Genomic DNA, 140,678 nt, shown 5'->3' on the forward strand with positions numbered 1-140,678 from the left:
TCACACGTACATTACTAAATATTTGAAGCTGGTCCAAACTAATTCTACCTCGTAATCTTTAAATAATACAAGTAGCATGGTACATTAGCAGTAAACTGACAAACTTAGTGATGAGAACTTGTTAAATATAAAATTTTAAGAAGTTATCGTTTAAAAGATTAGAAGTTCGAATCTTCACGACAAAATATTATTGAATTAAGAAAAGTTAGAGAGGTAAGGAGGACTTAAAGCTCTTACCTAAACCTCAACAATAAAATACATAAACTTAATTAGTTACTACAAATATTTTCGATTTTAGTTTATTTTGGTTCTTATACTTTTGAAAGTAATCATTCTGGTCAATCATTTTAATTTTTGTCCCATTTCTTTCGAGTTTCAATAATGATTTTAGCAAGAGATCACTTCACCCACTAAACTTTTTTTGAAATAAACAATAAATTTGTATTAAAGGGTTTTCATGGTGTATAATATTTGTGTTAAAATTTTACGATTATAAACCAAAATTGGTCACTTTTTAAAAGCACATGGATCAAAATAGTATTCAAACTTGAAAGGGTTAATATATTAATTCTACAAATTGTGATCTGAGTTAATGTTCAACAAAAAATTTGGTACCTCTCTAATTAAAATTCAATGATGATTAAAGCATTAAAAAAAGGGGAGATTAAAGCATTAATAACTTTTTATTCGGATCGAAATATTTTGGTAAAGAAAAAAAAACGTCTAAAGATGTTGATTTGATGCTATTTAAAATTGCAACCATAAATTTCATGGTTGAATATTTTAATTTTCTATTTTTGTTCATAATGTATTGTTCCATAAAAAGGAACTGACTTCAACCATAAATTTCAGACAAATTTGAAGTGAAAAAAAAAAAGACAGTGAACCATGATTTTCCTTTCCAAATTTCAAGATTAAAATATTATGTTCAAATATTTATATATCAAGAAACAGAATTTGTGAACCGATGAATTTTCCTTTAATAAATGATTTCTTTTATTTGATGATTGAAGAAGATCATAAATAATTTTAACAGAAGTAACGTCGATAGCTTTTAAAATTGAAATGTTTCTTTCTATCTCGTTTATAATGTAACTATTATTTTTTATATATAATAGAGAAACGTACGAGTTAACTTCTAAAAAAGACATTCTATATAAAAAATATTATCAAGCACTTTTTCAAATTCATAATATTTTAGGAGATTTAATTAATTCAATTGAAACTTTTAAAACAATAAGGATCAAATTAACCAAACACTAACTACATTGACTAATATAATGAGTGAGAATTTTTAATTAAAAATAATTTGCATAGATCACCTTATCCAATTAAAAGTAGTAGGTACTTGATAGTAAGGTATGAGATGGAACCTTGAAACCAAGATTGGCACTACGAGTCTAGGCCCATAGACCAATAGACCAGCGAGTTGAAACTCGATTAAATGATTCTAGTATAAAGGTACAAGATGAGACCTAGAAGCTTGGAATATAACTTTGTAGATATTCTAGGATGCGTTTGGTTGATGATATGAAAATAAAAGATTCAATGAAAATAGAGTTGTTTTCAGTATTTTCAGACATGTGTTTGGTAGTAGATATGAAAATTGAACCAATGTATTATATAACGGGGTTTAAATCTCATTTTAGTCCTTGTAATTTTAGCTTTGTTTCACTTTGATTCTTGTACTTTGGAAACATATATTTTTATCCTAGAACTTTGAAAAACTGTATATTTTAGTCATGTTGTTAATAAGTTAATGAATTAATGACATGGCTACCAACATGGCTTTATATAGTGCAAGTAGGTTGTCAAAAAAGCGATCACGTGTCCAGTTCAGTAAAAGTAGATATGGGTCGAATTTTACTCGACCCTCCTCTTATTATTCCAATCCAAAGCTGCTTCTACCTAACCCAATACACCCAACCTACTTATTTGATAACCTACTTACAATATGTAAAGCTACGTCAATAGCCACATCATCAATATGTAAGTTCTTTAAAAAAAACGGTAGAAAATAAAATAGACACATTTTTCAAATATCAGGAATCAAAATAAATATTTTGAAAGTACAAGAACTACAACTACTATCATAGCCGAGCGATTAAGAAATCTACTCCTACCTTTACGTTAAAAGTTCAAATCCCAACCCTCACATGTGTTTCATTTGTTAAAACACAGGAGACTAAAACGAGATTTAAACCAAAAATATCAATTAATTATCCCTCATCCCAACCTTAGTTACCTTTCCATCAACGGCTGGCAATTAAACTCCAATATTATAATTTAATTTATAATAATAAGTAATATATTTTATTTTATTTCTTCACCCAACTTTTTCTGGCACCTACCACTTTCTTCTTCTCCCTCTGTACCCTTATCTCTCTCTCTCTCTCTTCGCCTCTGTAATTCTCTCATGGCCACTGTTCTCCGGACTCCATTTTTTCAGGCGACTCCTCCTGCGAGTGTATCCGCCGTATCCTCCTCCAAATCCAGCCTAAAGCCATCGTCCCTATCCTTTAGAACCTCGCACACTACCATTTATTGCATCAATAGTTCCTCCATGCTTTCTCGCCCTCGTTCTCTCCGGTTCCCGAAGTTCGCGCGTTTTGCTTCTTCTGGTGAAACGGAAGTTAGCGAAATCGAAGAAGAAGTTCGTGAATCTGAGGCTGAGGTACTCTCCGTCTCAATTTTTCCTTTTTTGTGGCGTATTGCTCTGTTTGTGTAGCTGTTTCTTTCTCGAACTAATGTGGTTTGACTCTTTAGTTGGGTAGGTTAGGTAGTGTTGTAGGAGAGGTTGTGTTGTTTATGGTGCTTGGATGGATTCGAAGATGAATACTGTTTATCAATTGGGGAGAATTTGCTTCTGGGTTTGCTGTTAGGAAACAGCTTTGTAGGAGGGAATACGGAATTCTACTGAATTGTCTGTCTAGTAAGACATTCAAAGACCGGATATTTTAGAGAACTTTAGACCCGTCTCACCTTGAAATTATCCACATAATATTTCAAATTTTGTGTTAGCTAAAAAATCGAGAGTATGGAAGCAGTTTTGGGCCCATTATTTGAGTTTTGTTTAACCATTCTTTGCTGCTTTAGTTTTCCACTTTACTTGTCACTTGTTTTGGTTCGTATTGACAGCTTTACTGCATTGCTCTTAGTAAGTTTATTCGAACAAATACCATGTCTCCTCAAAATCTAAAACTCAATAAGTCCTGATTCCTCTATATCCACGCAGCTTTGTGGATAAGGTGATAATATAACATTTGAATTGTACATAGTTAATTCAAGACTAGAATTTAGGTGTGTTGAAATGAAACATAGTTAATAAACTACGGTCTCATGGACCTAACAGCCTAGATTATTAATTAGAATTTGTTTTTGCTAATTGGAAGATGTGGATATTGGGGAGGCTGAGAAAGTGTAATGACTTCTGACTGTGAAAAGTAGATTCACACGGCTTTGGTTTAGATTGTTTTAGTTGAGTTTTTACATAAATTGTGACCTTGAACTTTCTTGTTGCTCATTGATTTATGTAACAGGACTCTTCTGTTAGTTATTCTGGTGTGGAAGATGCTGCAAGTGATAATGACATAAGTGACGATGCAGAAGTTGATACAGAGGATTTGCCTCAATCAGTCATCATATCAGCACTTGAATCCTACAAACAAGCTTTAGCTGATAACAACGGAGCTCAAATAGTAGAAATAGAATCTTTTCTGAAATCAATTGAAGATGAAAAACTTGCAGTTGAAAGGAAATTGCAATCCTTAACTGAAGAACTTACAATAGAGAAGGATCGAATTTTGAGGATCAGTGCCGACTTTGACAATTTTCGGAAGAGAACAGAGAGGGAACGTCTTTCACTGGTAAAAAATGCTCAAGGAGAAGTAGTAGAGACTTTATTGGGTGTCCTGGATAATTTTGAGAGAGCTAGGGCACAGATCAAGGTGGAGACAGAGGGAGAAGAGAAGATCAATCAGAGTTATCAGAGCATCTATAAGCAGTTCACTGAGATTTTGGCCTCATTGGGTGTTGTCCCTGTTGAGACTGTTGGGAAGCCTTTTGACCCACTGGTGAGCTCTTTCTTCTTGTCAACTTGTTAAATTTGCAAAATCTCATGGGCCTTTTTCCCCCCTTTTTCATCAAAGTTACGTCCCTATTGATAATAATAAGTCGGTAGAGCAGATCAGTGAACTTGGCACACACATTCATGTGAACCTTTTGCCTATCTTGGTTGGAAAATGATCATCCTTTTTTCGACACTTTTGATATAGGTAAGATCTTAAAGCTTGATAATCAATGAGCCATTAGATTGTTCTGGTTATTAAAATATCTGAAAATGATGGGATATATCCATCAACTTGATGCGTAAACTTGTGGTATATATTTTATACAATTTATTGCAATGAGAGACTGGATATCAGTCTCCAGAACCTAGCGGAACTGTAGAACCTTCCCTTGCAAACCATTATCATTACTTGATGAACTTCTCCTCTAGTCTGATCTGAATCTCAAAATGGAATATGGTTTAAAGCAACCCCCTTGAGGATTCATGTGTTTTTGTAGAGATTTTGACCATAGGAAATTAAGAATTGTGATCTTTTACAATTGTGAAGACCGCATCATTTTCCAGCTTCCCTCCCTTGTGTTATTCTTATTCATTTATAACATATTAACAATGAGACTGCAGATCAAATATTCCTTGATAATGTTTTTTGCATGAGATATGTGCTGTAAATTATTATGTAAATTTGGAAATCCCTGGGTCCATCCATAAGAAGTGATGCATCTTATAATGGGTTATTTTCTATGGAAAAGGATCAAAGAAGAGAAAGTTACTTTGGAAGTGTGCTATCTTGGCTCCGTTATCGGTTTTATGGTTGGAGCTCAATAAAAGAATTATTGAAGATAAATTTGAAGATCTAGACCAGGTTCAGAGTGAATTTGATAGTATATTGTTGGAGCAAAAAGGTATAAGACTTTGCTAGTTCTACAACTCAGGCCATTTTGTTCAACAGCTGCTATTATTTCTTGGAAATTTAGTATTTCAAGGAGGCCTTTGTCCTCTTGAAATATTGTAACTTATTCAAATTGTTACCATCAATGACAAGGCTATTATTTATGTCTGATATTTGTGACTAATCTATGATTTCTGTCTGATATGATATACATTCTAAACTAGCATGACTTGATCAAACATGGAATTAATCAGGGATCTGCTGTTTAATCTCTCTTTTTAGGGACCAAGTTTGGTAAGTTGAAAATTTCTTTAATCAATTTCTTCCTACAGCTTCATGAAGCAATTATGAGGGAGGACTCCACAGAGTTCGAGGAAGGTATCATACTCGACGAATTCCGTAAAGGATTTCTGCTCGGTGAAAGACTCTTGCGGCCATCAATGGTGAAAGTCTCGGCTGGTCCTGGGCCTGAAAAGTCCGATGAAGTAGCACCTACAGAAGAACAAGATTCAAGTGAAAAGTCTGAGGGCTCCGAGTCGGAGTCTTCTTAAAACTCAGAATCCTCTCGAAAACAATCCAATTTTGAACATAGTTTGAATCTTCTTGGTGCCTAATTTATTGTTGCTCTTGGCGATCAGGCTTTTGCAGGCAGAGAATTTTGATATTTGTTTTGAGGGAATAGCTTTTCGACTCTGGAAAATTGTTGTTTCTGGGAAGATAATTTTAGTGGAATGTTGTATTTGATTTTAAACATTGATTCTCTTTCTAAAACTTTGTTGCTATAACATGTAAAAGAGAATTTACCCAAGTCTATTGCTAAGCATGTAGGATTTGGTTGAATGTGCCTGAATTTGAGGTCAAAAATCAAAATGGGTATGGAAAGTTTCCTTTGTCGGACTAAGTTTATTTGAAAACACTCTTTGTTGCTTTTTTTCCCCTGACAATAGCATAGATGAGATCGAACCATCAATTTTTGGAATATTAAAACATCACTCTCACTCATTCTTATAGCTTTTGTTTTTCCGTTCTTCTTTTTTGTTTGTTTGAGTTCCAAGATGGTAGAGATGAAATCGAACCATCAATTTTTTGGATAGTATGGATTCTAACGATTGCAGAGATCGAACCACTAACTTTTGAGATAGTAAAAGATGTTTTGTTCACTCATCTATATTTGAATTGACTCACTCATTCATATTTGTATTCTTATTTATGTTTTGCCAAATAATGGAAGATTATATTTTTCAATTTTGTGAAACCGACATTAAGAATTATTTAAAAGGAGGCTGTAAGGCATATTTTTTTTCTCAGTTTGCCATGTTCATTGATTTCATATATTTATTGTTTATTTTTCTACTTTTCCTGGGGTCTCACAACTTGAATACCATTCGCATGGACAAGGTACCATATCTAATCGCCTGTAAACTACAATGGAAAGTGTAATGAGCAAATTTTTTTTTCTTTTCATTTTGATATTTCAATTGTAAGAACTTTTTTAAAGGAAGACAAAATTTAAAGATATTACTCATGACCCTATAATTACTATCCCTTCAATTTTTCATTTAACATTTTCACTTTTTCGTTAAAAAGGAACTTCTTTTTAGTAAAACAAATATAGAAGGCAGATGTTTTAATCACTCACTGAGCTCAGAGAAAGAAACTTCGATTTTCCTTTTCTCGTATTCTAAATTCTATTTTTCAGAGAAGACAGTAAAGTTACACCCTATATTGATAGGAGAAAGAGTGAGAGAGGCAGTCAGTTATAGCTTAATAGCTTCTTTCCATTAAAGATACAAAGCTTAGAGACTTGGTACCACATAAGAAATTCATTACAATTTTACTCTATTTTCATGCCTTTGGTGTGATCTTTCCCCTTTTCTTTTTGAATTTTGTGACAATATAACTGTTAAAAAAAGAGAAAATAGAAACATACAAATTGGAGGATGAAGAAGACAGATAGGCAGAAGAACTATAGCTGATAGAAGTTAACAATGGGAGAATAAGAAGAAGAAGAAGATTATCTTCTTAAGAGGTTGTATGCTGGCAGTTCTCTCACACTGGAGACATCTTCAATTGCAAGCTCACGTTCTAACTGACTTCTGGTAGACTTCAAAACATCCTGAAAAAATGAAACAAAAGCCACAGAAGTTAACGTAAAGCCGATCGAGAAGAGGATTCTTCGTTTCAAGTGACTTTCATGGACTCGAATGGCAAGACATTTGTAGGAATACATTACATTGAAATCCATATAGGAGGCGTGCTTGGCGAGCCATTGGGCATCCATCAACCAAAAGGCTATGCAGAATAGGTTATCGAACGCCATCTCATCATCGTCTAGAAATTCTAAGAAACGGATCCCTGCCAATGAACTTGGCTTCCCTGCAACAAAATGATGGAGCCCGATATTGAGATTGGTAATAAGAGAATAAGACTAAATTATATTGCAATATCGAAGAAAAATAAACTGGTTATAGTCAATCATTCGATTTAGCTATCTCTCCCATAATACTAATCCTAAAATTTTGCTTACCCTAAACTCCCAACTTTCTTTATTTTGTAACTGTCAACACTAAACATGACCAACTTCTCAAGTATTTACAAAGCACTCCACTACTAATAGTCCCACTTACAACTATGCCACTACTAATAGTCCTAATAAAATAATATTTAGGTGTTTACCGAAAGTAGCCACCATTAAATTTGAGAAAATAAACCTTTTTTTCCTTTTTTTTTTAAGTTTGAAGATACCTACCTACCAATAAGCACCTAAATATTATTCGTCCACGTAACACAAAAATATAACTTCAATGGTTTTTCAAGGCTCTGGCTCTCTCCATCTCCCTCTCCCTCTCCATCTCCCTCTCTCTCTCTCAAGGATTCACTCACCCTCATGGGAACTCTCTCAGGAGCATGGGAAGACAGATCTTCTAATATTCGAACAGCATCAACATAATGGCTAACAAAAATGGAGAAAATATTCACTTTTAATTGGTGACATGAAATCTTCGTCTTTTTCCCCCTTTCTCTATCCCTATCCCGTGGTGATTTAAAAATGTACGATAATTTGAAGTCCTTCAAGTTTGCATATAAATTCAATTATTCTCATCGTCTTACCTGATTGGAGATCTAACATTTGCACCAACATAAATGAAATGTTGATACCAGCAACCGCAAATGGATATTCCCACTCAGCTCTCTTACCATCTTTTTTATACAACAATCTATGGAATGACTCCTGTAAAGAAACCCAACCGACCATTTACAAGTATTAATCACAGAAAATATATTATCAATCTAGCTAGAAGGAAAAAGAAAATATCACTTGGTAAATCGATTGACACCATCTATAATATTCAGCTGGTCTTGAGGAATATTATAAAGTGAATTTTTAACTATTCATAACCCCAAAGCTTGGAGTGAGTGACTACAAAAAAAAAAAAAATAATGCTTCTCCCGTATGGTGCTTATTTTTTATTTTTTATTTTTTTTGAAATCCGTGTGTCCGGGCCAGCTTGCGCGCACCTCGACTAATCACGGGTCAACAGCCTGACCCTACTACATTTTGATTGACAAGGTAACTCGTAGGATATTAAATCCTAGGTAGGTGGCCACCATGGTTTGAACTCATTCCAAGTCCTTTACTATTTACAAAGGCCCTCATTGACCACTTGAGTCATCTCATGATGGTTGTATGGTGCTTATAACCAACAGTGATGAAGTAATTTGATTCCACGATTCATGAAGTGACCGTCTTATTTATAATTGTGTGGTTAGGGCTGTACTCTTGGCTTTCTTTGGAGGGAAAGGAATAGTAGGATTCTTAGAGGGTTCTTTCTGTATTGGTGTACAGTACACTACTTCTAGCGCTTGGGGGCAGGTGATCTCCACCCTCGGTCCTTAGGCTATTGCTTTCCTTTGTGTGTTTTCTTCACTACATAGTCTTTGATCCAGAAAAAAAAAAAAAAAGAGAAGAAGTGACCGCCTTAAGGGGCACCTGTCTGTATATTAGATTGATTATTTGGGAAGCGGCAATTTATTAAGGAAGTGATGAGTCAAGCATGAACATAAACGGGAAGATAGAGCTTCAAACAAGAATGATAAAAAAATCATCATATGATGCTTCTAAAAATAGAAGAGAAAAAAAAAACATAGGAAAAGAAAACAAACCGGATATGTTTGGGCAAAGAAGATAAGGTTTTCCAATGAAACAAATCCGCCACCTCTACAAGCATATAGTAGAATACTAAATATTAGTATAACCGAGATTAAACAAATGAAGACATATCTCTTAGAAAATGAAAGATTGTACTCACCTAAAATCTGTTGAAGGATCTGTACCCTGCCAACCCATCTCCTTCCAGAGCTCAGACTTAAGAGGTGGAAGCTCCCTGTCTGGATAAGCCAACTTCCATAACTTTTTAAGAGCGTCCTACAATATGCACGGATTAACTTTTATTTTTCCATTTATAAAAATGTAGTATAACAAAATTCCTGCTACCGTAATATAGTTTCTTTTAATCATCATTTGAATTGTATAGAAAACTGAAAGTAGAAGGAGCTTTTTTATACAAACCAAGGAGATGCCTACACAAGTCAATCAGCCTAACAACCAAATGAAGAACTAAGGGTATGTTACGAAGTGCCTTTTTAAGTCTTCAACTAAGGCAAAGATATTTTTAAGTTGTTAAAAGCACTCCCTACCGCAAATACTTATTTATGGCTACAACTTTGAAGGAGATTCCAAATAGAAGTATTTTTCAAAGAAGCTCGATAGGTGCTTTACACATGTTCTCTTACTACACATTCTCTCACTAACCTCTCTCTCTCTGTTTTTGGATAAGAGACTAACTTCTCTCTGTAGCCTTTTGTACTTTCTCGGATTGTTTGGCTTTCTATAATGGAAAATACTTGACTCCTCAACAATGTGGAGGAACTTTGTCCTCCTCACTATTAAATGTTTGACGACTAAGGGAGAGAAATACAAAAATAGAGAATTTTTAAAAATAATAATGAGTTGTCAAATATTTAATCATGAGAAGGACAAGGTTCCTCCTCAAATGAAGAGCCAAGTATTTCCCCTCTATAATTACTTTCAATTATTTTAAAAGTATCTATACCTATCAATCTTGAAGTAAACATATTGACTCTTACCAGTAATATCCCCCCCTTCTTTTCCTTAACATGGACATAATATGATAAAATTTCTCTGTGACATCAATCAATCACAATTGGATCCATGATCAGACATATATGATATCTGTACATGTGACTACACTTACTCCCGATAACATACTTTTACTGTTTACAACGCACCTTTCTTTCCCTACCTCTCATGAACTCCCAGGCTATTTCTCTGTGGGAATTTTTCCTTCTTGTATTACAAGAAGCGGACCAGTGGCTTATCGGTCTCATGACTAACATAAGTAATATATGATATTGGAACAATATTTCCTTTTTAGGATAAGTGCATAAGTTCAACCAGGCAGATAAGACTAACTTAGACATTACCGCACAGAAAGTTTTGGTGAGTATGTAGAAACAAACATACAAGCACAGACAAGAACTTGATATAAACAAGACATAAAAAAGATGAACAGACATGAAAGTTGAATTTCATGAGAGTCATTGCTACCGTAAACTTGTATAAATCAACGAACCATAAAAAGGGGAAATATTTCAACTAGAATTCAACCAAGTACAACGAAGAATTCACTTTGTTATAAAGTCGGAGATGACTTCCATAGCTATGGTGGAAGAAATACTTAAATTTCAAGGCATTAAAAGAGAACAAAGGTAAAAACATATACAACATAAACCATGGAATTTGAAATCATAGAGGTGTTAAAGGACTTACTTGGTGCTCAACACGAGAACCATCAAAGGGAACTTCCAGCCTTTGCTTTAAACTCTTGAGTCTTTCTTCCTATGAAACAGAGGGAGAGATTTTTAAAATTTAATAACAGATGTCTTTATCTTTCAAAAGATAGCAATATAGAAAACCATGTGTGTAAATCCAAACCAATAAACTTGACAAACTGATGCAACCCATGTAAGTGAGTTGGTTCAATTGGTTTTATATTAAAGTTGGTTGGAAGTTGGTTTTCAGTCTTTTTGATTGGGAGCTTGAAAACTGGATAAATCTTATCCAAGTTATCGATGTGGTGCGATTGGGTGAGGGGGAGGATCGGGTTTTATGGTCTCCTGGAAAAAATGGTCAGTTCTCTACTCGCTCGGCCCGTTTGAAGCTGTTGGATCGTAGCCCTTCTTTGAGATCACCCCTCATCTCGGCAATATGGAACTTTAAGGTCCCAAAAAAGATCAAAGTCTTCCTTTGGTCTCATGCTCATAGAAGCCTTAATACTCATGAGAATTTACAGAAAAAGTGCAAGAATTGGGTGTTATCCCCTTCGGTCTGCTCCTCTTGCTTGAATCACAGTGAGAATATAGATCACATTTTTCTGCATTGTTCTTTTGCGAAAAAGAACTGGTGTCTCCTTTTAAATACCTTTGAAATTTCTATTTGCTTCCCAAAAATGATAGATGATTGGATGGTTGAAGTGCTTCACGGGTGGACTCTTCCTAAGAAGGCTAAGTTTATTTGGAAGTGTGCTTCAAAGGGCTCTCCTATGGAGTCTATGGCTGGAAAGGAATTCTTGCATGTTTGAAGATAAGTCGACTACTTTTGGTTTTTTTTGTAGGAATGTACAGCACACGACCTCTCGGTGGTGCATCAATTATAGCAAATTCTTTTGTAACTACAACCTTTCCATGTTTATGCACAATTGGAAAGCGGTTGTTTAGTTTGTTTGGGAGAGGCTACCCCAGCCTCTAGTTTGTTCTTTCTTTTTTGATTAATACAAAGATGTTTCTTATCTAAAAAAAAAAAAAAGTTGGTTTTCAGAATTAAAGAATTAAACTTTGCCAATAGAAATATCCAATCTGCAGAGTCTCACAATTTAACAGTAATAACTTCATTCTTATTAATAGAAAACAGTAAATTAAAACATATATATATATATATTAAAAATCTTGGTAATTGTGGTATTGGGGCCCCACAGGCCACACCTACAAATTCATGAGACTTGTATGTCCCAATGCCACTTCCATAAGGCATCAAGGTTTTCTCTTTTCAAGCTTCTTGGTCCCAAATGGTGAGGGTCACAATTCATTTTGGAAATTGATTTATAAGACCTATTTGTAAAGGGGAACTAATGCTGATGTAATTAACCACTTTCGAAGTAGTTAGGTTAGTTTTCAGTAGTTTGTTTAGTTGTTAGTTTCGTTAGTAGTTAACAGCCTTTGGGTTTATTTAAAAGTCTGTTCACTTGCTGTTAGTTGTAAAACAGCTTTCTGCTACTGCCGTTAGTTGTTAACAACCTTGCTGCTGTTAGTTTAAACACTATAAATAGGGGCTGTAATCTCTTTTCAAGGATGATGAATGATAATTAAAAACTTTTCTCTTTGAGTCTTCATCAAATGCATTTATTATTCTTGATTAACAGATTAACAGGATGTAAGAGCAAAAAAAATATAGCCATTTTGTTAAACTACGATCAGATCTACGCTAAGGAACTTTAAAAAAAAATTTACATTGATTTAAATTGCAATGAAAATTCAGGAGAATAAGACATCAGAACTTCATTTACCTGTAAAAGACTAAGAGGTGGAGCCACCCTATGGCTTTGTCCATTGTATGTGGTCAAAGAAAATGGCAAAAGTCGACCAAAAAGTGCTCCAGAACCAAAGACAATGTTTGCTACAAAAATGAAGACAGTATCGGTATCAGTAGTTATCAACATGCTCTACCGTATATCTTCAAAAGCCCACAAGAAACAGATAAGATATCTTCCTCACCACAATTATTTCTCCATGAATTCAACAAATTGATACATGATAAATAAACTAAGTTTCGCATAAATTATGCAATATCAATGCTACAGCAACCTGAGTTTCATATATACCAGGGCTAAAAAGTGAAGGAACGTTGACAAATGTAGTCAATGGAAGGTTCAATTAAGACAAATCGATAGCTAAAAATGGTTGATTGAGCTCCTTAATACACTAACCAGCATTTCCTAGAATTATAATATTGTGCTACTCCTTTCGAAGTTTATTTCTCCAAAAATTTGCTCACAGCCCCCATTTGGTAATTGTCTCTGTTGTTTACCAAGAGAATATAGCTTAAGTCCTACAACTTGCATCTCTAATTGGTGATAGCTAGCTTGAGATTTAACAGGATAGTTGACTCCAAATACTTCTTCGAGAAGACTTCATACCCTTTTGCAAAAAAGGATTTTTTTTTAATAATTATTATTGTATGAAACCAGATGCTTCTGGCACCTTCTCCAAACTGAGATTCCAAAAGGATAGAGATTGAAAAACGTATAGGTGGCTTATTTCAAAGAGTTGTTATCCACTCATTGAACTAAATCGACAGCCTCCAAAAGGATTAATTTGAGAAACAAATAGTATTTTGTGGAATCTCATGTCCTGGTGTACCTTAAAACATGTTCTCCATTTGTACCGTCCAAGCATTTTCCAGAATTAAGAGAACAGTTTTTTTCAAAGCTTTCTAACAGTGATACCTCCATAAATAAAACAGACAATAAGCTCACAGCCCACTCAAGACAGTAACGTAAAACATAGCATTGCCTACTGAAGGAATAAAGCTAAAATACAAAAAAAAAAAAAAACAGTATCTTATTCTAGTAGTTACTAGAACTAAAAGAAATATCTACTAACAAATAAAGAACGACGCTAAGTACTACAACCACAATGATAACATTGAATCTGGCATATTTAAAATTATATATGTTACTTGAACTCCAGAAGCACAGTAACAAGTAACAAATACCACAAATATTTAAATGGAGAGCAAGGCGAGTACTTTAGAAGGTCTCCAGATGGTATTTTCTGACCATATAATATATCAGTTATCACCATATGGTGTTTTTCCAAGTTCAGAATAGAATAATAACGACAAACTTTTTATCTGTGAAAAAAATTAGCATCATGAATAAATAAAGAATTAAATAAACAGGAGGATTTTTTAGATTGTTTGAAAATAAATGCAACCAGGGAAGGCGCCCAGCCACCCTTTTCAAATTACTACAGCAGATAAAAAAACTTCTCTTCCTCCAATTCAATTAAAATTTATTGAATGTAATCAACAGGAAAATATCATTCCCTTTATTGATTAAGGCTTCAGCCAAACTATCATATCCCATGAATCCAGACTATAGACCAGTATCCATTCTAAGAATATAACTGTACCTATCCACTGAGCCCATTGTGCAATCAACTGAGAGAACAGAAGCGTCCAGTGTAGCTGTTGCTTCTTCCGCTCATCGTCCCAAATCTCTTCAAGTGTGCGTGCCTTTTATAAAAAAAACACAAACAAATGAATCAATTGCCAAAGACTACCAAGGGAAACAAAATACAGAAAAAGAATTCTCAAACAACAGCACCCAGGATCCTTTGATAAAGCAGTGAAGAAGGATAATTCCAAAGGGGAAAAAGAGTAAAGAGGCGAAAAAAGGAATTAATCACCAACCTCCAAGCTTCTATCATTATATTCATGGCTTCCTAGCAGAGGCTCGCTTAAACCTTCGAAGCCAGAAGCATCATATTTTTCATTCCTTTTCCCATCAACATCTCCATGATGGAGCCTCCTCCTCAAAGTTCTTGAAGTCATTAAATAGCTTCTAATATCACCCTGCTGCATATCAATCAAAAATATCTTCAGTGCCTCCACAAACATTAAACCAAACAAATAAACCCTCATAATCAAGCACGAGGTAGCATTTTAAGTCAAGTACACGAAGAACAAATTTCGTCACTAAAACATAAAAATTCATTCACAATTGAATAGAACAGCAATACAAAGTAAAAAGGCTGCTCAACAACATCTTCACCGACCCAATGTTGAAACAATGTCCAATGCTATACTTGTAATCTTACGGCGCCTTCCCTGGTTGCATTTATATATATATATATTTAATTTATCTTCTGATTCCCAGCTAAACAGAGAAAATTCGCCCAAAAATCTAAAGTGGGAACACAGAATTTGAGGAGTTACGAATTGGGTATGAAAAACAAAGAAGCATTACCTGAAAATTTCGATTGAACGGGTAAACCAACCAATCAATCAACCAGAAATACCCCAAACAAGCATAAAATCGAATAATTCTTGAAGAAATCTTGAGAAACTGCACCTATTTATTCCAAATTCCGTTGCTTAACATCGAAGTCGAAGTGAATTGAATTTGAATTAAATAAACTGGAAGTATAATCGCATCCGGCTCCGCTTGAACGTGTCCTCGAAGGAAACTGCTCGAAATTTTCTTTATTATTAATTTGATCTTTTAACTTTTTTGTTTTTTTGTTTTTTTGTTTTTTGTTTTTCCCTTCCTAATAGGAGGATACGTTGACTTTTATCATATCGGAATTTTTGAATTATAGCCTTTTTAAGTATCAAATTTTGAAATCTGTTTTTTTTAGTTTTTAGATATTTTTTCTTTTCGAAAAGTAACGTTTGATGAAGCAGAATTTACATGAAAACCCTTGTATGTATTTTAATTGAAGTAACGATTAGTCTATTGGATTTTATTATATAACAATTTAGACTATATAATTTAAAATTTGTAATGATTTAGTCCTATCGTAAAATTTTTGGTAAGTTTATATATATATATATATGTCGACGAGGGATCAAATGTATTTAATTATCAATACTAAATCATGATAAAAATCGAAATTTAGTTTTGATAATGTTTTTTACAGTAGGGATTAAATTGTTACATGCTATATCTTAAAGATTAAATTATTACCAATTTGAAAGTACAAAAGCTCGTTACAAACAAAAGTTTAGGAATAATCGTTATTCAGTGAAAGTATAAGAACCAATGTATTTTTAATCTAATTTTTATAATTGGTGGAAAATATTTATAAAATTGTTTCAAATATTTGCAGTTATATATTATAACATAAAAAATTTCAGCCCTAAATTTGGTTAAGTGTTGTAATCCCCCTAAACATGATAAAATGTTCGAAGACCTTTACATTACAAACAAAGTGAAGGTGGAAAGTAGTCTTTCGTAAGTAGGAGCATAGCGCTTTGCAAGTGAAGGTGCAGGATGTGCTTCTTCCCTTTATAGCGGCTTCTGTCATTTTCACTACTTTTCTTTGATCCACCTTCCCGGGTGGGGAAGAGAACGAAAATAGGCCGTGTATGGTGGTCATGGTAGGTTCAAGTCGAAACTCCAGTAGGTAGTAGCCATTCCCTTCTCAGGGAACCGTACGTGAGACTTCCATATCATACGGCTCCGTCTTGAGCTTTTATCGTCGGCCCTTGTCATTAGATCGGAATGAAATTATGCTATTTGTACTTCTTTTCACCGGGAATGGAGAGTTGAAAAAGTATTGAAATTTGAGTCTAATTCATGCACTAATCAACTTAATTGGGTTCAAAACTTGATTTACATCAAATTTGTGGGGATTTATTTATTTTTTTACTCTTTAAAAAAGTGGTTGAATTAGGGGAAGAGAATAAGAGGGTGAAAATTGCAACACTTATCAAAATTTAGGTTCTAAGATAAAATTTACAACTTTCCAAATTTAGACTTAAAAATTGATTTTTTTTTCCTATTATATTATTATTCTATTAATTTTTAATTTAAATTGTCCCTAGTATGGTTTGAATATGGTTCATATAATCTGATTTTGAATTTTGTCATTTTTTTAGTACATTTGAATTTTGTCATTTGAAATGTTTTTTAGTACATTATTTCGTTTCCTGTTTATCTAAAGAAATCGTGAAATATTTTTTCATTTTTGAATTTAAAAAATATATTGTATTATTAACATATATATATATATATATATATATATATATAATTTAGTGTAGGGTTTTAGTAAAATATTAATTTGTAAAGATCCTATTCTTGTTTTCAAAATTTTGATTTGATTTTATTTCCTTTAAAAGAAAATCTCACAATCCTCTTTGGTTTAAACATGGTTCATATAATTTGATTCATTCCTTTATTTTAAATTGTTTCCTTCCTGCTAATCTAAAGAAATCATAAAAAGAAATATATATTTTTTATTTATTAATATATTTATTTGGTATAGTTTACGGTTTTAGTAAAATAGAGTTTATCATTTTTTCAACATTTTGATTTTATTTTCTTTCCATAAAATATCCCAATTCACCACTTTTTGCGCCTGCTTTTGTCATTTTTCTATTGATTTTTTATTGGGCAGCTGAAGATATAATATAGTAATTATTCTGTAAAGTGGGATATTTTTGTAAATATCTCTAATTTGTTTGGCAAAACTTAGAAATTTTAAAAGAGAATAATTGAAAGTTGAGAGAGCATAGTGTTTGGAAATGGATTCTTTTTAGTACGACAGGATTGAAGTTGCCAATTATCGCTCTGATTTTTTTATTTAATTATGATTTTAATCATTTTTATATATACTACAAAAGTTACTATGCATCATCATGATTTGTAAGTATTGAAAAACAAAGTTATATATATTGTAATATTTATTATTTGATCTAGTTGGTTTGCCATCTTAGAAGTTCAAACTCGAGACGAAACTGAAATTAAATTCAAACTATAAGACGAATCAAATTAAAATTTTTGAAACTATAGGATATAAATTGATAATTTTGAAACCATAGGAATCTAATTTATTCAAATTATAAGAACCATATTTATAATGTAACCAAAACAACAGTTAATCAAGAACTTATAAATATCAAGGATTTAACGTACCTATTGGAAAAAATGGCGTCTTGTGTTCTTCTTAGTGTCATATCTCAAACAAGATTTCAAATATCAATGACAGTGAAAATGTCTCAATTTTATAAAAATGTTGATGTCAGCGCGATGGATATTTCTAAAATATCATTAAAAATATACAAATTATTCAAATTAACAAATAATAATTTCGCCCTTTTAGATAAGTTAAAAAGATTACAAATATTAATATTATGTCTACGTTGGTGATATTTTTATTGATATATTTTTTTATTTATTTGTCAATTTTTGCGATACCATGAAAATGTCGATGCACCTTCTGATTCCAAATATTGGTTGTTCCCTGCCAAAATAACAACCATTGATGTCAGCGCGATGGATATTTCTAAAATATCATTAAAAATATACGAATTTTGCGATACCATGGTTGTTCCCTACATGAACGAATTTACATACTTAGTCAAATACTGGACAGGAAGACTCCTAAACAGGATGAGGTCTCTCTAATCGAGTCATATATACGTTCGACATGTTGAACGGTCCAAGACTTGTGCTCTTGTAGTTAGCATATCTTAACCAGGTTGACCTTGACCTACTTTGTTGCCCAAACAATGTCTATTAAGTCTCTAAACTTTAAAATGTCTAATACATTCCTAAATTTTCAATTTGGTTTTCTAATAGATTCATAAATTTTACTAGCTATCGAATAGGTCATAGATTTATTAAACACAAATTTAGAATTTAAATACTTATTAGATTAGACACAAACATAAAAGTTTAAATACTAAACTTGTAATTTAACCATCAGAAGAAGCATTTTAAGTCAAATATGATAAGTTAAGTGCTATAACAAAAATTTTGATCCCTATTAAATAAATAATTGATTGAAAACTAATAAGACGAGTTTTAAAATATATATTTTCTCTTTTTTAATTGTAAAGTTGAGAGATTAAAACGAGAACATAACTATCTAGGTATTTATTTATGTGCAAAACATAGTTTAGTGGTAATTGACATATATCTTCAGAGGATGTGAGTTCGTTCGCTTAACAAGATATGTAAATTTCGAGGACGAAATTTCTTTTTAGGTGGGGTATTTGTAACAACCGAAAAAAATATATAAATATATATATATATATATACATATATATATTTAAATTATTATTTTTTAGTTGTTTTCTTTTAGTTTTTCAAAATAAATCTTTTTGTTTTAGAAATTATTTTTAAAAGATAATTTGTTCTTAGAATTTAAAAAAAATAAAAAGAAAGAGTTTTATTAAATCTTTATCTTTTTATTATCCTTTTTAAATAAGGATTCATTCCGACGAGACAACGAATCAACATTTTCAATATCACAAATAAAATTAATAAAATATTAACAATACCAACAAAATATCACAAATATAAACATAATATTAATATTAATAAATTTTAACTGAAATACTTATTTCTCATGATTCTTTCATCTTTAAAATTTATCTGTAAATATCTAAACTTTACTATTTGGGCTTGGATTTTGAAAAATGTGATTGAAAAATAATACTACCATAGGTAAAAAAGGCTGTTCAATCCAAAAATCCTTATTATTTCCATCAATATTTTCATAAAACTAAGACTTCAACATTTTTATCGACGTCGAGATTTAAAACCTTTATCCATACTCACGATACCATAGATTATATATGGATAATTACATGGAAACTCGGGGAATTTGAAGAACATCAAATTCAAATAGGATCCAGGAAAACAAAAGCAATAGTATCAATTCATCAAATAATACAACAAAACTTTTACATACAGATCAAACCAAAAAAAAGAAAAAAAAAACCTCCTTTTCTCCCTCAAACTTCCAACTCTTAAGGGGGGATGGGGATCCTGGAAACTTGCACAATTACAAGAAATCAAGCCACAACTCATTTTTTCTTTTCAAAAGATTGCACAGTAAAAAAAAAGAATCAGGCAATCAAACTGAAAAACCCAACCAAACATGAAAGAAAAAAAAAAATCTTGAAATGAAGAGGAAGACCCCAAAAGAAAAATTCCACATGATTCTTCTCCTTTTACCTCTTAGAATTATCATCTTAATCAGAATCACTTGATTCTGATTTTCCAGATTTTTCCTTCTTATCTTTGGTTTTGGAAGGAGAAGCAGAAACAGTTGGATCTACAGATTTTTCATCAATTGCATCTGCTGGTTTATCGGTATTGGTCATGTTTGAGGAGGCAATCTCAGTGTTTGAATCCATTCCAGCTGGTTCTACTCCCTCTGATGGATCATTTGATGCAGAACTTGTTGGAAGCTCACCTAAGTTTTTCTCTGAGGCTTGCATCAAAGCAACATGAATATCTCCCAGAGATCTTGCCTCAACGACTTCCAAATCCGAACTTGTTTCGGGTTTGGCTTCTTCCTTAACTTGGTTTTCAAATGCACTGGGAACAATGACGTCCTCTACGTCTACTCCTTCATGGAGTTGCCGAAAAGCCAAGTTGATATCATCAAGTGATCTTGCTTCAAGAATTGGTATATCTGATTTAATTTCTGTGGGGTTGGAACTAGAACCTGATTCACCTATGTTATTCTCTGATGAGACTTGCATCAAAGCAACACGAATATCTCCCAGAGATCTTGCTTCAACGACTTCCAAATCCGAACTTCTCTCGGGTTTGGCTTCTTCCTTGACTTGTTTTTCAACCTCACTGGGAAGGATGACATCCTCCACGTCTACTCCTTCGTGGAGTTGCCGAAAAGCCAAGTTGATATCATCAAGTGATCTCGCTTCAAGCATTGGTATATCTGATTTAGTTCCTGTGGGGTTGGAACTAGAATCTGATCCACCTTTGTTATTCACCGAGACTTGCATCAAAGCAACATGAATATCTCCCAAAGATCTTGCTTCGACGACTTCCAAATCTGAACTTGTTTCGGGTTTGGCTTCTTCCTTAACTTGGCTTGCGACCACACTGGGAAGAATGACGTCCTCCACGTCTACACCTTCATGGAGTTGCCTAAAAGCCAAGTTGATATCATCGATTGATCTTGCTTCAAGAATTGGCAGATCTGATTTAGTTTCGGTCGGATTGGAAGTAGAACCTAATTCAGATCTCTCTGCTTGAGCTTCCTCTAACGTTACCTTTTTTTCAAGGACTGGTTCCCCAACATCTTTGACACTGAAATCACCAACTTCGTCCAATTCTGATAATAATCCTTCATCAATGTGTGCTATTTCATCTACCTCTTCCGTAATCATCCTTTCCGAAAAACGAGATCCATATGATTCAGCCAGATAGTCCAAATGCTTTGAGACCTCCTCTCGATCGTTAAACGCATCACCAATGTTATCTTTTGGATCTCTTCTAACCATAGGTGTTCTGAAGTCATGATCTGATGTAGATGAGGAAGAATCAGAATCGACAGAGGATAGAAGAACTGTTGAACTGTCTTGATGAACTTTAGGCGCTATATTCTCAGGAGTCACTTCAGCAGCAGAATCTGTCGATAAAATACTTGGTTCCTGCAAAATATCAGCATGATATTGTCATTCTTGATTACAATCTTCTCTCATAAATCCTCAAGCAATTCATTAAATAGGGAAAGTTGCAGTGGTATGTTCCATCTCATAAACCAGACCATATGGATAGGATCAGCAAAATGTAAAAACTATTCATTGAGTTGTAACCAACATCTAATCCATGATGGACGTAACATTATGATTGATGGGTAACTCAATGGATTGAATATTTTCAAGATCATTGACGTAATAGCAAGAAGAGAACCATTAACTCAAAGAAATATGCAGAAGACTACTAATGTTGCCAGCGGTTACCTCAGCATCGTCATGACTACTAAGAATATGTTCAACCATCGGCTTGTCCAACCAGGACTGGTCTAATTCAGTTATAGACGAAATAACCTCGGGAGTTGCATTAGGAGCACTAGAACCTGAAGAAGAAATTTTAGTATCCACATCATGCAAGGCTTCACTCTCTGCTTGTGATTTAATACTTGAGGGCTGAACAGAATCTTGTTCAGACCTAACAACTTCTTTCTCATTCACTGAGCGCTCCTCCACTTGCTCAAATTCAGAAGGAAATGTTGAACTTGAAGAAATCAATACAACTTGCTCTTCCACCACTGGAGGGTTCTTTTGTTCCCGTGATTCAGGAATAGTTGCATTGGTAGTAGCCAAATGCTCATGAGAAGTAGTCACAGAATGTATCGTTCCAACCGTGTCGTGAAGCTCCTGAGCAGGGATTTCTAAACCACGACTCGATATAGAAGTATTAATTACTTCCTCAACAGAACTGCTGTCAGATGAACCTGATCTATGGAGTTTGGATTCTTCAAGTTCAGAATTTTCTTCATTATTTATATTTAATGTTCCATGCATCTCCACATGTTTCACATCTGAAGGTAACCCAATATCTGCTGAAACATGGTTTATCACTGAAGACAGTTGGTCCTCTGGTTCAGTGAAAGTCAGACTCCGAGACGAGATCCGGTCACTTGAAGGTGAAGAACCTAGATTCTCATCTTCAGTTTTGTGAATTCCATCAACAACATACCCCTCGTGACTTGTCGGGTGATCTTTATCTTCCTTACGATCATCTACAATTCCTTTCTCTATAGATGCAATATCCGAGAAGGATGGACCAGAATCAATTGAAACATGCTCAACTATAAGTTCGGGGGCCACAGACAAGTTTTGAGCATCAAAATTAGTGTCATGTTTGGGGGACTCGACCTTCGTAACCTCATGCTTAATAACTTCTGAAACTTCTCTCGACTCAAGTTCATTTCTATCAACTACATATAACTCTGAGGAGGCATCATCTTTGAAACTCGAAGTGACGTCCTGGCCAATTTCGGAATGTACCTCAGATTCCTTACCTGAAAAGGGAATAATTGAGTCAGCTGAAAGGGGAGAGTGCAATTTGTTTATTTCTGCATACACATTAGAAGAACTAGGTGAAAAAGAGAACTTGCCTTCGGCTGAAGGGCTTGAGTCATAAACAGGCTCCTTATGTTGGTTGTCGTCCAACACTTCACTGGTAATCTTGAAGTCTGCGTCTGCTTCAAGGGCAGCCAACATTGATATGCCAGCACCCATGCCGGATTCCACTATACGCGGACTACTTGGCTTCACCTCATCTGTTTTGACCTCAAATGGTGTTTCATTCACTTCTGATAATGAAGACAAACTGGAACTACTGCTGAAATCTGTTTCAACTACTACACTTTTGGGGTGAATTTCAGCAGCATTAAGCTCTACTGGGGCTTCTGCAGCTCCAATTTCAGATGAGCCAGATTGGATTTCAAAGTGACTTTCCGTGGATCCCAAAGTTATCTCAATCACCTCATGATGCACATCTCTAGTTTCTTGTACGTAATCTTCAGAGCCTACATCCTCCCATGACCCATTTCCATGCTCGATACTGCTGGCCGTGTGGTCAAGGTAGGAAACTGCTGTTGTTTCCAGAAAAGATTCTGATTCATCAGGTTTCTTCTCATCCTGATCTGCAATGGAACTCATTGATTCAGTATCAGAAACAGAACTCAGTTTTGATTCACTGACTTCACTAAATTGCGTATCTAATGGAGAGTAGCTTGTTCCTTCTGAAGCTATCTTTTCTGGCATGAAATATGGTCTCCATCTAATATTCTGCTGCTCTTCCTTGGGAACTGCAAAGCTTGAGGGGCCCACGCTAAAACTTTCATGTCTTCGGAAGAATAGATCTTTCTGCTGAAGTGGCAAAAATTCTTGTTCAAAATCGTCACTCTTAAGGTCTGGTTTCTCTTCATTTGGGTCATATGGGAGATCGAATGGATTTCGTCTTGGCAACAAAATGGATGGAGCAGACCCAGGAATTGGCGGTAATCCCATATTATTATATGAATCATAAGGGAGGTCGAATGGGTTACGTCTGGATGTAGAAATGGGCGGTACGTTAGCTGGGAGATCGAAACCATCCAAGTCTATCAAATTCTTCCCTGCCAACATTCTCATGTTGTTCCTTGCTCTTCTCCTTGCAATGAGATTCTCCAAGCGCTGATTCCTTTCAAGCTCTAAACTTCCCAAATCCATGAGATTCTTTTGATCATCCTCAGTCCACTTGATTGCAGATTTACTCTCATCCTCTTTCTCTTCCTGCATCCCCTCATCATCCTCGTCATCATCCTCATCATCATTCTCGACAGCGCCACATTCTTCTCCCTGGTTTTCAGCATCATCATCCGACATCACACATTCAACATCACTTTTATGAGACTGTTCTGAAGAAGCATCTGATCCCTCATTTGACCTATTTACAGGTAGTGGAGTTTCCGAGTCCAAGAGTGGGTGCAACTCATCCAGGAGCGGAATGATGTCAGCCATTGAGGCATCAGGTGAGGAACTTTCTGCTCGATCAGACTCAGAACCAGAAGAATCATAATCATGTTCATCATTATCATTATCATCTGGAGCTAAATTTAGATGATGATCTCCTTTATGGACAGGTTCTATTGGGATGTTACGATCTTCTACTTCGAGAATCTCATTTCGCATGCTTTGGGCCGCCAAAAGCTGGTTCTCAACAGCATTTTCACGATCAGTTGCCACACTTTTAACATCCAAATCCCTTTCATAAATTTCTCCCTTCTCTTCCAACTCTGAACTATGAAGTAATTCCCTATCTGCCACTTTCTCAACTTTGCCCTTCTCATCAAACTCCTCAACTCCTCCCCCCTTCTCAAACGTAATTTCACGATCGCGCTCGTGGATCAACGGAACAAAGTCAACAAAACCACCGTGTTCATCAAGCTTGCTTGTTTTCTTGTCTTCTTCAGAACCTGTTTCGACATAAGAATCCCCAACTTTATTTCCTTCAAATTTCTCTACAGTAAAACTATCATCCTCCTTAGCAACAACAGTAGCATTGTCCAAAATCCCAGATCTCAAAGAAGCTACATCCTGCGAAACCTTCTCCTCCACCTCGATTTCAGGTATATTAGGCTGCCCGAAACTCAGAAGCGTTCCAAGAAGAACAGCCGTGCAAATCAAAACAGGGGACGCAGACACCAGAAGGGAAAACAAAAAAGGACATGATCTATACAGAAGAATCAAGAAACACAGCAGGCCAAACAGAAATGGGTAATTACGAACTGATCGGTAGCAAGTTCTGACAGACACGACTACAATTTTCCTAACACGAAAAGCCATTTCCACAGCCAATCCCATATCTCTCCCCGTTCTCGCACGCTCCTATCCCAATCAGTTATATCTGGCAGATTGGGCGAAAGGCACAAGAACAACACAAGGTCAAAAAATAACCCACTCCAAAAGCAGAAAGAAAACAAACAAAACGAACCCCAATTCCGCAATCAAACGAAAATTAAGATCAAACCCAATACCTGAAACGAGGAATCGAAGAGAGAAAACGAAATTGATCGCTGCCAGACCGGATTTTGGGATGGGGAATTCGAAATTAAGGCAAAAACAAAAAAAGATAGATAGAGAGGAAAAAAGAAGAAGGGCTTGTGAATTCTGGGTTGTGCTATGCTATGGCGATGGCCCCTCGGCTTTTTGCCGCTTCTTCTTTTGATGGGAATTGTCAGCAACGCCAACTCCTCTTTCAGATTAGAGAAACAGAGACAGAAATGATATTATTTGTATATTTGCTACTTTCTTTTCTTCTATTTGTTATATATTTATTATATGGCCCCAAAGGGAATCAAAGGATCAAAACCCCAACTTTTTTTTTTGTTTTGTTTTTACTTTAGACATTTTAAATTAAAATATAAATTTGATTCCCAAAGTTTACATGGGTAAAGTTTAAAAAGTTGTATTTTAACTCGTTTCAAAAAATGTTAGTGGAGATCGGACCTCCTACCTTTGAAAAAATAATAGGTGTCTTATTTAATGAACTAGACTCGAATTGGATCTCAAATTTATAGATCTGAATAGTAAACTTGTTCGAGTAGTTCAATTACTTGTAATCTCTTATCAATGATAAGTTTGGAATCTTACTCATTTCTTTTATTGAATTTTAATAAAAACTAGATAAAAATATTATTTTGGTTTTATAATAATTAACATTCATTTGGGTGCCTGTACTCTTAAAGTGATCAATTTGGTCTCTTCGTTTTATTTTTATCTAATTTTTTCAATCACAGTTTCAACTCAAACAATATGCTCAACATATTTATTGAAATATAGGTTTGTAACCATAACTTTATATTAAAGGTTTCCGGTATTTATAGAATTTGTGTTTAAATTTTGTAAATAAATATCAAAACGGTCACTTTTTTAAAAGTAGAGGCACCAAAATAAACGTTTTGAAAGTACAACTACTAAATTGAACTAAAGTTGAAAATATAGGAATGAGAAAAAACATTTAAAAGTAGAAGAATCAAAATGTTCGGTACGAGTACCAAAATAGTATTTTAACCTATAGCCTCGGTTTTTCTTTCATATGCCTACGAAAATTAGATAATTTAATGACAGTAATCAGCAGTAATTTGTTTTTTCTTTTTTCATTCCTAACCCAAATTTTAATGAGTATGACTAAATTCAAAACTTCAAATATATTAAGGACAAAATTAAAAACAACGGTAACATTAAGACCAAAACAATATTTAATATTATTATTTTTTTGGACCAATATTTAATATTATTTTATACATATAACTCTTTTAGTAACTAAAATTTACATGTAAGGTAAACATGCAAAAGGTAAAAAGAATCCATTTTTTCTCCAATTTCTCAATTTCTAGCATCATCTACAAACTTCATTTAGATTAAATATTTCATTGGAAGATTTCTGGACAAATGTCACTTAGGTGTCACATACGTCTTTCGTCTCCTATCTCTAAATTACCTACACACAGAAATCTAACAGTAATGTAGTGTGCTCTACGAAATACACTCCAATACTTAAGTTTTGAAATTAAGGTGTGGGAGCAAACGGGTATGGAGCAAGTAGAGTAAGGAAATAGTAATCTCAATATGAGAGTCTGCTCGAGAATGTGTGTTGAATCTTTACAAGTTGTGTAGGAAAATGCAGTTTACCTTCATTAGGGTTTTCTCAGCTGAGGGAGGTTGGGAGAGTGTGAAGTAGACACAGAAAGTGGAATATCGCGCTAGGAGGTCGTGGGATCACGACATTCTACTTCCCTCTATGCATGTCGAAGGGGGTGCACGACGACGTCCTAAGTGAGGTTCGAGTACAGGGTATCTACATCCTGATCGTTGGTGTTTCTGGTACGAGTTGTCCAGGTGCTGCTCTTGGGATTTGACCCAATGTGTTCAGCCATCACCGAATTCTCGTTGACCCAATTCACATGATTTAATTGGAGTTCCAACGCATGTCGCTATAGATTTATCTAATCATATAAATATAATATAAAAAAAGATATTTATATTTTTTAAATTCTCAAATAGGTTTATACGAGTCCATTCACAAAAATTTTGAGATAAAAAAAAAGAGAGACTATGGACAAAATTGAGATATATAACGACAAGAATTGAATAGTTTCTAATATATATATATATATATATATATATAAAGAGGATATTGGCCATTACTTGTTCACCTACAATAAAATAATATGAAAACTTATTAGTTAGAGAGAGACGATTTTATTAAAAGACAATTTCTAGTGTGTTATTATGAAATTGTTTTTAAAAGAATTTATTATTGGAGTAAAAAAGTTTAAAAAATGTAGTATTGATTGGAACAAATGAATTGACTTGGAAATGCACGTGGAATGGGATTAATTTCGAATTCTTGCTTAGAAGAATAAAAAATATTATAATTAAAATTAAAATTAGTTATTATTATTTAAAATGTATTTGGGAATGTTGGGGTTATCATTGCTTCCTCAAGGAGAGTGCCACACAAACATTATATTATTCTACTTCCTTGCTTTCCGGGATGTAAAATTTCTTTGGATATTTATTAAGTTTTAAATACTATTTTTCCACTTTAGTTTCGATTTTAGTTCATTTTTATCTAATTCGTGTATTTTTTTTAGTTTCTATAATTTCAAAATGTCTATTTTGATTCTTATTAATGTCAATTTATGGACACGTCCCACTTAAGTGTTACGTGAGTACCACAAACGCCTTCATTTCCGAACTCTCGGTTACCTACACACAAATCTAGTATTGGTATGGTATTCTACCGAATAATGCACCTGATGCTTAAGTTAGAATTCAAGTTAAGAATAAACGGGTATGGAACAAGTATAATAGAAAGACGGTAATTTCTAGAACGAGAGTCTACTTGAATGTGTGTGTCAAATCCTCACCAGGAGTTGTGTAGGGAAAAACGATTTACCTTGATTAAGGTTGTATATGGAGAGAGAGTCGATCCAGTAGAGTAGGATGGACGGCCTATCGGAGGTGTAGAGACCCCTCATGATATTTCGTGTCCTTTTCCTATCATTGAAGAGTGGTGTGACAGTATCTAGGGTATGCTTTTGGCACTTTGTCAGACGCATGTTGGATGAGTTTGTTGGTACCTACAATCGCATTTGGGGCATTTGTATGGCGTGCTCGTCGTCCCTTTCCGGCACGCTTGACACCCTTCTTTCGATGCACTCAGAGTTGTCCTTGTGCGCTTTGGTTACTCACTTTGCGGGTGGGTAACTCCACATAGCGCCTCGTGGCTTCCCCTCAACAATTCCTGTACTTTTAAAAAATTGATTATTTTGGTAACATTTATTTCCATTTTTATCCCATTTATTTCTATCATAATTTTAGTTGGACACTTCACTCACAAAATTTCTTAAATATAGTCATAAATTTGTATTTAAGAGTTCTTAATAGGTATAAAATTTGTGTCAACATTTTACAAATAAGGATTAAATTAGTCAATTTTAAAAGTACATGAACCAAAATGGACATTTTGAAAATTAGACCCAACCGAACAACATTAAAAAAAATATAGAGACAAATATAGTATTTAAACCTAGAAATTATATATTCAGTCCCATAACTTTCACACGTATATTTAATTTCTAAATTTTAAAATGTTTTTTTTAAGTACAATAAATATGGGATGTGGATATTTAAATCTTCGACTTAAAAGAAGGAGTAAATATCTTTACCACTGAGCTATGCTCATGTCAATAAAAATAAATAAGCTTATACCTCTAAACTTTGAATTATAATTTATGTAGACTTTAACCATTAATTAAATGATGACATAGCATACTTATTCGATAAATATGGTCTAATTCTATACGTTTTGATAGATAAATGGTAGAACCAAAATAAAGTTGCACAATTTAGGCAAGAGATCTAATACAATCCATGTCATGTCAAATTAGTTAAATTTTGTCATTTCAAAATTGTTTCCTTAGCTTCAAAACTTTTCAACAACCCCGACCAACTTTGAATTTTAATTCAATATAATCTTTATCGTTAAAAACTATTAACTAAACGACGCTTCGACAAATATTTATAAGAAGTTTCTCAAGTTTTTTCATCCATGCAATTCAAACTTAAAGATGGTATAAATATTTGTATTTCTTAGCTCCCACTCTAAGTTTCCCTATTTAATAAATAATTTTGTTTTCAACTTTTTTTTAAAAATTAAGTTTATAAATACTACTCCATAGATTCCATGAATGTGTTTCTTTTACCTTTTATTAAATATTTTCAAAATCTAAAGTAAATTTCAAATTTTTTTAAAAAATATTTAAATTTAAATTTTCTTTTTTAAACTTGACTTAAAATTCAAGTACTGTCTAACAAAAGTAAAAATTACACCAAATTAAATTATCATAAATTTATCTCAAAAGAAAACAAACTCCAAATCTGAAAAAAGAAAAAAAAAAGGTGTGATTAGGAGGATATATGAATATCCAAATAAATAAATTTATGATACAAAAAAATAAAAAATAAAAAACAGGGTCAAAAAGAGGGGTTGGCCGAAAGATGAGTGGACGGTGGGGGGAAGACGTGAGCACCAACATCGCTGTCTTAAAGGATTCTTCTTAGTCGCTTTCCATTTTCCAGTATTTTTCAGCCAACCAAAATTAAGCTGTCCAATAACAATTAGGATCCATTAGTACGTATCTTTATACTGACCATCACCATAATTTTAAATATTCATCGACGCGTTGACATTTCTATTGGCATATCAATATTTTCATAGATTCGACAACGATATGAGGGGATAAATCGACGTTTCTAACATTGAAAAATATCACCAAAATGTCACTAATATATACATAATATTAATATTAATTATTTTTAACTAATTTAGAAATAGAAAAATGTTTATTTTATTAATTTAAAATTTTTTTACGATTATTTTAATTTTTCTAACTTTTACAGAAATATCTATCGACTCGACATTTCCATTAACATCGATATTTAAAACCTTGACCACCATTAAAATTTTTAACGTTTTTATTTCTTTTTTGTTTTCTGAGTAACACAAAACATATTTCTGTTTTTTTTTTTCTTTTTCAATTTAGAAAAGGAGAAATAAACCATTAACAATTACGAAATTTTAGGGGCAGGGATTCTCCGGGACGGGTTCCCCCGTTATAAGTATATTTTTTTAATTAACTTTTGTTATTATTAATATAAAAAGGGAACAAAAAGTGGTTAAATGAGGTATTAGCTTGAGTTTTTTTTTAATTAAAAAGTATTTATAAAATTAATATATTTAATATTATTATATAAAAAAATAATAAAAAATTAAACGGGACGGGGCGATGTTACAATCCTAACACTTGTCCAAAATCTCATTCTAATTCCTTTTATCTCCCTCAGTTTCTTACTCAAAGAATAAAGGAAGATGATACCAACACACTCTTTTTAAGTTTCCATTCTGCTTACTTCTCTTTCACACCTGTTCTGTTGGGCTCTTCGAATGCTTTCCAATAATATTTTTTAGCATATAGTATGTATATTTTTAAAATGTCACAACTTTTCACTTTTTTAAATATATCATAAAAAACAACCTCGTAAATTTGTCCTTTCTCGGGGTTTTATGTTACATTTGAGTTTAAGTTTAATTTGAACTATACTATCTTAAAAAAAAATAATTAAAAAAAATCTACATTTGAAAATACTTGTGTAAATACCTCTAAGTTCAATCTTTTACAATTCATTATTCTTACACAACCTAAATATATGCCCCCACAAACTTGAAAAGGTACTCAATTCTAAGCTACACAAAAGCCAAAACATCTCTTCAGCGAAACAAATAATAAAAGTTAGAGAAATTTAAGCAACCAACAAAAGAAATTTGTACTAAAATTATTGCCATGAATTCTCTCCTGTACTTTGCAAAGTTTCTAACTAAGTATCCAAACTTTCACTTTTGTGTCTTCTGATTGGTCTCCACCGTTAACTTCATTGGTTTAATATTTATACCACCAAGTCTAATCTTGCACGAAATCGACTCACCATGTAATATTTAAATCATACGCAATGTAGGATGTAAGTGTTAAAGCCACAAAATTACCTTATCAACATCAATCTATTAGACATAAAATTGAAAGTTCAAAGTGGTTCAAAATTTTTCTGAAGTACGCAAACTTTTTTTTAGTATAAATATGGGGACGAGAGATTGAAACTCCATCCTCTAGAGAAAGAACACGATGTCTTAATCTGCTGACCTATACTTTGGCACACCAATCTTTAAAATCCTCTTGAAAAAAAAGACAATAAAGAAAGATACTGTGATTTTGAGAGCTGAAAAGAATGTGTATAAACTTCAAAGCTTATTCCAATTTGGTATTTATATCATAAATGTTCTGTTACATATATCAAATTTGAAATACAGTACAAAAATTTTAACTCAAAAAGAATATTCATGAAACTCTGGAGAAGAGAAAAAAAAGACAAGAAAGAACAAGAACAGTTGATAAACAACAAAAGGAAACAAAACTAGACGAGGAAAAGAAAGAACTGACCACTGATTTTATTGTTATAGGTTGAGGTGCAGTCAGGCATATTGCAGCTGAAACTGATTCAATTTTCTTATTGTTTGTCGTCTGGAGTCTTCAAATTTGAAGGTATTTCGTCGTCGCTATGTTCATGATCAGAAGCCTCATCGGAATCAGCGTCGGAGGCCGCCGAGTCCGGCAGCTGTGATGTGGATAAAATAGTTCGATAGATGGGAGAAGAGCATCCAGTGTCAATAAAATGAGTCATTTTCTTGTCATCTTCCATCATTCTCTTTGCATAATCTTCATAGTTGAACCCAATTGGGCTTTTCCCGCCAAATGAAGTTTCCAACTTTTCTTCGTCAAAGTTCTCTTCCATTATCTTCTGGCTCTCTGGGTTGTTGGAGTACACAAACTTCACTTTCTTGTATGTCTTCGACTCCAGGAATGGTCTAACCATCTGAAATTTGCAACATTAAAATGGAACATAGTTTGAGTTTGATTTCAATTTAATTCTTTTAAGAGTTTCGTTGTTATCCATGTGATTTGGTTTGATTAAACCTCTCGAGATGTCTATATTGTTACAAGATGTTAACAATTTTCTTACCTAATATGTTTCTTTAGACATGGTAGAGAGAAGTGATGAGCTAATATTCAGTATAAACATGGGTAGGTCACATTGACTAATTGGATTAGAGTTTGACTAAGTAAAAAATAGATGAAATAATCATACAATTTTCAGGTAAAGAGGCAATGAGAGTCCTCTTGTGTGAAAAAAAGGAATAAAACTTAGGTGATGATGAGTAAATAGGTATCTTTTACGGCCATTAAAAAATTGACAACTAAGAGAGATGAATACATATACGAAAACAGGTAATAAAATAAATAGTTGTCAATTTTTTAATGGTTACTCACCAGTAAGCACCTCATTCTTATTAAAAAAATGAATGAATCTTACTCCACATCATAAAAATTTTTGACCTACGAAATTCACTAATTTTTTCTCTACCACATCCAAATAAAACATACCATACAAGAAAATTGTTAACATCTAGCGAGTCAGCGACAATGTATATGTTTGAAAATTCTAATCAAATAATAGAGAGAAGTTTCAAAACTATAAAAAGAAACACTAAAATCAGATCATCAAACTATATATATAGCAAAACAAATGAAAGTACGAAGCTTAGAAAATTGTAATTCAAACTGTAGAAGGATGAGATGAGATGCAACTTAAACACCATAAACGGGGCGATTGGAAGAATATATATATATAGAGGATCAAACGGATACAAGTGCATCTCAATAGGGGAAACCAAAATTTTCTGGTGAAAGTGAAAATATATGGAAAGCAATAAATATGTAAGACAACAATTTAACAAAATATGGAAGTGATATGATAACTTACCACCCAAAAGGACTCGAACACCTTTGGTGGGTTGTAGAGAATGGCAAGGCCCAACCTTTCAGGATAATGATTTTGCAGGACGTAAGCTGTTTCTCGAGTAGTCTTCACGGACAGACTAGATGTGTTCCACCCATGAAAATCAATAAGCCATACCATGTATCCGTCGTTTGAATTAGAACTCAAGATCGCATTCTCCATACTGTAAACCAAATATCTGATCTGTCCAATTGTTGAATCTGTATTCTGACGTTATTATAAGAAAATTTTATTTTACTTTAGCCAAGAGTAGTTATGTAAGAAAAAAACCTATCAGCAGACAAAGAGTTCTTACTTCTACTATTTTAAATTACAATTTTGGTCTCTAAACTTACTGACCTCTAAATTTAATATTGTGTCAACTAGTATTAGGTCATATACTTGTAAAAATTTCCAATTTTGTATCTAGATAATCTTGTCATTAACTTTGTTAGTTTAACGTTTATACGATACACAAACTGTGTTATTCAAGAATTATATGATGGGTAAGCAAGTTGAGGCATTTGGATGGGGTTAACACCAAACCACCAAAATTAACCACATGAATCTATTAGACATGATAATTTAGGTACTAAATAAACAACTCTAAAAGTTTGGGGACTTGTTACAAACTTCAAACTCCAGGAACAACCAATCTTATAATTTAACTTTAAAATATTAATTAGATTCTGTCATGTATTAAATATAATATAAACTTTTCTCAAAAAAAAATTATATATATATATATAGATATAATATATAAACATTAGTTGTGTTCGTCATGCAATTGAAATACCTGATTACTTGGTGTCATTACAAGAACAGTCCTTCCTTGTTTGTCAGTGTAATTTGCTTTATATATTTTTCCCGTCTTGGCTTCATCGGCAATATCTTCCTTAAAGCATGAAGAAGACATGGTTTAGTCAATAACGCATGTAATATAATCCAGTGCCAAGATCAATATGGCCATTTCAAGCAAGCAATTACGCCTGGAGAGAATAAAAAACATTGGGCCTACCATATAAAGTAAAATTTATTACTACAACTCCACCTTCTTAAAAGTTGTTGTAGAGAAGAGTTTGTTCTTACAGAGGGGAAGGGAAGAAATATAGATAATCTACTTGTATAACTAAAATAATTTTGGACAATTAAAGTTTCCCCTTCTACTTCTACATACAGGTTAAGAAAGACGGAGGCCAAGAATTGTGACGGCCCTCTTCTTCTGGTGCAGATTTATTATTATTATACAATCTCTCGTAGCCTTCAATCAACAAGTTGTATTCTCAATAGAATGAGAATGCTTAAAGTAGAATCAAGATCACACTAAAGCAAAGAAAAGGATATCCGAAGAAAAGTTTGAAAACATTGAAATGCAGTGAAAATGGTTATTTCTTTTTTGGTCTCATCTCCTGCTGGTTTGTACTATAGTTGTTTGTTGTACTTGTTTCTCTTTAATTTTAGGAGGATGCGATATTCTCATTATCATTTTTTGCAACGGTTTACTTTATTGTTATGATTAAAAATGTTTTCTCCTTTAAAAGCTATTATCGATGCTTGTTAGCATACCCCATTGCAGAAACTAACTGATTCTTTCTTCCCCCTCAGTTCAGTGAATTAGCTTTCCATTTTCCACAGAGAATAAAATTGTACCAATCAAATGGTAAAATTGTATAAATCCATACCCAACTTATCTTCTCTGGCTTGTATTCTAGCCTCCATTTCAAAGTTTCCTTCAACATTTTAGATGCCTTCTTTGTATTCCAGTTTCTTGCTTTAAGGTACCTCAGAATCGATGGATTCGAGCACAAGACAGGAAGCTTATCAGCAATTGGGCCCATTAGCTTTTTGACTTCATCTATCTGAAAAGGAGAATACATTTAATTAAACCCCAGGAATTATTATCTGAAAACTAAACATCCCATGTGACAATTTTCTGTTGCAATAACTTTTAGGCTCATGGGAACATCAGACTCTGTACCAAATTGGAAATAAGAGATGATCCAACTTTCTTTGTTCTGTTAAAATATTTTAACAAATTAAACTTGCAACCAAGCTATATAACTTATAATAACAACAAACCTCACCTTGGCCTGCTGTTCTTCAGGGGACAAAACCTTCTCGGTCGCGTTACCTCTCGGCTTCCTAAAGGACATCTTGAAGGTTGAACAGAAATAATCACTTTAGTAGATACAGACAAACGGTTTGGAAAAAAGTAGCAGGTTCGATGTTCTCCAGATGATCTTGAGCAAGAAATGATAATGGTTAGATGCTCCACCCTATGGTCTGAGAACTTTTAGACGCTCCGACTAAAAGAGGCTCATGATCATACATGATTCACCTTCAAGAGAAATGGACTAGCTCAATCAAATCAATGGATTAGGTATTAGTTATTCAGTTCGTAGTTTAACTGTTTTAGCCATCTAATTAGCTTACCTTCTCTGTACAATTCCTACATATGGGCAACAATGTTCAATTTCATATGAGATGCAGAATATTTCACAACTATTTATAGTTGTCACGCAACAAAACAGATAAGAACTACAACCAAATATATATATCAGTACCATTGCAATTCAATCTTCATAATTCAAATCATATAAAAAGGAAAAAATAAGAAGAAGAGCATAAGCTTTCAATGCCAAGAGAGAATAACACATTTCCACCCAACTCTCGTAGCTTTGTAAATTCCACACGTTCTCAGGAATCAAAAACAGAGTGAAAAACAGAGAGATCACAACGACATGCAAACGCTCGATTCAGATTATACAAATTAAACCCAGAACAAAGAGACAATGATGAAGAGAAAAACTTGTGCACAAAAAAATAACAATCGGAAAACAAGCAATGCATACCTCGCGTTTCCAATCGAGTGGAAACCATCCTGCTCCGATCGACCGCGAAGAAAACCAAATCAAAGGATGGAATGGAGCTCCAAGTCCAGCAAAAAAGCGAAATGCGAACAGCTAACGTAGCGAGGAAGGCGAGAAATTCAAGGATTGATCGCCATTTCTCTCGAGCTTGATCGGAGAAAATGTTAGTTATTTGAGAGAGAGAGATGGAAAAATTGGCGCCCTGCAAAATGGGAAAAAAGTTGAGCAGTATTGGGATTTAGTGCTATTTGTATGGATTTTTTTTTTTCAAAACTGATGTATATTGTATAGAAAATGGAAAGTATACTTTCTCTCGCTTTTTAGCCCATTTGGTAATATTTTTATTTTTTTTTCTAAAAATAGAATTACACGGTCGAATACAGAATAATAAAATAAAATTTTTTATTTATATTGGAATAAATTAGAAATGTTAACAAAAACAAAAAATGTAAAATAATTTTGCTTACGTGTTCTTTTTCAAAAAAAAAAATAAAAATTGAAAACTAAAAAAATAGTTTTCAAATTTTTGTTTTTGTTTTTAAAATTTTGCTTTAAAAAAACAAATATAATTTACAAAAACTACAAATGAAAGGGTTATACATATTATTAGGGAAATATTCCATTCAAACAGAAAGTTAGATTTTTTTGGAGTATCAACGGAAAATTCTAGTAATATTTCGATACTTTTTTTAATTAGCATTCTATTAAGCACAAAATTGAAAATTTATGAACTCGAAATTTAAAAATTCAAGGACTAAAATTTTAGTTTAACGTTTTATTATTATTATTATTTTAATGAAAACAACTTATCGAACCAAAACGACTTGATCGATCAATTTCATTGGTTTTTTTTTTCTTTTCTTTTTGGACTTGTAACATTATGTATTGATTCAGATTATGGAAGAATGCCTTAAGTTAATTGGACTTTACCAGTTAATTGAAATATTACTAATTGAACTTATAAAATGACTGAAAAATGCATCCTCATCGCAACATAGTTAGTGTTTCTTAATTGAGTAAAAACGAGACTTTCATAAGTTTAATAGATCTTTCTACTATACTAACTATTACGATCAACCTTAACCTTATGAATAGTAATAAGTGGTTTATCCACTTGAGCTGCTTATACACTATTTAAATAGAACTCTATTTTTCTAAGATGACGAGAATGACACAAATAATCAATGAAAATGGGAAGAGATGGAGGAAGAAAATTTGTAATAGAAAATGATAAAATTTAAACCAAACCAAAGAACAAATAATTTTTTTTTTAATGAAGATGTTATTTTAAATGGAATTTCATTGATATTTAAACTCCATAACGTTTTTATTTATTAAAAGATTCCATTAAATTTTTTTTTTACAAAAGATTATATTCAAATAAGAGGTGAGAATATGAATCTAGACACTAGTCAGTAGAGGCATCTTAACTGCATAGAAATATAATTACATTAAAATAGAATATGAATCTTAAATTCTTGTTAATAAATATAATTAAAGAAATATTATGATTTTATAAACTGTTGATTCAAAATATTATTTATCTAATAAACTCTTAAAAATAAGCGAAATTAATTTATATAATAAACATAATATCTACTTTAAATGGATTTAAAAATAATTACAATCTCTTTTTAAATTGTCCCTCCACATCGAAGTGAGCATAGCTAGCTCAGCAGTAATTGACATCTTTCTCCAACTTTGAGGTTGTGATTTCGAATCCCTACGTCCACGCACTAAAAAAAAATAAAAAAATTGTCCCTCCAAATTTTCTTTTTCTTTTTTACTTTTAATTTTTTTTTTTTTTTTTTTTGCATAAAATTGAATCTTAAACTGTTTAAAGAGAATCACAATTTATAAAATAAATGTTACCTATGAATTCCGTTTTAAGTTAATTCAATTTTTTTTTTTTACTTTCTGACAATTTCTTTTCCAAAAATTAATGGTTTGAAGCCTTGAAAAGAACTAGTTTTCATAAGACATTTAACATCAAACTACTTCAACATATAAAAATAGAAGAAGCCAACAGACTGATAGACATGATGATATATCTCTTACGCTGGTTCACCTCGCACTCGCACGTAAAGAAACATCTTCAAGCCTCACTTTATATGCTATTATATTGCTAAAGCTTTATGCAAAACTCGATTACCATCACGCTTGATGGACGAGTAATTTATAGGAGCGCCTGCCACAAAACTATCCATTCTCACAACAAAGTTCAAGCTTAAGATTCCCTTGCATCCTTTTCTTACAAGAAATGAATGCATCGGAGGGAGGGTCGAATTCAACACACAAATAGAAAGACCTCAAGAAACTTAAGTCAGACAAATTTACAACTCAAACAATGAGATTAGATTTAAAACATCACTTAATCCAATTTAACTAACGAGCGTCTCTCTCAATGTACACTCGTTATTATTCAAACAGGACTTCGTTACGAAAAATAAAAGAAGTTATGAATGTAGGACGCGAGATGATGCTTGTTCTAACTTTCTTTCAAAAGGAAAATTTTATGGGATGACAGAGACTAGAGAGTATTTATGATGAACTAAAATGGGAAATAATAGACTAAATAAAAATTTTGAAAAAGAAAAATGGGATTGAATTCAACCAGTGCTACCAGACAGATCACCAGAAATAGCACTTCCATAGGAAGCAGAACCTGTTTGGGAAGAAGTAGCTCCTCGAGCTTTCTGAATTTGACGTATTCTGAAGAAATCCCTAGGCAATGGCTGACTTTGGACTGTTGTACTTTCATCATCATCTTGTCCTATCAACCAATCAACAAACATCCCGTCGAGTTATGATTTTGTCGACAAGAAAAAATAATTATGTAAAGATAATTGTGATTCTTTGCAGTCCTTATCATCAACCGTTAACTAAATGATGACGTGACATATCCTGGAGATCTAAAAAGGAGTGAAAAGTTAAACAAAAGTATGGTGACACGATCTACAAACAGTTGGACTTGATACATTACTTCAAATAGATGAGTGTTATATACCAATCAATTTTTTTTCCAACTGGTTACACTTTCTGCCACGCTCATACAAATCAGTCAATATTAATTCAATAATCATGTCATGTCATATTTTAAAGTTAAGGATGTAAGTGAAACTTTCTGGGTTTTCTGAGTTTAAAGTTGAAGGACTAAATTTCTAATTTAATTTCAAATATGTGAGCGTGAAAGCTGGAATCCAAGGGGCATGTTGCTGATGCATGAAATTAGACATGAACCAATGGAAGGCACAATAAATAGAGAGAATAGAGGAAAAACATACTGTCGTAATCTTTTCTCTTCCCTGATTGTCTATCTCTGGTATGCTTTAGAGAGGAATTTGAAAATGCGTGAGACTTGCTTGAACCAGAAAGGTCACTAGTGGTAGTGGTAGCAACAGGACCAGCCGAAACTTGTGCTGGTGTTGCCCCTGATTTGATGGATGGAATTGTAGGTATGTCACTCTCGAGACAAACCGATAGTACAACATCGACGTCTGGGGTCGGACCTGAAAATTTCATAAGAAGGAAACCAACCTCCCATTAACCACCATGTGTAATGAAAAGAATGAAGAGAACAACAAAGCATGGAAGTATGAGAGAAATTGTACAAAAGGAATAATTTCTATTCACTAAAATGAGAACTGTTTACATATATTTATTGAAAAATAAATAACCGACGTTAATCCACTAATTAACCACTGCCCTTCAAATTCTCTCTAACTAACATCACTAACTAAGCCTACGAGCTCTCCCCAACTTACACCCACTCCACTACATAATTAACTACTACCTATGAAATTAACCACCAACATAACTCCTAACAGAGTGAACTCTTGCTCGAATTTAATATTTACAATCAGATGACAGTAACAACAAAGGAAATCAAATAATCTTGAAACATATAATTGCCTTCAATATAAGACATAAAAAAGGTTACCATCAACAGCGGGTAAGTTTGCAAGAAATGCTATTAATGCAGCTGGTGTTGCTTTTAATATTTCGTCAAATACATTAGTTGGTCCTCCACTCACAACAGAAACAGAATTTGGCAAGGTGGTTGGATTAGCAGGAAGTCCAGCAGCTGTTGCAGTTGGAAGAATTCCAGTCACCACCAAATGAAAAGCAAGTTCAGTAATATCAAATAAAATAATCAATTGGTATATAAAAAGTCTGGACACAAAATTATCTATTTTGTAGCAGGATAGTCATTCATAAAAATTTTCATTTTTTCTTGTAAGTCTGCCCCAGTATTTCAGTGAATATTATTCCACCACATATCTAATATGTTTAATCAACCAACATTTTCTTTAGTCCAACTTCAAAAAGTTCCTCCGTCTTACAAAGTCAAACCTCTGGTCAGGCATACGACTAAGTGAATTTTACTAATTTTATCCAATGGTATCACCAAACTAAATAATACCTGAATCTGACTAGTGACTTCTATTCGCCACACTGCCAAGTATTTAATTTTGGCCATCTTCACTCATCTTTCTCATTTTTCCTCGTAAGGAAAAATAATCCATTCTTACAAAACTATGAATGAGCAGGGAACCAGTATTCCAAGCTCATGGCACAAAGTATTAAAAGAAACCGTAAAAAAGAGATGTCTAATAGAAATCATTAGGGAGGATAAAATGACTAGATGATATTTAAATTTGATTTCTGAGATTTGAAAGTTCGACTTATTTATTGCAATACAAAATATTTAGATACAATGTAATATTTATAAAAATAAAATGATTGATAAGAAAATTAATAAATCATCAGACTCTGAAAATATGATACACCAATAAGACTGTCGTATAGGATAGATTACATAAGAACATGATATGATCCAAATTGCTTAACTTGCAGGATAAAATTCTGGAGTTTCGTAAGTACCTAATTTTTGGCTTGGGTCATAAATCACCATCTGAGAGGTGTCTGGATATACGACCTTTGTAGATGGAATTGAATGGAGACCTGCAGAACCAGTATCTGAGCCAAATAGGAGAGAGCTTACCCAGCAGAAACAGATATGACCAAAATGTTTTAACAAGACAAGAACAATAGAATTACCTAAAAAACCAGGTCCACTAGGCAGAACAGATTTTTCTGAGTTCTTATTTATGTTCTTAGCGAGCCACTGAAATAGTGGAAGTAGCAACAGTCATATAAAAACCCTTACAAGTAACAAATTAAAGATTCAACATGCACTGCCCCTTATTTCAAGTTCAAATAAAAATGTACTTACAAAATACACAACAGAAGATGGAACAAAAATGGCCAAAGGCATCTATAACAAATCGTGTACAAACTCCAAAGATTAAAATTAAGATTACCTCTTGTCTGGACAAATTATCCAGATCACTAGATGAGCATGGCCAGAGATCCATAAAACTATACCGGGATACAACATCTTGTAATGTACCTTCCAATGTTGATGCTCCATCATCACCCATTTGAGAAAGAGCCTCCTTTCTTCTTTTTTCAACCTAAACAAGGCTACAAACAATGAAAAGGTGGAGGAGAACATTGTGCATTGTCCATCTGGGACTGATGATGAAATAAATAAACAAATTTCCTCTTACAAAGTCTGGTGCTGACTAAAATTGATCACAAATGAAATTCAAAATACAGTTCACCTTCAGAGGTTGTAAATGCTTAAATCATTGTTGCCATTGCCCTTAAAAGAAATACTTTCCTCAAGACATCAATACTTAAAATGTTAGTGCCTGTTCTTTGTTTTCTTTTCAAGTAAACCCTATGGAAAGTTATATTCTCTTTGAAAATAATTTCTAAACAGAGATGCATATTTTGTCATGTAATCCAAGTGCCAGTTTCACTTGTAAATCTTTCTTTCCAATTCTATACAACGACTGTTTAGATATGAGATTCAATTCTTGTAATACAAGATGATGAAAAGGATCCCCTCTAAAATGTAGGCTTCTGTTCGAATTTTAGCAATGAATAGGTTAAATTCGTGATAGGCTGCAAAGGAGAAAGATGTTTAATCCTTGTTCCCCTTCTTGGTGTGTTCTAATTACTGCAATAGGTGGTACAAGTCGTGGGAAGAGGTGTGGGAGGTTCTTAGATTTAATACCTCTTCATGGGCTTCAATTACTAAACTATTTTGTAATTATCAATTAGGTTTTATTATTATTTTGGATTGGAGTCCGTTTGTCAGTTCGGACTCTTTTGATTGGCTGGTTTTTGTACGCTCTTGTAGTTTCTTTCATTAACATGAAAGCATGGCTTCTCATCAAAAATTACTATGGTAGGTTGTTTATAGAGAAGAAAGTTCTTTTATTCCCCTTCTTGTGGTAGGGATAAGGATAACTAATCAATGAATTATTTGTTCCCTCATTTCTCTGAATGGAACTAAAGAAAAGGAAAGAAAAAATAAAAAGGGTCATCAAGAGGCGAGGGAGAGGCTTACCCCCTTTTGTAGAGTGGGTTCACATACCCACCCTTCAAAAGGGGATCTTAAAATCCTTCATGAGAGAGTTCTCGCCCTTCTGACAGGAGCCAGAAGTCTTTTCATACAATAAATTACTTAAATGTTTACACAGAGGAGAGAAGATGGCAAGGAACTGAAACATGATATTCCATTAAAAAATAGAGCCGAATATCAACATATGAAGTATGAACCAACTAATTGAAAACCATGGGATGTGTAGGGCTTGAATTTCCAACTTGCAAATGACCTTAAGTTCAAGGGATGTTTTTTCTATGCAGCCAAATAAAAAACAATGCATGTGGTTACATTGACTTGTATAATTGGACGGATTCAAGAATAAGCTCACTGTGAAGGAATGAACTAGTAAAAAGAATTAGTACCTTCAGCATGCTAGCAAGGTCTCCATAAGTTTGCTCAAAATGGGTGAACTGTTTCCAAACCTGTAGACGAGGACGTCCAGAACAACTTAAAAACCAAACCCCCAAAAGGAAAGGCAATTAATGATGCAAATCCATTACGAATATTAAACATGAAATAATTAACAAAAATACTGTATAAGAGAGAAAAAGGAATGTCATAATTCGTATGAAATTTTCAAATTCACCCATGAAATAGCAACGCAAAAAGGAGACTAGAAATTGAAAATAATTACAAACATTTGAGGTCTTTCCAAAGGAGAGTGTGTTTTTGGGACTAACCACTATCAAGGTGCATGAACCAGCGATATAAAATTAAGACTAGAAAAACAACTTAAGGCATGTTGGTGTGTATAGCATCGTATACGAACTCTAAGTATTTTCAGTGGTATTCAAATCCACAAGTCCAGTTAAGGCAGGTTAATGTGTATATGCAAAGTTAGGACTCTGCATCAGATATAAATTCTTCCGCTTTCCAGTGGTATTCAAGTCAACAAGTCCAGCAACAGTAACAGACTGCAAGTGTCGATGAAGCAACTTAAATCCAACCCTACGTCACACACATACATATCATGATATCAAAACATATAGAATAGAACCAATTGGGAATTCTAAACCAAAGTTGATATGCACCACACAATTTGATGCAGAACGACATGTCAAAAGGTTAATGAACCATTATGTGTTTGGCCAACGAAACAGGGAGGTTAAGTAAAGAAAAATAAAATTTTATGAAGTAATAAAAAAATCATTAACGTGTTTTCTTATTCAAATGAATCAGTATCTCACTGGAAGAGAAACAAGGAAACTTAAATCCATCGTTGTTCATATAAAATTACTATACAGAACGGAAGGACAAGCACTATGCACTTTGTCAAGGGTAAAAGATCGTTCTTTAGTGCTGTGGAAACTAGCAAGCTATCAGAAGTAGAAGTAAATTAATAAAATAGAATTTCAGCTACCTCAGTTGATTCCTCTAGCGGCAACGTGCTTAAAGCACGCTCAAATAAAGCCCGAATGTTTCTGTCATCATTCAAGCGAGCAAGGAAATCTGCATATCTGTAAAATTACACATAATATAAGTTGGCTTTATTTTTTTTCATAAGACATAAAATAGTTATGTCCTTGAACAGGCTACAGGGCCAAAAAACTCTTCTGTCAAGCCGCAAACAAGATAAAGAGGATATTACAAAAATTCTGGTTCTTGGAAGCCGGTGGAGAGCCACCAAGTTAAGCTCTCCCACAGCATCAATATCTCTCCTATTCTTTCTTTCTTCCCTTTTTCTTTTAAAGCGCAAGGCTTAAGCAAAAAAAAAATGAGGGTATATCTTATAGGCATGCGATAGAAAAATATAAACAAAATTTTATATATGAAAAATATAATATTGTGAATTAAGAAAAAATTATGACATCAGAGCTGCGTAAGAGATTGTTTAGAGCTTTTCTAAAAGATTTTTTGGAGATATGAGGGGTTTTCAAGGATATCTCTTAATTTATTTATTCAAAAAATAATGAAATGGTGAGGCGCCCTCCTGAAATTTTTTTGGAGCACGCTTTTTAGAGCGCCGACTATCATATCAAAGATATCCTACTTCTAAGCTTCCAAAATACTAAAAGAATCAAACAGATAACATACCACCAAAGAGTGACCTTAGCTTAATTGAAGGGGTAAAGGGTGGTCTAAAAAATGTACTGGAACTCTCAAGAGTTACACATAGATAGCAGTTAACTGATTGAAATTCTATATACACAGTGTATGGACGTAGTGACAGTCCACAGTTTCTTTTTTCTTTTTTTCTTTTTTTTTTAAATCAGAAATGGGAAAACTCACTCAAGAATGTATGTGGGCTCATTCATAAACCGCTTCATTCCATCTTCAAAAACATTGTGTGCCATCTGCAGCATCATTTAAGATGAGTAACGAAGATGACTAGGGTTTTTCTTTATTAGCCAAATACACCACGTCTTTAATTGATCATGGTTATAGGAGGAGCAAGATAATTTGATTTATCCAAAGCATGGACGAGCAGAGCATTAAGAGCATATAATCCATATTGACCTCACATGAAAATAGAAGCAACTACATTGTTTTAATCATCAATGGCAAGGTTAAAGGTGTAAGAAGACCATTCAGTTCCTTTTCTTAAGGATAAAGAGCACATAAGTGATCAGATCTAGAATTGCATTGCCAAAGTGGAAAGAGAGAGACCTTGGGATCCTTGTCAAGACAAAAGGCCATCATGGCATAAGCAACATAAACATGATACGTGCAATTTGGGGATTTGCGAGCATCCAAGAAGTGTTTGCGAGCAGCCTCAACTCCTTCGTTTCTCCTAAGAAAACGGATAAACTGCATCACAAACCACCATCGTTACATCCTTCCCAAAGAATTTTCTATAGCAAGGCAGACACAATGCATATTTTGTATAGCAAAACCATACAACCAAAGATTTCTAGGAGATGAAATTGAAATAAATCAATTTCTTTCCCCTTTTTGCTAGTGACAAGACATCAGGACCTTTTTAGAATCCTCATTTAATCATAAAGTTACCCCACCCCAGCCAAAAATTGACACATTATATTACCAGTATATTTGCTAATTTTGAGAGAATAAGACTATTGTGCTATATTCAAATATGTGCAACTAGGTATACTTATATAGAAGAAAGACGTATAACAAAATAGGGAAAAAATAAAGAGAATATTGACCAAATATTAACAACTAATAATTATACATAAGTATTCATAAATATTAGGAATTCCAACCATCTTCATACAAACTATCTAAGCTGAAACTCTTTCCCTCAGAACCCAAAAAATTCACCATCCAGATAGCTTTAGACTTCCATAGACCATGAAAACAGGATATTCAATATGATTTCCCAAATAACCATGGATCTAAATCCTTATAACCTTTTAATAGTTTCTGATCAATTGTGAGCCAACTATTTTTTCAGAGACAAGCATGTATGTGGAATAAATAACGTAAGCTAAAATGTCAAACTCACTTGAATATGTGCCAGGGCAGTCGCATTAATACCATCACTCAAAAGGCTTTCATATATCTTCTTTGCAGACTACAATAAGGAATTAGAGTCAAATGAATGGGCAACCCAAATATACATTACTGTTCAGGGAAATCAAGATTTCATGCCTGAAGTGTTCCGCGAGATTCCTCTAGCTCTGCGTAAGCATATTTTAGCATATCTGAGTCTGCATATAGAAATAAGAGAAAAGGTGATTAGATGAGGAAAAAAGAAGACACTGAAACTAGGTGTATAAATTACAAGAACCAAAATGTTTGTGCTACTTGAGACAAATCTGTTAAGCAAATATTATGTGTGCCTCAAGTGTTGATTAGTTGAGTCACTGTAGATGTAGAGAAGAAGACAAGAAGGCTAGAAACTAAAATACATGCTTGAAAAGAATTATCGTGATATAAGTGAGAACCAAGTCGTTTACTAAATAATAAACAAGATACCATTGAAGAAAGATATCTACAGAAAAGAAAAGGTACTAAATTACCAGGGAGAGCATTCAAAGCTCGCTGAAATACTTTAATTGCAGCTTCTATTGATCCATTATTTGCATGCCACGTAGCATAATCGTACCATACATCAGGATAATGATACAGGTACATAAGACACTAAAAATATCCAAGTAGAATGAAGAAACCACTCGTTAAAACCTTATCAGAAAATGGTTGTCAAGATTAATACATTTCTAAAGAGTACAACTAACATCGAACAAAAAGCAGCTTATGCAAGAAGCAAATAAAGTGCTTATCCTAACTAGGTTTGATCGTTGTGTTTCCTTTTTTCTCTTTTTTTCTCTTTTTTTGTTTGACATCAGATATTTCCAAAAACCTCTAACTAAGACTTGCTCAACTAACCTATCCCTCCCTCTCTCATTGACAGTGCTCATACCAGTCCTCCTTAGTTAACTATTGATCTTGTCAATCTTCCAAATCTGATTGATATTAGTCATGAAGCAGAAATTAATTTTAAGAGGATAAAATGGATACATACTGAAGTTATTGATCATTTAACTTCAACAAACAAGAAATATGCTATGGCTTGGAAGCTAAGAAAGCATGGCAGACTTAAATAATTCACTGAAGAAGTAGCCATGGCCCACGATACATTTATGACAATATATTTTTTTGCCAATACACATAATTAACACAAGCATATGGTGATAGGACCTTGTCGTATTCGTTACAAAAGTTGGACCCATGCTTATGTCATCGAACTATCCTCAGGTCTCCACATTTTCAATGTGTTCGACATATCAAATCTGGCTGACTAACCTCCCAATGAATAGTAGTAGTAACATCAGCTTGAGGTTCAATTTATTTTTCGGGAAGCGGATGTTGATGAAGCCATTTAATGTACTTAAATACAGTAACTTAAAGAGACGTGTTATTAAGCATAAAAACGTGGTAGCTATTACAAATAGCATGGCCCCTTTTATATGGGTTATCCTGCTAATTTACATGTACAGAATTACCCTCAAGTTAACCATAGGAAAAGGTAACTCTTAAACTACTAAGTCTGATAAATCTTTTGATACAACTACACAACGGTAATTGTAGAAAAGATTGTAAGAGTTATATAGGAATATATTCTACATCCGTAAACAAACAAAGATTCACTGATATTGAAATATATTCAACCTTCTCTTAACCTAATCTAATCCAACCCACCCCATCCTCAAATCATGTTACTAAAAAGTAAACTCCACTTAAGGTTGACACAAGTCTCACTGCTTCAGTTTGCTGCTACATGAGGATGATAATGTATAAATTATAAATCATCAATAAACGAGTGTCCTTAATAACCCATAAAAGACACGCAACCCCCCTGTGCATATTAATAATTTTAAATCTACCTGCTCATATGTGAATATAATCCGTTTGTTGGATGATGCGCTGTCTATCCTCTGGGGATTTCCTCTGAAATTAGATCACATAAAATTAAAATTAGTTTAAAGACCAGAATATAATTTCAATGCAAATGATAAACAACAATAACAGAAGATTCATTTTACACACAAAAATGATAATTTGTCTATTCAAGTTAATATTTACAGCCAAAAGTACGAGAAGGCGCTCAAATGCGGGTATCATCAGACAGGAATAAATAAATAAATAAATAATAAAACAAAAAAAAACTAGAAGTCAACGAGTTCGGGTAGATGATGCTGTAGTTAAAATGCTAATGCAAAACAAAAGGCCTTCTTCCTTCTTCTTGTCTGGACTCCAGTTTCATTGTAACATGAGATAACACAATAGTAAAGGAGATACCAAACGTCAACTATGTTCTGTATATGTCAAGAGATACCCAAAAGTTTATTATTCCATAGTAACAAATGTGGAAACATATTTAATAATCAATTTTCCAGGAGGACCATCAAGGCAATCAATCATCATCAAAAACGTTAAAAACATAAACTAGGAGAATGAGAATATAGGATGCATGTCTCAAACGACACAAATAATCGAGTGACACCAATCATTTTCAGTCCAGACCAAAGAAACAAACACCTAAGGCAGAAATTCTTACTTCTCGAACGCTATTAGCCTCTTCCATGACATCCATTGCAGCTCTTCCTGTGAGATCAAAATTTAAATACCTGGAGAACTTCAGTGCTCATGTGTTGGACGCTTCGATATAGCCTTACCAGAGTATATCACATATTTGCAAAGATGAAAGCAAAGCAGTGCATTTAACATGAAATCACCCAGCCAATGATCACAATCGACAAAATGAATCTACCACACATTTGTAATTCCCTGGAGGGGCATATCTAAGATCTAACAATCAAACATGATAGGTTCCATTCATTTAGCTTGTAAAAAATTCAATGTAAAAGAAGGGCGAACATAAGGAGATTCCAAAACAAATGAAAATATGCAGAGATCTAGAAAAGGCTTCATTCAATTACTCTTTGAAAGCATAATTAGAAAATAAGATTTTAAGCAAAAATAATAATGACAATAACTGAGATCGATTGGTGTGAATACATAAACTTAATATCCACATCAACTTTGACCTTAGTTCTTAATTTACCAAAAAACACAATTGACAACATGTAGAAAATATAATATCCAATGTAAACAACCATTTGGTGAGAATCTCATGACACTCAATTTCACACTATTGTATAATAACAAGATAAAAAGAGCAAGAGACGGGAAAACCCCCAAAAACAAAGAAGACATAGTTGCAGCTTCCTTTAACATGCAATCACGTGTACCAGTCACATGCTTGAACAACAGAAACATATGGCCACCAATCATATATCATAAGAAGGAAAAGTAATTGCCTTTGGAGAGCCAGTTGGTGGTACAGCAAGTATGTTACAATCAATCTCATCAACATACTTCTTCCTCTCCCTATAGACAGCCCGAGCACTGTTAAATTTTGGTTGATATTCAGATATTAGTCCCTTCGCCTGCTCCAGAAAATAACGTCAATTGCGTTTACTGTGGAAAGAAAATTTATGTATACACACACAGCACACAAAATATAGGTAGTTTTTCATTCATCTGGAACATAAGACCATAAATCTAACATATAAATGCACTTGCAGCTAAGATCAACAGAAAAAATCATGATTGAGACAAAAGATGAAGGTGACTTGCCAGTTGACGGCTGACAGAATTCTCAAAATTTTCATAATCCCTCCACAGTTGCTCAATGTGATGGGTAGGAGTAATAATAGCTTTCTGGTAGACCTTCCTCACTGCAGTCATACGTTGCGACTCCTCCTGTGAGCTTAGAGCCTATACAATCACACAAACTGGACAGAAATTATCTATAATATTAACAAACCACCAAACTCATTATTAAAAGTTGATAAGAAATGTATGATATAAAAGCTCTACAAACCGGCAGTGACTTTAAAAAGGCAATGTATTCCATCCATACAGGGCCAGATGCTATGTCAACACCTAGTAGCATATGCAATAGTTACCATTAGATACTCTGAGTAATCACTAATCACTAATCAATGTCCTAATGTAAGCAGCATGATCGCACCTATTGTTGACTTGACACCGTCATTCTATTAGATAAATATCAATGAAGCCTAAGACAAATCTAAAAGCATAAATGTGAAACAAAGAGCTGAAAAAATAAAGTAAAAGTTTTGGAAAGAAAAAACTCTTATAGAAGATCACCAAGATAGCTGAGCATAAAATCAAAAGCTTTTCTAGTTTCCTCCTGGCCTTCCATCCCTTTCCTTTCATTGACCTTCTTGATGAATCGGATGTAGCAACGCCTAGATAACAAAAGTAAGAAGCAGAAGCAAATTCTTCCATTTAGCTACCTGAAAGGAAGCTGAGAGAGTCAAAAGGTCTTCTCATTAAAAAGGTCATGCATCGTCTTTTTCCTTGTTCTTTATTTTCTCCTTTTAGCATCTTGTCTTTTTTCCTTGTTTTTTTCCTTTTTTTTTTTGTTTTTCTTTTCGCTCCTTTGGGAGTTTGTATCTCTAAACTTGTTTGATTACTTTCATTCATCAATGAAAATTTTGTGTCTCGTTTTTTTTTATATCCGTGAGTGTCCGGCGCATTCGTGTCTTTTTAAAAAAATAAAATAAAAAGGCCATGCAGAAAAGAGCACCAAAGATTAACTCAATAAAAAATGATAATAATCTGAATCATGCATATGTACTTTTTTTACTGGTTCAATACTTGGAACAAAACAGGCAACTTAAACCCACTGTTATAAACAATTAAAGAAATCAGCATAGTTACTTCTGATATGTAACTATATAACATGTCATCCAAAATCAATATTTTTTAATTAACTAAAAAGCATATATGCCAATATATTAACCATTAATCAGACCCACTACCCGGGACAATTAGTTCCTCCAAATAAAAAATGACACAACCAGTTCCAACTAGGCCTTTAAGTTGATCTTAAGTTATAATTTATAGGACTTATATTCATGTTTTTCTGTGTTTTGAAGGTTTTCTTTCAACACTGAGGTGTAATTTTTCATTCCATCAATGAAAAATTATGTTTCTTTAAAAAGAAATAAAGAAGAAGGATAAGAATAAATACAGCTGGAGATGACAAATCATCCCAAACAAAGCCACTAGATTACACAAAGAAATTAATATATATATATATAAAGAGGAGAGAGGGGACTTCCAATTGGCATTAATCAAAAAAGGGTCATAGTTACATGAGTTTTTGGAGAAAAGCTCCATAAGGGAACTTTAAATTCGATCATCTCCCAAATCTCCTCACTTCTAGATTTCTACTGACAAAGTTTATGGTTATTTCCCATCCACACTTCTCATATTGTAGCTTTAACAGCATAATCCCACAAAACCATGAGCTTGAAGAGATGACCACAAGAGAGGTCGTCAATACACTGCTGGATGTATTTTGGGAAGCACCAACATAAGCTAACTGAAGCAGAGTTCCAAAGGATTGGAGAGACCCTGCCAGTGGTGGAAACTTCCAAGCTTCTTCTACACATGATAAGATAGCTAGGAGATAGGAGATGCTAATCCTTCCCATTTTTTATGATCCAAATACAAATTTTGATTCACTTACAATCGCCTTGCATCATGATGAAAAGATTAGTATTGAGAAAGGTGTCTCTATTAGTTAGAAACCAGAAGAGATTGCAAGACTGGGCTTTGGAATTGTCCAAAACTCACTCCATTCTGTCAAGTCACTGGTCGGGCTTATAATTTTATAATAACCATCTCAAGATTTTGATTTGCTAAACATGGTAATCAATTTAGACAACAATGCACCATCCTCCATACCATAGGAACATGAGATTCATCAGCTAATAAGTAATAACTAATAGGTGAAACAAGGATTATACCAAAGAGGAATGTGAAGACAGTTCAATAAACACCGGCTAAATATCTGTTTTGTAGCATCGTCATTATTTATAACCATGTGTGCCTCCACGTATTGCTTCCAATATTTAGCCTGAAGAAATTGTTAGTAAATATATATAATCAAAAAATATATAAAGCTACATTCAACTAAAAAGAAAAAACTACTTTTCCATGTGTGTGAGTGAGACAAGTAGATGAGTAACTAACAGATTAGGTGATCAAGTAGGAAAACTTCTACTCATAGCCATATGCGAAGAACATGAACCACGATATTGGAAGATATATACATCCTCAATAACAGGAAAATCATGAAATTTTCATTAATATGACAAAATACTCACCTCTCCAGTTCAAGGTTAAAGTAGACAGGCAATGTAACAGTAAAATCAACAGTGTTCCATGATTCTATCCACATCCTAAAGTCTTGAAGGATTTTTAGCAACTACAACCTCTTTGAAGGACAACATACTAAACAATTTCTATTTGCGAGGAAACATTATCTGTCGTCTATCATCCTATGGTGAGAGTGGCTAGGCTGGAGAAGAGTAATTAGTTGGTGTATTTCCTTCCTGCTACATGGCATTCTTTGTCTATGTCCTCAAATTATTTCCCTTTCCAAAATCAAGCAGTTGCAAATCTTTATTATAATGGATCTTATTTTGCACTCAGAGGAAGAGGATATCCAACCTTGCCCCACAGCGTTGTGTACACCTTCCTGGGTTTCTAAACTAATTGTTCTGATAGAAGCAACATTAATCATTTGGTATTGTTCTAAGTTACATTTAATGACATTAAAATTGATTAAATGTAACATCTAAACTCTCAATACTTAGTTTCCTTACATTTTCAAAGGAACAAAATGTCGAAAGAATTATCATCTTATGGTAAAAATAAAAGAGGTTGATGTAATTACTAACCCATTAGTTTTATTAGTTATTAGTTAAAGGCTGAAGTTAGTTGGTTAGCTGTTTTTAGTTAGTTGGTTGGCTGTTATTAGTTAGTTCTTGTTAAATGTCTTTAGCCCTCTTCTATAAAAGGGGCTGCTGTCTTCATTTGTTAGTAATTTTTTCAATCAATAAAATTCTCTCTCATTTGGTTTACACCAAATTGGTATCAGAGCATCCCGATTTTCTGGGTTGTATGGCGGAAAAGAAGTCGATCAACATTGGTGACTCTTCTCTCGTCAAAAAAGAACTGGAGCAAGCCTCCATTCTCTCGCCACGATCATCAACCGCACGCTTGCTGTCGGTTGAAGGAAAGGTGAAAACCATCCAGCAGGATGTCGGCGAGATTAAACAAATTTTGGAGATCATCCATGACAAGCTCGAAGCAATGAGAGTACAGCAAGCTACGGTTAGAACTCCTCAAAATTCTGCAAGATTGGATCAAGAAATGTGGATGGAGGATCAAAGGACTAATTACCTGCCGGAGAGGTACTATACACCAAGAAGAGTCCAAGAAGTCAATCGGAGACCAAGAAACCTCTAAGAACAGCACCTTGTGCAGCCTAGAAGGTATCAAGATTATGTTCTTGAACCAAGAATGCTCCAAGAATCGAGAGCTGTCCGGCAAGACTTCAACCAAAATCTTGGAGTTTGTACGCCAAGAAGGTACCAAGAAGGTTCAAGCAACAATGTTGGAGTTTGTACAAATTTTAACAAATTAGTTTCATACAAGACCGAGGTATTTTGCCACCAAACTCCAAACAACAGCCATGAAATTTTTCTTTCTTCTTTTCCAAAACTCCCAACTGGACAAAAAAACCCAAGTGATACCTTAACCAAGATGGAAAGATTTCGCCACCAAAAGAGTGGAGACACTTCAAATGATTTCATAAGACCAACAAAAATTTCAGAGGATGCAAGAGGTAACTCAATTTTGCCTCAAGTTGATGCCTTCAATGTTGATTTCAAAAATTCTGGAATCCAAAACTCTTCTCAGATTGAGGCAATTGAACAAGAGGATGAGTTTTTTCTTAAGTTTGAAAATTATTTCGAGGAGGAAGATGAGGTTGATAAAGAATTGATAGGAAGATATGATGATTCTACTTTTTCTTTGGCTACATTGTTCTTTGAAGTTGAAATGCAAGAAGTTAACCGGCACAATTCCTTAATTTCTCAAAAAGGCTTACAAATTGAACAAGAAAATGAGAAGGAGAAAGATGAGGAACAAACTACAAAGTTTTTCCACCATGATAGACCTCAAGAAAGCAAAAACAATGGGTTCTGGGTTCAAGATTCTGATTTTTCCAGCAAAGAAGAAGAATTTTGCTGTGGATTTGTAGATTATTTCGATGATAGTGAAGATGATTCTCATAGGAGTGCAAAGATTGAAGGAGATGAAAGAAGCTTGAAGCAAGAATATACCACAAAGTCTTTCCTTCACAGAAGACTTCAAAAATGTAGACATGAGAAGGTGTATTTTTGTTTGGATGAGTTAAAAAGGGCATTTTCAATTGGAGTATTTTTGAACCACAAGAAAAGGCAAAATTCCATTTTAAAGATTGTTCACAACCTTCTAACTCCACTGCATTTAAACTCGAGGACGAGTTTTCTTTTAAGAGGGAAGGAAACTGATGTAATTACTAACCCATTAGTTTTATTAGTTATTAGTTAAAGGCTGAAGTTAGTTGGTTAGCTGTTTTTAGTTAGTTGGTTGGCTGTTATTAGTTAGTTCTTGTTAAATGTCTTTAGCCCTCTTCTATAAAAGGGGTTGCTGTCTTCATTTGTTAGTAGTTTTTTCGATCAATAAAATTCTCTCTCATTTGGTTTACACCAGAGGTGCTAACCAGCATTGGCTAAGCACGTGAAGTAGTTATTCTATTTCTGCTCACAAGCCCGATAATAGGCAAGGTTCAAATTTCAAAATGCAGCTATTCTAAGCGAAGTAGATTTATAAAAATGTTGAAATACATAAAGAAACTCACAGCAGTGGGATACACCGTCAGCAGTTGCTCATATAATGGTGTCGCCTCCAATATTGGCAAGCGCTAACAGCAAATAATTGGATTCAGTGTTAAATCAAAGAGGAAACTCAAATTTAAACCTGATTGAATGGGAAGTAGATGAGATGCAATGTGAAATCTAGTAATAATATCACACCTGAGCGTCATTAGCAACTTTTTCGGCCACTTCAACATTGTACTTCAAATTATCCAAAAGTTTATTACTGGCTGATTTATCCTGAACATGGAAGTTACATGAATAAATAGGTTGAACACACAATATGCCACACTGAGAGACAAAAGGAAGAGGAAATCCTTGTCCTTCTTCCTTTAAGAAAAAATTACTGAAGGCATCGATCCAACAACCAATCATTAGTTAACCATGAGTATTGGATGTAGTGGTACTGGATCTTAATCTAAGTGGTCATGGATTTTAGCACCACCAATTAAGAACAGTTTATTAAGAAAGAAAAACATTACGTTGATATAGTTCAGAGAAGTACAAAAGATGGGAAATTAGGAAAATATATCCCAAGGTAAAACTACCCCAATTGGCATTAATTATAAAGAGAATTAGAGAGGGAAGACCAAATTAAACTTAGCCGAATCAAAGGAACTCTAGGCCTTAATCATATTTTCTCAAAAGCGAAATGACTGTACCCCTGTAAAATGAATCATTTTCTAATGTAGTTGGGTTTTGCTCTAAGACTACTCTTAGTTTACCTTGAGACTCTTGATTCATGAAATTTTGTTGTCCAATCATGAAAAATTAGGACTCTATACAATAAATATTAGACCAAGTTTACAACTACAATTCAATTGTATTAATACTAAGCAGAATGAATTTGTGAGACCCACGATCATAAATATGTATGTTAGGCGGGGTAGAAATGGGAATTCCCCCACTCGTGATTAGTTGTAGGTATTGTTAGTAGGGGGGTTTATACTCTGGAACCTTGTGTATGACAGGGTAGGCTTTGTTTTGTGTATGACAGGCGAACTTGGGAGAAAATACTTCTCTCGGTGGAGGGGGATTTCATTTTGCGTTTGTACTCTGTATAGGCTACTCTTTGCTATTCAATATCAATCTCATAAGGGTGATACCTTACAGAATTACAACAAACTTATTACTAGGATGAACCTTCTTAGTCTACAATGGTCACAAAATCTCAACCGTCCTGTTCTCTCCCACCAACAATCAGAATCTCACTACCTCCTAGCTCTACTCACATAATCTCAACTTCCTTTCTATACTCACGCATACATTACTTCCATGTGTTAAAGTGCCAAGTTACCTTTGTCCACCTAACTAACCATTCAATCATCACCCAAACGCCCTTTCTTTCTTCTGACATACTGGGGGCTTATCACGAGTTCTCTCTTGGTTCAGCGTTGGACCCTGTGAGGTTAATTTGTATCAGCATCATGTCTTCAACTAAATTACTACAAAGTTTCCTGCTCCTTGTTATCTACACCAAAAGTCTTCTCATTCACCACCTTGTTACAGTCCCCTACACACCAAACACCTTCACTGGTATAGGCTTTTTACTTGACCCTAAAAATCATATTACTCTACAAAGACATGAGAAACTGTAGCCCCTCTCCCTTGTCGGTTTTAAGGGGATTGAGATAATATGAAATAGAGGTACACAGTGGGGAACTCCACCTATGGCTGGCTGGAACTATTGACCCATCTTCCCATTCAAACAACTATTTTACTCCCTTACAGCATGTTGTCATCCTTTCAATCCTTTAGTTTCTGAACATTCTATTCACAAAAAAAATCTCACAATATAGTGAAACGTTTTCTGGGATGAGGTGGGGTATGGGGGGTGATGAATCATACATACCTTCGATTCAGTTCCATCCGATGCCATAATGAAGAGGATGCAAGAAAGTAGAGTTGTGACGGTCTAAGTTATATTGGTCTGCTTAGCTGAACAAGAAGAGCAAAAATAAGTAGCAATCCAATAAGCTAAAACAACAAAACCCATTCTGAAATTAACTCTTTTTTCTCTCCCTAATTGATGAATACTCTAACATGGCTTCCTTTTAGCAATATTATCAGCTCTCTAGAGGTAACAGAGTATTCTAACCACACTAATCACTTCCAACTGCCAAAATTCGAGCTGCACATAGCATTTAATTCCAGTCGAAACCAAACCCAACCCGAACAACAGCAATTCAACTCGCGATAAATTTCAATTCATTCAGCTAATTGAACACAGCACAAGAACTATATGCGTACGTATAAATCCGCAGAAATTAAAATAGTAATGCTGAATTAGCCTCCAAAGCTTGCAAAATACGTAGCAAACCTGGGAGCTGGAGCGAAAACAGGTTTAGTCCACCGTGAAGAGAGTAAGAAAACATGGAGGGAAGCGAAATCCCCAATAATGGGAAGAAGGGTATGATTTCGGCCGCCAATTTGAATTTTATTATAGATTATGATCGAATTAATCTCAACAAAAATAGAGAATAGAAGGAAAAAGATTATTGAGTTTGCGGTTTCTTTAGGTTCAGTGAAATGAGGAGTTACGCTCAAACTCCGGTACACCACATAAAAAAAAAAACATTAAAAAAAATATGATAAAATATATATTTGGTCCTGAAGTTTTAAGACTTCGTTTTTTTTTCCCCAAAACTTAAAAAACAGATAATTATATTTAGTTTCAATTCGAAATTGAGTTAAATTGTCTCTTATCTGTTAGTTAACCTAACGCTCGACCTATATTAACTGTGACATTATCATTCCATTAACTCAACTAATGATCAATTCAACTTAGGAACTAATTGAAAACAAACTCAAATATTAAAGATCAATTAGAAATCATACCCAAACATCAGGATCAATTAAAAACTAAAGAGACAATACCTTGGATGATCTGTTTTAGAAATTTATTTTCACAAATGGTTTAAAGTTTTCCAAGTTTTCCAATTTTCACACTTTTAGATTTCTGGATTTATGAATTTTTATTAATGCCGATTTTACCCTTATTTGTGGCATTTATATTTATTATGGTTAGTTTTTTTATTTAAATGTAAAAGATTTAAATTCATAATTTGATTTTTTAAATCTTTAATTATTGTAGGGTCAACTCATTTATTTCATAATCTCTTAATTTAGTCATTGATATATATACTAAAATGTTAACATATATTATTCTAATTTTTTTTATTTAATTTTAAGGGATTATGGAAAGAATCAATTCAAATAATAATATGGTGTGTATGTCAAGCAAGTCAGTTATAAATTATATACTTCTATATCTCAATAGACGATACAAACGTATATTTATATATCAAGTTATTGAATTCTTATAACTGAATCAGAATCGTCTACCAACTTGGTACTTATTCGTAGTTATAAACTATATCCGATTATAAATAATAAGTGTTGATTTCATGATAAAGAGTCGATCAACTGAAATCAATCTCACATAAATTTATGAACTATAAACTATATCTCTTTTTTTCTTGATCTGTTTTTTCACGTCTCTTTTTTTCTTTTTCTTTTTTTTTTTTTTGCAATAGTAGGCTAAACATGACTATATAATATATACTTTATATGGATACATATACTATTAAATTATATAATATATTTCAATTTATAGTATGATCAATATATTATAGGCGTCCACCCCCTGCATTTTCAACTACCGCGACGATCTCCCCTTCATCAAGCAACAGATGGTGGTGTACTAGCAGACCATGAACCCACCTCCAAATATCGTTGTCAGTCGTAGCGTGTGCGTATGTTCGAGTTGTCGGTGTTCCTAGAGTTGTGCCTGCAAGACGTTCTTGAGCTTCTACCGTGGGATCGCCGCCACTGTGAGCTTCTGTTGTGGGGTTGCTGCCGCTTGAGTGCTTCTACCAAACTTATTGAATTGTTAAATCTAGGCATGATTTTAGGGATTTGTATCAAAACCGTTCAATCTTTAGTTTCTTTTTTTCTATTTTTTTGACTTTGTGTTTATATTTTTATTAATTCTATATTGTAGAGGAGAAATTTGTAATTTTATAATGAGTTCCATCTATAAATAGCTAATCTTTAAACAATTGTGTAAATTCTTAATAGTTGAGTCATTTTTGTAATTTGAAACTTAAAATAGACTAGTTATGTACTTATCTCAAAACTAAATTGAAATTTCAAGTACCAAAAATGTTACTTTTGAACTTTAGGGGCAGTTTGTGTTTTTGTGAATGTAGATGTCCGGCATGTATAGAAGTCTGAAATTTCAAATGTCTGGAATTATAGAGGTTCGTTTTGCATGATTTATTCATGGGAATGTTCTAAATTTATATAAGGTTCCAAAAAAGTCCTTACAAATATTTAACATAATTTATACATTAATCTAATATAATTTATATTTATATAATAGATTTTTTTAATTAATTTAATATTTTAGGTTTTTTATATTAATTGGGTTATGTATTAATTTTTGTATGCTATATTAATATAAGAATTTTTTTAAAGTAATTAATATTGAATATAATTTTCATTTTCAACTTTAATATTTTTTAAAAAATACAATTATATCATTAATGTTATATCTAGTGAAATTAATTTATTATAATATTTTAATAGAAATAATATCAAAAATAAGCTGATCGTTAAAAAAATTTTGTTTTCAAATTATGTACTTAAGATAACAAATATTATTCATAATAAGTCATTCTGAATATTAAAAGTAAATGTAGATATTATATAATTTAATTGAAGTTTATTTTATATGTACGTGCAATACATAAATACACTTAATTGTTTATTAGTTAATAATCCATTAAATTATTTACATTATAAATTACAAATAAAATTAAAGAAATTTGATAAAAGAAAATATATGAAAAAATAACGAAGGGGCAAAAATGACATGGGAATCATGTAAATCCATGTTTCAAAATGGCATCCACATCGACTTGGATGCCTTCTGTATCCCGATATATGAGGTATCTTACATTACCACAAAACAAACGTACTAATCCAGGTATCTGTCTCACAGTAATCTTAGATTTCCATGAAACAAACGGTCCCTAAGTACCAAGTAGAAACTAAATTTAAATCTTTGGGCTAAAAGTGTTAATTTTTTAAATTTTGGGACTAAATAGAAACAAATCCAAACCTTAAAACACAAAAAATGTATTTTGCCCATAAAAAAATAGTCAATTTGGGATAGTAATACATTTTTTAGATGAATAAATTTGCAAATTTGCAAAGGGTTTCCTCTCTATTTGTAAAATTTATACTGATACTTATTATCAAAAAATTTAATACAAATTTATTATTGTATTTTATAAGAAATTGGACAAGTAAAGTGTCATACTAAAATTATGATATAGTAATGAAAAATGGGAATGAAATTGATGAAATGGTAGAAGATAAATGAAATTATACCTTTTTAGAGGAGTGCAAGTTCGAGGCGTGTCTCGCCAATTAATTTCACTCCGTAAACATCATTTAAGGGAATGAGAATTTTGATTGTCATTTCCTTGAAATAAATGAGATATAAAGTCAAAAGTATTGTAACTAAAATAATATTTAAATCTAAATATTAAATATGACGTCTATTTAATCATGTAATTAAAATAAATTATTTGAAAGTATAAAAAGATGTAAGATTAGTTTTTTTCCTATTAGAGCGACTTTGACGTAACAAGCTCTAACTAGATGTTAGTTGATTTGGTATGACGTCCATTTGATGGAAATACAAGTACATAACTGGCATATTACGAGACATTTTATATAGATCATTAGGTTAGAAATTTGAATCCTACCTATTGTTTCAATTGTTGCATTAAAAAAGAAGAAGAAGAAGAAACAATAATCATATTTCAAGACGATTATTATAAATTTCCAAAAGGTGATATGATAAATATTTAGTTCAAAAAGGCTGCATTGAGGACCCTTTGTAATATGCCAAGTGCTTGAAGAAGTAACATTTCAAGTAGCTCGACATGAGTAAATTTAAGATATCTAATTCTTCTCGTGATATCATATTCAACAAACATAGACTATATAGATCAAATGTACTACACTGTTTTGCCGATCGAATATTGCCAACGAACAATTTTACTAGTCAAGTAACATTCAACTTTGTGCCAACCACGGCAGTAATATATGCAATCTTTATCTGGAATGATTATGCGAAATCTTTATCTGGAATGATTATGCGTAAAGCATCTACAAGGATAAACTTCCTATCCACTTCTTTTTTAGATTAGGTATGACTTCCACTATTCTTCAAATGACGAACAAATATGTATACATTCGTTATTATAAAATAAGACCAATTCTCATCTATTGCTCGATCATGTCATATAGATCTGCGTCGAACATCCAATTGCTTCTATTTAAATTATCCAGAGGATGCCTTACTGTCTATGTATTAAAATATGTAAATAAAACAACAAAATGCAGACAACAATTCCAAAATTTTCCTACAATCTATATCCATACATTCACACAAAAGCAGCAAGGAGATGAGAAAAAGATAGAATATATAGATATACATTTCATACAGTTCTCCAGTTCTCTTTGTATGGTCAAGTGAGTCTCAACTTCACTTACATGTGGAATGTTAACCCCACAGGAAGAAGACTTGGAAAAACACAATCTGGTGGTGGGAAATGAATTCTAATGCAAGCACTTTTAAGCATCTTCATGTGTTTTGGCTTTATTAATTGACTCCATGGCTTCTTCAAACGATTTCTGAGAGGAAAACCAGTCATAATCTTAAGTATAATCAAAGGCGGAGGGGACGCCCCCCGTAATCCAAAAAGTATATATAAAATACATAAGATTTCGTAGTTTTCTCCGATCTCTAACCATTTCAAAATTGAAAAATTACAAATATAACAAGTGAGCAGGTAAAATTCTGCCCAAAATTGTTAAGAGTAGATTGCAATAGTCATTCCATGGGTTGTAAAATCTATACATCATACACTTTCTGTCTTGAATATAAATTTGGACGTGTATATGGTCTGAAAATCTACAGACCACATATTATGTTAAATTTCACCGTTATTTCTAATGGAATGGACATATATCACTTACTTCAGATGTGCTAGATAGAAGGAAAAAAGTTTAGATGCCTAAATCCTGTTATGGTCTATGAAATTTGATGCTCATTCTATTTTAATCTATTAAACTCCAAATATTTTGTTCCTAGTCCATGAACTTTCCATTAAAATCATTTTCTAACCATTTAGGGTGTGTTTGGGAGTGATTTTGGCATGTGGCATGACCAAAATCACTTCCATTTTCATTGATCATGTTTCGCAAATAAAAAAATTGATTTTAAGAAAGTTTAAAATCACTTTAAATTGATTTTTAAGGTATCACTTAGATGATGATTTTGGAAAATCAATTATACCTAAATCTCTTTTATCAAAATCACCGACTCTACAAACACAACCTTAGTAGTACTAGTAGGTTAGGAGATGTTGAATTTTAAATAGATCATTCTTATCGAGTGATTAATGAAACATCAACGATTTGGACTAAAATATAACATTTCACAATTGACCAAACCGAAATAAGTATGAAAGTAAACTGTTCACAAAATACAGGTAAGATTTGCAAAAGCTTGAAAAATACAAGGATGTTTTTCCGTTATTAATAATGTGTTTTGCTAGGGACTAATAGGGTGAGAGGGAGGAGGATAAGAGAACAAATAGTTACATACCCCAGAATTGTGCATCTTCCACAAGGCCTCCCCACTCGTGTCAATCGCAAACATGCCACCAACTAAAGCACTGCACAAAAATGCAACAATGACAACTATTTGCGGTCAAAGAGCCTGTGCTCTGCAAACACAGACCTTGTAAAAACTGATTGAGAATTATGGAAGTGGAAACAGGCTAAAAATATACTCGAACTCGTAGATTATTCTCAATTTCACCTAGAATATCCAAGTCAAACAACAAAATACATGTCAACAACTCTATTATGAAATGATCATCAACAGCTAAACAGAAACTATAAGCTAAAAAAATAGAACAGTCAATTCTTGGGCCAATAGCCAGGTATGCTTAGCACCAATAATATTTGGCCATGGATCCATAATAGACTAAAATTTTGGTTTCCTTGATTTATTTTGTTTACTTTTCAGTCCCTTTTCTCTCAAGTTAGCAGTAAACCTTTTTCCATTCCCAAGTTTCTACTGGAGCAACTTTCAGATTCAAACGGCAGTAAGAACTGCTATGGTCAACCTTATCTCGGACCAGGAACAACAAACCCGTTCCCATAAATGAAATCTTCGTGGAAATCAAGGGCCTAGCCAAGAATATTCACATCTTGTCAAGGTCTAGCTAAGACACCAACTATTTAGGTGTCGGTTTGGTATCTTTTTTTTTTAGGAAACAAGTATTTCATTAATTGATAAAATATTACAAAAAGAAGGGTTCACCCAAGAGCCCAAAAATGGAGTTACAAAAAAGGTAATTCCTAGTTAAACTATAATGAGAAGGGTTGCTTGCATTTACACCAATGAAGAGCCATAATGGAATTCACAAAGGAGCTTAAAGGATCTTTAGAACCATTTAAGGCACAATCGTTCCTCTCTAACCAAATCTTCCAAAAGAATGCTCCGACTATGACTATGTCCATCCATAAGGTTTGCTTTGCTTTTTCCTCTTTAAAGGGGTGCCCTATGAGGATGTAGAATATAAAAGCTTTTGAATGTAGCGGATAACAACAGGGTCCGAGGATTGATGTGTATTCGAATCATAGGGGCTAGTAGACATAGGCACTGGAAAGGCTGTGTGCCAATTGAAACTCTTGCAAAATTCCAGAAACTTTGGGCATAGGGGCAGAGAACAAAAATATGGGATTGGAATTTGGGATTCATTGTTCAACCGGCAAATTTGGTACCAACTTCGTGAGAGAGTTAATAGCTCCACGAGATACTTCCCATAAGAAAAACTTTATCTTCCATGAGCAGCAGCCTTGCCATATGGAGAGTTTGGTATGATTTTGGAACAGTAGAAAGTGCTTTTAGCCCATTAAAAGCACTTTCAAAATTTTCATAACATTTGGCTATATGGTTATATAGTCAAGTGTGATTCTAAAAGCAGTCGATTGGTGTTTCTCCCAAAAATCACTCTTAGTGATGTTCATGCTCACCGTACCCGAAGGATACAAAAACATCTGAAGGAGAATTCTGACCGCAAACGAATATGACTTTGAGGATACGAAAAAATCATTTAACAGGATTGAACATGAGTTGCAGCACGTATTGGGTTTTGTAGTGCAACTTTTCACTTACATCACAGCAGCATCATCGAGCAAATACATGCTAAATCATAATGCAGAAAACTAACAAACACTGTAACTTATGTGGAGAATCAGGAAACAAATTTTGGGGTGAAGACCGTGAAGATGGAGGAGCACAATGAAAGAACACAGAATCTGGGTCAATACAATCTTAAATTGAAAATGAGTTTAGATATGGGAAGCGGAAGCTTTTGTCCTGAGAGAGAGTTGATGTTGTTAACCATGAAGTTGGAACGAAGAAGCACTTTACTACCAAAATTCAAAGCATAAATTGTATTGGTAAAGTATAAATACCCGGCAAAAGCAAAATTGAGAAGAAAAGCCCGCGTGGTGAGAAATCGTAGAAGCATATGAACATTCGTAACAAATCCTTCAACATTGGAACCAGAGCGAGAGGCAAATCCCGAAGAAGAAGCATATCGAGGTCCACTCGCATTAGCATAAGAATTATACGACGACGAGTAATAATGATGATTAACAGAAGGACCAGAGGCGCAACGAGAGCGAATATTGTAATCAGCCCGCTTACAATCATCGCCGAGGATTTCATATGCTTCCGAAACTTGCTTGAACCTCAAAGTAGCAGAGTCCCTGATGGCCTTGGGCGATTGGGAATGCTTATCAGGGTGAAATTCCTTCGCCAGCTTCCTGAATGCCTCCTTGATTTCTTCCTTCGTGGCGCGTCTGTTCAAGCCCAGCACCTTGTAGTGATCGCGAGCATCCATGGCGGATGGGTCTCTCCGATCAATTGCAGCGGCGGCGGGAGATGAAACCTTCGAGAAATGGAGTAGACGACGACGGCGGCGGCGATCGCTTCTTCACGAGAGCCTGGAATCGAGGGGCTTCCATGGAATTCGAATCGGAGCTCCAGCTTCTGGAAGAAATTCGGGTTCGCGGCGGAAAAGGAGACCCGGAGGATCTCGGACCTCGTGGCACCGCCATGGCCACTTCTCTTGCCTTTCTTCCAAGTAATTCAAGAATGAAGCGTATTGGGCCGCGCGTTGATTTTTCGGCCCATTAAGCCCATTTCTCTCGAGTCCCGGCCAATGGAAGATCCAAAACTCTTAATCACCTTGTAAATATAGTATAATTTACGTAAAAATGTTACGGAAATACAACCAAAAAAACATTTTTATAGATACCATTGATCTGGTAACTCTCACGTTTCTTATTCTCATTTCTCAAACGTTCTCAATATGTCATTTTCACAATTATGTAGACATTTTAGAACATAATTTTGGAAACAATAAAATCAATTTTTTTATTTGTGTTTCTAGTTTTTTTTTTAAATATAAATAAAATAATTATAATAAATATTAGATAAATAAATATGGGATGCACAAAATTTTATTATTTAATTTTAAAATATTAGATTTCAGGTAAGATTTTTTGTTAATTTAAAATTTTAGAGAACGATAAACGAGAAATGACTACCATTTTCTTTTTCAATAAAAGAAAAAAGATAATTATCCAACACTGTTTTATTTATATTTATTAAAAAAATAATAAACGAAAAACGATGATATTTCTAAATAGAGTGAAAGAAATTTGACATTTAAGAATTCAAACTTAGCAACTAGTGGCTTTAATGGATCACGAAAAAATTGGTAAAGCTTATGCTCTATGTAAGTCTTTCTCACCAAAGAAGGTACAATCTTATTGGTATGAACAATATTATTAATTCTTTTAAGTACTTTTTATAGGAAAGGTAATATTGCAGTGTCAGATTATTCATGTACCCCTTACTTGAGTGTCACATATATTAAATAGTTTATATGCTATTTTTCTTAATGTGAATATAGCTTGAACTTCTATGTGGTGTCGGCTATTAGCTGCCTCATTCCCTGATCAAATGTAAGCGGCAATCCTTAAACTTCTCCTATTTTCCACAAATTTTGAAGCTCGTCGATTAGAGTTTAAATCTCCACCTTTATATTCTATATTTGTTAAAAGATAAAATAATAATAATAATAAATAAAGAGAAAAATTAATAAAAGGTAAAAATTTTATTTTGGTCGATGCGTACTTTAGTTTTTGTTCATTCTTTTTAGTACAATAAATGTATTTTTAATCTAATTTTTTATCTCAATTTCAATACGATACTATACTCAATTAATTTTTTAAAATCTATTCGTGGCTCTATATTAAAGGTTTTCGTTACACATGTAGAGTTTGTGTAAAAAATTTACAAATAAATATCAAAATTGTCACTTTTTAAAACGAACTAAAATGAAAGAAAACCGAAAATTCAAAAAAAAAAAAAAAAAAAAAAAAAAACTCAGCCACTCGACGACAAACAGAGAGAAAGTGAGAGAGAGGGGAAAAAGGTACACATAGGCAGAGGAATAGCACGTGCAATGAGTAAAATATTAAAAATAATAATAATAAAGAAGCACGTGCGAGGGGCAGAGTGACACGTGGCGCATTGATTGTAAGGAAGGAGATTAGGTCTCAACGTTCACTTCGTGAGGGCGCTGACTCGAAGCAACAGTGCAACGTTCAATTTGGCAGATAACTTAAACATCCTATCCAACCACTTGCCTTTATTATACCAAATTATTAAAAAAAAAAAAAAAGTGACTTTTCAGTTCATCAATTGTCTTTTTCACTCTCACTCTCTCTAACTTCTAATTTTATTCAATTTTGTAATGGGAATTAGAATGGTAAAAAATAAAAAATAATAAAATATTATTTTTTATCATTGTACTTCCTGGTTTATCTTTGTATTTTTAATTTTAATTTTTTATCATTTTAATCAAGACCATTTTGGTCCATTCATTTATTTGAATTATAATTTTAACATGACATTTCATTTGTTTAATTTCTTGAATCGTAGCCATAAATTTGTGTTCAGGAATTTTCATTATGTAGAAGTTTTTGTGTTAAAATAGGGACAAAGTTGACCACTTTTTAGAAGAACAGTGACTAAAATGAATAAAAGATGAAAATATAAAAATCAAAATGAACTAAAGTTAAAAGTAAGACACGAATAGAATTTAAAAGAAAAAAAAAGTGGGTTCGATATTTATACACGATCTAATTCTAACTTCAGACCTTCAATTTGTGATGGGAAAGAGAATAATACACTCTAATCTTGATTTGGTGATGATCTTCTCTTCATTTGCTCCTTGGAATGATGAAGCTCAATTTAGGATCAATTTACCTAATTCGAGGATTTGATCGAAGGGGCAATGAGAAAATAATCCACTCTCTGAAGGAGTTAGAGAGGAAAGTATGGAGCTTTGCTCTCCTGTAAATATTTTCAACTGCGTTTCAAAAAAAATACTCTAAATTTTGATTTGGTAATAAAATTAATAACTTACTGAAATTGTAATAGAAGAATAACACTTAAAATCAAGCTGCATAAAAAGAATGTGAGCGAACTTACCAAATTTCAGAAGTAAAATATACACCATACTCAAAATATCAACACTAAATTTATAATTCAATTTAAATATAATTTGCCAGCCATGTTATTTTTTATTTGGTTTTGTATTTTAATGTTAAAAAAAAAGAAGAGAAATCTGACAAAATCTTCATGTTGTCCGAATAAAACAACAGGGTAAATAAATTAAAAAATTGAGAAAATAAGATTCCCTTTTGGAGTGTTTAATCTGTAATAGTGTATGATTCTGTCTGCAGAATTTTTTTTTTTTTTATACTTTTAACTGACTTTTTATTTATTTATTTTTATTTAAACATTAAATTTAGAGAGACAACAAAAAAGTCAGTGATATTGAGACGTTGGACCAATAAAAAAATTTTAATTAATAATCAACCTCCTGAATTTACTTAATTCGATGTCACTTTTCTTCTCCGAAAAAAAAATCATGTCAGTTCTAGGTGGGATTCGAAAGATATGTTGCTGCTAAAGCTATTATATTAATTATTCAGATTAATTACATAAAAACACTGGCCGATTTACCTATCTTTCGCTTACTACCATTCAAAATTTAATAAATAAGAGAGATGATTTTGAAAAGCATAAATTTATCTATTTTTTAAAATATTAAAAAGCATCAAAATTTTTAATAATTGTTCTGAATGACGAATAAACCATCACTCAATAAAAAAAAAATTTAAGTTTTTGAGTCGGTAAATTTAATTCATATATTGGATATCTAATAATGGCAGATACGAATATGAATGCTGAACAATAATCATGTGCTTAAGTACTATTTGTTCTTATGTATTTAAAGAAATTTTTTCCTTATTTATAGGACTCAATTTGAGATGAAATAGAAAATAAGGATTCCAATAAATATTCTTACAAAGTTTAACTAACAAAATACTCAAAGTCCTATTAAAAAAATTGTCCTATTAAAAAAATGTTCCAACCCAAATAATTTTGAACCTAACCATGAAATCAAGCAAATGAAAAACACACAAACTTAACAATAAAACTTCGAAATCTAACTAGTTTATTTAATAATTATTTTTAGTTCAATCAATATATAAGAGTGGAAATTATTTCACAATATCAAATAATTATTTTTAGTTCAAACAATATATAGGAGTGGAGATTATTTCCACTGTTGATATTATGGTAGAGAATATATAATTAATTAAATTATGTTTAAGTTGATAATTGTACCACTTGTTTACGTTTAATTTAAATAAAAAAATTAAAATTAAAATTAACTCACACACCAAAATCATCGGTAAGAATTAATTAAAAATTTCAAACTATTTTTTTTATTATTCTTCTGGAGTGGTAGTGCGCCTCTTTATCTACTTTTATTTCATTTTCCATTTTTCTTAATATTTTTAATTTGGTATTCATATTTTAGAAGCTTCTAATTAAGCTTATTTTCAAATTTTCAATCCGTTTTTTATGGTTTGGTCAAAACCGACCATCTTTATTGATTCATTAATATGTGCCGCAATTTCAATTTAACAGACAATGTGAGTTTTAAAACTACTTTAACTCTATGAAAACTATTTTAGACTATGTTATTAATTTATTTTCTAATTATTATACCTAATGTAATGTTATTATTATTTCCCTTTCACTCTCGACAGGATTCAAAGTGAACTAATTATTTCTTAGTTTTAAATTTATTTATTTTTAAGGAAAAAAATCAAAATAGCTACTTAAATATAATATTATAACTTAAAATTTTTAATTTTAGAATAAATTCTTATTTGTTAAAATTTGAAAAAATCATTAGAATATAGCTCGAGACAATATAGTAAAAAAAATCAGCAAATAAATTCCGCCTACGCAACTCCAAATTTAATAAATCTCCTCTTCTAACACAATTTCAAAACTTTAGGCTAACTTTACTAAATTATATTAAAAAAAAAAAAAATCTGGACTAAATTGAAATTAAATTATACAATAAGGGACTCAGTTGTTAATTCAACAATTTTTTTTTACCACGAAGTAAGAGATTAAAACGCGATTTTTTACTGTGATCACAAATGCGTTAGTCTAGTGAGTAATCGCACAATGAGCGTGGAAAAATCGTACATCTGTCTTATAACGACTCATTGCGGGCTCCACAATCTTCATGACTTCCACGTGGCAACTCGTCTTACGTGGCACTGCTGACGTGTTTCCTGGCGCCTCTCCACTTTTCCCATTCTTTTAAAAACCCACGAGAGGGCTCCTTCCCGTTTCATTTTCCATTTCCAAAGCCACTGAACAAAGACGAAAACGAGTGAGAAAAAAAGGAAAAAAATCTCTTCAAAAATCTATTTCTCTCTAGATTTCTTTCTCTGTTCTTGAATCGAAAGTTTCAGATCCGTTCGAGGAGGAAAAAATGGCGGAGAATTGCGGTCGAAAGCTCTTCGTCGAGGTCTGCAACGCCAAGAATTTGATGCCGAAAGACGGCCAAGGTACGGCCAGCGCTTACGCGATCGTCGATTTCGACGGCCAGAGGCGGCGGACGAAGACGAAATTCAGAGATCTGAATCCTCAGTGGGACGAGAAGCACGAGTTTCTCGTCCACGACACGGAGGCCATGGTAGCGGAGATCTTGGAGGTCAATTTGTACAACGACAAGAAGGCGGGGAAGAGAAGCACGTTTCTCGGTAAGGTTAAGGTCGCCGGAAGCAATTTTGCGAAATCTGGATCTGAATCGCTTGTTTACTATCCTTTAGAGAAACGGAGTGTGTTCTCTCAGATCAAAGGAGAGTTAGGGCTCAAGATTTATTATGTTGATGAAGATCCGCCTGCTGCCGCCCCTGAGTCCGAGCAGAAGCCGGAGGCTGCTCCAGCAGCCGAGGAGAAGCCGCCAGAGAATCAGGAGGCGCAGGAGCCGGAAGTCAAGAAGGAGGAGGAGAAGAAAGAAGAAGAAAAGCCAAAGGAAGATGCAAAAGCAGAGGAAAAATCCAATGAGAATCCGCCGGATACTCCAAAACCAGAGGAAACCACTGCGATTGAACAAGAGAAACCTGTAGAAGTTGAGAATCCGCCGATTGCACATTCCAAAAAGCCGAAGCAGATGCAGAAGGAGAAATCGGAAACGGAGAAAAGATCCTCCGATCTCGAGCTTCGTTCTCTGTCGAACGATCGAAGCCGCAGCGCGTACGATCTTGTCGATCGAATGCCGTTCCTCTACGTACGCGTCGTTAAGGCGAAACGCGAAACATCCGACGGCGGATCTTCCATTTACGCAAAGCTCGTGATCGGAACTCACAGCATCAAAACGAAGAGCCAGAGCGAGAAAGATTGGGATCAGGTATTCGCATTCGACAAGGAAGGTTTGAACTCCACTTCTCTAGAAGTTTCCGTTTGGGCGGAGGAGAAGAAAGAGAACGAAGATCAGAAGACGGAGAACTGTCTAGGAACGGTGTCGTTTGATTTGCAGGAGGTTCCGAAAAGAGTACCGCCGGACAGTCCTCTGGCTCCGCAGTGGTACTCTCTGGAATCCGAGAAGTGGCCGGGAAATGACGTCATGCTCTCCGTTTGGCTCGGAACTCAGGCCGACGAGGCCTTTCAAGAAGCCTGGCAGTCGGACTCCGGCGGGTTGGTGCCGGAGACGAGAGCGAAAGTCTACCTCTCTCCGAAGCTGTGGTATTTGAGGCTAACGGTCATCCAAACCCAGGATTTGCAGTTTGCTTCGGTGTCCGAACCTAAGGCTAGGAACCTCGAACTTTACGTCAAGGGGCAGCTTGGGCCACAAGTTTTCAAGACTGGGAGGACTTCCGTCGGCTCGGTTTCGTCCGGCTCGGCTAACCCAACATGGAATGAGGATTTGGTTTTTGTTGCCGCGGAGCCGTTTGAACCGTATTTGGTGGTGACTGTAGAGGACGTGACTAACGGACAAGCCGTGGGCCATGCGAAGATCCACATGGCAAGCATTGAGAAGAGAACCGACGATCGGACGGACATGAAGTCCCGATGGTTCAATCTGGTCGGCGATGAAAACCGCTCGTACACAGGCAGGATCCACCTTCGAATCTGCCTGGAAGGAGGATATCACGTGCTGGACGAGGCAGCGCACGTGACCAGCGACGTTCGAGCCGCCGCGAAACAGCTTGCGAAACCGCCAATCGGTCTCCTCGAAGTCGGAATCCGCGGCGCCACGAATCTCCTCCCGGTGAAAACCAAGGACGGCACACGTGGCACCATCGACGCCTACGTGGTCGCCAAATACGGCCAGAAGTGGGTCCGCACCCGGACGATTCTGGACCGTTTCAATCCGCGCTGGAACGAGCAGTACACGTGGGACGTCTACGACCCATGTACTGTCCTCACCATCGGCGTCTTCGACAACGGGAGATACAACCGCGAAAACGACGCAGGAAAACCGCCCGGCAAAGACCTGCGGGTCGGAAAGGTCCGGATCCGACTCTCGACTCTGGACGCGAATCAGGTGTATTCATCCTCATACTCCCTTACGGTGCTGCTCCCCACCGGCGCCAGGAAAATGGGAGACATCGAGATCGCCGTCCGATTTTCCTGCTCCTCGTGGCTGAGCTTGATCCATTCGTATTCAACTCCGATGCTCCCCAGAATGCACTACGTCCGCCCATTGGGCCCGGCCCAACAAGACATCTTACGTCACACGGCGATGAGAATCGTCACCGCCCGGCTCGCCCGGTCCGAACCGGCGATGGGTCAGGAAGTGGTTCAGTTTATGCTCGACTCTGACACCCACGTGTGGAGCATGCGGAGGAGTAAGGCCAATTGGTTCCGCGTCGTCGGTTGTCTCTCACGCGCCGTCGCTCTAGCGTGTTGGTTCGACGGAATCCGCACGTGGGCCCACCCTCCGACCACCGTCCTCGTCCACGTGCTCCTCGCCGCCGTCGTGTTATGCCCCCACCTTATTCTCCCCACTGTTTTCATGTACGTGTTCCTGATTCTTGCCCTCAGATTCCGGTACCGGCACCGGAACCCCCACAACATGGACCCCAGATTGTCCTACGTGGACTTCGTGAGCAGCGATGAGCTGGACGAAGAGTTCGATGGATTCCCCACCGCACGATCCGACGACCAGATTCGGATCAGATACGACCGGCTGCGGGCCCTGGCGGGTAGGGCCCAGGTGCTGCTGGGTGACGTGGCGGCCCAAGGGGAGCGTTTGGAGGCGCTGTTTAATTGGAGGGATCCGAGAGCCACCGGAATATTTGTCCTGTTCTGCTTGGCGGCGTCGCTTGTGTTCTACGCGCTGCCGTTCAAGGCCTTTTTGTTGGGATTCGGAGTTTATTACCTCCGCCACCCGCGGTTCCGCGACGACATGCCGTCGGTTCCCGCCAACTTTTTCCGGCGCCTGCCGTCGCTCTCCGATCAAATGATCTGAAGTTTCTTCCGCCGTGCCCGCCACAGCGAGGGTTAACATTTAACCCTTATTTTTCAGGTTTATTATGATTAATTATGTACTGGTTATTGTTTTATTAATTTAGTTACATATTAATTTTATTCAATTTTTTGGGGGGTTTTAATGGGTTCTGGAATTAATTTGAATAAAGTTTTGGGGGTGGAAAGTGGAACATTGGTTGAAAGCATCTATGGAAAGCACCAGCAGAGCTCATAAATGAGGGGCCGACTACACATAGTGACCGTTGGGTGAAGTAGAAAAGTTCCATTTTCTAACAAAATTTATAAGTTGATTTTTCAAAATATTATATAAATATTGATACGACTAGAATAAGCTTTTTTTTTCTTCTTCGATAAATTACGACCAGAAGAACTTAGTTTTAAATAATATTTTTTTAGTTAACTTTCCACTGTTTGACCAATTATATATGCATTAATGAGTTAAACTAGGTTCGAATGGTCAATTAATAACATGCACTATATATAGAAGTTGGTGTGGATTTTATTCATAGTACTAAAGAATAAATAAATCTATTTGCATTGCAATTTATGGAAATACCTAACTGAAAGAAGCCTATTGAGCAAAGTCTTCAACCTCCTAGACCCCTGCCCAGGCTTCAAAACACCATAGTTCTCACCTCCGAAACCCGAGCAAGCCCCGTTTCCCGAGCACCACCCGCCGTAGGCGAACCTGCCATGGCGCCTCTTGAGGATGTCGCGGTCGATCCTGTCCAAGACCCTGTCATTCTCCTTGAACTTTCGGGCAAAGGGGCGGTTGCTGGCGAGCATTTTCTTGTAGTTCCCGAGGCCGAGATAGCGGGGGTGCTGCTTGGGAGGGGTGTCCCAAGTGATGTAGTGAAGATCATGGTTGACTGTGGTGTTTCTGTAGGCATCAGAGTTGCAGATTAGGGTTTGGAAGTATCCCTCTGGAGAAGAAACAAAGTTGGTGTAGTAGAGGAGGAGAGTTCTTGGGAGATTGTCCCACCCCACTATGCAGTACTCAGCAAAAGATCTTGAAAGTATTGTCCAAGCTGAACCTGCCCCAACACAAGAACCTAAATGGTCAGTTATAAAGATTGAACTTTTTTTTATATAATTGAGAATAAGGGAGCTTTGCTCCCCATGCCTAGGGACACCCACGCCCGGACCCAAGAGACACCAAAATATTTGGTATTAAGTTTAACGACAGATTCGAACTTAATACCTCTAAACCAATATGACTAAAGGACCCAAAATCTTTGCCAATCAGACTGTCCCTTGGATGCGATTAGCTAGAAAGTTAAAAAGCTAAGAAAGAATTATCGATTAGAGTGTAATTAGCAGCTTCCTAAGTGATTTTAGACAAAGCTCACAAGGTTTAGTAATAAATGAAAAAATATATTTTAAAAAATGGATGGCTAGGAAATCTATTTTTAGAAAAATTGCGTGAGAGATGACTATCTAAAAACTGAAAAACCGACTTTAAAGTGATTAACATTCTTGTAGTTCCGATGGAGGTTACTAAAAACTATGTCAAACTCATCACTGGTTTATGAATTTGATACTATTTTATTTTAATCCCTTAACTCTCGAATATTCTAGTTTTATCCCAAGTATCAAATATTCTATTTTAGTCTTTAAATTTGACCAAAAAAATCAATAATTAATTTTTAAAAAGTTAAATATATTCTAAAAAAAACTGACACGTGTCCGTCTAGAGATAGCTTCAAACATTTGTACAGACACTTGGACATCAAAATAACTTAATAAAAAGGAAATTTCACTCTAGCATAAATTTAATATGTATTTAAAATAAAAATGTCACAACTTTCCGATTCTATCTTAATATATTTTATATTACATTTGAGTTTCACTTTGTTTGAACTATGCTTTTTTTTACTTTTATAAAATTTTAAACTTTCTACTATTTTCGAAAATACATATTTATTTTATTCTTTTACATTATCAGGATTTGGAGTTGCTTGGAAAATTAGTTTTTTCTTTCTTTCATATTTGTGAAGGAAAAAAGAAAACAGTTCAAGCATGAGCATCCAAAAATTTATTATTTATTTATTTTAATTATAAACCCAGCAGTTGGAGAATTTATGAAGGTTGTGGTGTGAAGTTTGAACCATATTAAAAAATAAAATAAAATAAAAGAGAAATGGGAAACAAAATGTTGGTAGGTAAGATTCATGGAAGGCCTAAACTCTAATTGATGTTCCCCTTTAACTACACCATCTCTAATTAATAAATGATCCTATGGTCACATTGGAAAATGACATTACATTTAACTAAAAAAAAGTTAAATTTGTTATTTTATTGCCAAGTTCTTTTTTTTTTTTTAAGATATCATTGAGTATTTGGGCCAATTTGCACGCATCTTGACTAATCTCTAGATACAATCACCTGACCCTATTATATTTCGTACGATGTTATATCTTAGATAGGTAGTGACCACTGTGATTTGAACTCATTCCTACTACGTTTAGCAATTTTTGACTCCACGATTTTGTAGTTGGGCTAAGTTTAGATATTTTGAGGGTCAGATTCGAGTATTTTTTAGGTTGATTGGCTGAATTTTGTGTAATTTATTTGTCCATCTCAGAGTACTTTTCTAATTTAATTTTGAGAATATATCAATTCCAAGTTTAAATTTAAAATTGGCTCGCTAAACTAAAGAGTAAAAATAACCCCCCCCCCCCCCCCCAACCTTCCTCGTTCTTGAATTTCTAGCACGGATTGTTCTAGAGGTGAAAAGTAACAAGCTCAATTTAGATGGTTCGAGATCGTAAGTTACTTAGTTGAGGTCTCGGGATCATGGACTCAAATGTTTCCCGATCAGAGGATTATTCCATATATAAATTGACTAAAATAAGCCTTTTTTCTTATATATACATACATGTGTTTGAGCTAACTTATGTGCATCTCAGAGTTAACAATATATAACTTCTTCAACAAACTTTTCAAGTCTAAAGTTACTATCAAGATAATTAGGTACTATGGTCAATGAATTGCCATGTGTTTAAGCAATCCCTTGAAAGTTCAGTTCAAATTTCAAAACCCATTAAAAAATTAACAAATAAAAAAAAACTCAGAAAAGTCCAAAACAAACAGTATCTAGTCCCTAGGAAAATTAATAGTTTAATTAGCTCACATGCCACCTGTCCTCAACTAATAATATCATAATCCTAATTTAATTCCAATTAAGATCCTGCAGAAGCCTCACATGCTTATATCTAAAAGAATTAAATATATATATATATCGGTTCGAGAAAAGATAAAAATTATTTAATACAAATTTGGTGAGTGAAGTGTATAGCTAAACTTTTGATTAAAAAATGAGATAAAAATGAAAATAGATCGACCAAAATGATCACGTTTAAAAATTATAAACTAAAACGAACCTTTCAAACAATACAAGAATCAAAATGAATCAAACTTGAAAGTATAGAAACCAGTTTCTAGTTTTTCGTTTCCAATATTATTAAGAAATCCAAGTATTTGACAACTATTTATGTTTATTATTTATTTTTTTTATAAACATTCTCAAAATTGCCTAAAAAATTTTAAAACAACAAAAATCAAAATCAGTTTCTTGTTTCTGTTCCTGTTCTCGATTTGTTTAAAAATATAAATACAAATATTAGTTTACCATTTTTGAATCTATAGATGTTGGGATGATCGTGAAAGCCTATTTTTCTTTGATAGAAATATGAAATCCTAAGCTATAAACATGAAACGTTATCGAACGGGATTTAGAAAGGATTTGAATGGTTACTGACCTGTGTAGAGCTTGAATGCAGTTGGAAGAGTCCTTTGTTTGATAACCCACCAAATATCTGACTTGTTCATGCTGTAAAGGCCTGGATCTATTATTATAGGCTTCCCTCTCTTATTCCTAAAAACAACATTTTTCAACCTCTTAAAATCACATATTTCATATATAAATTTTAGCTTAAATCCTCATTATAGAAATCATCCTATAGTTTTACAAGTTTTAAATTAAATTTCATCTTTATTGGTATTAGATAAGTTTTATTTCGAAGAAATTTCTAACATGTCGTGATACCATAAATTTGTCTTAAACAATTCTGTTAAGCCTAACTTCACTCTCAATCGCAAACAATGAATGACACCATACTATCCCATTATTGGAAAGTTTTTCTAATTTTCTCAATGACATATTTTCATTAGATGGTGTAGAGAGATAATGAAGTTAAAAAAAAAAATTGTTAGCAGACATTTAAAATATTTAACTAAATCATACGAACTAAATTGAAATTCCCAGAGATTAAAAAAAAATCCAAATATAAAATAATAACTTAACATATATATTTTAACAATTAATCTTTTAACTCAGTGAATCTAACATTTTTAATTTTTTAACTAAGGAAATAGATCGATAAAATTAAAAATTTAGAGACTTATTTTTTAAATTTAACTCAAACAAGAGAAGAAAGAACTGAGCGATGGGAAAAAAGAAGAGCAGTCTTACAGCTTCCAACCCAAACGACTGGTGTGTTGAATGAAATTGAGATCTCTTGGCAACTCAGAAAATGCATGAATCAGATCTGAGAAGAAATCACACAAAAAATTCTTCAAACCCGAAGGAACCAATTTCCAAATCAAAAGCTCAGAAATCTCTAAACACAAATCATTGCTTAATTTTTCACTCACCATACCATCTTGAGTAAGCAGGGGATAATCAGAGGCGCTCAAATTGATGAACCAATCCCATTTGCAGGTCCTCAAGAGGATGGCCATGGCGTGGAGAGTGGTCGCCAGCATGGTGGGCCCTCTGTAGGTCACCAAGCTCGGTTTTCCGACCATCCAGACGTTCCCGACGCGGCGGAAGACCGGATTCCGAGCGACGAAATCGGCGATTTCGTGGCGGTCGACGTCGGAGGCGGCCTGGTCGAGGTGGATGAGGTAGTGGTTTGCGGGATGGTAGATCGCCGGGAGGAGGCGCTTGAGGCGGGCGGCGTCGCCGTCGGAGGCGGAGATGAGATAGGCGAAGGCGACGGCGTAGGATCGATTGGATTCGGGGAAGTAGAGGGATCTGACGGCGGCGATCGGTTTGGTTAATTTTGTTTGGATGAAGAGAAAGGAGAGGAGAGTGGAGGTTAGAAGGAAGGAGATGGTGAGGAGTTTGAGACTCATTATTTTCCCGAGAAAATGGAGTGGGAAAATTTTGGAGCTAGAGACAAGAAGAAGAAGAGTTCATTAATGGTGGAAATTGAAATGGGGGATTCCTTGCTTTGAAGGGAAGGGGAAACCTAATGTTTCTCTCTCTAGGTCTCTTTCTCTCTCTTGCTGCCATTGTTGGTGGTGGGAGTGCTTTTTTAGTTATGGTATTGTGGAAGCTTTTCCTTTTTTTTTTTTTGGTTCCCTTTTTGCCCTTTATCCATGGAACAATCTTAGAATTTGTTGTCTTTTGGTGCTATTTTGGTAATTTAACATTCTCTACAACCAAACTAAATTACAAATGTAGTCCTTCTATGTTTTTTTTACAACAATATCACGGTGGGATAGGGACTCGAACTCACGATATCTAGATTGGATATATATGCTTTAGCGAAAAAAGTAGAGCTGTGAAATTGGTAGGGTGAGGTATTGGAGGAGGTGTTCAATGAATTGAGAGAAAGACGAAATAAAAGAGTGCCGAAATTCAATTTGCGTCTTATCGTAGATCGGTCATCAGTTCAAGCTAGAATTCCATCTTTGTTTGGTTTCTAATACTTATTTGAGTTCTTTTGTTCAAATTAATATCTATATCAGACTCCCATTTTCAATTGTACTGTCCTTTTCAATCCGTTGTTCTTCTGTTCAATCAAATATTCCAGTCGAGCTGATTTGGTTGGTACATCACTCGGCATATTGCTTGCAATATCAATTAAGTTCTCGTATTCATTCACTTTGTTTTTGTTGAACTATATTCAGATTGGCATTTTTTCATATTTTTTATAGGTAGATCAGTCGGGCATGTGTTTGCTAGTCGAGTTGTGTAGATAGATACTAAACTTTGATAATGGTGTAAATATAGTTTATTTTATCTGATTTATGTATGGTTAATGTCATTAGTTAAATAATGGCATGACGTGTTCATTAAACAAATAATGACTTATTTGGGACCATGTGAAAGGGAATAAACAAAAGCAAACAAATATTGTATGACTTTGAACACTTTATATTTTCAAAACATTCATTTTGGTTGGTGTAATTTTAGAAAGAGGTCGTTTTGGTTTTTAGTTGTAAAAAATTTTATACACATAGTTATAATTTTATGGCTACGTTTCGATAAATTCAAATAAATTTTGTGAGTGTTGGGTCGTAACAAAATTGTTATCATACAACTAAATGAGGTAAAAACAAAAATAGAGATATCAAAATGGTTATTTTTTAAACGTATCTGAACTCAGACGAATATTTTGAGAGTATATAGACTAAAATAATAAAAATTAAAAATACAATAATTAAAATAGATATTTCAAGAATCAAAATGGTATTTAAACTTTGAATTTATATTTTGAGAATTGGTATTAAATATATTGTAATAAATTGCAAAAAACGCAGCCTTTTTTTTCCTATTTGTGGTTATATGAAAGAAAGGAATTTAATTCAACAACGAGAATCCCACGTGCTTTTTAATTTCTGTCGGTGATCTATAATGGGCTCCCTTTGTGCTTCCAATTGTGGCCCAACAATTCCAATATCTAAATGGGCTTGAATTTTCCATCAATCCAATCCGATAAATTATTGGAGGAGGCTTCTATATTCATGAAAAATAAATTTACAACTACACTTCAAATTTGTAGGAGACGGTCATTAAGGTAAACATGTTTTGAATTTGAATCCAACGGTCGTCGGAGGACAACTATATTAAATCAATTTTCCATCTATTGATTGAGGTGCTTTATTACGAAAATCTACCATGACTCACGTCCGTTTATTCCGCAAGGTGTTGTTTACCACATCATGCTAACTTAGTCAAGATTTATCTATTGGGCACTTTGTGTTTGCATTTTGTTAATAGTGTTAATGATAGAGATTAAATAAAAGCAAAATCTAAGATTTTAGGGTATAAATGTTTCTTTTTTAAGTTTGAAGACTAAAATATACATCGTGCTGGCCAACATGAACTTAGCTCAGTAATTGACACATGTCTCTAATCAAGAGGTCATGAGTTGTCTCATTGAATGCCTACGAATAATAGATGTCTGAAAATAATGTTGTCGAGATTATATTAATAACTATTCAAAATTAACTCGAGATATTAATATAAACTATCTTGTTCTAACTAGTTAATCGTTTTATATCAAAGTAACTCAGATGTATATAGCAAAAGAAAATGTAGTTTTAACTCTATTGAATTGGTATAATAATAAAAAAAAAGGAGAAAAAGAAAAATATAAATGGGGATGAATGTGATAGGGATTTGATAAATCTACGAAAATAAAAGGGTAAAGAATATGCAATTGTAAATAAGAAAAAATGCATAACACTCTTGATTTTACAAAGATAAGTTTTAGTTAATTTCCATTTAATCCTTATCGAGATGAACATATAATGAAGTTATAAATAAGTTACCAAATACAGATTTAACTTACTCATACCCATTCTCACCCGACAAACAAATGTTCTCTAAGATGATTTCTTTTTTCATTTTCCATTAAATAAAATATGTCGGTTCGGTTTTCGCTTTGTCATTGGTGACTTTACATCCCTACCCTACTTTTGGCCCTTTGGGAAGAAGGTCTACCACTTGATAAAGAAGTAAAATTTGAACCTTTTTCAACTTTAGAATGTATGAAACGCTCACGGCAACAACGCCAACTTGGCTGCCACGTGGCACTTGTGTATTTGGCTGTCCTACTTTCTCCCTCACCGTTCCCTAATCTTATCAATTAAGATGCCCCAAATAAAAAAATAAATAAAATAAAAAGGTGTTGACATTCAACTTCAAAGTTTGGAAACCAATCATTCACAAACATTAAAAACGAAAAAAAAAACTGTTTTTATATTAAAAAATTAAATCTTAGACTACAAATTTAATCCTCATAGTTTGTTACGAGGATTTCAATTGAGTCCTCATGATTTTTAAGTTTTAATTTGTACCGAACTTCGTTTCAATTTACAAATATAATTTTAGAAGCTTTAATTTAATTTCCATAGTTTAATTTATGAAGTTTATTCAAACCATATGGGTCTTACCGAAACTTTTAAAATTATATTGACCAAATTGAAACGAAACCCAAACCGCGACGACTAAAATAGTAATTTAACCAAAACTAAGGGCAAACCTGTAAATGACTTCCTTAAAGTTTGTAAACTTTTGCTCCGTTGGGAAACAATGCATCTCATATCATATAGTTAAAAAGTGGATTTCATTTTAGAAAGTAAGAAATAAATAATTGAAAAGAAAAAAAGTAACAGTTAACTTGTGCAACTTTGGATCCAATAATGAAGAAAAAGATACAGATAACAGAAAGCAGCGTCGCTTTTTGTGAAGAGAGGTGGATCACAAGGATAATACCTGACCCTTTGCTCCACGTCATCCTTCCCTTGAACCGCCACGTCATCGTGCCACATCATCACAACAGAAACCTACACCCACCTTGACCAAAACTATTATATATATATAGCTTGTTGATACTATATATGATTAGTCTAAGCAGACTTGAAAGTCCTCTGCATTTTTTTGATAGGTGTGGAAAATCCAGAGCATTTAATGTTGTTGATTCTTGAGGGCCAAGAATTTCCAAGAAGGTTTACTTGCTCCACAACCAATCCAAAGCACTTCTGAAGAAAGCAACTGCCGCCAACTGCTGCTGTTGATGAATTAGGAACTGCTTTTTCTCCTGGCAAGAATGGAAACAAGAACACCATCAGTTTTACAGAATCCCCACCAAGTTCAAGAAAGAAGAGTTCCATCTTCAACGCCCACCAAGGTCTCCTTTTTCTCTCTCTAAAAAGCACTTCCATTTTCATATTCATGTCAATTCAGATCCATCTTTGGTATATGGAGGTTGACTTACATGTATATGGATGAATGATGAATCTTGTTTGTTGTAGTTGCAGGTTCAAGAACCGAGGGTTCTGCCGGTTGAGCCTACGGCGGGGTGGAGATTTTTCAGGTGGCTTTGCAGCCTGGTTTTCTACATCCATTTATGTCTGGTAGGTGTCTTGGTGATCTTTCTGGTAGTTCAGGGGCTTCGGTCGGCTTCTAAAACCCATCATTTTCACCCTGAAAAGTGGTATCCGCCGTTGCTGACTGCTACTGGGAGCTCTGGAATCATTGCGTTCTCATGGCAGGGCTTCACTGGCTGTTGCCCTTCTAAAGCCTTCAAGATGGCATTCTGGTTCAGCCCCGTGGTATCGCTTGCTGCTGGCATTTTCTTTGTCATTGTTGGATCTGCGGGCGGTTTAGCAGCGGGAGCAATCCTCATAGTTTCTTCCTTATTTCTGTCGGTATATGTCTGTTGGGTATATCGCCGGTTTAACTATGCGATTCGACTTCTATCGGTTTCTACTGAGTACCCTCCGACAAAAACTCCAATCTTTGTACTTGGGTCGATCCTGGTGGGCATTCTTTACGCCTCTGTTTTGGTCACTGGCATTGGTGGAGCAGTCGCTCTTAGATCTAGTTGGAAAGCAGCGTTCATAGCAGCAATCTTGTTGAGCCTAACCTGGACTCTGCAGGTCATCAAGAACATAGTGCAGGTTACAATCTCGCGCATAAAGTACTTGAATTTAGCTCGGGGCCACGAAAAGGACACACGAGCAGCTTTTCACGACACGATGAAGCATTTAATCGGAACTATTTCGATCGGCTCAGTCATCGCCCCCCTTGTCAGCTTCATTCAGGGATCTGCCCGTGCCATGAGGTTGATGGCAGGAGAATCAGATGAGTTCCTTTTCTCCTGTGCACATTGCTGCTCGGGGATTGCTTCGACGCTGAGAAACCATGGAAACAGGTGGGGTTTCGTCCACGTTGGTGTTTACAATAAAGGGATGGTGCAGGCTTCAGTCGATACCTGGGAGGCATTCAAGAAGGTGGAATTGGAAGCTGTTATAGACTACGATCTCACCGTGTCTTTCTGCTTTCTCTGCGGGGTTTCGGGGGGTGCAATCTGCAGCATTATAAGCGGGATCTGGGCACTCGTAATACACAAGAGCTATGCAACAGAATTAGCAATTTACGCATTCCTGATCGGCTATTTTCTGGTAATGAGCTGAGATATTATAAAAGAAAAAAAAAAAAAAGAACTGTCCTAAACATAAATTTAAGGAAATGGTAATACCTGAGAAGGCATTTAACATCTGGATGACAATGTTCATGGTTGTTGTTGTTGGCAGTGTCGAATCGGAATGGCATGGCCGCAAGCATGTGTTTCTGCCTACTATGTGGCTTATGCAGACAATCCCCAGCATCCTCGGTTCGATTCGATGGTACCACAGCGTATTCGAGAGCTTCAGCGGAGATTGCAAGCTTAATCAACATGCAACTTGGAAACAAGTGAAGAAGCAGATTTAGACTATTCCTCAAGCTCGTTCATGAAGAGACACTGGCATAAGTAAAAAAATGCCCTCTGAGAAACCCACTGAAACGTAAATTCCAGTTGTGATATCCTCTTTCCATTTTCCCTGCAATTTTTCTTTTTTCTTTCAGATTTCTTGTGCAGTAGAGAAAAGTTCACAGTAGATTCTTTGATCAAATGGATAACAATAAAAGAAAAAATAGAAAACAAAGAGATACCAGCAGTAATTGTGAAAACTAAAAGTTTCCTTTTAGTCCATATATTTCTGTCTTCATAGTTCATACATTCCATAACTTTCCATGATAGTTATGAGAAAAATTACTCAAAAAAAAAAAAAAACTTGATTTGACTTACGAGTACAAAAGTTGAGGGAAGGGAACACTGGGAATAATTTGAACTAAATCACGCATAATTGCACTAAACTATGGTAAGGACATCCCATAAACCGCCTAAAATGAAAAATGAACTCTATTGATCATCACTACTCTGCAAGATTAGTATATCTCGTCATCATTGCATCATCAATGCCAAATATTACAGCTCGGACGGCTGCGGTTCAAGAAGAATCCATAAAAAATAAGACTTGTACAACTCATTTAGATGCCAGGTGACCTCGGCCGCCACATTCTGAACACATGATATTGCCAGTTCCACCGCAACCTACAAAACAATGAATACAGAGTTAGAACAGAAACTTGTCAAGAAGTAATGACTACTGAGACTAAAATTAACAGACTACTTACAGTGATAAAAATAATTTTTTTCTCTTCCTTTTGCCCCTTTGAATCACATGCTTTATACAGTAAACAGCAAGACCATTCAATTCAAAAGATTCCATAATTTCCAGCATGATTTCTTTTAAATCATTAAAATATATGGAAATAAAGGGTGATTAGAGGAAAAAACTACACCTACTGACTTGTTGAGTTCTTTTTCTGACTTAAAAGTTAAACATCCATGATGGTCACACCTAAAATTGAACTTATCAAAAGAACAGAAGTTCCATATAACAAACATGAGACAGCGTCCATAATAGATTACTAACAATCTGACGAGCTCGGAATAAAAAGTGTCCATGAAGAATTACAAGAACCATTTCTAAAAGTTTAAGAAGAGAGGTAATTTTACCCAGACAACGAACTTTCACAATGATTCCCTGGCTCTCCAATATGGCGTCGACATACAAGCCTGAACCGGAGCAAGTTGTGCAAAGGACAGCACCTTTGGCATGACAATCAGTGCAACGGGGATTGTCTCCAATTATTTTCTCTGCCAGAGATATTCCAACAGGCTTCTCGATTCTTTCTTCCGGAATAGCCTTGTCATAGCAAAACAGAGATTCAAAAGTACTTCGTCGTCTATGAACATCTGCAGCCGAGGAATCCCCCTGCTACATCCAGTAAAATTCACAATATTCTCAGAACCATGATATACAGGAACCATACACAAACACGTGGGTCAACAAATGACAGAAAAGGCATAAAGTTTAAAGAGCTTATCATTGCCAAATACCAATAACAATCAAATATTGATTGATGAGGTTTTCATTAGAGAGTTCTTGCAAGATTCAATCAATTATTCGTATTCCAATTCAGCAGGCAAAGAAGCCCAGTGCCAGAAGCTTTACCCCCAAAAAGTTTTGCCACAGAATAAAAATGGTTCTTATTAAAGTTTCAGATGACTACACCTGTGACCTGTGGTTTAACTATCAGACAAACAGTTTTCATAAGAGACCGCCATTTCACACTTGGTAGCTTTATTTTTTGTTCACATGAGTCAATTAATAATCATATATATGCATCAAACAACCAAGTACCTTCGAATACATGAATATGAATGTATAATATATTCCACCTAAATGAACCCATCACCAGATTCGTTCAATAACTAAATAACTTTCAAATAATCTCTGGAAAACTGAAAAGAGAAAGCCATATCCAATTCAAAAGTACCGACCCCTGGAGCAGAGCTGCGAGCCGAGCCATTGGGATAGACCGCGAAGATCTTGGAGAACCTTCTCCTTCTGAAACATAACCCTGCTTGAATCTTCCTACCGGGAAGTAATTTCTGCGATGAATTACGCAAAATGATGGATGATGACACGGTTAAAGTAGCTGAATCCATTGCCGACAAAAGACGGAAATCTCCAATGAAATTGGCCTCCAAAACGCGAAAAGAGGAAATTGAAGCTCGAATCGAAGAAATTCTCGGGGAAATCGCCAACAAAATTGCTCGCTTCCACGCTACAGGTGATTTCGAAGATTGGGTTCTTCTCCCTCGTTGTTAACGAATTGCAAATGGCATTGAAGAATGAATTTTCTTGGCCATTGGGTGACGTTTTCGTTTTCGTTTAACCCGGAGCCAAGCCACCTTTTTTTTCTTTTTTTTTTTTTCACATTTTTCTGTGTGTAAACTCTTTGAAATTTATTATTTCAGGTTAGAAAAACAATTTCGGTCTGTATTTTTATTGAAAAAAAAAACGATTTATTCTGATTTCAATAGGTGACAATTTACTCCGTGTAAATTTAGTTGGTGTAATTTATATTTTGTAATGATTTAGTTCTTATCGTAATCTTTTTAAGTTTGTTATATATTGGCAAATCGATTAAAGACGAAATGTGTTTTTAAATTACAAATGATAAAAATCTAACACATAGTAAGATTTGCATTCATAATTAGTGTTTTGAGCAAAAGGTCGACGGATACTATAACAGATTTGATATTTAACGACAATAAAAAAAAGTTAAAGGTTAAAAACAATGATGACCTACGACCAATTATCTTAAATGTCATTTTTTTAATACAACACGTGGGGTAGGGATCGAACTCAAACCTCATGGTTTGAAATATATGTTAATTAACGTTGATCTTCACTTTGACATGTTAAGTGTTAACTAATTGTTATAAGTAAGATTCCACATTAATTATCACGTTATTTTATATTCTACCAAATATTAACGGTCAAAATATATTTTTTAAAATGTTTAGGAAAATGTCATAATGATATTGACAATATTGAAACTTTGAAACGTTTGAAATCATATGAGTGCTCTTTAAACGAACGGTAGAGTTTATGTTTTTTATTCTTATATTTAACTTATATAAAATTTATAATTCCTCCTCCAAATTTTAAAATATTGACAAAATTTTGTATCATTTTTTTTAACAGATTAATGATTCATATTAAAAATTGTTGTCAAACTATCATATTTTTCTTAGTTCAAGTATCATGTCATATTAGCTCGTCAGTCGTCATCAACCAATTTTAACATTTACCAACGAAAACGATATAATTGAAATTTGTTAAGACATAAAGAATCAAATTGAAAATTTTAAAATAATAGGGATTAAATTGAAACAACACTCAATTAATAGGAACTAAAACGTATATTTAGCCTTATATCTTGGTCCCTATACTTTAAAAAAGCAATAATTTTGGACATTAATTTTGATTTACTTTTTGTTTGGGGGTTGAAAATCCTACTGCCACTTGGAGGATAGAAAAAGGTCCAAGTTTGGAGGTCTTCCCTTTGGTGGTCGATGATCTTCCCTTTGATGACCGACCTGAAGTGGCTGACTTGAAGATCTTCTTTTTGGTGGCCGACCTCAAAAACTCCACTAAGGGTCGATCTAAAGAGCTCCACGAGGGCCGACTTGAAGGTCTTGCCTGAAGAGCTCCCTAAGGGCCGGCCTGAAGGTCTTCCCTGAAGATCATTCAAGGGAAGAACGACCTTCCATACTTAGTTAAATTCCAGATGACAAGAGTATGAATTGGAATAGCTACTCCCGACAGGCCGACCTTGGTCCCGACATGCTCAACCGCTGGTCGAATTCCTTGTCGGGTACCTCAACTTATAAATAAGACACTTCACTCTTCAGTCAGGTATCGTATTCTAGCTCGGCCTCCATACTAAGGTCGGACTCAAAACTGACTTGAGCGTCGGAGTGTTTGTTCCCTTGTGCAAGTCTTTTCTCGCCAAGTGACCTTTCAGCTCATTCCTGACACCAGCTCATCCCAGTCAGCCGACCTTGACCCTTTGAGCTGGTCATCCCTTTCTAAGGAAACCCAAGCTCTTCCCGCGGTCATACGTGAAAAGCAGGTCATGCTCTCCCGACGGTCATACCTGGAGCAGGTCGAGCTCTTCCCTGTGGCCGACTTACTAGGTCATACACCGTCACATTTTTTGTGTAAACACTTTTAATAAATAATTAACATAGTTACGAATATATGTATTAACGTGTTTTTTCAATACAACATGTTGGGGAGGGGATTCAAACTCACAATCTCATGGTTAGAGGTATATGTCAATTACCGTTGAGCTATGCTTGCTTTGGCTGTATTAACGTGTTGACGTAAGTATATATTGAAATTACATAGGTTAGTACGTAGTTGAGGTGGGTACTGGCTCAATAAGATGTTACAAAATAACAATAATAATCGAAATAGTTGTTTTCTAAAGTTCACGAGCTAAAATAAATATTTTGAAAATTTAAAATTACAATAAACATTTAAGCACCGCGATAAAACAAGCTTGGATGGTAGTTATTTAAATGGCATTGAAATGGTCTATTTAACAAAATTTTAAGATAACTTTATAAATATTTTGTGTGTATATGTCTTAGTTTTCATTGTGTGAACATTTATTTTAAAAAGTATATATCATCTTTAAAAAATAATTACAAATTTGGTCATATAATTTGTGGCTTAATTTATTTTTTGTTGGTTATTTCAAAAAGTTTAAATTTAATCCTTATGGTTTCAGTTTAGTTTTAATTTGGTCCATATAATTATAAATTTTTCGAATTGTCTCTAAGCTGCGATTAAATTTCGCTTATCATCCCTAAGCTTATTTTTTGTTACACTAAAAAAGATCTAGTCATTTTATCTATTTTTACCCATATATAAAAACTAATTCGTTCAACTAAATTATAAAACACAATTTCATTACCACCTAAGTAAAAAATACACTTTGTCTTTGATATGACAATAATAGTGATGATTTATAAGTCAAACCGAACATAGCTTAAATGGTTAAGACACCTACATCTCTGATCGAGAGGTCATGAGTTCGAACCCCCACCCCACGTATTATATCAAAAAATAGTGATGATTAAATTGCAAATTCTCGCTTTGACACGTAGAATGCTGATGTAAACTTGTCTATTATCTTCATTCCTTCGAAATTGAAAAGTGACATGTTTGTTTTTTGAAGTTTAAATTTAATTTTTAATTGGCCTCTTAATTCAATTACATCATTAAGTTAACCTAACAATATTTTCATTTTATTTGTTGCCTAATTAGGAAATTCTAGTCAATATATGTAACTATCATACCATAATTCTATTAGGTGAACTAATAGTCGACTCAACCTCATAATTCTATTAGGTGAACTAATAGTCGACTCAACCTAGAGACCAATTAAAAATCAAATTCAAACTTCAAAAATCAACTAAAAACCAAACTCAAACTCCACGTACCAATTAAAAAAATTAAATTAAATTCAAACTTCAGAGATCAAAATATGAATTTTGAAACTTAACCAACAAATAGAAACAAAATTAAGATAAAACTATCATAGTTTTTCAAACTCAGTGACCAATTGCCAAGAATTATAAGGTTGAAAGTGTTAAAAATTGATACCATGGTTCTAAATATCCGTCAATATTTCCATCGACATATTCATATGTTCATGAGTTCGATATCGACATGAAAGGTATGTCAATATTTACATGATAATATAAGAAAATAGAAAAAATATGAAAAAATATCACTAATATATATAGATAGTATTAATATTAATTATTTTTTTAACTTATTTAGAAATATGAAAATATTTATTTGTTAATTTAAATATTTTTTAGAATTTTAAATATTCGATATCACCATTTTATTGAGAAACATTTAAAACCTTATTGACGGCCTACTACGTTGAGCTCTGCTCCGCATCCCCAGTTTCTGTTTCTTTTCTTTCCCGCCATTTCTAGCCTGCTTTCTCTTTCTCTCTCAAACAGCGTCTGATCTCGGAAGGCCGAAGAAGATGTTGTGGGTGGACAAGTATCGTCCCAAAACCCTAGACCAGGTCACAGTTCACCAGGACGTGGCGCAGAATCTGAAGAAATTGGTAACAAAAATCTGTTTTCTTGTTTTTTCTTTTGCCTTGCTCCGGTATTCACTGGATTCATTCTTCAATTCGACGGTTTTTGATATGGGTTTTCCCAAATTATTCTCCTAGGTTACCGAGCAGGACTGCCCTCATTTGCTCTTCTATGGCCCCTCCGGTTCCGGGAAGAAAACCCTAGTCATGGCTCTTATTCGACAGATGTTCGGTGCCAGTGCGGAGAAGGTGATTAGCTCTTGATGTTTTGTTTCTTTACTGGGAAAACGTGTGATCGCCTTACTGTGTTTGAATTTGAACATCTCTTACCTTTTGACTGCAGGTGAAGGTGGAGAATAAAACGTGGAAAGTTGATGTAAGTTGCAGTAGTTTGCTGAGAGATTTAATTATCTGTTGATTGTTTAGTTTTTAACCCTATCAGAATGTTAGAAAATAGCATAAAATTTGACTAATTGAGGTTTTTATTTTGCTGTTGAACTTTAAATGTTTGTCATTCCCTCTCTTCTTCTCTCTATGCCTTTCCTTTTATTTTTTTATATTCAGGCTGGAACCAGAACTATTGATATCGAGTTGACCACGTTATCGAGCACAAACCATGTGGAGCTCACTCCCAGTGATGCAGGTTTTCAAGATAGGTACATCGTTCAAGATATAATCAAAGAGATGGCGAAAAACAGACCAATTGACTCCAAAGGGAAAAGGGGACATAAAGGTGGTGTTTCTTCTCCATCCCCTCCAACCACATTTATAAGTTCATGCTTGAGGCCTTATTGGTAGCTTCTTTTTTAGTACAACATGTGGGGTGGGGGATTCGAACTTACGATGTTCTGGTCGGACATAGCTGCCTTAACCCGTTGAACCCTATTGACACTTATTGGTAGCTTGTTGTTAATGCTTAAATAATGTTAATGAGCTCACTGCCAAACAAGTGTTAAATAATGTTAATGCTTGTTTGGTAGCGAGTTTTACCTGTTTGCTTGTATGCCTAAGACGATATATCTCCATAATATATTGAGATTTTTGGTGCTTATTATTTAATCATGTAATATCAGTTTTGGTTCTAAACGACGTTGACAAACTATCAAGAGAAGCCCAGCACTCTCTCAGGAGAACAATGGAGAAATATAGCTCGTACTGCAGGTTAATACTTTGCTGCAATAGTTCATCAAGAGTTACTGAAGCAATCCGTTCTCGCTGCCTAAATGTGCGGATAAATGGACCAACGGAGGAGCAGGTCAGGAGAGTGATTGTTTGAAATGTTTTAATTTTTTTCCTTGTTCTGAGTAAGCTAATTAGAAGAATGTAATCATAAATTCAGAGTAGGGACACCTTGTTCCGAGGTCTGATAGGATGTATTTCACCCTTTTTGGGCTCTTTGAGTGAAAGTCTCCCTTGTTTCTTATAAAAAAAAAGGTTTTGTTGCCAACCAATTCATCTTGTTCTTTCAACTACAGAACTTTGGGTCAACCATTGAAACTGATGTTATATTAATATTGATACATGAAAAACCTCTTTATAGCGGGGTTTACTGTAGGTTGGACTCCTTTTCGACTCCCTTGAATATTATTTTATGATTCTTCGTGAAAGCTCGATTTCTTATTAAAAAAATATAAACTGGTTTACTGGATTTTTCTCTTTTGTTTTATGCTTAAACAATTTAAAGCTTTTTCCAGTGATGCTCTATATATAGTATGTCCCACCTTTGATTGTCACGTACTATCTTCCGCCTATTCTTGTAAAGATGTTATACTAGAAGATGGAAAAAAAAGAATAGTTATTGGATCAGGACTTCTGATTTGCAAGTTGTAGACGGTGGAAAGCCTCTTTCCTGTTTAGTGGTTTTACTTTTACCTGAAAACTTAGGCTTCAAAAATATATGTTGATAGTTTGAACATGTCGATCATTACTATTTGGATTTAGTAGTTGTTGAAAATGTAATGTCCTTCTGCTAGATCGTCAAAGTACTAGAGTTGATTGGGAAGAAAGAAGGACTGCAGCTTCCACCTGGATTTGCTTCTCGTATTGCAGAAAAATCAAACCGGAGTTTGAGGAGAGCTATTCTATCATTTGAGACTTGTCGTGTTCAGCAGTTAGTCTCCACTAGGCTTTTCACAGATCTAAGCTCCTTTCTCACTACTTGTCATCAAATACCTTGGAAAATAATCTCTTAAGGGTTGGGAATAAGCTCTTTATTTATTTTATTTTTTGGGTTAGGTATCCTTTTGCTAGTAACCAGGCAATACCACCAATGGATTGGGAGGAGTACATCTCTGAGATAGCATCAGACATAATGAAGGAGCAAAGCCCTAAGAGGTACGTTCTTTGTGTTGTATTTTATGCTATAAAAAACATCTTCATATCATATGCATGTGGTTACTCTTCGTATACATTATTTGGGCACTTCTGAGACACCATGTCTCACCCTAATGATAATAGTGAACTACTTTTGATTCTTAAAATTTGCGTTTAATTAATGTCATGCGAAGGAATTAATAATTTAAAATCCTTGTTGTCTTCCAAGGCCGAGGTGGGTGAAGCTTCCTATTAGTGGGTGGTTACGAGCATAATGCAAGGAGTGAGGCCTTTGACTACCACGGTCGATTTTTTTTTTTTTTTGATACTCAATAAGAAATATATATGAATCTGAAGAAATAATTTAGAAACAAAGAACAATTAAATGAGAGGGGTAATATTAAAAAAAAAAAATGATAGAGTTGAAACTTGAAAGCAACAGAGAGAGATAGATATAGAGAGGGAACTATATGAAAAATAGATATAGAAGAGAAATGTAAGTTGGACTGGAAAGTGAGATATAGAGAGGCAACTACAAAAAATATATGGAGAGGAATATAAAGAGAGAACTAGTGAACTGTTTAATTTTCCTATTCTTTTTTATTAACTAGTTGAAGAATTATGAGAAGTCTGAAATAAAATGGCTTTTTTTGTGCTATAGACTGTTCCAGGTTCGTGGGAAGTTATACGAGCTACTTGTTAATTGTATTCCACCAGAGATTATATTGAAGGTAATCATTCTTTCCTGATTTTTATTGATTGCTTATGTTTTAAATGTGAATAAAAGATTCATGTTATTTACTCACTCAGAGACTGCTTTATGAGCTACTTAAGAAGTTGGATGCCGAATTACAGCATGAGGTCTGCCATTGGGCTGCATATTATGTAAGTTCAACTTTTGTCATGTCATTTATTTATATTCCTCTTTTAATTATTCAATTGATGTTAAATTGCTTTTTGACTGCATCTACTTAGGACTGCATATTATATCTGACTTATACTGGGAAGTAAAATATCAATCTCAATCAAATAAATGCCCTCTCTTTCCAATTTCAAGTTGTCCAAGCTTTCTTTGCTTTGCAATTTCTCAACCTTTTTCTTCAAAAGTAACTAGAGGGTTACATCCTAGTCTCAGGGAAGGAGGCAACAACATGATATATTGAGCGTGTATGGAATTATATTTGAAAGCATTACTTTTAAATTAAATACTTTTCTTTACTTTTGAAAGAAACACAAATGAAGTGCTTCCTCCAAAGTACTTTTAAGTACATGTGTATGTTAAACTTGGTGAATATTTATGGATTAAGAGATTCTGAGAATTGAATAGAACAGACTTATTTATGAAATATATGGTACGTATAGAACAGCAACATAGAGAAGAATTTGAAGAGCTGTTTGTCTGTATAATTTTAACCTTGTTTTTAACTGTAGGGATAGAATTGTCGGAGGTTCAAGCCCTCCTTCTAGTGTAAGGATAGAAATTAGAATTGATAACCTACGTGAATAGAAGAAAGATAATAGTTGTAGTTGTCTAACATACCGACCATAGTTCTACAAGTCCCTAATGATTTGCTTTTCAGAACTCCTGTATGTGATTCGATCTCAATTATCTATTTTGTCTAAAATGGAAAAAAAAGTGAAGCTGGTTAAACTTCAAACGTTTCACTTCATTTCTGTGCCATAGCTAATTTGTTACCAATGAAGAATGGCCAATTTACCATCACAATTACATAACAATCGTTGTCTACTTATTAGTTCGTATCGTTTTGTGTAGTGTAAAGCATCCTATATTTATATGACTGATTGGCCAATATGGTATCACTGATGAAATATTGCTGCAGAGAGTTTCATCTTTGTTCAGTTTCATTTCTTTTTGGCATTTGTTCGGTCTCATTTCTTATTGTTGGTTAAATCTTTTACCAGGAACATAGGATGCGCCTTGGACAGAAAGCCATCTTCCATATTGAAGGTAATTATTTGGTAAACAGATAACACGGATTAAAGTTGTGACATGAAAATATAATGTCCCTGTTCATATTTTTTCCTCTGGTTCTATTAGTTTGTGAGGCCCTAAGGTTTGAAGGATTTTTCAATTTAGTTCTTCAATTTAATCCCGTATGTTTTAACATTTTTCAATTTAGTCCCTAACTACTGGGACTGTTAAAATTGGCTGATGATAAACTTACCTAACAAATACTTAGTGACTTTATGGAAATTTAGAGAAGAAAAAAGTTCTTTAGTTTTACCAATTTATTAGACATTTGGAGGAAAAATTAGGGTGATTCTGTTTTTTTTATTCAAATTCACTTAATCAAATGAATTCAATGAATATCTGATTGGCAGGGTTGTTTTCAAAATTTATTTTCGAATTTTGTAATCTAAATAGTCGAAATTCTAAAAATGATTTTTTTTATTATTAATTTTTTTCAATATTTTCATATTTTGAATTCAAACTTTAAAATGATAGTTATATTTAAAAAGATAGAACATTGATAAATACACTATTTCATGTTATAAACTCATTTTTGTTAAAATTAAAATATGTAAAATATAATATAATTATAAATTTTATAATATTGTAAAATACTAATTTTAACAAAATTTATAACACTTTTGTTAATAAATTAATTAATAATATTTTAGATTAACTAAATATTTAGGTGGTAACCAATGACTTACCAATATATTACATAACATCTTGAATTTGTTTGTTTAGATTAAGATTCAATTTTCAAATGTGCTACAAAACATATATGTGAAAAAAAGAATACAATCATGTTTTCGTTGAATCTATTGTTTTCAAATTTCTGTTTTCAGATCACTAACCAAATGCACTCTTAGTAATTTTCATTTTTCTGTCCTCTCAATTATCATCAATTCACCGAGTAAGATCATTTGGGGTTCTCTCTCAAAAGCACAGCTTTTTACTGTTGTTGTGGTCTGAAAATGCAGCTTTTGTGGCGAAGTTCATGAGCATATACAAGAATTTCCTCATCTCGGCGTTCGGCTAAAGAGAAGATCACAGTTCACTCAGGAAAAAGCAATTGGGTAAGTTCATAGGTCTGATGTTGGAATGAAGCCAGTTTATGGTGTATTTATCTTATATTTTGGCATTTTAGGTCTTTTTTTTTATTAGGGAACTTGAAGTTTTAACTTGAGGGATGTGCTCTGAATCTAACATGGCAGAAAAAATGGCAAATCTTCTACTCATTTTCTAGCACTACCTACTGGAGTCATTGCTTTTCTATTTCTTAAATGAAAATATCAATAATAGAGAAAGAAAGAGAGGTCATCGATAATTGGCCTCTCTTTTTCTCCTTTTTCTTTATGATATTTGTTTCTATATCCAAGAGACAGTTCGGTTGGCAAGGACTTGAATCCTCTTAGTTATATTGGCTTAGAAGTCTCAAATTCGAACCTTCTGATGAGCTTAATATCAAAAACCCTTGATGTCTCCTGGGTTCGGGCCTTGGGAGGGTGGAGGCGTGAATGCACCCAGGTATAATAGAGGAAAGCTCTAACTTGTTATATAAAAAAAAATGTGGTTGCTGCAAAATTTTGTTTTAATTTTTTATATTTTCAACTGTCGTATTTTGATCTGTGTCCATTTATAGGATCTTGTTTGTCTTTGCATTGAATTTATTATAGATTTTATAAATCTTAATGCACTTGTCCATACGGTGCAGCCAGGTAAAAGTTACGAAAATTTAACATGAATTACAATAGACTTTTTTGGGTTTAAGTATCATTTTTGGATCCAAAAGATTTATTTTATTCGAATATTTTGTTGTTGTTATTTCACTGTCGAGTATTTAATAGATGAATAGCGTGGTTTCAAATATATATTATTAACAAACTGACGTAGTATGGATTGAAATCACACAGATTGGATGAGTATGTATTGAGATATTGGTATGTGCTTGACTAAATATCTCATACTCTTTCTAGCTTGAGTGTCGTGATTTATTTTCCTACGCACAAGTGTTCGTTCGTGTTATTAAGAGATCAGAATCTTGTGAAAGCACCATTTAATTACATAAACCACAATAATACTAGAAATTAATAAACTTATAATAGTGGCCAACATACGATTGGTTAAAAGATAAATTAAACTAATCTAAAGTGAAGTGACTTTGAAATTTAAAAAATGGGAAAAAAAAGTTGGATTCATTAAATAAATCATGTTAAAAAATAATAATAATCTATTAATATGTTTTATAAAAGAAATCTTGAAATCATCAAAGGGATGAGAATAAATTGAAAATTACCTAAAATATTATAAACTATTTAGCATATTTATCAGATTATAAAGCTCTTAAAATTTTAGTTTGAAATGGATATTGAATACTAAATGAAGGATTTTTTTTTTTTTTTGAAAATATAGTATCTTTTTTAAATATAGGAATAGAATACCTTTGAAACTAGGGTAGCTAATTAGCGTACAATCCATACAATTTCAAGAGAATTGTGTACGTTGGAGGTAATTTCCGTATAAATCATGTACACGAGTACGATAAATTGTATGTATGACTACGATTTAAAGTATACGTGACTCCACTATCAATTAGATCTTAATGAAGTGGAGGTAATTTATCTGGTTTGTGTAAGAAAATGAACGTTTAAAGTAAGATCGTTTACGTGATTTATGATTCAACAGAAATTTGGTATAAAAATTATGTGATTTGATGACTAGTCTACACCCTTTCCACCTTAGATCATACGTGACATTCATAAATAAATAGTCTGTATATGTAATATAGTTTTTTTTTAAATTTAATTTACATTTTTTAAATTTTGTCTATACTTTGAAAGCTACTCTATTTTTATATATATTTTTTCAAAGTTACATTATTGATAAAATTTGACGAAAATGTTTTTAGCCCAAAAAATGGTTAAAAAGAAATTGAAAAGCGCCTCCACTCTCCCTCTCCGTCGATTCTACAGAAATTTTACAGATTCTAATCCTCGCCGCACTCTTCGTTCGCCGATCAGATTTCTCCAACTCCGTCTAGGGTTTGTGTTTGATATTCTCTCATCGCCGCCGCCTCCTCCTTCTTCTGCGCCGGTGGTTCTTCTTCTTCTTCTTCTGTGTTTCTTTCTCGTCAGTGGATGTGCCGCGATTCAGGTGAGTAAAAGGCCCCTTTTCTTTTTGTTCCATTTCTTCCGATTCAATATGCAAAACGAACGATTCATGCCATTTATGATTCAAAACCACGATCTGAATCGATCGGCTTGCGAGAGGTCTTAGTTAAGCTTCATCGAGTAGGGGATTTTAACTTGGAAAGGACAGAGTTTCTCCTTTTGGTGTAGATTTTGGTTTTGGGAATTTAGTTAAGTAGCGATGTCGGTCACGGCAGGGGTTAGTGATACTGTAATTGCTGTAAGGGATAAGCTTAGAGGTAAAATTGGACAAACGAAAGTTAAGAGGTATTGGCCTGGAAAGGCTCCCGAGTGGGCGGATGATGCTGATGAAGATGGCGATATTAGGATGGCCAGGGCGGCGGCCCTCGAGAAAGCATTTCCTAGTCAGGAGGATTCCGACATTTCTAGGAAAGATGACCCTAGGTTGCGGCGTTTAGCTGAGAGTAGGATTGATAATCGGGAGGAGGTTAGAGCTGATCATCGGCGGATTCGCCAAGCAGAAATTGTCTCGACAATTGAAGAGGAAACTCGGAGGCAGGAAGGATTGGATGCAGAGGAAGAGGATGAGGATGCCTTGGAGGAGAGAAGAAGAAGAATCAAGGAAAAGTTGCGACAGAGGGAGCTAGAAGAAGCTGCATTCCCTACCGAAGAAGAGGAAGAGGAACCGGAGGAAGAGGAAGAAGAGGAGTCTGAGTATGAAACTGACTCAGAAGATGAACCTGCCAGTATCGCAATGGTTAAGCCAATCTTTGTTCCTAAGTCAGAGAGAGAAACTATTGCAGAGCGAGAGCGTATTGAAGAGGAGGAAAGGTCTCTTGAGGAACTGAGAAAAAGGAGATTGGAGGAACGGAAGGTAGAGACCAAGCACATTGTGGTTGAGGAGATTAGAAAGGATGAAGAGATCCAGAAGAATTTGGAAATGGAGGCAAATATTGCAGATGTGGATACCGATGACGAAATTAACGAAGCAGAAGAATACGAGGCTTGGAAGATTAGGGAGATTGCCAGGATTAAGAGGGATAGAGAATTGCGAGATGCAATGTTGAAAGAGAGGGAGGAGATTGAGAAGGTGAGAAATATGACAGAGGAAGAGCGGAGAGAATGGGAGAGGAAGAACCCGAAAGCTGCTCCAACACCAAAACAGAAGTGGAAGTTCATGCAGAAATATTACCACAAGGGAGCTTTCTTTCAGGAAGATGCTGATGACAATGCTGGAACTGCTGGAAGTGATTCTATTTTCCATCGCGATTTCTCTTCCCCGACTGGAGAAGATAAGATGGACAAGACAATATTGCCAAAGGTCATGCAGGTCAAGCACTTTGGTCGTAGTGGGAGAACGAAATGGACTCATCTTGTCAATGAAGATACAACTGACTGGAACAACCCGTAAGTTGGCTTTAACTTTGATTGCTTTCTGCTTTTCAGTTTACTATTATAAATAATTGTAATGTCAGTTTTCCTTGGCCTTCCTCTTATTCTAGAGTTTCTATTTTTAAGAAAAATTAGCCATAAATCATTAAAAAAAAAGGGTCAAATTTTGAGTTTAGTCCATGAACTTTAAAAAGTGTTTGATAGGTTCTTTTCTCAATATTATGTCTAATAGGTTCCTGAACTTTAAAAGTGTATAATAAGTTTCTAAGCTTTCAATTTTGTGTGTCTAATAAATCATTGACCTATTCATAAACTAAAATTCATAAACTTATCAACAATTTATGTCTAATAGGATCCTAACCTTTCAATTTTGTGGATACTTTTAAAGTTGATGGACCTATTAGACATAGAATTGAAAGTTTAGACCTATCAAACACTTTTTAAAGTTCAGGAACTTATTAAACACAACTCTGAGACTAAACTTGTAATTTCACCTTTAAGAAAATGTGATAGGCCTCCGATTACGAAGGTGTATTCAAGGTAGAGGGGTAGAAAGGGAGAATAGTGTTAGGAGGGAATATGTTCTGTTAGTGTGCGTCCCAAGTTAGTTACTGGGCGTTTTGTGGAAATGGTAATTTAGTTATGTACTGCTGGTTACGTAGAGGGTGGGGATATCTTTCTGTTAGCTAGCATTTTCTTGGGAAGGATTGTAAGGAGAGGTAATGGAGCTCTTGAATCTCCGCCAACCCTGTAAATTTTCCCTCAGTCTCAATCAAAATATTAGTTCTTGATTCCTTGTCTAGTTGTGATTGAGATTATGCTAAGTATAGAATGAAATCTTAAGAATTAGGGTTTGAGCCTGAGTATTTGAGATGGAAATATGAAGATATGATTGGAAAGTTACCCTTGTTTCGAGGGATCTTCTCTGTTTGTTTGTTTCTTTCCTTTGTAGCATTGTTGTGGAAGTTGTTCTGCAGTTTGAGTGACTTAAATTGTTACTGTAATGCAGTTGGACCTACAATGACCCTCTTCGGGCGAAATACAACGCGAAAATGGCTGGAATGAACTCGCCGATAGTGAAACCGAAAGGAAGCAAGAAGTTGAAGGATTGGGAATCTCGTTGAGTTTTAACGACACGGTTAGAAAGCCTCACCTATTATTCCCTCTCTTATCATTCAACTAAAGAAGTGCTTGCTTAATATGGGGGTAGTTTTAGTTAGATACTTGGATTCTCAGTTTTTCTTCTGTTTCAAAATAGAGATGTACCTGGCTTTTTGTACGTTCATGTAATATGGTTGTTAATTCCTCTTATGGCATTTTGGTTGCTATATCTCATTAGAAACCAGATTTTATTTACAGCCCCCTTTTACTCTAGATTTAAGTTCTCTTTGTAGGGCTGTTTTCCATGTGTAAAAGTGATTTTGTAAAAAAAAGGAACTAAGGAGAACAACCTAAAGGTCGGGGTAAAAGGAACTAAGGAGAACAACCTAAAGGTCGGAGGCAATGCGCACCAAGGGCAACTAATAGATAGAACAATTTCCAGCCTAAGTTTACAAGAAAAGGTGTGATTCGACATGCACATCAACGAAATCTATTTCTTTCAAATGATGCGATCGATACCACTTGGTCATCTTTCTAAATGATAATTTCTAACTTGATTTACCTTTCATCTATGAATTGAACAATTGAACTTACATATTGAACTTACATGTTCAAATATGTTAATAAAATAATAACTTTATATGATATTTTTTTTTATCAAAAAATAACATTATAGTAAAGGTAAAATTGAGAACTTCAAAAGATTAAAGATTAAATTGAAAATTACCTAACAAATTAGGGATAATAGGTATATTTAGCTTAAATTTATGATGTTGTTTTGTTAATCTTTCTTCCGTCTTTTCTTTGATTGAACCATAGACTAATTTGAGTAATGTAAAGATATTAATTGTTCCCGTTTCGTATTCTTATTTATTCCTATTTGAAATTTCTTTGGAATGTTAATATTTGCAAAAGATTTTTGTCATCTCTAATGCCATGGTCCATGATGATTCTGACTTTGTATTTGATGATATATATCTTAATTTAATGAGTTTAACTATGTCTAGGTTGAGTTCATAATGATCTTTGATCGTGTAAATTTATTTGGTTGATTTAATTAAAGTATTTGACAAATCATCTGAGTGTTGTGTTTTTAAAAAAATTGAATTAAGGTGGAATCCATAATTCTATATAACTACAATATTCAATTATGTTAGTTGTTATAATTTCTATGTTTTCTTTCAAGTTTATGAAGTTAAGGGTATAACTTAATTATAAAATTGAAAATTCAACGGTAAAATTCTCTTAATTTCTTAAGGTCAAATAAAAATGAATTAAAACTTATTTTTGGAAGGGAAAAAAAAATTCAATGGTAGGCAAATAAAAATCACACTCGATTTATAGCAATTCTTGACGTATTCATATCATACAAAGAAATTATTATTCTCTTGACATGATTTAAAAATTATAAAATCTCACTCCTCACTATTTTATCAATAAACTTGCTTTTTCTCAAATTTTTCTCTTACGAGGAAAGGTTTTTATTGTTGGCTATGCTAAGGCACTCAAGGAGGCCACTCAGTCCACACTTGTAGCACTAGGAGTGATTAGAGATCTAAAATGAGGGGATTGTCACTATGGATGTGGCGGGACGCGGTAGCGTGGTGGATTATTACGGTGGCCAAGTCCATGTAATGGAAATGGTGCTTGATAACGTGGCCCAGTCCAAGTAGGGGGTGGAGGAGTATATTTGCCTGCCGATGACCTTCTACTAGGCCCAGATGGAGGAATAGGTACACCTTTCGGATACATTCCGAAGTCGAACTTTGATTCATTCTCTAAAATAGTGGATGAAGGCGGTGGAGGAGTATACGAGTCTGATGTTCTTTGACTTGGACCAGATGGAGGAACAGGTACACCTTTTGGATACATTCCAAAATTGAATTTTAGCTCATCTAAAGTAGTGGATGAAAGTGGTGGAGGAATAAACAAGTCAAATGTCCCTCGACTCGGGCCAGATGGAGGAATAGGTACTCCTTTTGGATACATTCCAAAATTGAACCATGGGTTCTTCTTTAAAATGACGGATTCCCAGTTTCCTTCAACTACAACGACATTTCTACCATGTACTTCGCGGACCGTAAAATGAAACCCTAGGAAAATAAGAGCACAAGCTCCTAAAAACAGTTTAGAACTAATTGATGCCATTTTGCTATGTGCTTTTCCCAACTTCTTCCAATGCTTCCTAATTTATATAAGAATTTTCTTCTTAATTTTTTTAAAAAAATTGATTAGCCATTAAATTGTGCGGTTTTTCAATTATTCTTTGAAGACTGTTTTTATCTATAATTCAACAGTTTCTTTTCCCACTATTTGGTTTCGTTTCAACCCTTTCAAATTTGCCCTTTGATTTATGATGCAAAATATTTTGCATTTACTGCTACTTTTTCTGTTTCTTTTTTCTAACCATAAATGTAAATGAAACCATAAAATACAATATTATGACATAAAAATTGACATTAAGACGTTATATTAAAGGTTTAAATACTGTTTTAGTATCTTAAAATTAAATTTATTTTAGTAGATGTATTCAGTTTTTTGGTTCATTTTGGTTCTGGTACATTTTAAACATGTCTTGATCACTGTATTTTTAACTTTTGTTCATTTTAGTCAACGCACTCTTAAAAAATGACTATTTTAATCTTTCATTTCCATTTTTATCTCATTTTTTATTGTAATTTTATCCTTACACTCCGCTCACTAAATTTATTGATATGTAGCTATAAATTTATATTAAAGAGTTTTTTTTTTTGTGAAAGCGTGTTAAAGTATATAAAATTTGTGAATTTTAGAATAAATTGGTCATTTTTTAAAAGTAGACCAAAATGGATCTTATTCAAAGAGGTATAATTTAGACTGTGTTACCCAAAACCAAGTCTTCTACTGCGACCACAATAATTAATTGCAATACTACGACCACAAGTCAAAATGAGCATAGTTCAACTGACATATATCTCTAATTAAGAAGTTGTGATTTATTAAAAAAAAATTAAATTGCATCAACCACATTAATTAAGGAAGTAATTGTCTCATTCTCAATATATAATAAATGTACATTTTTCTGGTCTCATTCTAGAGAAACCTTTCCAAAATTACAAAAAAAAAAAAAAAGAAAGAAAGGAAAAAGAAAAAAAGGTTTTTGCCACTTTCATTTTTTTTCTATTAGTTTTTCAAATACATAAAAAATTTATTATTATTTATCTTTTATAACTTATGAAATGAATAATAAACATTATAATTTAAATAAAACATGATAATTTTTAAGTTTTATTTAAAAAAAATTATTTTCCATGTAAAATGAAAATTAACTCATTGATATATTATTATATTTCTAAATAAAATTATTGATATATTTTAAATCAAAATAAATTCCAACTTATTTTTCAAAACCAATAAATATTCCAAGACAATAAAATTTAGAAATAAAAATAAAATTACACTAATGTGATTTACAAATATTCGTATATTTTTAAAATATAAAATTATAACTATTTTGACAAATTTTTAAATAGAAGAAACCTCTACGGGGAGAGATTGAACTTTTGAGTTCAAGAAAGGTAATAGGTGACATAATTTAAAAATTACTAAAGCAGGACGAAATTTTCTATTAAATTTATTAATAACAAATAGAAAAAAAATCAGGGCTCGTTTGTTAAGTTCCTATTTCTTATTTCTCGTTTCCAATTTTCTTAAGAAATCTAAACATTTTACTAGTAACTTTGTTTATTGTTTCTCATTTTTTTGGGAACCTTTTCACAATTGTCTAGAAATTTTGGGAATAATCAAAACAAGTTTCACTTTTCTTGTTCCCATTTCCAATTTGTTCCAAAACATAAATAAAAAGATTGTTTTATCGTTTGAATTCTTAGAGGTTGAAAGTGGAAACCATGCAATACATTTTTCTTCATAAAGAAACAGAAACAAGAAACAAAAACGAAACGAGCCCTTAGTGGCTTGGATCGTGTAACGACTCTCAATCTCCAGTAGAGGTAGAGGATAAGGTTCCATTGGAACAATTATTTATTTCTATTTCAGTTTATCTCTTGTTTTTTCCCCTAACAAAACAAGGGAGTGGGGAAGAAAAAAAAAAGAAAAATGAGTGAGGTTCAAACTAAACTCTTACCTTTTTTCTACTCACCAAATTTTATTAACAGTTGTTATTTTGATATCCTTCCCAACCACAGATGGAGGAACCATGTATGATGTTTGGATACATTTTAAAATTATTGTTTCATTCTTAAAAATGGTTCATACGGTGCACGTGGTGGGGAAGATGGTGAGTCTAAGAACTTTTGACTCAACCAGAATGAGGAATTGAGTTAACTTTTGGATGCATTACAAAATATGGCCAAAATCCTCTAGTTGGTGGAGGAGGTGATGAGTCAGAAAACCTTTGACTTGGCCCAGATGGAGGAAATATGTTACCTTTTGGATGCATTACAAAAAAGGGCCATAATCCATTCGTTGGAGGAGGATGAGACGAGTCTGAGAACCTTTGACTCGGTCCAGAAGGAGGAATTATGTTACCTTTTGGATGTATTATAAAATAGGGTTATAATCCCTTCCTTGATGGAGAGGATGATGAGTCTGAGAACCTTTGACTTGGCCTAGGATGAATTAGGTTGCCTTTTGGATGCTTTACAAAAGAGGGCGATACATGTCCTTGTTGACCATCAATTCCTTTTTTTGAATCGGGCATTCTAAATCTTTATGGACAAGAACAACTTTTCTAGCATATGCTTGACAAACGATAAAATAAATCTCAAAAAGTACACAAGTACATGCTCTAAAAAACATTTAACAACTATATCTTTCTTTTTTGATCATCCAAGAGTCAGCGGCCCTTTGGCCTTTATGTCCCTATATTTGGGATATGTGTATTGTCCTCATACCCGTACATACGCAAGGAGTCGTCGTTTAGTAGAAGTTGCGTCCCATATCACTTGAACCCGAGACCTCAATGCTATATATGTGTGTGTGTATATAGCCTTTGGTTTTTGAGTGTGGTATGAAATCTAAGAATAATATTTTGTTTTTTAAAACAAATGTATTAACTTCTTTTGTTTTGTTTTTTTTTTTTTGCTGTTGTCGCTTTAAACAAACGTATTATATATTAATATATAAAATGGATTGTATCAATTTTTGCGAAATACTTATAAGTCAACTCTAATCTTAAACTTTTAATTTGACCATGAAGCTTGATTAAATGATGGAACTAACACCCTTCATTAGTTAGGTTTTTCATTTCTCTGTTTAAAGATTTGTGACAACTGGCAGGTATTCGTGACTGCATATATTAAGTTTTTAGGGGTTGAATGATTTTACCGCTGAACTAGGCTCATTAATTATAATTGAATATTATTGTATCTTAAAAAAGAGGCATGATCTTCAACACCTACCAAAGGCGAATACACTCTAAGAACGTTATCTAAAATACAAGTATGATCCCCCCTCCCGTAGTGTTATTATTATTATCGATTTTGTTACCATCGATTTATCATTTCTTTATAATTTTGTGTGTTAAATCAATTAATTTTTATTTTTGATATTTATTTATTAGAAGTCGTTAGACTAGAGTTGGGACATAATAGTCCAAAATGATTCTTCACCTATCCCACTTTTAATAGTAAAGATAAAGATAAGTAACATATTACAAATACTTTAAAATAAACCAAAAGAATTAAAAAAAAATTATGTTTTAGTTTTTTTCAAAGGCAATTAAGTTTAGAACAAAAAAATAAAATTAAACTCATGTGATTATCACGATTATTAATTTCTTTTTAAAATATAAAACTATAGTTATTTGACATAATGTTTTTTAAAGGAGGGTAAGGTGGGGTATATAACTTTTGAGCTTAAAGATAATAAATATTTTTATTTTGCATAATTAAAGGATTACAAACTTGGAGGTATATGTCTCAACTCTCAAGTAGTATGGTAAAGGAGGGCACCTCAATCATCGACACTTGTATTATTACAAGATATTCTTAATTAAGAGGATTATGATAGAAAGAATGGGTCATGAGGTGGTTTTTTTTTCCACTTTTAATTCCACCAATATGGAGGAACATGCATGCCTTTCACATACATTTAAAAAGTGAACTTCGTTTCGTTTTCAAAAATGATTCATAGAGCATGTGATGGAGAAGGTGGTGAGTCCGAGAACCTTTGACTTGGTCCAGAAGGAGGTATTAGGTTACCTTTTGGATGCATTACAGAAAAGGTCCATAATCCCTTTGTCGGTGGAGGAGGTGATGAGTATGAGAATCTTTGACTCGGCCCAGAAGGAGGAATTAGGTTACCTTTTGGATGCATTACAAAAAATGGCCATAATCCATTCGTTGGAGGAGGAGGTGACGAGTCTGAGAACTTTTGACTCGGTCCGGAAGGAGGAATTATGTTACCTTTTGGATGCATTATAGAAAAGGGCCATAATCCATTCGTTGGAGGAGGAGGTGACGAGTCTGAGAACCTTTGACTTGGCCTAGAAGGAGGAATTATGTTACCTTTTGAATGCATTACAGAAAAGGGCCATAATCCCTTCGTTGGAGGAGGAGGTGACGAGTCTGAGAACCTTTGACTTGACCTAGAAGGAGGAATTATGTTACCTTTTGGATGCATTACAGAAAAGGGTCATAATCTCTTCGTTGGAGGAGGAGGTGACGAGTCTGAGAACCTTTGACTCGGCCCAGAAGGAGGAATTATGTTACCTTTTGGATGCATTACAAAAAAGGGCCATAATCCCTTCGTTGGAGGAGGAGGTGACAAGTCTGAGAACCTTTGACTTGGCCCAAAGGATGAATTATGTTACCTTTTGGATGCATTACAAAAAAGGGCCATAATCCCTTCGTTGGAGGAGGAGGTGACGAGTCTGAGAACCTTTGTCTCGGCTCAGAAGGAGGAATTATGTTACCTTTTGGATGTATTACAGAAAAGGGCCATAATCTCTTCGTTGGAGGAGGAGGTGACGAGTCTGAGAACCTTTGACTCGACCCAGAAGGAGAAATTATGTTACCTTTTGGATGCATTACAAAAAAGGGCCATAATCCCTTCGTTGGAGGAGGAGGTGACGAGTCCGAGAACCTTTGACTCGGCCCAGAAGGTGGAATTATGTTACCTTTTGGATGCATTACAGAAAAGGGCCATAATCCCTTCGTTGGAGGAGGAGGTGACGAGTCCGAGAACCTTTGACTCGGCCCAGAAGGAGGAATTATGTTACCTTTTGGATGCATTACAAAAAAGGGCCATAATCCCTTCGTTGGAGGAGGAGTTGACGAGTCTGAGAACCTTTGACTCGGCCCAAAAGGAGGATTTATGTTAGTTTTTGGATGCATTACAAAAAATGGCCACAATCCCTTCGTCACTGAAGGAGGTGATGAGTCTGATATCCTCTGACTCAACCTAGTTTGATGCATAATTGGTACTTGTTTTAGATACATTTCGTTGTTGACCATTGATTCCTTTTCTAGAATCGGGAAATCTAAATCCTTATGGGCCACAACAACTTTTCTGGCATCGGTTTTGAAAGCAATAAGATTAAACCAAAGGAGTATAAGAGTACATGCTCCCAAAAACATCTTAGAACTAATTGATTCCATTTCTTCTATGCGTATTTTCTCATCTTCTCCCTTGCTTCCTTTATATAGTCTTCGGTTCTAAATTGAAAATAAGATAGAGATCGGTAAAAAATCTAAAAATAATACTTGGGTTAAAAAAAACCATTAAAAAACACGGAATTTGTTAGATATCTTTTTATGGTAAGAAGTTCTTAAAATAAAATAGTTCAAGCCAAAATTGATATTGTTTTTTAAGCCTTTTCAAAGTTTTCAAAATTACAAATATGTTATTTCAAAACTAATGTGTTAAATAAAGTTAATTGCAACCATAGCAACCGCCTTTCTTTAATTAACTAATAACCTTTTTTAAGTACTAAAAACTTTATTTAGGCCATTTATTAAAAAAAGTGATATCCCAAGCTAACTCAAATAAAAATCATACTTGCATGATATATCACAATTATATATATATATATAACCATATAAAAAATATTTTCTATATAATTAAAAGATGCAAAATTTTTAATTTAACCTCTAGACTTTTATAGTCGTGTTTATTTTATCTTTGAATTTTGACAAATTTTTAATAAATCTTTAAATTTTTATGGTTGTTTATCTTGTCCTATACTATACTTCAAAAAATTCAGTAAGCTTAAACTTCAAATTTTGAGTTTGATAGGTCTTTGTCGTCATTAACTTTATTCAGTTTAATAGTTACATCGCTACGCCGAGTTTAATGTTTACATCACTAAAAGTTTTAACCTATCTTTAGTCTAACAGGTCCTTAGATACCACCAAATCCTTAACTTTAAGTAGTATAATCACATCAACGTTGAAAATAACATATGATATTCTATTAAAAATAATGTTGAAAATATATCAGAAACTTAGGTGCCATTTTATAACCATTTTGTTGGTAGTTTTTTATTTAAAAAATTATACTTATTTTTATACCATTCCATTAATGAGTTTTTTATCACTCTTGAAAAAATACTTGAATTCCTAGCCCTATTTAAAAAAGAAAATTAAGTTTTTGAAAACTATTTTTTTTCTCCTCAAAATTTGACATAAATTTTGAGAGTGTTTATAAAACTTTTTTTTAGGGCTGTTTTTCATGTGTAAAAGTGATTTTATAAAAAAAAAAACGAACTAAGGAGAACTTCCTAAGGGTCGAGGTAGAGGCAACACGCACCAAGGGCAACTAATAGATAGAACAATTTCCCGCCTAAGTTTACAAGGAAAGTTGTGATTCGACATGCTCATCAACGAAATCTATTTCTTTCTATTTCTTTTAAATGATGCGTTTTCGATACTGGGTTTCAAGACTAGATTTATCAACCACTTGGTCATTTTTCTAAAAGATAATTTCTAACTTGATTTACCTTTCATCTATCCCATAGAATAATTGAACTTACATGTTCAGATATGTTAATAAAATAATAATTTTATAAGATATTTTTTTAATAAAAAAATAACATTATAGTAAAGGTAAAATTGAGAATTTCAAAAGGTTAAAGATTAAATTGAAAATTATATAACAAATTAGGGATCATTAGCTTAAATTTATGATGTAGTTTTGTTAATCTTTCTTCCCTCTTTTCTTTGATTGAATCATCCACCTGAGAAAGTAATACATACTTTATCTATTTGAGTTATGCAAAGATATTAATTGTTCTCCTTCTTTATTTTTATCATAAAAATGAAATTAGAGGGAGAAAACATTTTGTCCTTATTTATTCCTATTTGAAATTTCTTTGGAATTTTAATATTTGCAAAAGATTTTTTGAGGGTAAAATTGAAAATTCAAGGGTAAAATTCTCTAAATTTCTTGAGGTCAAATAAAAATTAATTAGAAATTTTGTTGGAAGGAAAAAAAAAAATCAATGGTAGGCAAATAAAAATCACACATTCTTAACGTATTCTTAACCTACAAAGAAATTCTTATTCTTTTGACATAATTTAAAAATTATAAAATCTCCCTTCCCTCACTATTTTTCTCAATAAACTTGTTTTCTCATTTTTTTTCCTTACGAGGAAAGGTTTTTATTATGGCTATGCTAGGCACTTAAGGAGACCACTCGATCCTCCACACTTGTAGCACTAGGAGCGATTGGAACTCTGAAATTAGGGGACGTGGCGGGACGCGATAGCGTGGTGGATTATTACGGTGGCCAGGTCCATGCAATGGAAAGGGTGCTTGATAACGTGTTCCAATCCAAGTAGGTGGTGAAGGAGTATATTTGCCTGCCGATGACCTTCGACTAGGCCCAGACGGAGGAATAGGTACACCTTTCGGGTACATTCCGAAATCGAACTTTGATTCCTTCTCTAAAATAGTGGATGGAGGTGGTGGAGAATAGGAGTCCGATGTTCTTTTGACTCAGGCCAGATGGAGGAATAGGTACTCCTTTCGGATACATTCCAAAATTGAACCATGGTTTCTTCTTTAAAATGGTGGATTCCGAGTCTCCTTCAACTACAACGACATTTCTAGCATGTACTTCACGAACCGTAAAATGAAACCTAGGAGAATAAGAGCAGAAGCTCCTAAAAACAGTCTAGAACTAATTGATGCCATTTTGCTGTGTGTTTTTCCCAACTTCTTCCAATGCTTCCTAATTTATATAAGAATTTGCTTCTTAATTTTTTTAAAAATTGATTAGCCATTAAATTGTGCGGTTTTTCAATTCTTCTTTGAAGACTGTTTTTATCTATAATTCAACGGTTTCTTTTTCCACTATTTGGGTTTCGGTTCAACCCTTCCAAATTTGCCCTTTGCTTTATGATGCAAAATATTTGGCATTTTCTGTTTCTTTTTTCTAACCATAAATGTAAATGAAACCATAAAATACAATATTATGACATAAAAAGATACATTAAGACATTAGTCTATGTATCTTAAGTTTTGGTTGATTTTGGTTCTTGTATTTTAAAAACACCTGTCTTCATTACTGTATTTTTTACTTTTGTTCATTTTAGTCAACATACTTTTAAAAAGTGACCATTTTAATATTTTATTTCTATTTTTATCTCTTTTTTTTTATCATAATTTGATCATTACACTTCACCCACTAAATTTATTGAAATATAGCTATAAATTTTGTGTATGAACTTTGTATTACAATTTTAGAATAAATTGGTCACTTTTTAGAAGTGGACCAAAATGAATATTTTTCAAAGAAGGTATAATTTAGATTTGCCCAAAATCAAGTCTTCTTCCACGACCGCAACACTTAATTGCAATACTAAGACTACAAGTCAAAGCGAGCATGACTCAGCGGTAATTGGTAAATATCTTCAATCAAGAGGTCATGAGTTCAATCCCATCCCACACACATTAAAAAAAAATTGCATTGCATCAACCACATTAATTAAGGAAGTAATTGTCTCATTGTCAATATATAATAAATGTAAATTTTTTTTGTTTCATTCAAGATAAGGGATAGATGTCAATTACCGCTGAACTAGGCTTATTATTTATAATTTTTTTATTTGATAAGAATGCTAATTATTTATAATTGTATGTGTTATTGTATCTTAAGAAAAAGGCATGATCTTCAACACCTACAAAAGACGAACAACCTTTAAGAACGTTATCTAAAATACAAGTATGATAGCTCCCTCTAGTAGTGTTATTATTATTATTATTTGTTACCATCGATTTATATTTTATTTATTTATTTCTTTATAATTTTGTGTGTTAAATGAATTATTATTTTTTATTTTTGATATTTATTTATTAGAAGTCCTTCGACTAGAGTTGGGACATGAGTAGTCCAAAATGATTCTTCATCTATCCCACTAAAGATAAAGATAAGTGACATATTACAAAAGCTTTAAAATAAAATAAAAGAGTAAAAAAAAAGAAAAAGCTTTAGTTCTTTTTCCTAAGGCAACAAAAAGTTTATAAAAAAAATAAAAATAAAATTAGACTCATGTCATTTATTACAATTATTAATTTATTTTTAAAATATAAAACTATAGTTATTTGACACAAGGTTTTTAATATAACAATGGTAAGGTAGGCATATAACTTTAGAAGATAATAAATATCTTTATTTTGCATAATTAAAGAATTACAAACTTTGGAGGTATGTGTCTCAACTCTCAAGTGGCTATAGTAAAGGAGGGCACCTCAATCATCAACACTTGTATTAGAAGTAATTACGCGATTCTTAATTAAGAGGATTATAATAGAAAGGACGGTTGATAAGGTGGTTTTTTTTCCTGTTTCAATTCCACCGCATGGAGGAACGTGCATACCTTTCGCATACATTTAAAAATTGAACTTCATTTCTTTTTCAGAGATGGTTCACAGAGCATGTGATGGAGAAGGTGGTGAGTCCGAGAACCTTTGACTCGGCCCAGAAGGAGGAATTATGTTACCTTTTGGATGCATTACAGAAAAAGGCCAGAATCTCTTTGTTGGAGGAGGAGATGACAAGTCTGAGAACCTTTGACTCGGTCCAGAAGATGGAATTATGTTACCTTTTGATGTATTACAGAAAAAGGCCAGAATCCGTTTGTTGGAGGAGGAGGTGACGAGTCCGAGAACCTTTGACTCGGCCCAGAAGGTGGAATTATGTTACCTTTTGGATGCATTACAGTAAAGGGCCACAATCCTTTCGTCGGTGGGGGAGGTGATGAGTCCGAAAACCTTTGACTCGGCCCAGAATGAGGAATTAGGTTACCTTTTGGATGCATTACAGAAAATGGCCACAATCCTTTTTTTGAAATGGTTAATGGAGCATGTAGTGAAGGAGGTGATGAGTCTGATGTCTTCCGACTCGACCTAGTTAAATGCATAATTGGTACTCCTTTAAGATACATTTCGTTTTTGACCATTGATTCCTTTTCTAGAATCGGAAAATCTAAATCCTTATGGAGCACAACAACTTTTCTGGCATCCGTTTTGAAAGCAATAAGATTAAACCCAAGGAATATAAGAGTACATGCTCCCAAAAATATCTTAGAACTAATTGATCTTCTTCCCTTGCATCATTTATATAGCCTTTAGTTCTAAATTCAAAATAAGGTAGAGTTCGGTAGAAAATCTAAAAATAATATTTTGGGTAACAAACACCGAATTAGTTAGAAATATTTTTAGGGTAAAAAGTTCTTAAAATAAAATAGTTGAATCCAAAAATCAGTACTGTTTTGTAAGCCCCTCCCAAAAAGACGTTTTCAAAGTTTTCAAAATTACCAATATATTATCTCAAAACCAATGTGTTAAATAAAGTTAATTGTAACCATAGCAACTGCCTTTCTTTAATTAACTAACTCCTTTAACTACTAAAAACTATATTTTAACCTTGATTTTTAGACCATTTTTAGTTACAATAATGTCAAATCATTTAAAATATTTTATTTAAAAAGAGTAATATCCCAAGGTAACTAAAATAAAAATCATAATATATCACAATTATATATATATATATATATATATATATTTAAATTTATATTTTATATATAAAATAAAAAATATTTTCTATATAATTTTAAAATGCAAATTTTTTTAATTTGACCTCTAGACTTTTAAAGTTGTGTTTATTTTATAATATTATATTAAAAATAATGTTGACAATAAAAGTTTAAAAATATATTAGGAACTTAGGTACCCTTTTATAACCATTTTGTTGGTAGTTTTCTATTTCAAAAATTAGACTTATTTTTATACCATTTCATTTATGAGTTTTTCGTCACTCTTGAAAAAAAATACTTGAATTCCTAGACGAATTTAAAAAACAAAAGCAAGTTTTTGAAAACTATTTTTTTGGTTCTCAAAATTTGACATAATTTTTTAAAGGGTTTATGAAAACTTGTTTTTTTTCAAAGGAAGGGTTTATAAAAACTACCCACCAAAACAAATGAGAACAGGTATAAAAGTAACGTTTCTAAACTTATTTTTTAGAAACAGAAAATAAAAACGAAAGAGTTATTATATTAACAAGAATTTAAGGGGATAAATATTCATAATTTTAAAAGGTCAAAAACTTTTTATAAAATTAAAAAAGTAAACTATAAAAATATAAAAGACGAAATTTATAATTTAACTATTTAAATATCATAAAATTTCTCCATCCTCAATTTTGCCCCAAAAAATATTATTAGGACACAAAATTCAGCAGCTATCTTCCTTATCTAAGAGCTCTAAATCATCCGCACTCTCACAGCATCAGAGCAACAACAACCGGAGCTCGCGGTGAGCAGGCTGCGGCGGGGACGGCGGAAGCGGCTGCGGCGGCTTCTCCGACTGGTCGACTGGTGATAGATCATTAGGGGGAAACATGTCGTCAAGATTAAAAGCTGGGAGAAGGTGGCTGCCGATGAATGAGTCCGACGTCCTTTGACTCGGTCTAGACAGAGGAATTGGTACGTCTTTTGTTCAACCACCACTTCTTTAGATGAATGGATGGAGAAGATAGTGGTGGAGGAGACAAGTTTGATCTATTAATTGGTCTAGACAGAGGAATCAGTACATCTTTTGGATACATCCAAAAATACAACCTCCGCTTGGAAGGTGGATGAGGAGGAGACAAGTTCGTTCTATTGCTCGGTCCAGACGGTGGAACTGGTACGTTTTTTGGATACATCCCAAAATTCAACTTTTGCTCTGACAGTTGAGGAGGAAACACGATCGTTTTATTACTCGGTCCAGTCAGAAGAATTGGTACGCCTCCAGGATACATTCTAGAACTCAATCTCCGTTCGGATGGCGGAGGAGGAAACAAGTTCATTCTATTACTTGGTCCAGACAGAGGAGTTGGTATGCCTTTCAGATACATTCTAAAATTCAATCTCCTCCCTGACGGTGGAGGAGGAGCCAAGTTCGCTCTAACACTCCGTCCAAATGGAGGAACTAGTACGCCTTTTGGATACATTCCAAAATTCAACCTCCGCTCCAACGGTGGAGGAGAAGCATGGTCTGTTCGATGACTCGGTCTAGACGGAGTAATCGATACGTCTTTCGGATACATTTCAAAATCGAACCACCCTTCCTTCTCTCCTTCTCCAGCGATTTTTCTCGCTGCTGTTCGGCCGGCAGGAAAATGAAAGCCGAGAAGAACTAGAAGAGAGGCTCCCCAAAATACTTTCGAACAAATCGACGCCATTGCTAATCTGTCTGTTGTCCAATCTTCTTCCATAGCCTTCTTTATATAGAGATTTGACTTTGGATTCACCGGAATGGGCAGTTTCTTTTCCCTCATTCAATTATGTGCATGAAATCTGCAGTCCATGGTTCATTATTGTTGAACAAACCTCACGATAGAAATCCATTGGACTCTCTGGAATTGTGAAGCATTTAGGATCTTGCCATATTTGCCTTAGCCTGCCAAATTTCTTGTTGGTGTCTATTTTTATTTTTATTTACTTTTAATTTGGAAAAATGTTGAAGTCCGATGATTTCTTTTAGTTCAACAACAGTGCAGGGATGGAGGGTGGGATTCGAACGTTCGGTCTTGATTGATGCCTTGAGAATTGACATGAGAATGGAGATTTGAAGTCGGAAAATTATGACTGAATTTGTCTAGTTTACTTGAGAATTGAGAATGAGAATGAAAATCAACAAAGACTTGTGACGAATTTTGGTGTTTTTCTTTTAAAAAATTTTAAATATAGACTATTTATGATGTTATATTTTCGATGAAATTAAATGTTAATTTTATTGAGGACATATGTTGGAATAATAGGCATGAGATAATATTGCTTAGTGAGTTGATACAAATTTAATTTCTTATTTTTCCTCTTCCAAATTTTTAAGAAATGAGTCAAAGTTTTGTATTTTCTTGTTTTATGTGGCCAATTACTTTTTTACTATCAGGTCATATGAACTTATAATCAATTAATTTTAATATTCATTAATAGTAAAAGTATAAAAACTTTTAGATAATAGCGATTAAATTGAATAAAAACGTAATCTGCAGTGACTAAAACATATATTTAATCTGCTTTCTTTTTAATCGAAATGGATACCAAACCATCCCATCAGAGTTAAAAGAAGGTAAAAAATCAATGTCAAAATCAACTTTTCTGAAAATTGAATTGATTGAAACGATTGAAAGTGAAATGATCAAAATGGACGTTAGAAAGTACCATTACTAAAATGATCAAGTTGAAAGTAAGGACCAAAATGAACCAAATAAGTTAAAACACAAAACCAAAATTTTAAATGTTTAGCCTTTTAACTTAATTATTTACCATAAAATATATTTCTTTAAGTTTGGAAAAAGAATTCGTTGGACAAAACACTAATTATTATCTCTCCTCCTAGAGTTAAAAGGATTTGATCCTCTTCCCCCGTATTAAGTACAAAATTCAAAAGAAAAAAAGAAATAATGTGTCCTATACAACTTTTAATGTTTAGTCATCCAAACATGTCAACTCCACCATAGTTAGTGGATAAATAATTTTCAACTTTTCAATTTTACCTTCTCTTAAATCACTACAAGAGAATTGTGAATCGACGACGAAAACTAGAGACAAAAAATAAAATCGTCACACCAAAAGCGACGAAAAACAAAATCGTCGCATTTGGAGTGACGAAAAGTGAATTCGTGACTTAATGTTTTTGTCGCCAAGTGAGCGACGAAAACGAAATAAGTCACATGCGGAGCGATGAAAACCAGCGACGAAATTTGGTTTTCGTCGTTCAAGCCAAACGAAAGAAGGGCAACGAAAACTAGTTGAATGTTTCAATCTTCCGTCTTTGCATGTGGTGAAGATCAACATGAACTATACCTGCATCGAGAGAGGGAAAGATATTCTTATTTACATTATTTGCTTGCATTTGATTTTTGTCAAACATTCATACATTTTATTTTAGTTAATAATTTTGTAATTAGAACGTATTATTTTATAAGTCTTTGTCATCAATTTTTCTTTTTTTTTTTTTTTTTCGTTTTTGTAAATCATTTGACAGAAAGCTAATATGGACATATTATTTGTTATTTTACATGATGAATCATGTCTATTTAGGTAAGTTTTTATAGCCACATCTAGGAAATTAAGTATAATTGGTCTTTGAAAAAGATTCAAATTTTTTTAAATGGTTAATGAAAAATTAATTGTAAGTATAAAAAGTCCAGTGACTAAAAAATAATTAAAATTGAGAAATTAAAATATAACATTTAAAAATTAAGTGATCTAAACAAGATTAATTTCAATCTTGAAAAAAAATTACTAACATATTAATTCTAAAAATTTATGATCTCCCATGTAATTACAATTAGTAGTGGAATTTCAAAGGCACGAGAATTCAAAAGTCTTGGAAGTTATTGATTTCCCTACATGTCTATAAGGATCTTTTTTTCTACTTTTTTTTTCCCTACAACTTGGTTTTCTCTTCTTAAAAAGTATTTTCATATTTCAATTTTCTCCCTGGATTTATAGAGTAGTTGCATAGTAGATAGTACCGGAGTATTACATATTTGTCGATATGTCGGCATTTTCATGTGTTCGTGACCAGTTCGACATCAATATGAGAGTAAATTGATATTTTCATAGTATTGTAAAAAGAAAAAATCGACAAAATATAAAAAATATCAACAAAATATTGCCAACGTAGACATAACACTAATATTAATCATTTAAAACTTATTTAAAAATGGTGAAATGTTTATTTGTTAATTTAAATACTTTTTACTAATTTTTTTGTTTTTATAACATTTCCAGATTGACATCTACGTTTTACCATATTTCCAAAAAATTGAGATCTCAACATTTCCAATGATATCAACCTTTAAAACATTAGCTAATGTAGATGGTAACTTACAAGTTTATAGAAATTGTGAACTAAATATGAAAAATATCAACAAAATATCACCAATATAGACATAATATTGATATTGATCGTTTTAAACTAATTTAGAAAGAGTAAAATACTTATTTGTTAATTTAAATATTTTTTACGATTTTTTTATAATATTTTCAAAAATATCCATAGACATCAATATTTTACCGACATTTTCAACTACGTCAACGTTTAAAACATTAGATAGTACCTAATTGGATGTTATATTTACTGCTTAAAAAATGACATGATCTTCAAAACCAATCAAAAGGGGGAAGTGTGCTTTAAGAAAATTAACTAAAACAAAAGTATGGTCCTCCGTCCCACGTTTATATATATATATATATATATATATATTTTTTTTTTTTATTACAATTGATTTATGTTTTTTTTTCCTCTAATTTTTTGTGTTAAACGAGTTCATATTTATTTTTTATGTTTTATTAATTTATTTATTTGAAGTCGTTGAATTAGAGTTGGTACATAATAGTCCAACTTCATCTATCACAGTTTCACACTTTTATTACTAAAGATAAACGATAAGTGGAATATTACAAAAACTTAAAACAAAAAAAAAAAAAGAATTAAAAAAACATATATAGTAATTTTATTCCAAGGAAATAAAATTTAGAAATAAAAATGAAATTACACCTACGATTATTAATTTCTTCTTACAAAATAAAATTATAGTTATCTGACATAATTATTTTAATAGACCAAACATAAGGTGCTGCATTCAACTTTTAATAATAGATATCTTTATTTTGACATAATTTAAAAAAAAATTACAAACTTGGGTATATCTATATTGTTCCAAGTGGCTACTGTAAAAGAGGATATCTCAATTATCTTAAACACTTGTATTAAAAGAAGCTTTGATAGAAAATACCGTTGATAAAAGAAGTTATTTTGGTATCCCATCCATTCCACCACAATGGAGGGAAATTTATGACTTTTGGATACATTTAAAAGTTGAATTTCGTTTCTTTCTCTGAAATGGTTTACGAAGTATGTGGTGGAGAATGTGATGAGTCCGAGAACCTTTGACTTCGTCCAGATTGAGGAATTAGGCTACCTTTTGGATGCATTACAACATAAGACCATAGTCCCTTCGTCGTTGGAGGAGGTGATGAGTCCGAGAACCTTTGACTCGGTCCAGAAGGTGGAATTATGTTACCTTTTGGATGGATTACAGAAAAGGGTCATAATCCCTTCGTTGGAGGAGGAGGTGACGAGTCCGAGAACCTTTGACTCGGCCCAGAAGGTGGAATTATGTTACCTTTTGGATGCATTACAGAAAAGGGCCATAATCCCTTCGTTGGAGGAGGAGGTGACGAGTCTGAGAACCTTTGACTCGGCCCAGAAGGTGGAATTATGTTACCTTTTGGATGCATTACAGAAAAGGGCCATAATCCCTTCGTTGGAGGAGGAGGTGACGAGTCTGAGAACCTTTGACTCGGCCCAGAAGGTGGAATTATGTTACTTTTTGGATGCATTACAGAAAAAGGCCAGAATCCCTTCGTTGGAGGAGGAGGTGACGAGTCCGAGAACCTTTGACTCGGCCCAGAAGGTGGAATTATGTTACCTTTTGGATGCATTACAGAAAAAGGCCAGAATCCCTTCGTTGGAAGAGGAGGTGACGAGTCCGAGAACCTTTGACTCGGCCCAGAAGGTGGAATTATGTTACCTTTTGGATGCATTACAGAAAAAGGCCAGAATCCCTTCGTTGGAAGAGGAGGTGACGAGTCCGAGAACCTTTGACTCGGCCCAGAAGGTGGAATTATGTTACCTTTTGGATGCATTACAGAAAAAGGCCAGAATCCCTTCGTTGGAGGAGGAGGTGACGAGTCCGAAAACCTTTGACTCGGCCCAGAAGGTGGAATTATGTTACCTTTTGGATGCATTACAGAAAAGGGCCATAATCCCTTCGTTGGAGGAGGAGGTGACGAGTCCAAGAACCTTTGACTCGGCCCAGAAGGTGGAATTATGTTACCTTTTGGATGCATTACAGAAAAGGGCCATAATCCCTTCGTTGGAGGAGGCATCGAGTCTGAGAACCTTTGACTCGGCCCAGAAGGTGGAATTATGTTACCTTTTGGATGCACTACAGAAAAATGCCAGAATCCCTTCGTTGGAAGAGGAGGTGACGAGTCCGAGAACCTTTGACTCGGCCCAGAATGTGGAATTATGTTACCTTTTGGATGCATTACAGAAAAGGGCCATAATCCCTTCGTTGGAGGAGGCGTCGAGTCTGAGAACCTTTGACTCGGCCCAGAAGGTGGAATTATGTTACCTTTTGGATGCATTACAGAAAAGGGCCATAATCCCTTCGTTGGAGGAGGAGGTGACGAGTCTGAGAACCTTTGACTCGGCCCAGAAGGTGGAATTATGTTACCTTTTGGATGCATTACAGAAAAGGGCCATAATCCCTTCGTTGGAGGAGGAGGTGACGAGTCTGAGAACCTTTGACTCGGCCCAGAAGGTGGAATTATGTTACTTTTTGGATGCATTACAGAAAAAGGCCAGAATCCCTTCGTTGGAGGAGGAGGTGACGAGTCCGAGAACCTTTGACTCGGCCCAGAAGGTGGAATTATGTTACCTTTTGGATGCATTACAGAAAAAGGCCAGAATCCCTTCGTTGGAAGAGGAGGTGACGAGTCCGAGAACCTTTGACTCGGCCCAGAAGGTGGAATTATGTTACCTTTTGGATGCATTACAGAAAAAGGCCAGAATCCCTTCGTTGGAAGAGGAGGTGACGAGTCGAGAACCTTTGACTCGGCCCAGAAGGTGGAATTATGTTACCTTTGGATGCATTACAGAAAAGGCCAGAATCCCTTCGTTGGAGGAGGAGGTGACGAGTCCGAAAACCTTTGACTCGGCCCAGAAGGTGGAATTATGTTACCTTTTGGATGCATTACAGAAAAGGGCCATAATCCCTTCGTTGGAGGAGGAGGTGACGAGTCAAGAACCTTTGACTCGGCCCAGAAGGTGGAATTATGTTACCTTTTGGATGCATTACAGAAAAGGGCCATAATCCCTTCGTTGGAGGAGGCATCGAGTCTGAGAACCTTTGACTCGGCCCAGAAGGTGGAATTATGTTACCTTTTGGATGCAACAGGCCAGAATCCCTTCGTTGGAAGAGGAGGTGACGAGTCCGAGAACCTTTGACTCGGCCCAGAAGTGGAATTATGTTACCTTTTGGATGCATTACAGAAAAGGCCATAATCCCTTCGTTGGAGGAGGCATCGAGAGAACCTTTGACTCGGCCCAGAAGGTGGAATTATGTTACCTTTTGGATGCATACAGAAAAAGGCCAGAATCGCTTCGTTGGAAGAGGAGGTGACGAGTCCGAGAACCTTTGACTCGGCCCAGAAGGTGGAATTATGTTACCTTTTGGATGCATTACAGAAAAAGGCCAGAATCCCTTCGTTGGAAGAGGAGGTGACGAGTCCGAGAACCTTTGACTCGGCCCAGAAGGTGGAATTATGTTACCTTTTGGATGCATTACAGAAAAAGGCCAGAATCCCTTCGTTGGAGGAGGAGGTGACGAGTCCGAAAACCTTTGACTCGGCCCAGAAGGTGGAATTATGTTACCTTTTGGATGCATTACAGAAAAGGGCCATAATCCCTTCGTTGGAGGAGGAGGTGACGAGTCCAAGAACCTTTGACTCGGCCCAGAAGGTGGAATTATGTTACCTTTTGGATGCATTACAGAAAAGGGCCATAATCCCTTCGTTGGAGGAGGCATCGAGTCTGAGAACCTTTGACTCGGCCCAGAAGGTGGAATTATGTTACCTTTTGGATGCACTACAGAAAAATGCCAGAATCCCTTCGTTGGAAGAGGAGGTGACGAGTCCGAGAACCTTTGACTCGGCCCAGAATGTGGAATTATGTTACCTTTTGGATGCATTACAGAAAAGGGCCATAATCCCTTCGTTGGAGGAGGCATCGAGTCTGAGAACCTTTGACTCGGCCCAGAAGGTGGAATTATGTTACCTTTTGGATGCACTACAGAAAAAGGCCAGAATCGCTTCGTTGGAAGAGGAGGTGACGAGTCCGAGAACCTTTGACTCGGCCCAGAATGTGGAATTATGTTACCTTTTGGATGCATTACAGAAAAGGGCCATAATCCCTTCGTTGGAGGAGGCGTCGAGTCTGAGAACCTTTGACTCGGCCCAGAAGGTGGAATTATGTTACCTTTTGGATGCATTACAGAAAAAGGCCAGAATCCCTTTGTTGGAGGAGGAGGTGACGAGTCCGAGAATCTTTGACTCGGCCCAGAAGGTGGAATTATGTTACCTTTTGGATGCATTACAGAAAAGGACCACAATCCTTTCGTTAGTGGGGGAGGTGATGAGTCCGAAAACCTTTGACTCGGCCCAGAAGGAGGAATTATGTTACCTTTTTTGTGCATTATAGAAAATGGCCATAATCCCTTCGTTGGAGGAGAAGGTGATGAGTCCGAGAACCTTTGAGTCGGCCCAGAAGGAGGAATTATGTTACCTTTTGGATGCATTACAAAAAATGGCCATAATCCCTTCGTCGTTGGAGAAGGTGATGAGTCTGATGTCCTATGGTTCGACCTAGTTTCATGCGTAATTGGTACTTGTTGTAGATACATTTCGTTGTTGACCGAAGATTCCTTTTCTACAATGGAGAATTCTAAATCCTTATCAGCGACAATAACTTTTCTACCATCTGTTTGACAAACGATAAGATGAAACCCTAGGAGTAGAAGAGTACATGCTCCTAGAAACATCTTTGAACTAATTGACTCCATTGTGTTTCTTCTGTGCTTTTTCTCATCTTCGTCCACTGCTTCCTTTATATAGCTTTAGGTTCTTAATTGAAACAAACTAAAGTTCGGTATAAAATCTAAAAATAATATTTTGTTTTTAGAAAACGCGTAATTTGTTAAAAACATAATTGGTAAGAAGCTTTCAAAATAAAAATTTTGTTGTATCCAAAATTTGATTTTGTTTGTTAGGTCCCCAAAAACGTTTTCAAAACTAATGTGTTAGACTTTTTTGTTTTTTTGTTTCGTTTAAACCAATGTGTTAATATGGTAATACATATATTCAATTGTATCAATTATTTGTAAAAAAATTATTCTTTTTTTTGTTTTTTTGTAATTTCTCAAAATCAATGCTGTGTAGTTTAATCCCTATAATCTAGACTAGTTATATGAGCTGAGTAACACTGTGACCAGCGTAGGTCTTTAACCGAACACCTCATGGTAGGTGATACTAAAAGTCCAGAGGTCCTTGCCACTACGCCATTCCAGGAAACAATTTGAATGTTTTTATTTCTCTACTTGATTTCTTGGCTATGTTCGAGTTCTTTTCTAGTTTAGTTTAGGTATTGCCTATTACACAATTTTGAGTTATTTTGCTCAAAATTTAAGTGATTTATGGGTTCATTCCTCAACAATTTACTATTTTTGAGGAAAATATATTAACTCTATAAATTATTCAAATTTTTTATATTCACAGTTTGATAAAACTTAAATGTTTAAAAGAAAATTTGACTCACTAAATGAGTATAAAGTGAGTATTTCTTAATTATTTTTTTGAAAAAATATGTACTGATATATATATATATATACACACACACAACACTGAAATAATAAATAATTACAATATATACAAGTTTTATTTCTAACGTTATTCAAGTTTGAAAGTTGTATTTTAGTCCTTCCAAAATTTTATATATTTTTTGAATTTGCATTTGTTTTGGTAAAAATTTTAATTTTTATTGAGTAGATACTTGATTTGATCTGTTGTTTTATTGATTAATATTCATGTCTAATTAATTAATAGTTTAACATAATACATTACTCACATTAAAATTGAGAAAAAATAAAGTTAAAATAAGTTCTAGTTAGAGAGGATATAGAAATAAATTAAAAGTTCCAAAAATATAATAGAAAGTTTATAACTTTCAAGATTGCAAATATCATTAGTTTCTTAAAAAGAATATATATATTGCAAATATCATACAACAAAATAAAGAAAATAAAACCATGTCATTTTTGTTTTTAAAAGTTTCAACCGGATCATTTTTTCATGCACTAGATTTTTTTCTCTCTTTTGAACTACTAAAACTTATATTTTAACCATCAAAATGTTGGTTGATTTTTTTTGGTACAGATGTAAAATCATTTAAATTTTATTATTTAAATAAATAAATATAAGATTCCAAGGCGTCTAAAATAAAAATCATACTCACACGAACTTATCACAATTGTTAATATATACTTAACCATATATAAAAAAATATTTTTCTATATAATTAGAAACAAAAATTATCAATTTAATTTAGTCTCCATACTTTCGAAAGTCGTCTTTATTTTATCTTTTAATTTTGAAATCTTTTAAATGATTTATAAACTTTCATGGTTGTCTATTCAAAAGTCTAAACTTCAAATTTTGAGTCTAATAAGTCTTTTTCATTAATTTCCTCCAGTTTAGTGTCGAGCCATTTGTTTTTTATGATCTTAGATGTCCAAAAATTTTAGATTTTTTGAAATTCAAATATTCTAAATCTTTAGATATTTGTTTTGTAGGAAAATTTATAATGACGTAGGAGAATATTTGAATAGCTATTTTTTTTTTGGGTAAGATTTGTTCCAAAACAAACTTTTACAATATTCATCTAATTTGTACATTAATTTTTATGACTTTATTAATTTAATATATATAGATTTTTAATAATTTAGTTTATATTAATTTTAAATGTTATTTTCTAGAGCACATTCATTTATATTAGTTTGAAATTTTTATAAAATATTTAATGTTAACTATTAATTTCAATCTTAATGTCTAACTTTTCTCAAAAGAGAATTATGTAATTGATTCACCTTGGATTATAACTTTACATTATCAAATTAGAAAAAAAATTGAGAGGAATAAAATATTGGTTTCTATTAAATGTAAATGTAATATAAATTTACTTAGTTGCATGAAATTATTTATTCAAGTACATAAATTTAATTTAATTATTATAAAATAAAAAGTAAAGAGGTTTGATGAATCAAAATATATAAAAAGGAAAATTAATGATAAAAATGTAATGAGAAGATAGCCACGACATGGAATGAAACTAGAAAGCCAGATGCTTTCGGTATGGCATCTTTGGAATACTTGATATCTTAAAATGGTTTGAATATCCTATGTTTGAAATCCACATGTATGTCCATTTTATAAGAATTTTATAAAAACAAACGACACCAAAAAGTTTCAAGTCTAATAAGTTCCCGCCACATGATCCTCAAATGATATAGCTATTATGACGTCATAAGCATTAAAATAACACAATATAATCGACATTAATTTGAGAAGGAGGAACCAGTTCAAAAATTATTAGCAAGTTCATGATGTCACCTACTTTAGGAATTAATTTTTCAGCATCAAATGTTGTAGGGTCAGACGGCTACCTTTCCAGTCGAGGTGTGCGCAATCTGACCCGGCCACGTACCGATATTAACAAAAAAAATACCTAACAATTTTTCTTACATAAAAGCTTTAAATTCTTGATAGCTCCTCGGACTGTGGATTTTGGTGGATCATTAGAGGTTGCACGAATTAAAAGGTGGGAACAGGTGGAAGTAGAGGAAATGGGTCTGACTTCGGACTCGGTCCAGACGGAGGAACTCGTACGCCTTTCGGATACTTTCCAAACTTCAACCACCGCTTCTCTAAATCAGTGGACGGAGAAAACGGTCGCTGACTCGGAGGGATCGGTATGGCTTTCAGATACATTCCAAAATCCAACCTCCGCTCCAATGGTGGAGGAGAGCATGGTCCGATCGATGACTCGATCCAGATGGAGGAATCAATACACCTTTCGGATACATTTGAAAATCGAACCACCCTTCCTTCTCTCCTTCTCCAACGATTTTTCCCGCTGCCACTCGGCTGGCGGGAAAATGAAAGCCAAGGAGAATTAGAACAGAGGCTCCCCAAAACACTTTCGAACCAATCGACGCCATTGTTGCTCTGTTTGTTGTCTTCTCCAATCTTCTTCCATTGCCTTCTTTATAGAGCGATTTGAACTCTCAATTCAATTAGGTTTTCTGTATCATGCATGAAATTGGCTGTCCATAATTCATTATTGTTCAGCCAGCTTCGCCAATTTATAAATCCACTGGAATCTCTGGAATTGTTAAGCATTTAGGATCCTCCCATTTATGCTTTAGCCTACCAAATTTCTTATTGGTTTCTAAACTTGTTTTTCTTAATTTGAAAAAAAAAATGTTGAAACTGGTGTTTGTTATCCGATAATGAATGTTTTTTAGTTCGGAATTCAAATTTCCAACTTTTTAGTTGAAGATATATGTTTGAGAGCTAACACGGGAACGAGAATGTGAGGTCAGAGAATTTGGATGATTGAATTTCTTTAATTTACTTTTGAGAATTAGTATGAAAATGATGGAGGGCAGGTTTTGAATGAGAACTTTCTGAATTTGTGTTTTTTTTCCTATTATTTCTCGACATATTTGGTTTTTTTTTCTTGTTTGGTTATAATACACTTTTTGTCCTACTTTATCAATCTGTAAACTTTAGTTTATAACGATTTAGTCTTTTGAGTCCATAAATTTTAGTATGTAACAATGTAGGCCCGATTGATCATAACCATTTCGTCTTCTGTTTTTTGTTTTTTATTTTTGAAAATATCAATTCAATTTTCTGTTTTATGTTTTTAAAAAACGATTTTGAAATTCCAAGTAAATTAAAAAAAAAAAGTAGTTCCTAAAAATAGATTTTTGTTTTTCAAAATATTTTTTTATCTAATATTCAATTTTTTCTTTTGACTAACAAATTTCTTTCCCACCCTAAAATTTTTCTTCATAAATATCCTTTAAAAAAATTTCTTTTTCTGCCTTCGAAATTTTTAATGTTTTATTTTTTTCTATTTGTTCTATCAAATCACTCTCTGTCTAAAAATTTTATATTTTTTCGAACTTTTATCTCTAAAACTTTCCTATTTTTTTCTCGCTATAATTTTTCTTTTTCTTCCTAACTTTTTTTTTTCAACGTATCTTTTCCTCCCAACTTTACTCTTTATCTAAAGAAATGTTGTCTTTTTCTCTTAACTTTTCTTTCACTAATCTTTTTCTAAATCTTTTATTTGTTTCTCTAAAATTTTTGTTTAGGGATGACAGAATTACTAGGTCGGGTCTCCACTCCAAAAATAGGAAATGCATGTCCTAACCCGATTCTTGATTCTATTTTTAAATAATTAATATATCTTTTACTAACATATTTACTAAACTGTGAATAAAATATTAAATATTTTTAAAAACTAATTATTTATACTAGTAAATAATAATTCTAAAAATAATTAATATATATTGATTACACTTTTTCTTTTTTAAATTCTAAAAATAATTATAATTCATTATAAAACCGCATTTCGAAATAAGGATTATTTAATTTGGATCTCAATTCTCAGACCAAAAAACCAAGAAACATAAAAGTTACCGAACATGTTTGGTTTTCTGTTTCTTTTTAACAAAAAAAATAAACAAACAGTTATCAAACGGACCCTAGTTATTGGAGTTTAAAGTTTATAATAAGTGTCCATACCATGAAAAATCTCATAAAAAATAAATAAATGTCAATTTTTATTATGATTTACGTTTTTGTAGTTTATAAAGATATTTGGCCTCTCAATTTTAGGAACATCATTAAAGGATCTTAACATTCTTTTTACCAATAGAGACTAAATTGTTATATAATTTAAACTACAAGAACGAAATTTTTACCTACTAAAATTGACGGACTAAATTATTATAAATTTGAAAGTAAATGGCTAAATTTTTATAATCTAATGTTTTAGAAGTAAATTGAAATTGTTATTTTAATGAAAGTACGTACTAAAATAAAGTGATTTTTAATCCTTTTTAAAATTTTAATTCTTAAAGTTTAAAAAGTTTTAATTTATTTTATTATGTATTTATATTTCTCAATCATTCATTTTCTGTTATGAACGTTCAAAATTGTTGACAATATATTGTATAGCATAATGCTTGGTGAGTTGATGGAAATTTAATGTAGGTGGTGATTTAGGCTAGTTTCTAAATTTTATCTTTTCTTTGCTTCATGTGGTTAATTACTCCTTTAAATTTCTATCAATATTCACTTGGTAAAAAAAGTCAAAAAACAAAACCTAAGGGAGCAAATCGAAACTTTTTAGATAATAAAGACTAAATTTAAACAGACACTAAAATATATATTTAGCTTTTTAATCAAAATCGATTACAAACCATCCTATAAAATCCACTTATTCCCAATTTTAGAGATAATTAAGTTATAATTAAGTTATATGAATTTAGAAATTATTAAAGGATTAGGGGACAAGATTTTTGAAAATATATTAAATTATATGTTTAGCATTTTAATTACTATATTTATCATAAAACCTCTCCTTCAAATTGTTTTTCTACCGTTGACACTTACCATTCTTCCAGCTAAACTATAAACATAGTTTAATGGAGAAAACACTTATCATCTACCTTCTCGAAGTTCAATGTTAGATCCCCACCTCATATTTAATGAAGTCGAAAAGAAAAATAGTAATTCCAACTTTTAATCACCCACCCAAACTCGTATTATACAACTTTCAATGTTTACTCATCCATGTTAGAAAACAAAAAACTTTATTATAGGATCTATGCATGGGAGTAGGCCAAAGAACTATAAGTTATTTCGAATTAACTAGATCCATGAGTTGGAATGAATTGAGATTCCAAAATTCTGTAGCAATATCTGCGTGGTTTGGGTCTTCCTCAACTATGCCGTTGTTGTCTATGGATTATGCTACTAATTCTTCTATGTGCAAGTATACACAATCGTCGCAGCAAGTAATAAAAGTTCGAATCCACAGTGACTAAATGCCCAAACACCTAATATTCACTTAAGAAATCAATGCAATCAACTAATTAATCTTTCTTCTGAATAATGGCTAAAATGCATCAAAATAAAATCTGTTTAAATATATATATATTATAAAAATCACACATAAAGTGTTCGCTAGAGTTAACAAACATCCACAATCGCTAAGTAAGTTCTTATGAGGGTGCAAGGGGGAGAGGACGTCGACTCTTTCTGGGCCACCTTAACTATGCTGCAGCATTAATCGAGAAAATGCAATGATCAAACAGACAAACAATAACAGCATACATGCATAATTTTCATGACCAAGCTAGGTGATGCTTATCCCTAAGTCACCACACTCTAAACTCGAGTAGACTATAGCTCGAGATGACATTTTTCGCTCCCTAATACATTTTTCCAAAGGTTATCAAAGAGGTATTTCAACATGGTGATCAAGCACATCGAAAATAGAGTGATACATCAACTTCAACTCAAAACATACTATCATCAATGCAAAACAACAATGTTACAGTCCAGAAAATGAGTTCACAACATCTCCCCCTTACACAAGGTGTTTAGCTAGACAAAGTCATAAGGAGGTTCAAAAATGTAGGAATAAAAACAATACAAAGATGCTAAAAATGAAGGGAGGGAGCTGAAGTTCAGTTCCCAATAAGAGTTCTCGGCCTCTTCTCAGCTGCTGATAACTGTCTTCTTCTCCTCTTGACTTTCTCTAACGGTTGGAGAGGTTTTCTTGGAGTGAGGGTTGATTCCTTCAAGAATGAACGATGGAATTATCTTGGTGTGTGTGGAGGCTTTTCTTCTTGTTGGCATTTATACCTCCTTTCGATTTTTAGGGCAACAAAACGAGCCCTGTGGGACCTAGCTTTCACTCCCAGGTGAAAACTCCAGTTACTGTGGTAAATGTCGTTGAGAAGTCTTTTCACTGCTAGCTTGCTGCTTTTTGTCTCTTTCTGGAACCGATGTTATAGCATCATTAAAGCTGCAGCAAAATGCTCACAATCATATCATTTATACGAGCGCTAACATTACATATGAGAACATTGATTTATTTTCTAAATTAGCCACAACTCATTGAATATTGGGGGCTAGATGAGGCTATCTAGTTAATTTATGCAGCTTTTAGACACAAATAACTCACTTTAAGAGAGTTATCAACAATTTTAGACCAAAGATGTGCAATACTCTCTAGGAGAATAAGAGACTAAAAAAGCATAATATATTGGGGACCATAACCCTGTATTTATAGCAGGCCACACCACAGATAGAAAGTTTATGGGCCCTAATTAGACCACTCATTTTAAGCCCTATCTTTAAAAGACGTTTTAAACCGTGTTAACCTTTTGTTTTGTTTTTCTCTCTTTTTGGTGGTTTTTTTTTAAACAAATGTATTAATATATTGACGTATAAAATCAATTGGTGAAAATTTTTCTCATTATTATACTTAGTTCAATAAGTGAATTCTAATCTTAAAACTTTCAATTGGATTATGGAGCTTGATTAAGTGATGAAGCTAACACCCTTGAGTAGTTTAGTTTTTTTTTTTTTTCTCTATTCTAAGATTTGTGACAACTCGTGAGAATTATATACTATGGCTGGACAAGATTATTATGGGATATTAAATTTTTAGACGATGTGCTATGATCCTTTTTAACTAGAGTTGGGCACTTTGTCGTTTGAATTTGAAAAATCTATAGACCTCCATAGTTGTCTATTTAGTCTCTTACTCTAAAAAGAATTTAATAATCCTAAACTTCTAATTTTGAGTCTAATAGGTCTTTATCATTAATTTCATTCTGCGGGTTAACGCTTAGAGTTGTTTGTTTATAAGGATCTTTAAGTGTCTAGGATCTAGATGTCTAAAATTTTAGATGTTTGCAAATTCACATGTCTGCATCTTTAGATAATTATATTTTTTTTGTAGGAAAATTTATAATGATGTATAAGAATATTTGAATAACTATGCTTGATCCGTAGATTTGTTAAAAAAAAACCTTCCGAATATTCATCTTTTCATGTCTTTTTTAATCAATTTTGTTTATATTAATTTTAAATATTGTATCGTAGAATACATAAATCTATATTAATTTAAAGTCAAAGCGAGCGTAGCTCCGCGGTAATTAGCATATATCTCAAGAGTTGTGAGTTTGATTCCCCACCCGTACTAAAAAAATAATTATTTTAATTTGAGATTTTTATAAAATATTTAATATTAACTATTAATTTCACTTTTGATGGGAACCTTACTCAAAACAATATTATATAATCGATTTACATTTTTATTGGATTATATTTTTACATTATCAAATTTAGAAAAAAAGAATTGAAGCATTAATATTGGTGTCTATTTAATTTTTTTATATGTATAATTAATATCAATTTTAAGAGAACTTACCGACCAAATAAATCGGGAGATATTAAAAAAAAAAAATCTGAGTAACAGTGTGGTGGGGAATTGAACTTGCAATGTTTGAGATATATGTCAATTACTGCTGAGTTATGTCTAGCTTTGACTAGAGATATTATACAATTTTATTAAAATTTATTTTATATGTAAATATAATATATAAATATGTTTAATTGCATAGAGTTGTTTATTGGTGAATGAGTGCACTAATTTATTTTAATTATAAAATAAAACATAAAGAAAATTGATGAAATAAAATATTAAAAGCAAATGAAACGCAAAAATGTAATGAGAAGTTGTCTCCACAAGTGATCTAAATCCGACACCAAAAGGTTCTTAGATACTTCCCCGATGGATGTCATCTTGAAATGTCTTTGAATCTAAATGTTCGAAGATCTTACATTCGAAATCTAAATATTTATTCTATGAGAATCTTGAATTCTCAAAAAACAAACGATGACACCTACAAGTTTTAAAATAACATAATATAGTCTATGGAAAACAAAATTAGAAGTTCAAAAATCTATTAGAAAAAGGAAGAACCAAAGTTCAAAAGATACCAACAATATTTCTTGTATAGAGCTCTAAATCCTCGGTGGTTTCTCGGACTATGGTTTGTACGGATCATTAGAGGTTGTAGGGATTAAAAGTTAGGTGGCAACAAAGGAAACGAGTCCGACATCTTCGAACTCGATCAAGATAGAGGAATTGGTACGTCTTTTGGATACTTTCCAAACTTCAACCACCGCTTTTCTAGATTAGTGGACATAGAAGACGGTGGAGGAGAATTTGATCTACTACTTGGTCCAGATGAAGGAACCGGTACATCTTTTGGATACATTCCAAAATTCAACCTCTGTTCGGAAGGTGGAGGAGAATTCGATCTACTACTCGGTCCAGATGAAGGAACTGGTACATCTTTCGGATACATTCCAAAATTCGACCTCCGATTTGACAGTGGAGGAGAATTTGATCTACTACTTGGTCCAGATGAAGGAACTAGTACATCTTTTGGATACATTCCAAAATTCAACCTCCGATCTGACGGTGGAGGAGAATTTGATCTACTACTCGGTTCAGATGAAAGAACTGGTACATCTTTCAGATACATTTCAAAATCTAACCTCCAATCTGACGGTGGAGGAGGAGAATAGTCTGATCTCCTCTGACTTGGTCCAGATGGAGGAATCAGTACACCTTTCGGATGCATGCCAAAATCAAACCGCCATTCCTTCTCTCCTGGTCGAACAATTTTTCCAGTCGTTTGAGCGGCGGAAAAATGAAAGCCTAGGAAAATTAAGACAGTGGCTCCCCAAAATACTTTGGAACCAAACGACACCATTGCTGGTATGTCTGTTGTCTTCTCCAATCTTCTTCCATTGCCTTCTTTATATAGCAATTTGACTTTGATTCATTGGAATCGACAGTTTCTTTTCCTTCATTCAATTAGTTTCCATAAGATGCATTATTGTTCAGCCAGCCTCACCTCACTATAGAAATCAGTGGACTCCCAAGAATTGTGAAAGCATTTAAGATCTTCCCATATTTGCCATAGCTTCCCAAATTGCTGGTTTAAATTCAAACTTCTAATTTTTTTTATCGAATATATATATATATATATATATTTGAGAGTTGGCACTAGGATGAATTCGGAAAATTAGATGATAAGTTTTTCTTAGAGTTGAGAATGAGAATGAAAATCGATTAGAGGTTCTAAACGAAGAACTTATGGAATTGGAATGAAGTTCACGATTTGGTGGGTTTTTTAAATATTTAATTCTCGTCGTTTAAATAATTTTAATTTTTTTTAGTATAATGGGGAGGGGATTCGAACTCACAACCAAGTATATGCTTATTACCGCTGAGTTATGATTGCTTTGGCTAAATAGTTTTAATTAACCTATTATGTTTTATTTTTTTTTTCATGAAAGATAAAATTGGTTGTAATAATGCATGACACAATGGTTAGTAAGTTAATAGAAATTTAAAATATGATGAATTAGGGGCTGGGCCACTTGAAGAAAGTTTCTAATATTTATGAAAAATAATAATAAATAAATAAATAAGAACGTTTCTAATTTCCTCCTTCAAGTTTATAGGAAAGTGGCAGAAATTTTATCCTTTTTTGTTTTATTTGGTCAATTACTTCTTTGAATTTCTATCCATTCACTCGAATATCATGTAATTATAAACTTATTAGTCAATTTCAATGTTTACTGAGCATAATGGTATAATTGAAAAACATGTTTAAATATAAGAGACTAAATTAAAAAAATTTAGATGGTAGAGACTAAATTAAACAATCAAAGAGATTGTGACGGTAAGTTATTGTTTTGAAACCAGAGGAACCCTAAAACTCAAATAATAAGAATGAGAATTATATGTTTAGTGTTAAGGATGAGTTCATTGGTTTTTGAGATGAAACCCCATAAATATAAATATGGTATCAAAATCCATAAAAGCTCGACGAGCATCCGGTCCAAAATGGGATCCGACCAAGATCGATGAGTCAAAAGAGTCACAATCTTGAGAGGACATGTTAAGAATCCCACATTGAGTCAATTGATTTTGAGATGGAACCTCATAAATATTGATATTTAGCCTGTTGTTTTTATTTAAATACATCTTTCAAATTGGTGGTTAGAAATTAAAACATACCACGAGAGACGTGAGGATAGCTCAACTAGTTCGGGCATCTAACTTCGATGAAGAAGGTCATGAGTGCAAATCTTCACTTCACATGTTGTACTAAAAAAAATATACCAATGAAAATAGATCGGTGGATAAACAGCTTGAGCTTTTATGGACTGGATATCCGCATAATTCAAAAAGGAAAAAAAAATTAGTTTCGACTTTTAATGTTCACTCGTCCAAGGATATAACATACAACTTTCAATATGATTTTACTCATCCAAACATTTCAATTCGAGCACAGAAAGAGTCCGGTTTCAGAGGCTTGATCCACGAGAAATCCAATCGTCAAAATCAATAAAAAGGCCATCCTTGTCTACGAACTTTAGAGATAGGGGCGACCTCGTCGGGGCCCAATCATACTCAAAAGAAGAGTTTGATCCTGGCATGCGAGACGAGACTGGAACCAAGGCCAAGGGAGGAAAACCGAGTTGCGTACTGGGTGAAGCTTAGTCCCCACCAATAACTAAGATTGCTCGGGGGAAGCCTTTTGCACCAAGCTAAGGAATGAAAAACTCGGACGTTCGACGTTTTGTTCGATTCCGGCGCTTGCGTTCTCATGCCATAGGTGGATTTTGAAGAGTAAAACGTAATCGCAAAGAGGTTTCATTCAAGATATCAGGCGACCAAATGAAAGTGAATATCGCGAAGTGGCCGCCTTTGCTCAATTTGGGTCAGACCGAAAGCTGTTTCAGTATTTGCTGCAATCAGAAAAAAAAAAAAGGGAAATCCCGGTCAGTGGATAAACAGCTTTCAACTTTCAATTGTTACCTTATTTAAAGTTAAATGTTCGATTTTTCGTCCCTGCATTTGTTGATCTCACAAATGAACATGTTTATAGAGATATGGAGAGATACAAAATGAAATCAGTTTCATATTTACTTATTTCCTTGCATTTAATTTTGGTTAAACATTATTCAAACATTTTGTTTAGTTCATAGTTTTTTAGAACATATTATTTTATTCTTTTTCGTTTTTAAATCGTTTCACAGAAAGTTCAAATTTATGAAGTAACAATCTTGAAAAAATATTTCTGGATTATTTTTTAAATTTATAAGCGCTCAACTGTAATTAGCCTGTCTTCTCAAAAAAAAACTGCAATTAGCATGTATTCTCTCCATCCAAGTTGGAAGTTCGATCTCTCATATTCTCAAATTGTTGTACTCAAAAAGTAAATAAATAAATTGTCATTTTTAATTTTTAATTACTTTGATTAAAAAGAATGTGAAAAGATAGGAATATATCTGATTAGCTGAAACATCTTTTCTATTTATTTCAAGAAATTACTTTTTAAAATTTACGTTCTTACGGATAGATTTAATAAAATTTCAAAGATCTTGAAATTCAACCATCTTGTTTCATCAACTTAAATATAGTTCAACGAGTTAAGATATCTATGTCCGACTAGAATGTCTTGAATTCGAATCCAAGTCGCGTGATCTTGAACATCAAATAAAGACAAACGCGCATTAATAAAATTATCTAAAACACAAGTATGATTTAACCCCATTTTATGGGGTGTGTGTGTGTTTTTTCTATACCATTGAATTAGGTTTTATTTATTCTTTCTCAATTTTTGTGTTAAATGAATTTATTATTTGAAGTTTTTGAATTAGATTTCGGATAAAATAGTAAAAAATGATTCTTCATCTATCCCACTTTAATAATAAATATAAAGATTAGTGAAATGTTATAAAAACATTGAAAATAGAAAAAATAATTAAAAATATATTTTTAGTTTTTTATTCCAAGGCAATAGAATTACATGTGATTTATTACAATTATTAATTTTTTAAAAAAAAAATTAGTTATTTGACATTTTTTTTAGTAGAACGACCTTAGCGTGGAAAAATTAACTTTTGAGCTCAAGAAAATTAATAGATGTCTTTATTTAACATAATTTAAGAAATACAAACTTTGAGATATATATATTTATATATTTCAAGCGCCTACCCTAAAGGAGTGCACCTCAATTATCAACACTTGTGCTAAAAAGAGCAATGAGATTCTCAACTAAATGGATGGTTGATAAGGTAGTTATTTAGGTATCCTTCTATTCCTCCCACATGGGTGAATGGTTATGCATTTTAGTTACATTTAAACTTCGGACTTCATTTCTTTGTCGAAAATGGTTCATGCAGTATGTGGTGGGGGAGTTGAGGAGTCTGAGAATCTTTTACTCGGCCCAGAAGGAGGAATTATGTCATCCACTACAAAAAATGGCCATAATCCCTTGGTCGATGGAAGAGGTGATGAGTCTGATGTCCTCTGACTCAACCTAGTTGATGCATAATTGGTACTTGTTTTAGATACATTTCATTATTGACGATCGATTCCTTTTTTAGAATGGAGAATTCTAAATCTTTATGAGCCACAACAACTTTTCTCGCATCTATTTGCCAAAAGGTAAGATGAAACCCCAAGAATATAAGAGTACATGCTCCCAGAAACATCTTAGAACTAATTGACTCCATTTCTTCCGTGTTCTCTCATCTTCTTTCATTGCTTCCTTTATATACCCTTAGGTCCTAAATTGAAAATCTAAAAATAATATTTTGTTTTAAAAAGAAAAACACAAATTTTGTTAGAAATCTAGTTGGTAAGAAGCTTTTTAGAATAAAATTGTTGGATCAAAATTGGCCTTGTTTTTTAAGCTCGTCTCTAAAAGACGTTTTCAAAAAACCAATGTGTTAAACTTTTTTTTTGTTTTTTTCGTGGTTTTGTTTTAACAAATGTATTAATATATTGTTGTACATAATCGATTGTATCAATTATTTGCGAAAATTTTAGTTATTTTTCAACTTAGTCATTTCTAACCTTAAACTTTTAATTTGTTTGTGAAGCTTGACTTAAAGTGATGAATTAACATTCTTGAGTAATTTAGTTTTAATTTTTGTTTCTTTCTCTATTTTAAGATTTGTGACAACTTGTGAGCGTTATTATGGCTGGACAAGATTATTATGGGGTGTTAAAGTTTTAGATTTGTTCGATGTTTTTTAACTATACTTAGGCACCTTGTCGTTGATATTTGAATGGTTTAATTTCTCTACTTGATTTTGTGGCTACATTCTAGTACTTTTCTAGTTGGATTTAGGTATGGCTATTGTACAATTTTGAGGGTTATGTTATTCAAAATTTATATAATTTATGCGTTGATTTATGCACAATTTACTATTTTAGTTTTACGGGAGATATTAACTTTATCCCTTGTTCAAGTTTTTTAAATTTGATTAGGTTATGTAATTCAAAATTTATATAATTTATACGTTGATTTATGAACAATTTACTATTCAAAGATATTAACTTTATCCCTTGTTCAAGTTTTTTAAATTTGTAATTTGATCAAATTTAAAATACAACATAAAATTTGACTCACTAAAACACTCATACATTCACATGAAACACTCATGTGAGTATTTCTTAATATTTTAGAAAAGTATATGTACATTTAGGTCATTTATATGAATTATATAATATTTAAATAATAAATCATTAAAATGGGTTAAAGAATACAAACGAAAGTTATTCTCTTTTCTTTTCTTTTCTTTTCTTTTTTTTTTTAAGTTTTTAGTCCTCCAAAATTGTGTAGGTTTTGAATTCTATATTTACTATGAATTTCCTCTTTTTTTAAAAAAAATATATATAAATTTGTAGATACTTGATTTGTTGTATTGTTGATTAATATTCTTGACTACTTAATTAATAGTTCATGGTATGCTACCGATGATATTCAACATATTCTAAATTACTCACGTGAAAATTGAGAAAAGATAAAGTTAAATCATGTGCCAAAAAAGGAAAAGAAAGAAAATTAAAAGTTCTAAAAATATAATTAAAAAATTTGAAATTTCAAGATCACTCTCAAATATAATACAACAAAATAAGAAAATAAATCAGGTCACTTAACTACTATAAACAAAATTTAATAACCCTAAACTACCAATTTTTAGTCAAATAACTCATGACTATCTGTCCGATTTAATGTTTACTTCCATAATTAAGGAGTCATTTATTTTAAAGATTTTAGATGTTCATAATTCATGGGTTAGAAAATTCAGATGTCCGACATCTTTTAGATAATTATATTTGTTTTGTATGAATTTATAATGATGTATGAGAATATTTTAATAGTTATGTTTATTTCACAATATTGGTTCCCAAAAAGCCTTACAAATATTGTCTAGTTTATACATTGATTTTTATATCTTTATTAATTTAATTTTTTTATCAATTTAATTTAAATTAATTTTAAATGTTATTTTCTAAAACACGTTAATTATATTAATTTGATATTTTTATAAAATATTTAATATTAACTATTAATTTAAAATTTAAAATTTAAGGTGAAAAATTATATACTTTCATTACGGCTACTTTGATCCATATATTTTCAACTTTTGTTTATTTTAGTCTCTATACTTTTGAAATGTCTATTTTGATACTTATACTTTAAAATAATAATAATTTTAGTCCTTTTATTTTCATTTATATCTCATTTCTTTCTAGGATAAATTTAGCATACCAAGTCACTCATTAAATTTCTTAAAATATAGCCATAAATTTGTATCAAATAGTTTCCATATTAAAATTTTTTAAATATGAACTAAATTGATCTCGTTCTAATAGAGCGGTTTTGAAAGTAATAAAACAAATCAAAAGTATAGAAATCAAATCAGTATTTAACTCTAAAAATTATTAAAAGATTAGGGGACAAAATTTTAAGAACATATTAAATTATATGTTTATCCCTTTATTTTATTTATCATAAAATATCTCTTTCCATTGGTAAGATTCCCTTTATTTTATTTATCATAAAATATCTCTTTCCATTGGTAAGATTCTCATTCTCATTTCTTGTTTTCAATTTCATTAGAAAATCCAAACATTGTAACTTATTTCTCATTTTTTAGAAACATTTTTATTTAAAACATTTTCAAAATAAAAATGTTTCTGGATTATGTTTTCAATTTATCCTAACATAAACAAAAGTTTTGTTTTATCACATGCTGGGAACTATGCAATTCTATTTTTCTTTATTAAAAAAGAGAAAACAGCAACGCTACCAAATGAATCCTAAATATTCACTCATCCAAACATGTACTATACAACTTTATATTTATTTATCCAAACATGCCACTCCGAACATAGTTTATTAGATAAAAAAAAAAACTTTAACTCTTAGATTTTAACTTTACCTTCTTTAAAGTTGAATGATCGATCATCCATCCGACCATCCCTAGATTCGTTGAACTCACAAAAGAACAAGTACTATACATACATAGAGATAGATATGGAGAGATAATGAAATGTTCTTCATATTTACATCATTTGCTTTGAACAACCTCCCATTCCTTCCTTTCACAGAAGAGAAAAAAAAACTGAGAAAATTCTATAACCAACCCATTATACAAAGAGACTGATTAGTCTCCATAGATGATTATAATAATAATAATACAATATGGTAACAAATAATAATCAACTTCTGAAACCTTTCTTCTGGCAAAGTTTTGTCACCATCAATGCTGAAACCTATCTCTTTGATGGCTTCAAACTTTTTGCCTTCTGCTATTCTTTGTACAAACATCCATCCGTCAAGCCAGCACCTCCCTTGAGTAGTTGTTTACCTTCTCGGCCTGGGCGACAGGCACGTACACTACGTCCCGTAGGGAGCTGTGGGTTCGGCCGTAGATTGCGTAAATGACCATTCCGATCACAAGCCATATCGACACTCGCGCCCATGTACCAACTCTGAAAGGTTACGAAAAGGGATTTTGGTTGAGAAAGATATTCCAGATAACGTTAGGTAATATCGTCCAGGAACCTCAAAAAGTAGAAATTAGCAAATGGAACTAGCTAAGATGGAACGCGGTTGTTACCCGAGATTGATGAGCAAGTAGGTGTTGATGAGAATACACACAATTGGTAGCAGAGGAACTAATGGACAGATGAATCCTGAGAAAAGAACAAGAGATGTTCGCTTATACATTAAGACCAATATATTGTTATCCTAAAGACACCCGGGTTATGTTAGATTGGCCACGACCAAGAATAGAATGATATAAACCCGAGTCCTATTTCGCTAACAAATTAAAAGGCCAAATACGAATACGAGAGAGAGAGAGAGATGGCGTCATTTTATCCCAAAATATCACTAACCTCCTTCGTGCCCAAAGCTGTGCCTTGCATCATCTTGGTCTATGCATGAGAGCACAACCAAAGCAGATAAAAGAAGCATACCGCCAACTCCGCTAACTGAATATCGTAGGTAGCTGATAGGATAACCAAACACATTTTGTAAAAATAATTAGAAGACAAACTAAAACATCCCAAAAATAAATTAAAATAAGAGAGAACGAGAAATCGAGAGAGATCTGTAATGAAATACATGATTATACTAGTTTCTCGACTATAAAACATATCAAGAACTTCAAATCTTAACAGCTTTCCTCATTTTTTTAAGTATTCATTGCTCTTTTTTATGGCCATCTATAATCATACATAATAGATCAGCAAATGTTACGAATGGGAAGCAAGCTGCGTCATTCGAAGCAAATAAAATTTGTAATAACCAACCTTGGAAGGCTTAAATTTGTAGCTGCGTACGTAAGAAGTAGCGCCCCTACGCATGTTAAAAAGATGGTCCATCCCGCAATTTTTCTTCGATTCTTCTCACTTAGAACATCTGTAGCAATTAAACATGAGAAAAAAAAAGTGAGAAGCATGTTGGAGCACAGTTGTCTTATTGGGTTAAGCACAAAGCCAAAGGAAAAAAAAGAGGGCGCGTTTTGCTTAAAACTAAAGACACTCAAGTTATTATCTTCCAATTTTTCTTTAAACAGGTTTTTCTTTTGGTAAAACATGCTTCAAGATTACGAGCCTCGTTAGAGCAACCATGAAACTTACAGCCACGTCGAGCGAGGTAGCTCCCAATTATGGGGATGTCAACCAATGCATCCTCTTTCTCAAGTAAAGGTCTAGAACTGTCCTTTGCAGAACCGACAAGGATCTCGGGATCTTTCCCCTTAACATCATTGACACTCGTGTGATACGGTAGGGACAATGGATCAACTGACTGTGGAAGAGATGAAGGCAATGGCACCTGATTTGGTGGAATGTATCTGAGAATCAATACTGATATTGCCACTGTGGTAAATGCAAGAAGGGTACCAACACTGACCTGCACAAAGTGAAAACCATGTTCAACCAACTCTCCCACAAAGTCGAAACAGTAAAAAGACGATATCTCGTATAGTTTTACTCTTCCATGATCAAGAGAGCAATTTAGGACTAAAATTCTAGGAAGAGTCTATTTCAGTATCAAGACTTTGAACTCCATTTCATAAAACGTGTTCTCGTTGTCTTCATAGCTAGACTCTTTGAAATGAACAAGGCATTAAAAAATGTCAATATGTACCTCGGTCACAAGCATACACAATGAAATGAAAAGATAGAGGTAACTTAGAGAGATGAAATTTTCAGATTGTGTAAGATTATTTTGGTTACGAACATTTCACAGTAACTTAACCAGTCAAAACGTTTTTACCTTTATCGCCAATTCTATGAGAAAAATCAGATAGAATGGATCACTCCAATCCATATTGGACGAATTTGCTAGAGTCTACTTACCATCCCTGCTAACTCTGAAACATCCATGAAAAAGGCCAAGCCTGCAGCACCGACACCACTTGCTATGGTGCTCTTGACAGGAACTTGAGTGTGTTTGTTGACGTCTGAGAAAAAAGAGGGCAGCAACCCATCTCTCGCCATTGCCATCAAGATCCGTGGCTGGGGAGCATAAAAGTATCGAAATTAGTACACGTGTAGCAGAAAGATGCAGGACTTAGAAGGAAAGAGAACGAGAAGAAAGGAAGAATTTTCTTATTTGGGAAAGAAAATAAGGATTCATAACTACGACATAAGCAATGCAACATCCACGGTAGCTATATCAACGGTAAACTACAATGAATAAGCCAAGAAATTGAAAGGCATATAACAGTTCCAAAGTTCATATTCTTTAATGATTGGTGGGCATCAGGATTCTATTCCTTGCATTATCATTCAGAAGCATCTAAGAAGCATAGACACTTTAGTTTGGATAATGTTTCATGCCCGACACGAGTCGAAGTGTTCAACACTAACACTTGTCGGACACTTGTGTGATACTAGTTGTACAAAATTA

General features: G+C 33.6%; 13 protein-coding genes across 27 annotated transcripts in view; 5 read left to right on the forward strand and 8 right to left on the reverse strand.

Moving 5' to 3' along the window:
• The first annotated feature begins 2,346 nt into the window (after positions 1-2,346).
• On the forward strand, positions 2,347-5,859 carry EMB1241 (Co-chaperone GrpE family protein). 2 transcript variants are annotated; one of them, XM_088120158.1, is made up of 4 exons: positions 2,347-2,674; positions 3,540-4,073; positions 4,819-4,971; positions 5,291-5,430. In XM_088120158.1, the coding sequence occupies exons 1-3, from the start codon at positions 2,417-2,419 to the stop codon at positions 4,924-4,926; spliced, it is 900 nt and encodes a 299-aa protein (XP_087976284.1). In that variant the 5' UTR covers positions 2,347-2,416; the 3' UTR covers positions 4,927-4,971; positions 5,291-5,430. The 2 variants fall into 2 exon arrangements, with proteins under 2 accessions (XP_087976284.1, XP_022154525.1); XM_022298833.2 differs by lacking the exon at positions 4,819-4,971 and having other exon boundaries at positions 2,349-2,674; positions 5,291-5,859.
• Positions 5,860-6,715: 856 nt separating this feature from the next.
• On the reverse strand, positions 6,716-15,330 carry LOC111021791 (ELMO/CED-12 family protein). Of its 5 annotated transcripts, none has more exons than XM_022298852.2 (10): positions 15,170-15,330; positions 14,509-14,670; positions 14,229-14,331; positions 12,602-12,711; positions 10,810-10,878; positions 9,269-9,384; positions 9,123-9,177; positions 8,070-8,190; positions 7,192-7,334; positions 6,716-7,074 (listed from the first exon to the last, which is right to left on the reverse strand). In XM_022298852.2, the coding sequence occupies exons 2-10, from the start codon at positions 14,647-14,649 to the stop codon at positions 6,973-6,975; spliced, it is 960 nt and encodes a 319-aa protein (XP_022154544.1). In that variant the 5' UTR covers positions 14,650-14,670; positions 15,170-15,330; the 3' UTR covers positions 6,716-6,972. The 5 variants fall into 5 exon arrangements, with proteins under 5 accessions (XP_022154544.1, XP_022154541.1, XP_022154545.1 ...); XM_022298849.2 differs by having other exon boundaries at positions 14,509-14,673; XM_022298853.2 differs by having other exon boundaries at positions 15,065-15,330.
• A 4,126-nt stretch (positions 15,331-19,456) lies between these two features.
• On the reverse strand, positions 19,457-25,371 carry LOC111021742 (cardiomyopathy-associated protein). Of its 2 annotated transcripts, XM_022298777.2 has the most exons (4): positions 25,110-25,371; positions 22,704-24,979; positions 21,544-22,607; positions 19,457-21,231 (listed from the first exon to the last, which is right to left on the reverse strand). In XM_022298777.2, the coding sequence occupies exons 2-4, from the start codon at positions 24,934-24,936 to the stop codon at positions 19,801-19,803; spliced, it is 4,728 nt and encodes a 1,575-aa protein (XP_022154469.2). In that variant the 5' UTR covers positions 24,937-24,979; positions 25,110-25,371; the 3' UTR covers positions 19,457-19,800. The 2 variants fall into 2 exon arrangements, with proteins under 2 accessions (XP_022154469.2, XP_087978262.1); XM_088122136.1 differs by having other exon boundaries at positions 22,704-25,371.
• A 6,058-nt stretch (positions 25,372-31,429) lies between these two features.
• On the reverse strand, positions 31,430-36,146 carry LOC111021741 (uncharacterized). The gene is made up of 6 exons (XM_022298776.2): positions 35,883-36,146; positions 35,115-35,368; positions 34,713-34,889; positions 33,827-33,925; positions 33,016-33,258; positions 31,430-32,067 (listed from the first exon to the last, which is right to left on the reverse strand). The coding sequence occupies exons 2-6, from the start codon at positions 35,181-35,183 to the stop codon at positions 31,702-31,704; spliced, it is 954 nt and encodes a 317-aa protein (XP_022154468.1). The 5' UTR covers positions 35,184-35,368; positions 35,883-36,146; the 3' UTR covers positions 31,430-31,701.
• A 2,086-nt stretch (positions 36,147-38,232) lies between these two features.
• Positions 38,233-57,118, reverse strand: CSTF77 (Tetratricopeptide repeat (TPR)-like superfamily protein). Of its 3 annotated transcripts, none has more exons than XM_022298775.2 (24): positions 56,893-57,118; positions 56,425-56,510; positions 54,732-54,812; positions 54,557-54,619; positions 51,612-51,721; positions 49,942-50,042; positions 49,652-49,713; positions 49,405-49,545; positions 49,086-49,214; positions 48,323-48,369; positions 47,649-47,712; positions 46,284-46,404; positions 45,913-45,971; positions 45,767-45,835; positions 44,968-45,108; positions 44,590-44,654; positions 43,721-43,817; positions 42,723-42,782; positions 41,225-41,377; positions 40,962-41,028; positions 40,785-40,865; positions 39,841-39,984; positions 39,185-39,409; positions 38,233-38,673 (listed from the first exon to the last, which is right to left on the reverse strand). In XM_022298775.2, exons 2-24 carry the CDS (start codon positions 56,449-56,451, stop codon positions 38,510-38,512), a joined length of 2,271 nt encoding a protein of 756 aa, XP_022154467.1. In that variant the 5' UTR covers positions 56,452-56,510; positions 56,893-57,118; the 3' UTR covers positions 38,233-38,509. The 3 variants fall into 3 exon arrangements, with proteins under 3 accessions (XP_022154467.1, XP_022154466.1, XP_087975313.1); XM_022298774.2 differs by having other exon boundaries at positions 40,785-40,880; positions 56,893-57,117; XM_088119187.1 differs by lacking the exons at positions 49,942-50,042; positions 51,612-51,721; positions 54,557-54,619; ... (1 more) ...; positions 56,425-56,510; positions 56,893-57,118 and adding an exon at positions 49,802-49,927 and having other exon boundaries at positions 40,785-40,880.
• Positions 57,119-61,055: 3,937 nt separating this feature from the next.
• On the reverse strand, positions 61,056-64,798 carry LOC111021790 (Chaperone DnaJ-domain superfamily protein). The gene is made up of 3 exons (XM_022298848.2): positions 64,143-64,798; positions 62,260-62,329; positions 61,056-61,283 (listed from the first exon to the last, which is right to left on the reverse strand). The coding sequence occupies exons 1-3, from the start codon at positions 64,571-64,573 to the stop codon at positions 61,224-61,226; spliced, it is 561 nt and encodes a 186-aa protein (XP_022154540.1). The 5' UTR covers positions 64,574-64,798; the 3' UTR covers positions 61,056-61,223.
• Positions 64,799-69,185: 4,387 nt separating this feature from the next.
• On the forward strand, positions 69,186-72,800 carry LOC111021751 (C2 calcium/lipid-binding plant phosphoribosyltransferase family protein). Its single transcript, XM_022298788.2, has one exon. It carries the CDS (start codon positions 69,614-69,616, stop codon positions 72,596-72,598), a length of 2,985 nt encoding a protein of 994 aa, XP_022154480.2. The 5' UTR covers positions 69,186-69,613; the 3' UTR covers positions 72,599-72,800.
• A 297-nt stretch (positions 72,801-73,097) lies between these two features.
• On the reverse strand, positions 73,098-77,962 carry UNE7 (Core-2/I-branching beta-1,6-N-acetylglucosaminyltransferase family protein). 2 transcript variants are annotated; one of them, XM_022298761.2, is made up of 4 exons: positions 77,280-77,962; positions 77,093-77,168; positions 76,380-76,495; positions 73,098-73,670 (listed from the first exon to the last, which is right to left on the reverse strand). In XM_022298761.2, the coding sequence occupies exons 1-4, from the start codon at positions 77,755-77,757 to the stop codon at positions 73,147-73,149; spliced, it is 1,194 nt and encodes a 397-aa protein (XP_022154453.1). In that variant the 5' UTR covers positions 77,758-77,962; the 3' UTR covers positions 73,098-73,146. The 2 variants fall into 2 exon arrangements, with proteins under 2 accessions (XP_022154453.1, XP_022154454.1); XM_022298762.2 differs by having other exon boundaries at positions 73,098-73,652; positions 77,280-77,959.
• Positions 77,963-80,940: 2,978 nt separating this feature from the next.
• On the forward strand, positions 80,941-83,395 carry LOC111021760 (uncharacterized). Of its 2 annotated transcripts, none has more exons than XM_022298800.2 (3): positions 80,941-81,545; positions 81,670-82,821; positions 82,954-83,395. In XM_022298800.2, exons 1-3 carry the CDS (start codon positions 81,465-81,467, stop codon positions 83,089-83,091), a joined length of 1,371 nt encoding a protein of 456 aa, XP_022154492.1. In that variant the 5' UTR covers positions 80,941-81,464; the 3' UTR covers positions 83,092-83,395. The 2 variants fall into 2 exon arrangements, with proteins under 2 accessions (XP_022154492.1, XP_022154493.1); XM_022298801.2 differs by having other exon boundaries at positions 80,942-81,545; positions 81,676-82,821.
• LOC111021761 (DnaJ/Hsp40 cysteine-rich domain superfamily protein) lies at positions 83,363-85,530 on the reverse strand. 3 transcript variants are annotated; one of them, XM_088119134.1, is made up of 4 exons: positions 85,092-85,530; positions 84,264-84,525; positions 83,879-83,928; positions 83,363-83,795 (listed from the first exon to the last, which is right to left on the reverse strand). In XM_088119134.1, exons 1-4 carry the CDS (start codon positions 85,257-85,259, stop codon positions 83,670-83,672), a joined length of 606 nt encoding a protein of 201 aa, XP_087975260.1. In that variant the 5' UTR covers positions 85,260-85,530; the 3' UTR covers positions 83,363-83,669. The 3 variants fall into 3 exon arrangements, with proteins under 3 accessions (XP_087975260.1, XP_087975264.1, XP_022154495.1); XM_088119138.1 differs by having other exon boundaries at positions 84,264-84,522; positions 85,092-85,528; XM_022298803.2 differs by lacking the exon at positions 83,879-83,928 and having other exon boundaries at positions 85,092-85,521.
• Positions 85,531-89,047: 3,517 nt separating this feature from the next.
• Positions 89,048-94,766, forward strand: EMB2775 (ATPase family associated with various cellular activities (AAA)). Of its 3 annotated transcripts, none has more exons than XM_088121671.1 (12): positions 89,048-89,257; positions 89,369-89,479; positions 89,574-89,606; positions 89,795-89,963; positions 90,304-90,485; positions 91,204-91,340; positions 91,466-91,564; positions 92,205-92,274; positions 92,354-92,428; positions 93,467-93,512; positions 94,496-94,591; positions 94,663-94,766. In XM_088121671.1, the coding sequence occupies exons 1-11, from the start codon at positions 89,174-89,176 to the stop codon at positions 94,552-94,554; spliced, it is 1,065 nt and encodes a 354-aa protein (XP_087977797.1). In that variant the 5' UTR covers positions 89,048-89,173; the 3' UTR covers positions 94,555-94,591; positions 94,663-94,766. The 3 variants fall into 3 exon arrangements, with proteins under 3 accessions (XP_087977797.1, XP_022154549.1, XP_022154548.1); XM_022298857.2 differs by having other exon boundaries at positions 94,680-94,766; XM_022298856.2 differs by having other exon boundaries at positions 89,049-89,257; positions 94,496-94,766.
• A 1,648-nt stretch (positions 94,767-96,414) lies between these two features.
• Positions 96,415-99,412, forward strand: LOC111021772 (microfibrillar-associated protein-like protein). Its single transcript, XM_022298823.2, has 2 exons — positions 96,415-98,071; positions 99,066-99,412. Exons 1-2 carry the CDS (start codon positions 96,885-96,887, stop codon positions 99,178-99,180), a joined length of 1,302 nt encoding a protein of 433 aa, XP_022154515.1. The 5' UTR covers positions 96,415-96,884; the 3' UTR covers positions 99,181-99,412.
• A 38,378-nt stretch (positions 99,413-137,790) lies between these two features.
• The window catches only part of LOC111021752 (cationic amino acid transporter 2, vacuolar), a 6,426-nt gene continuing 3,538 nt past the window's right edge, over positions 137,791-140,678 (reverse strand). Inside the window, exons 9-14 of the mRNA XM_022298789.2 lie at positions 140,126-140,284; positions 139,403-139,676; positions 139,073-139,181; positions 138,656-138,768; positions 138,376-138,451; positions 137,791-138,247 (exon numbers count right to left, since the gene is read on the reverse strand). Coding sequence (XP_022154481.1) covers positions 138,091-138,247; positions 138,376-138,451; positions 138,656-138,768; positions 139,073-139,181; positions 139,403-139,676; positions 140,126-140,284 — 888 coding nt within the window. The 3' untranslated portion in view covers positions 137,791-138,090. The remainder of the gene's footprint in view (positions 138,248-138,375; positions 138,452-138,655; positions 138,769-139,072; positions 139,182-139,402; positions 139,677-140,125; positions 140,285-140,678) is intronic.

The sequence above is a fragment of the Momordica charantia genome (assembly GCF_013281855.1).
Source record: "Momordica charantia cultivar OHB3-1 chromosome 1 unlocalized genomic scaffold, Mcharantia_2.0 BLBB01000001.1, whole genome shotgun sequence".
Classification (NCBI taxonomy): Eukaryota; Viridiplantae; Streptophyta; class Magnoliopsida; order Cucurbitales; family Cucurbitaceae; genus Momordica; species Momordica charantia.

What these genes read in the sequence shown, in the direction of transcription:
- LOC111021760 (XM_022298800.2), top strand. Translation starts at nt 81,465, where the DNA reads ATGGAAACAAGAACACCATCAGTTTTACAGAATCCCCACCAAGTTCAA. An exon ending in CATCTTCAACGCCCACCAAG is followed by an intron (nt 81,546 to 81,669) that starts GTCTCCTTTTTC and finishes TGTTTGTTGTAG; the next exon opens with TTGCAGGTTCAAGAACCGAG. An exon ending in TCCTGATCGGCTATTTTCTG is followed by an intron (nt 82,822 to 82,953) that starts GTAATGAGCTGA and finishes TGTTGTTGGCAG; the next exon opens with TGTCGAATCGGAATGGCATG.
- CSTF77 (XM_022298774.2), bottom strand. Translation starts at nt 56,451, where the DNA reads ATGGCATCGGATGGAACTGAATCGAAG. An exon ending in TTATATTCACATATGAGCAG is followed by an intron (nt 46,405 to 47,648) that starts GTAGATTTAAAA and finishes GGATATTTTTAG; the next exon opens with TGTCTTATGTACCTGTATCA. An exon ending in TAGTGGACCTGGTTTTTTAG is followed by an intron (nt 40,881 to 40,961) that starts GTAATTCTATTG and finishes TATTTGGCTCAG; the next exon opens with ATACTGGTTCTGCAGGTCTC.
- UNE7 (XM_022298761.2), bottom strand. Translation starts at nt 77,757, where the DNA reads ATGAGTCTCAAACTCCTCACCATCTCCTTCCTTCTAACCTCCACTCTC. An exon ending in AGTCGTTTGGGTTGGAAGCT is followed by an intron (nt 76,496 to 77,092) that starts GTAAGACTGCTC and finishes TGTTGTTTTTAG; the next exon opens with GAATAAGAGAGGGAAGCCTA. An exon ending in TGCATTCAAGCTCTACACAG is followed by an intron (nt 73,671 to 76,379) that starts GTCAGTAACCAT and finishes CTGACCATTTAG; the next exon opens with GTTCTTGTGTTGGGGCAGGT.
- EMB2775 (XM_088121671.1), top strand. Translation starts at nt 89,174, where the DNA reads ATGTTGTGGGTGGACAAGTATCGTCCCAAAACCCTAGACCAGGTCACA. An exon ending in CGCAGAATCTGAAGAAATTG is followed by an intron (nt 89,258 to 89,368) that starts GTAACAAAAATC and finishes TTATTCTCCTAG; the next exon opens with GTTACCGAGCAGGACTGCCC. An exon ending in AGGGAAAAGGGGACATAAAG is followed by an intron (nt 89,964 to 90,303) that starts GTGGTGTTTCTT and finishes ATGTAATATCAG; the next exon opens with TTTTGGTTCTAAACGACGTT.
- LOC111021751 (XM_022298788.2), top strand. Translation starts at nt 69,614, where the DNA reads ATGGCGGAGAATTGCGGTCGAAAGCTCTTCGTCGAGGTCTGCAACGCC.
- LOC111021790 (XM_022298848.2), bottom strand. Translation starts at nt 64,573, where the DNA reads ATGGATGCTCGCGATCACTACAAGGTGCTGGGCTTGAACAGACGCGCC. An exon ending in CTCAATTTTGCTTTTGCCGG is followed by an intron (nt 62,330 to 64,142) that starts GTATTTATACTT and finishes ATTTTTGTGCAG; the next exon opens with TGCTTTAGTTGGTGGCATGT. An exon ending in GGAAGATGCACAATTCTGGG is followed by an intron (nt 61,284 to 62,259) that starts GTATGTAACTAT and finishes TTTTCCTCTCAG; the next exon opens with AAATCGTTTGAAGAAGCCAT.
- EMB1241 (XM_022298833.2), top strand. Translation starts at nt 2,417, where the DNA reads ATGGCCACTGTTCTCCGGACTCCATTTTTTCAGGCGACTCCTCCTGCG. An exon ending in TTCGTGAATCTGAGGCTGAG is followed by an intron (nt 2,675 to 3,539) that starts GTACTCTCCGTC and finishes TTTATGTAACAG; the next exon opens with GACTCTTCTGTTAGTTATTC. An exon ending in GGAAGCCTTTTGACCCACTG is followed by an intron (nt 4,074 to 5,290) that starts GTGAGCTCTTTC and finishes TTCTTCCTACAG; the next exon opens with CTTCATGAAGCAATTATGAG.
- LOC111021761 (XM_088119134.1), bottom strand. Translation starts at nt 85,259, where the DNA reads ATGGATTCAGCTACTTTAACCGTGTCATCATCCATCATTTTGCGTAAT. An exon ending in TGTGAAAGTTCGTTGTCTGG is followed by an intron (nt 83,929 to 84,263) that starts GTAAAATTACCT and finishes TACTGTATAAAG; the next exon opens with CATGTGATTCAAAGGGGCAA. An exon ending in AAAAAATTATTTTTATCACT is followed by an intron (nt 83,796 to 83,878) that starts GTAAGTAGTCTG and finishes ATTGTTTTGTAG; the next exon opens with GTTGCGGTGGAACTGGCAAT.
- LOC111021791 (XM_022298852.2), bottom strand. Translation starts at nt 14,649, where the DNA reads ATGACTTCAAGAACTTTGAGGAGGAGGCTCCATCATGGAGATGTTGAT. An exon ending in ATAATGATAGAAGCTTGGAG is followed by an intron (nt 14,332 to 14,508) that starts GTTGGTGATTAA and finishes TTTTTATAAAAG; the next exon opens with GCACGCACACTTGAAGAGAT. An exon ending in TCTTTGCCCAAACATATCCG is followed by an intron (nt 8,191 to 9,122) that starts GTTTGTTTTCTT and finishes GTTTCTTTACAG; the next exon opens with GAGTCATTCCATAGATTGTT.
- LOC111021772 (XM_022298823.2), top strand. Translation starts at nt 96,885, where the DNA reads ATGTCGGTCACGGCAGGGGTTAGTGATACTGTAATTGCTGTAAGGGAT. An exon ending in ACAACTGACTGGAACAACCC is followed by an intron (nt 98,072 to 99,065) that starts GTAAGTTGGCTT and finishes ACTGTAATGCAG; the next exon opens with TTGGACCTACAATGACCCTC.
- LOC111021742 (XM_022298777.2), bottom strand. Translation starts at nt 24,936, where the DNA reads ATGGGATTGGCTGTGGAAATGGCTTTTCGTGTTAGGAAAATTGTAGTC. An exon ending in CTCAAGCCCTTCAGCCGAAG is followed by an intron (nt 22,608 to 22,703) that starts GCAAGTTCTCTT and finishes TTCCCTTTTCAG; the next exon opens with GTAAGGAATCTGAGGTACAT. An exon ending in GTAGTCATGACGATGCTGAG is followed by an intron (nt 21,232 to 21,543) that starts GTAACCGCTGGC and finishes GATATTTTGCAG; the next exon opens with GAACCAAGTATTTTATCGAC.
- LOC111021741 (XM_022298776.2), bottom strand. Translation starts at nt 35,183, where the DNA reads ATGTCCTTTAGGAAGCCGAGAGGTAACGCGACCGAGAAGGTTTTGTCC. An exon ending in AGCCAGAGAAGATAAGTTGG is followed by an intron (nt 33,926 to 34,712) that starts GTATGGATTTAT and finishes TCATGCTTTAAG; the next exon opens with GAAGATATTGCCGATGAAGC. An exon ending in TAATGACACCAAGTAATCAG is followed by an intron (nt 33,259 to 33,826) that starts GTATTTCAATTG and finishes TAATAACGTCAG; the next exon opens with AATACAGATTCAACAATTGG.